General features: G+C 34.1%; 5 protein-coding genes and 2 non-coding genes across 12 annotated transcripts; 3 read left to right on the top strand and 4 right to left on the bottom strand.

The window, feature by feature from the left end:
* Positions 1–837: 837 nt before the first annotated feature.
* LOC141448352 (venom carboxylesterase-6-like) lies at positions 838–34,059 on the bottom strand. Of its 4 annotated transcripts, none has more exons than XM_074116693.1 (11): positions 34,042–34,059; positions 32,564–32,843; positions 32,307–32,456; positions 31,087–31,240; positions 30,811–30,996; positions 29,587–29,777; positions 28,369–28,534; positions 3,077–3,258; positions 1,457–1,607; positions 1,179–1,305; positions 838–1,067 (listed from the first exon to the last, which is right to left on the bottom strand). In XM_074116693.1, exons 2-11 carry the CDS (start codon positions 32,756–32,758, stop codon positions 893–895), a joined length of 1,677 nt encoding a protein of 558 aa, XP_073972794.1. In that variant the 5' UTR covers positions 32,759–32,843; positions 34,042–34,059; the 3' UTR covers positions 838–892. The 4 variants fall into 4 exon arrangements, with proteins under 4 accessions (XP_073972794.1, XP_073972793.1, XP_073972791.1 ...); XM_074116692.1 differs by lacking the exon at positions 34,042–34,059 and adding an exon at positions 33,719–33,847; XM_074116690.1 differs by lacking the exon at positions 34,042–34,059 and adding an exon at positions 33,482–33,824.
* Positions 34,060–34,242: 183 nt separating this feature from the next.
* LOC141448359 (uncharacterized) lies at positions 34,243–44,801 on the bottom strand. The gene is made up of 5 exons (XM_074116708.1): positions 44,599–44,801; positions 42,827–43,683; positions 35,302–35,401; positions 34,558–34,666; positions 34,243–34,383 (listed from the first exon to the last, which is right to left on the bottom strand). Coding segments are annotated over exons 2-5 (1,047 nt in total). The 5' UTR covers positions 43,663–43,683; positions 44,599–44,801; the 3' UTR covers positions 34,243–34,381.
* Positions 44,802–45,373: 572 nt separating this feature from the next.
* LOC141448376 (U1 spliceosomal RNA) lies at positions 45,374–45,535 on the top strand. Its single transcript, XR_012454984.1, has one exon. It is a non-coding gene; the product is annotated as a U1 spliceosomal RNA (small nuclear RNA).
* Positions 45,536–46,054: 519 nt separating this feature from the next.
* LOC141448377 (U1 spliceosomal RNA) lies at positions 46,055–46,216 on the bottom strand. Its single transcript, XR_012454985.1, has one exon. It is a non-coding gene; the product is annotated as a U1 spliceosomal RNA (small nuclear RNA).
* A 2,215-nt stretch (positions 46,217–48,431) lies between these two features.
* Positions 48,432–50,740, top strand: Atg14 (autophagy related protein 14). Its single transcript, XM_074116699.1, has one exon. The coding sequence runs from the start codon at positions 48,936–48,938 to the stop codon at positions 50,334–50,336; it is 1,401 nt and encodes a 466-aa protein (XP_073972800.1). The 5' UTR covers positions 48,432–48,935; the 3' UTR covers positions 50,337–50,740.
* A 1,190-nt stretch (positions 50,741–51,930) lies between these two features.
* On the top strand, positions 51,931–58,220 carry CCT4 (chaperonin containing TCP1 subunit 4). Its single transcript, XM_074116694.1, has 13 exons — positions 51,931–52,162; positions 52,381–52,433; positions 52,518–52,607; positions 53,064–53,315; positions 54,078–54,173; positions 54,293–54,454; positions 54,557–54,793; positions 55,311–55,549; positions 55,776–55,874; positions 56,430–56,565; positions 57,310–57,423; positions 57,837–57,916; positions 58,020–58,220. Exons 1-12 carry the CDS (start codon positions 52,060–52,062, stop codon positions 57,852–57,854), a joined length of 1,599 nt encoding a protein of 532 aa, XP_073972795.1. The 5' UTR covers positions 51,931–52,059; the 3' UTR covers positions 57,855–57,916; positions 58,020–58,220.
* Positions 58,221–59,750: 1,530 nt separating this feature from the next.
* Positions 59,751–89,008, bottom strand: LOC141448357 (uncharacterized). Of its 3 annotated transcripts, none has more exons than XM_074116705.1 (8): positions 88,868–89,008; positions 85,715–85,877; positions 75,234–75,542; positions 72,289–72,711; positions 69,529–69,645; positions 69,249–69,386; positions 64,610–64,666; positions 59,751–62,916 (listed from the first exon to the last, which is right to left on the bottom strand). In XM_074116705.1, exons 2-8 carry the CDS (start codon positions 85,868–85,870, stop codon positions 62,854–62,856), a joined length of 1,263 nt encoding a protein of 420 aa, XP_073972806.1. In that variant the 5' UTR covers positions 85,871–85,877; positions 88,868–89,008; the 3' UTR covers positions 59,751–62,853. The 3 variants fall into 3 exon arrangements, with proteins under 3 accessions (XP_073972806.1, XP_073972805.1, XP_073972807.1); XM_074116704.1 differs by lacking the exon at positions 88,868–89,008 and adding an exon at positions 87,237–87,533; XM_074116706.1 differs by lacking the exons at positions 69,529–69,645; positions 88,868–89,008 and adding an exon at positions 87,237–87,534.
* Positions 89,009–121,896: the final 32,888 nt, after the last annotated feature.

Genomic DNA, 121,896 nt, shown 5'->3' with positions numbered 1-121,896 from the left:
TCGGGAATCGAGAGATGCGCAATGGTTTCTATCATACGCACATATCAGTTAACGCCCCCTAGCTAGTTTTTACCAGATATTCATTTTGTAAATTAGTTCTGTTATTGTTCTCAGATAAAAGTAAGAAAACACATGAAAGGAAGTAAATAAAGTATGAAAAGATGGTTTTTAACAATTTTCTCAGAACATATTTATTTCAGTTGGATTCTGGGAAAGCTGGGACGTCATGTTTTCCTCTAGGAGATCATTATAATGTTCTCAAAGTAAATTAACCTTTTGGAACAAATTATCAATTTCAAGCCAATTTAATTATGTAAATAGTGTAAGAGAAGTCACGTGATACTTTACTTCTCTTACATTAGGTAAGGGAAGTATTACGATCGCGACAGATTAAAGGATTTCAGTCCGTTTTCAGATCTCCTGAGTGTGGTTTTCACAAAATGGATTGCATATATTTCGATCTATGGAATATGAGGTCAGTATAACCCAACAACAGTACAGCGTAGAAACTTCAGAATTGACTATATCTAGTTTAGAAATCACTGCCGCATCCAACAATAAGCTTTTAGGCAAATTCAGCCAATCAAAAGTGTCACTTTCCTCAACAGATTATTCACTTCGTGGAGTTTTCCTAAAAAACAGCTCCTTCAATGTTCTGTAAATTCAGCATCTTCATGCGCTCCTTCACCATAAGTGTTGCTAGAACTTAGATTTTAAAGCATTTTTTTCTGGGGAAAATCAGCTAGCAAGCATAAACCTAGAACTTTTCAGACTTAAATTCAGATTTTGACTGTTAGTATCTTGACTAATGATAAGAAAAATCAAAAAAAGAAAATATTTTAAATAAAATCGTTTATTTTAAAATACAATAAAAAAAAAAACACTTTTACATTTATACTGATAAATTTTCAGCCAACCCTAAAGAGTCCCAGAATTTTCCATTACCCAGATTGTCCTGAGACTCCACATACACGGACTGAGGTGAATCGATGCGGACATAGGTGAAGTTTCCATTGGAGTTGCTCTGAACTGTTGGCCAATCGCCGATCCCCTCCAATGTTGGTTTGCTGAAAAATTGTACAATTTAATTGAAGTAATGGACTGCCCATGTACTTCTATTTACTTATTTATCGGAAAATAGATAATTTTATCAGAAGTATTATAAGTTTAAAAATTACCCAGTAGAAGTGAAAGAAGTCCAAATTTGTGTCAGTAATTTGATCATCCTTACATCAGACTTTACTTGTTCTGGGTTGAGATACTTATTTTGTAAAACGTAAGAAGTATCATCTCCATGGCTGGCTCCTGTAATTTAGACAGAGAAAAGAGGTAATAAGATTAAAACAATAAGAACCAGGCGCCTTAAGGGCGTATATCCTCCCCTCAAATTGAAGCATCAAAGAAATCCTTCGGGAAATGAGCAATCTTGTCTTGTTTTTTGATAGTTTAAACTTACCAAAATCAATTTTTGATTTGGAAAATGCATCGCTGATGCTATTCTTGCCACGATAAGTGAAGTAGTAAGAATACACCGGAGATCGGGTATTCTGTGCGTGCAGTTTGGCTGCTTTGACGATTCCTTCAACGAAGAGTCTGTCTCCAGCCATCTGTAATTGTAATCAAATACATACTCTGCATAAAAAAAAAAATCATTAAATATTACAAAATATGAATAGCAAAAAATTCCAAATAAAAGCAAATCGTGCCTATAAATCATGTTGTTTTTCTTCAAACTTCAGGTTTTTTACTAAAATGTTAGTTGCCTTCAAAAATGGGAGACTTTTGGGAGAAGCGTGACATCCCAGAACTTTACTCCAGGATTCAATTTACATGGTGAACCTCCAGTTAGACTCGAGTTCGATTCTGTGATTTTACCATTTTTTTTTTTTAAATTTTCCTTAAGAGAAACAGTTTTCACGCGAGTTCAAAAAATTGGTATTTGGAAAATTTTGTTTAAGAAATATCCCTAAAGCTGAAAATCGTTCTAATGGCAGGCCTGGAGTAGGAGAAGGTACTCTTCTTACCCCTTAAGAGTCATTTCTGATTAATGTACAATTTTAAGAACTGTTTAATTTTAGTGAAAAGCAATTATTGTTTACGACCTTGAAAATTTTAGTAAGAGCAAGTCAAGTGAGTTTCCACACCGGATTTTTCTTCTATTTCCGATTTCCCAATTTCCCATCATAACTTTTTCTAATCTCATTGGACTCAAAACTCATGTATTTCCGATGAGAACTGATAACTATCGAAGAAAGTAAAAAAAATAAACATCAAACATGATACAAAATCGACCAAACTAGATCTATCAAGAAAAAATAATTTGCATTCATAGAGTTTATATGTAATCTACAACAAAAACATAAGCACATAACGGCACAAAGACTGCTTGTATTCAAGGTAGACCAGTGCTTTAGAGCCAGCAATTTTTTACATTCACTCATTGAATTTGTCTATCTGATCTAAAACTTAGATCTAGTAGAACAATCTCACCAATGATTCAAGTTGGTATTCATATATTCTATTTGAAAGAGAGAATATTCCGAAGTTAGCAAGTTCATCGGGTATAGACTCTACTATCAGCTATCTCCCTCAGGAGAGTACTCACTAATCCAGAGTAACAATGAAGCCGAAGTTATTTTATTATGTATTATCAAAGTCAAAGTCCTGTGTTTTACAAATAAAGAAAATGAAAACCAACTTCAATCAGTTGAACATTGAACCCTTTTCTACACAAACAACATTGAAAATGTTGTGTTTCAATCAAACAACCAGGGAATAGGAAAACCTTCGTTTTCCACAAAAACAGAGTAAACAATTTTGTGTTTCTAAATCTAGAATAATAACTATACAAGGGTACCAATTAACAATTTTTATTTTTATGAAAAGGTTCCAGAAAGGAGTTAATGTAAACTTGACTAAAACGTACTAATTAGTGCATTGTACGTTTTACCACATTCACATCATTTTGCAGAATTCAACATGTACCTAAACGTTAAGCTTTCTTAAAGATTTTTAAAGTAAGAGAAAGATATACGTGCGAGTGATTTCCATTAAAAGTTTGGGTGTTATCAAATACCTTCAACATATTGGAAACATCACTGCCAACTCTATCTCCAAAGAAATATTCATTCCAGATTTTCGTATTGACTTCCTTCATCTTGCCTACAGGTACAGTGTAATTGTAATCAAGTAAGAGTGGTAATAATTCATCAGCATGCTCTTCTAGACGGCGCATTAAATCTGGATCTCCAGCGATATCTTAAAACATTAAAAAATAATATAGAACATAAAACATAAACAATGCTATTAATTCATCAAATAGGTGAAATTTAAACTATATGCAATTTGCTGAATAATTAGCAAATGCTGGATCCCCTCAAAGGATATAAACAAAGAATTCATAAAAGCGGTCCATTCCTGCATGATCTTTCCTCATTGTACTTCTAATGTAATCCAGAATCAATAACGTTCATAATAATATAGATAAACAAACCATACAGATAAAAATACAAACGTACGGTACCACATTTATTTCGCTGGCTAACTCTGCTTTTATTGGTGTAGCTATAACCATGACGACGTCATCAGCTGACCACACCGAAACTCCGCCAACACTTCACACCTCAAACCCGCCAATGAGACTACCCAAATCATTTTCCTAAATATTTCCAGGAAAAAAACGACTTGGATTTTTTTTACTAATTTTTCCCCCATAGGTATTTGATAAACTATCTGATTATACAAAAAAAAAAAAAAACAACGTCTTAAAAACACCCAGAACCAAGATTATTCCTGCATGATCTTTCTCATTCTACTTCTAATGTAATCCAGAATCAATAACGTTCATAATAATATAGATAAACAAACCATACAGATAAAAATACAAACGTACGGTACCACATTTATTTCGCTGGCTAACTCTGCTTTTATTGGTGTAGCTATAACCATGACGACGTCATCAGCTGACCACACCGAAACTCCGCCTACATTTCACACCTCAAATCCGCCAATGAGACTACCCAATTCATTTTCCTAAATATTTCCAGGAAAGAAACGACTTGGATTTTTTTTACTAATTTTTCCCCATAGGTATTTGATAAACTATCTGCTTATGCAATAAAAAAACAACGTCCTAAAAACACCCAGAACCAAGATTATTCCTGCATGATCTTTCCTCATTCTACTTCTAATGCAATCCAGAATCAATAACGTTCATAATAATATAGATAAATCAACCATACAGATAAAAATACCAACGTATGGTACCACATTTATTTCGCTGGCTAACTCTGCTTTTATTGGTGTAGCTATAACCATGACGACGTCATCAGCTGACCACACCGAAACTCCGCCTACATTTCACACCTCAAATCCGCCAATGAGACTACCCAATTCATTTTCCTAAATATTTCCAGGAAAAAAACGACTTGGATTTTTTTTACTAATTTTTCCCCCATAGGTATTTGATAAACTATCTGATTATACAAAAAAAAAAAAAACAACGTCTTAAAAACACCCAGAACCAAGATTATTCCTGCATGATCTTTCCTCATTCTACTTCTATTGTAATCCAGAATCAATAACGTCCATAATAATATAGATAAATCAACCATACAGATAAAAATACCAACGTATGGTACCACATTTATTTCGCTGGCTAACTCTGCTTTTATTGGTGTAGCTATAACCATGACGACGTCATCAGCTGACCACACCGAAACTCCGCCTACATTTCACACCTCAAATCCGCCAATGAGACTACCCAATTCATTTTCCTAAACATTTCCAGGAAAAAAACGACTTGGATTTTTTTTACTAATTTTTCCCCCATAGGTATTTGATAAACAATCTGCTTATGCAATACAAAAACAACGTCTTAAAAACACCCAGAACCAAGATTATTCCTGCATGATCTTTCCTCATTCTACTTCTAATGTAATCCAGAATCAATAACGTTCATAATAATATAGATAAATCAACCATACAGATAAAAATACCAACGTATGGTACCACATTTATTTCGCTGGCTAACTATGCTTTTATTGGTGTAGCTATAACCATGACGACGTCATCAGCTGACCACACCGAAACTCCGCCTACATTTCACACCTCAAATCCGCCAATGAGACTATCCAATTCATTTTCCTAAATATTTCCAGGAAAGAAACGACTTGGATTTTTTTTACTAATTTTTCCCCCATAGGTATTTGATAAACTATCTGCTTATGCAATAAAAAAACAACGTCTTAAAAACACCCAGAACCAAGATTATTCCTGCATGATCTTTCCTCATTCTACTTCTATTGTAATCCAGAATCAATAACGTCCATAATAATATAGATAAATAAACCATACAGATAAAAATACAAACGTACGGAACCACATTTATTTCGCTGGCTAACTCTGCTTTTATTGGTGTAGCTATAACCATGACGACGTCATCAGCTGACCACACCGAAACTCCGCCTACATTTCACACCTCAAATCTGCTAATGAGACTACCCAATTCATTTACCTAAATATTTCCAGGAAAAAAACGACTTGGATTTTTTTTACTAATTTTTCCCCCATAGGTATTTAATAAACTATCTGATTATACAAAAAAAAAAAAACAACGTCTTAAAAACACCCAGAACCAAGATTATTCCTGCATGATCTTTCCTCATTCTACTTCTAATGTAATCCAGAATCAATAACGTTCATAATAATATAGATAAACAAACCATACAGATAAAAATACAAACGTACGGTACCACATTTATTTCGCTGGCTAACTCTGCTTTTATTGGTGTAGCTATAACCATGACGACGTCATCAGCTGACCACACCGAAACTCCGCCAACACTTCACACCTCAAACCCGCCAATGAGACTACCCAAATCATTTTCCTAAATATTTCCAGGAAAAAAACGACTTGGATTTTTTTTACTAATTTTTCCCCCATAGGTATTTGATAAACTATCTGATTATACAAAAAAAAAAAAAAAACAACGTCTTAAAAACACCCAGAACCAAGATTATTCCTGCATGATCTTTCTCATTCTACTTCTAATGTAATCCAGAATCAATAACGTTCATAATAATATAGATAAACAAACCATACAGATAAAAATACAAACGTACGGTACCACATTTATTTCGCTGGCTAACTCTGCTTTTATTGGTGTAGCTATAACCATGACGACGTCATCAGCTGACCACACCGAAACTCCGCCTACATTTCACACCTCAAATCCGCCAATGAGACTACCCAATTCATTTTCCTAAATATTTCCAGGAAAGAAACGACTTGGATTTTTTTTACTAATTTTTCCCCATAGGTATTTGATAAACTATCTGCTTATGCAATAAAAAAACAACGTCCTAAAAACACCCAGAACCAAGATTATTCCTGCATGATCTTTCCTCATTCTACTTCTAATGCAATCCAGAATCAATAACGTTCATAATAATATAGATAAATCAACCATACAGATAAAAATACCAACGTATGGTACCACATTTATTTCGCTGGCTAACTCTGCTTTTATTGGTGTAGCTATAACCATGACGACGTCATCAGCTGACCACACCGAAACTCCGCCTACATTTCACACCTCAAATCCGCCAATGAGACTACCCAATTCATTTTCCTAAATATTTCCAGGAAAAAAACGACTTGGATTTTTTTTACTAATTTTTCCCCCATAGGTATTTGATAAACTATCTGATTATACAAAAAAAAAAAAACAACGTCTTAAAAACACCCAGAACCAAGATTATTCCTGCATGATCTTTCCTCATTCTACTTCTATTGTAATCCAGAATCAATAACGTCCATAATAATATAGATAAATCAACCATACAGATAAAAATACCAACGTATGGTACCACATTTATTTCGCTGGCTAACTCTGCTTTTATTGGTGTAGCTATAACCATGACGACGTCATCAGCTGACCACACCGAAACTCCGCCTACATTTCACACCTCAAATCCGCCAATGAGACTACCCAATTCATTTTCCTAAACATTTCCAGGAAAAAAACGACTTGGATTTTTTTTACTAATTTTTCCCCCATAGGTATTTGATAAACAATCTGCTTATGCAATACAAAAACAACGTCTTAAAAACACCCAGAACCAAGATTATTCCTGCATGATCTTTCCTCATTCTACTTCTAATGTAATCCAGAATCAATAACGTTCATAATAATATAGATAAATCAACCATACAGATAAAAATACCAACGTATGGTACCACATTTATTTCGCTGGCTAACTATGCTTTTATTGGTGTAGCTATAACCATGACGACGTCATCAGCTGACCACACCGAAACTCCGCCTACATTTCACACCTCAAATCCGCCAATGAGACTATCCAATTCATTTTCCTAAATATTTCCAGGAAAGAAACGACTTGGATTTTTTTTACTAATTTTTCCCCCATAGGTATTTGATAAACTATCTGCTTATGCAATAAAAAAACAACGTCTTAAAAACACCCAGAACCAAGATTATTCCTGCATGATCTTTCCTCATTCTACTTCTATTGTAATCCAGAATCAATAACGTCCATAATAATATAGATAAATAAACCATACAGATAAAAATACAAACGTACGGAACCACATTTATTTCGCTGGCTAACTCTGCTTTTATTGGTGTAGCTATAACCATGACGACGTCATCAGCTGACCACACCGAAACTCCGCCTACATTTCACACCTCAAATCTGCTAATGAGACTACCCAATTCATTTACCTAAATATTTCCAGGAAAAAAACGACTTGGATTTTTTTTACTAATTTTTCCCCCATAGGTATTTAATAAACTATCTGATTATACAAAAAAAAAAAAACAACGTCTTAAAAACACCCAGAACCAAGATTATTCCTGCATGATCTTTCCTCATTCTACTTCTAATGTAATCCAGAATCAATAACGTCCATAATAATATAGATAAATAAACCATACAGATAAAAATACCAACGTACGGAACCACATTTATTTCGCTGGCTAACTCTTCTTTTATTGGTGTAGCTATAACCATGACGACGTCATCAGCTGACCACACCGAAACTCCGCCTACATTTCACACCTCAAATCTGCTAATGAGACTACCCAATACATTTACCTAAATATTTCCAGGAAAAAAACGACTTGGATTTTTTTTACTAATTTTTCCCCCATAGGTATTTGATAAACTATCTGATTATACAAAAAAAAAAACAACGTCTTAAAAACATCCAGAACCAAGATTATTCCTGCATGATCTTTCCTCATTCTACTTCTATTGTAATCCAGAATCAATAACGTTCATAATAATATAGATAAATAAACCATACAGATAAAAATACCAACGTACGGAACCACATTTATTTCGCTGGCTAACTCTGCTTTTATTGGTGTAGCTATAACCATGACGACGTCATCAGCTGACCACACCGAAACTCCGCCTACATTTCACACCTCAAATCTGCTAATGAGACTACCCAATTCATTTTCCTAAATATTTCCAGGAAAAAAACGACTTGGATTTTTTTTACTAATTTTTCCCCCATAGGTATTTGATAAACTATCTGATTATACAAAAAAAACAAAAACAACGTCTTAAAAACACCCAGAACCAAGATTATTCCTGCATGATCTTTCCTCATTCTACTTCTAATGTAATCCAGAATCAATAACGTTCATAATAATATAGATAAATAAACCATATAGATAAAAATACCAACGTACGGTACCACATTTATTTCGCTGGCTAACTCTGCTTTTATTGGTGTAGCTATAACCATGACGACGTCATCAGCTGACCACACCGAAACTCCGCCTACATTTCACACCTCAAATCCGCCAATGAGACTACCCAATTCATTTTCCTAAATATTTCCAGGAAAAAAACGTCTTGGATTTTTTTTACTAATTTTTACCCCATAGGTATTTGATAAACTATCTGATTATACAAAAAAAAAAAATAACGTCTTAAAAACACCCAGAACTAAGATTATTCCTGCATGATCTATCCTCATTCTACTTCTAATGTAATCCAGAATCAATAACGTTCATAATAATATAGATAAATAAACCATACAGATAAAAATACCAACGTACGGAACGACATTTATTTCGCTGGCTAACTCTGCTTTTATTGGTGTAGCTATAACCATGACGACGTCAACAGCTGACCACACCGAAACTCCGCCTACATTTCACACCTCAAATCCGCCAATGAGACTACCCAATTCATTTTCCTAAATATTTCCAGGAAAAAAACGTCTTGGATTTTTTTTACTAATTTTTCCCCCATAGGTATTTGATAAACTATCTGATTATACAAAAAAAAAACAACGTCTTAAAAACACCCAAAACCAAAATTATTCCTGCATGATCTTTCCTCATTCTACTTCTATTGTAATCCAGAATCAATAACGTTCATAATAATATAGATAAATAAACCATACAGATAAAAATACCAACGTACGGAACCACATTTATTTCGCTGGCTAACTCTGCTTTTATTGGTGTAGCTATAACCATGACGACGTCATCAGCTGACCACACCGAAACTCCGCCTACATTTCACACCTCAAATCCGCCAATGAGACTACCCAATTCATTTTCCTAAATATTTCCAGGAAAAAAACGTCTTGGATTTTTTTTACTAATTTTTCCCCCATAGGTATTTGATAAACTATCTGATTATACAAAAAAAAAACAACGTCTTAAAAACACCCAGAACCAAAATTATTCCTGCATGATCTTCCCTTATTCTACTTCTAATGTAATCCAGAATCAATAACGTTCATAATAATATAGATAAATCAACCATACAGATAAAAATACCAACGTATGGTACCACATTTATTTCGCTGGCTAACTATGCTTTTATTGGTGTAGCTATAACCATGACGACGTCATCAGCTGACCACACCGAAACTCCGCCTACATTTCACACCTCAAATCCGCCAATGAGACTATCCAATTCATTTTCCTAAATATTTCCAGGAAAGAAACGACTTGGATTTTTTTTACTAATTTTTCCCCCATAGGTATTTGATAAACTATCTGCTTATGCAATAAAAAAACAACGTCTTAAAAACACCCAGAACCAAGATTATTCCTGCATGATCTTTCCTCATTCTACTTCTATTGTAATCCAGAATCAATAACGTCCATAATAATATAGATAAATAAACCATACAGATAAAAATACAAACGTACGGAACCACATTTATTTCGCTGGCTAACTCTGCTTTTATTGGTGTAGCTATAACCATGACGACGTCATCAGCTGACCACACCGAAACTCCGCCTACATTTCACACCTCAAATCTGCTAATGAGACTACCCAATTCATTTACCTAAATATTTCCAGGAAAAAAACGACTTGGATTTTTTTTACTAATTTTTCCCCCATAGGTATTTAATAAACTATCTGATTATACAAAAAAAAAAAAACAACGTCTTAAAAACACCCAGAACCAAGATTATTCCTGCATGATCTTTCCTCATTCTACTTCTAATGTAATCCAGAATCAATAACGTCCATAATAATATAGATAAATAAACCATACAGATAAAAATACCAACGTACGGAACCACATTTATTTCGCTGGCTAACTCTTCTTTTATTGGTGTAGCTATAACCATGACGACGTCATCAGCTGACCACACCGAAACTCCGCCTACATTTCACACCTCAAATCTGCTAATGAGACTACCCAATACATTTACCTAAATATTTCCAGGAAAAAAACGACTTGGATTTTTTTTACTAATTTTTCCCCCATAGGTATTTGATAAACTATCTGATTATACAAAAAAAAAAACAACGTCTTAAAAACATCCAGAACCAAGATTATTCCTGCATGATCTTTCCTCATTCTACTTCTATTGTAATCCAGAATCAATAACGTTCATAATAATATAGATAAATAAACCATACAGATAAAAATACCAACGTACGGAACCACATTTATTTCGCTGGCTAACTCTGCTTTTATTGGTGTAGCTATAACCATGACGACGTCATCAGCTGACCACACCGAAACTCCGCCTACATTTCACACCTCAAATCTGCTAATGAGACTACCCAATTCATTTTCCTAAATATTTCCAGGAAAAAAAGGTCTTGGATTTTTTTTACTAATTTTTCCCCCATAGGTATTTGATAAACTATCTGATTATACAAAAAAAAACAACGTCTTAAAAACACCCAGAACCAAGATTATTCCTGCATGATCTTTCCTCATTCTACTTCTAATGTAATCCAGAATCAATAACGTTCATAATAATATAGATAAATAAACCATATAGATAAAAATACCAACGTACGGTACCACATTTATTTCGCTGGCTAACTCTGCTTTTATTGGTGTAGCTATAACCATGACGACGTCATCAGCTGACCACACCGAAACTCCGCCTACATTTCACACCTCAAATCCGCCAATGAGACTACCCAATTCATTTTCCTAAATATTTCCAGGAAAAAAACGTCTTGGATTTTTTTTACTAATTTTTACCCCATAGGTATTTGATAAACTATCTGATTATACAAAAAAAAAAAATAACGTCTTAAAAACACCCAGAACTAAGATTATTCCTGCATGATCTATCCTCATTCTACTTCTAATGTAATCCAGAATCAATAACGTTCATAATAATATAGATAAATCAACCATACAGATAAAAATACCAACGTACGGAACGACATTTATTTCGCTGGCTAACTCTGCTTTTATTGGTGTAGCTATAACCATGACGACGTCAACAGCTGACCACACCGAAACTCCGCCTACATTTCACACCTCAAATCCGCCAATGAGACTACCCAATTCATTTTCCTAAATATTTCCAGGAAAAAAACGTCTTGGATTTTTTTTACTAATTTTTCCCCCATAGGTATTTGATAAACTATCTGATTATACAAAAAAAAAACAACGTCTTAAAAACACCCAAAACCAAAATTATTCCTGCATGATCTTTCCTCATTCTACTTCTATTGTAATCCAGAATCAATAACGTTCATAATAATATAGATAAATAAACCATACAGATAAAAATACCAACGTACGGAACCACATTTATTTCGCTGGCTAACTCTGCTTTTATTGGTGTAGCTATAACCATGACGACGTCATCAGCTGACCACACCGAAACTCCGCCTACATTTCACACCTCAAATCCGCCAATGAGACTACCCAATTCATTTTCCTAAATATTTCCAGGAAAAAAACGTCTTGGATTTTTTTTACTAATTTTTCCCCCATAGGTATTTGATAAACTATCTGATTATACAAAAAAAAAACAACGTCTTAAAAACACCCAGAACCAAAATTATTCCTGCATGATCTTCCCTTATTCTACTTCTAATGTAATCCAGAATCAATAACGTTCATAATAATATAGATAAATCAACCATACAGATAAAAATACCAACGTACGGTACCACATTTATTTCGCTGGCTAACTCTGCTTTTATTGGTGTAGCTATAACCATGACGACGTCATCAGCTGACCACACCGAAACTCCGCCTATATTTCACACCTCAAATCTGCTAATGAGACTACCCAATTCATTTTCCTAAATATTTCCAGGAAAAAAACGAGTTGGATTTTTTTTACTAATTTTTCCCCCATAGGTATTTGATAAACTATCTGATTATACAAAAAAAAAAACAACGTCTTAAAAACACCCAGAACCAAGATTATTCCTGCATGATCTTTCCTCATTCTACTTCTAATGTAATCCAGAATCAATAACGTTCATAATAATATAGATAAATAAACCATACAGATAAAAATACAAACGTACGGTACCACATTTATTTCGCTGGCTAACTCTGCTTTTATTGGTGTAGCTATAACCATGACCACGTCATCAGCTGACCACACCGAAACTCCGCCTACATTTCACACCTCAAATCCGCCAATGAGACTACCCAATTCATTTTCCTAAATATTTCCAGGAAAAAAACGTCTTGGATTTTTTTTACTAATTTTTACCCCATAGGTATTTGATAAACTATCTGATTATACAAAAAAAAAAAACAACGTCTTAAAAACACCCAGAACCAAGATTATTCCTGCATGATCTTTCCTCATTCTACTTCTAATGTAATCCAGAATCAATAACGTTCATAATAATATAGATAAATAAAACATACAGATAAAAATACCAACGTACGGAACCACATTTATTTCGCTGGCTAACTCTGCTTTTATTGGTGTAGCTATAACCATGACGACGTCATCAGCAGACCACACCGAAACTCCGCCTACATTTCACACCTCAAATCTGCTAATGAGACTACCCAATTCATTTTCCTAAATATTTCCAGGAAAAAAACGACTTGGATTTCTTTTACTAATTTTTCCCCCATAGGTATTTGATAAACTATCTGATTATACAAAAAAAAAACAACGTCTTAAAAACACCCAGAACCAAAATTATTCCTGCATGATCTTTCCTCATTCTACTTCTATTGTAATCCAGAATCAATAACGTTCATAATAATATAGATAAATAAACCATACAGATAAAAATACCAACGTACGGAACCACATTTATTTCGCTGGCTAACTCTGCTTTTATTGGTGTAGCTATAACCATGACGACGTCATCAGCTGACCACACCGAAACTCCGCCTACATTTCACACCTCAAATCCGCCAATGAGACTACCCAATTCATTTTCTTAAATATTTCCAGGAAAAAAACGTCTTGGATTTTTTTTACTAATTTTTCCCCCATTGGTATTTGATAAACTATCTGATTATACAAAAAAACACAAACAACGTCTTAAAAACACCCAGAACCAAGATTATTCCTGCATGATCTTTCCTCATTCTACTTCTAATGTAATCCAGAATCAATAACGTTCATAATAATATAGATAAATCAACCATACAGATAAAAATACCAACGTACGGAACCACATTTATTTCGCTGGCTAACTCTGCTTTTATTGGTGTAGCTATAACCATGACGACGTCATCAGCTGACCACGCCGAAACTCCGCCTACATTTCACACCTCAAATCCGCCAATGAGACTACCCAATTCATTTTCCTAAATATTTCCAGGAAAAAAAGTCTTGGATTTTTTTTACTAATTTTTACCCCATAGGTATTTGATAAACTATCTGATTATACAAAAAAAAAACAACGTCTTAAAAACACCCAGAACCAAGATTATTCCTGCATGATCTTTCCTCATTCTACTTCTAATGTAATCCAGAATCAATAACGTTCATAATAATATAGATAAATCAACCATACAGATAAAAATACCAACGTGCGGAACCACATTTATTTCGCTGGCTAACTCTGCTTTTATTGGTGTAGCTATAACCATGACGACGTCATCAGCTGACCACACAGAAACTCCGCCTACATTTCACACCTCAAATCTGCTAATGAGACTACCCAATTCATTTTCCTAAATATTTCCAGGAAAAAAACGACTTGGATTTTTTTTACTAATTTTTCCCCCATAGGTATTTGATAAACTATCTGATTATACAAAAAAAAAACAACGTCTTAAAAACACCCAGAACCAAGATTATTCCTGCATGATCTTTCCTCATTCTACTTCTAATGTAATCCAGAATCAATAACGTTCATAATAATATAGATAAATCAACCATACAGATAAAAATACCAACGTACGGTACCACATTTATTTCGCTGGCTAACTCTGCTTTTATTGGTGTAGCTATAACCATGACGACGTCATCAGCTGACCACACCGAAACTCCGCCTACATTTCACACCTCAAATCCGCCAATGAGACTACCCAATTCATTTTCCTAAATATTTCCAGGAAAAAAAGTCTTGGATTTTTTTTACTAATTTTTCCCCCATAGGTATTTGATAAACTATCTGATTATACAAAAAAAAAACAACGTCTTAAAAACACCCAGAACCAAAATTATTCCTGCATGATCTTTCCTCATTCTACTTCTATTGTAATCCAGAATCAATAACGTTCATAATAATATAGATAAATAAACCATACAGATGAAAATACCAACGTACGGAACCACATTTATTTCGCTGGCTAACTCTGCTTTTATTGGTGTAGCTATAACCATGACGACGTCATCAGCTGACCACACCGAAACTCCGCCTACATTTCACACCTCAAATCCGCCAATGAGACTACCCAATTCATTTTCCTAAATATTTCCAGGAAAAAAACGTCTGGGATTTTTTTTACTAATTTTTCCCCCATAGTTATTTGATAAACTATCTGATTATACAAAAAAAAAACAACGTCTTAAAAACACCCAGAACCAAGATTATTCCTGCATGATCTTTCCTCATTCTACTTCTATTGTAATCCAGAATCAATAACGTTCATAATGATATAGATAAATCAACCATACAGATAAAAATACCAACGTACGGTACCACATTTATTTCGCTGGCTAACTCTGCTTTTATTGGTGTAGCTATAACTATGACGACGTCATCAGCTGACCACACCGAAACTCCGCCTACATTTCACACCTCAAATCCGCCAATGAGACTACCCAATTCATTTTCCTAAATATTTCCAGGAAAAAAACGTCTTGGATTTTTTTTACTAATTTTTCCCCCATAGGTATTTGATAAACTATCTGATTATACAAAAAAAAAACAACGTCTTAAAAACACCCAGAACCAAGATTATTCCTGCATGATCTTTCCTCATTCTACTTCTATTGTAATCCAGAATCAATAACGTCCATAATAATATAGATAAATAAACCATACAGATAAAAATACCAACGTACGGTACCACATTTATTTCGCTGGCTAACTCTGCTTTTATTGGTGTAGCTATAACCATGACGACGTCATCAGCTGACCACACCGAAACTCCGCCTACATTTCACACCTCAAATCTGCTAATGAGACTACCCAATTCATTTTCCTAAATATTTCCAGGAAAAAAACGACTTGGATTTTTTTTACTAATTTTTCCCCCATAGGTATTTGATAAACTATCTGATTATACAAAAAAAACAAAAACAACGTCTTAAAAACACCCAGAACCAAGATTATTCCTGCATGATCTTTCCTCATTCTACTTCTAATGTAATCCAGAATCAATAACGTTCATAATAATATAGATAAATAAACCATATAGATAAAAATACCAACGTACGGTACCACATTTATTTCGCTGGCTAACTCTGCTTTTATTGGTGTAGCTATAACCATGACGACGTCATCAGCTGACCACACCGAAACTCCGCCTACATTTCACACCTCAAATCCGCCAATGAGACTACCCAATTCATTTTCCTAAATATTTCCAGGAAAAAAAGTCTTGGATTTTTTTTACTAATTTTTCCCCCATAGGTATTTGATAAACTATCTGATTATACAAAAAAAAAACAACGTCTTAAAAACACCCAGAACCAAAATTATTCCTGCATGATCTTTCCTCATTCTACTTCTATTGTAATCCAGAATCAATAACGTTCATAATAATATAGATAAATAAACCATACAGATGAAAATACCAACGTACGGAACCACATTTATTTCGCTGGCTAACTCTGCTTTTATTGGTGTAGCTATAACCATGACGACGTCATCAGCTGACCACACCGAAACTCCGCCTACATTTCACACCTCAAATCCGCCAATGAGACTACCCAATTCATTTTCCTAAATATTTCCAGGAAAAAAACGTCTGGGATTTTTTTTACTAATTTTTCCCCCATAGTTATTTGATAAACTATCTGATTATACAAAAAAAAAACAACGTCTTAAAAACACCCAGAACCAAGATTATTCCTGCATGATCTTTCCTCATTCTACTTCTATTGTAATCCAGAATCAATAACGTTCATAATGATATAGATAAATCAACCATACAGATAAAAATACCAACGTACGGTACCACATTTATTTCGCTGGCTAACTCTGCTTTTATTGGTGTAGCTATAACTATGACGACGTCATCAGCTGACCACACCGAAACTCCGCCTACATTTCACACCTCAAATCCGCCAATGAGACTACCCAATTCATTTTCCTAAATATTTCCAGGAAAAAAACGACTTGGATTTTTTTTACTAATTTTTCCCCCATAGGTATTTGATAAACTATCTGATTATACAAAAAAAACAAAAACAACGTCTTAAAAACACCCAGAACCAAGATTATTCCTGCATGATCTTTCCTCATTCTACTTCTAATGTAATCCAGAATCAATAACGTTCATAATAATATAGATAAATAAACCATATAGATAAAAATACCAACGTACGGTACCACATTTATTTCGCTGGCTAACTCTGCTTTTATTGGTGTAGCTATAACCATGACGACGTCATCAGCTGACCACACCGAAACTCCGCCTACATTTCACACCTCAAATCCGCCAATGAGACTACCCAATTCATTTTCCTAAATATTTCCAGGAAAAAAACGTCTTGGATTTTTTTTACTAATTTTTACCCCATAGGTATTTGATAAACTATCTGATTATACAAAAAAAAAAAATAACGTCTTAAAAACACCCAGAACTAAGATTATTCCTGCATGATCTATCCTCATTCTACTTCTAATGTAATCCAGAATCAATAACGTTCATAATAATATAGATAAATAAACCATACAGATAAAAATACCAACGTACGGAACGACATTTATTTCGCTGGCTAACTCTGCTTTTATTGGTGTAGCTATAACCATGACGACGTCAACAGCTGACCACACCGAAACTCCGCCTACATTTCACACCTCAAATCCGCCAATGAGACTACCCAATTCATTTTCCTAAATATTTCCAGGAAAAAAACGTCTTGGATTTTTTTTACTAATTTTTCCCCCATAGGTATTTGATAAACTATCTGATTATACAAAAAAAAAACAACGTCTTAAAAACACCCAAAACCAAAATTATTCCTGCATGATCTTTCCTCATTCTACTTCTATTGTAATCCAGAATCAATAACGTTCATAATAATATAGATAAATAAACCATACAGATAAAAATACCAACGTACGGAACCACATTTATTTCGCTGGCTAACTCTGCTTTTATTGGTGTAGCTATAACCATGACGACGTCATCAGCTGACCACACCGAAACTCCGCCTACATTTCACACCTCAAATCCGCCAATGAGACTACCCAATTCATTTTCCTAAATATTTCCAGGAAAAAAACGTCTTGGATTTTTTTTACTAATTTTTCCCCCATAGGTATTTGATAAACTATCTGATTATACAAAAAAAAAACAACGTCTTAAAAACACCCAGAACCAAAATTATTCCTGCAAGATCTTCCCTTATTCTACTTCTAATGTAATCCAGAATCAATAACGTTCATAATAATATAGATAAATCAACCATACAGATAAAAATACCAACGTACGGTACCACATTTATTTCGCTGGCTAACTCTGCTTTTATTGGTGTAGCTATAACCATGACGACGTCATCAGCTGACCACACCGAAACTCCGCCTATATTTCACACCTCAAATCTGCTAATGAGACTACCCAATTCATTTTCCTAAATATTTCCAGGAAAAAAACGAGTTGGATTTTTTTTACTAATTTTTCCCCCATAGGTATTTGATAAACTATCTGATTATACAAAAAAAAAAACAACGTCTTAAAAACACCCAGAACCAAGATTATTCCTGCATGATCTTTCCTCATTCTACTTCTAATGTAATCCAGAATCAATAACGTTCATAATAATATAGATAAATAAACCATACAGATAAAAATACAAACGTACGGTACCACATTTATTTCGCTGGCTAACTCTGCTTTTATTGGTGTAGCTATAACCATGACGACGTCATCAGCTGACCACACCGAAACTCCGCCTACATTTCACACCTCAAATCCGCCAATGAGACTACCCAATTCATTTTCCTAAATATTTCCAGGAAAAAAACGTCTTGGATTTTTTTTACTAATTTTTACCCCATAGGTATTTGATAAACTATCTGATTATACAAAAAAAAAAAACAACGTCTTAAAAACACCCAGAACCAAGATTATTCCTGCATGATCTTTCCTCATTCTACTTCTAATGTAATCCAGAATCAATAACGTTCATAATAATATAGATAAATAAAACATACAGATAAAAATACCAACGTATGGAACCACATTTATTTCGCTGGCTAACTCTGCTTTTATTGGTGTAGCTATAACCATGACGACGTCATCAGCTGACCACACCGAAACTCCGCCTACATTTCACACCTCAAATCCGCCAATGAGACTACCCAATTCATTTTCCTAAATATTTCCAGGAAAAAAAGTCTTGGATTTTTTTTACTAATTTTTCCCCCATAGGTATTTGATAAACTATCTGAATATACAAAAAAAAAACAACGTCTTAAAAACACCCAGAACCAAAATTATTCCTGCATGATCTTCCCTTATTCTACTTCTAATGTAATCCAGAATCAATAACGTTCATAATAATATAGATAAATAAACCATACAGATAAAAATACCAACGTACGGAACCACATTTATTTCGCTGGCTAACTCTGCTTTTATTGGTGTAGCTATAACCATGACGACGTCATCAGCTGACCACACCGAAACTCCGCCTACATTTCACACCTCAAATCCGTCAATGAGACTACCCAATTCATTTTCTTAAATATTTCCAGGAAAAAAAGGTCTTGGATTTTTTTTACTAATTTTTCCCCCATAGGTATTTGATAAACTATCTGATTATACAAAAAAAAACAACGTCTTAAAAACACCCAGAACCAAAATTATTCCTGCATGATCTTTCCTCATTCTACTTCTATTGTAATCCAGAATCAATAACGTTCATAATAATATAGATAAATCAACCATACAGATAAAAATACCAACGTACGGAACCACATTTATTTCGCTGGCTAACTCTGCTTTTATTGGTGTAGCTATAACCATGACGACGTCATCAGCAGACCACACCGAAACTCCGCCTACATTTCACACCTCAAATCTGCTAATGAGACTACCCAATTCATTTTCCTAAATATTTCCAGGAAAAAAACGACTTGGATTTTTTTTACTAATTTTTCCCCCATAGGTATTTGATAAACTATCTGATTATACAAAAAAAAAACAACGTCTTAAAAACACCCAGAACCAAGATTATTCCTGCATGATCTTTCCTCATTCTACTTCTAATGTAATCCAGAATCAATAACGTTCATAATAATATAGATAAATCAACCATACAGATAAAAATACCAACGTACGGTACCACATTTATTTCGCTGGCTAACTCTGCTTTTATTGGTGTAGCTATAACCATGACGACGTCATCAGCTGACCACACCGAAACTCCGCCTACATTTCACACCTCAAATCTGCTAATGAGACTACCCAATTCATTTTCCTAAATATTTCCAGGAAAAAAACGAGTTGGATTTTTTTTACTAATTTTTCCCCCATAGGTATTTGATAAACTATCTGATTATACAAAAAAAAAAACAACGTCTTAAAAACACCCAGAACCAAGATTATTCCTGCATGATCTTTCCTCAATCTACTTCTAATGTAATCCAGAATCAATAACGTTCATAATAATATAGATAAATAAACCATACAGATAAAAATACAAACGTACGGTACCACATTTATTTCGCTGGCTAACTCTGCTTTTATTGGTGTAGCTATAACCATGACGACGTCATCAGCTGACCACACCGAAACTCCGCCTACATTTCACACCTCAAATCCGTCAATGAGACTACCCAATTCATTTTCTTAAATATTTCCAGGAAAAAAACGTCTTGGATTTTTTTTACTAATTTTTCCCCCATAGGTATTTGATAAACTATCTGATTATACAAAAAAAAACAACGTCTTAAAAACACCCAGAACCAAAATTATTCCTGCATGATCTTTCCTCATTCTACTTCTATTGTAATCCAGAATCAATAACGTTCATAATAATATAGATAAATCAACCATACAGATAAAAATACCAACGTACGGAACCACATTTATTTCGCTGGCTAACTCTGCTTTTATTGGTGTAGCTATAACCATGACGACGTCATCAGCAGACCACACCGAAACTCCGCCTACATTTCACACCTCAAATCTGCTAATGAGACTACCCAATTCATTTTCCTAAATATTTCCAGGAAAAAAACGACTTGGATTTCTTTTACTAATTTTTCCCCCATAGGTATTTGATAAACTATCTGATTATACAAAAAAAAAACAACGTCTTAAAAACACCCAGAACCAAAATTATTCCTGCATGATCTTTCCTCATTCTACTTCTATTGTAATCCAGAATCAATAACGTTCATAATAATATAGATAAATAAACCATACAGATAAAAATACCAACGTACGGAACCACATTTATTTCGCTGGCTAACTCTGCTTTTATTGGTGTAGCTATAACCATGACGACGTCATCAGCTGACCACACCGAAACTCCGCCTACATTTCACACCTCAAATCCGCCAATGAGACTACCCAATTCATTTTCTTAAATATTTCCAGGAAAAAAACGTCTTGGATTTTTTTTACTAATTTTTCCCCCATTGGTATTTGATAAACTATCTGATTATACAAAAAAACACAAACAACGTCTTAAAAACACCCAGAACCAAGATTATTCCTGCATGATCTTTCCTCATTCTACTTCTAATGTAATCCAGAATCAATAACGTTCATAATAATATAGATAAATCAACCATACAGATAAAAATACCAACGTACGGAACCACATTTATTTCGCTGGCTAACTCTGCTTTTATTGGTGTAGCTATAACCATGACGACGTCATCAGCTGACCACGCCGAAACTCCGCCTACATTTCACACCTCAAATCCGCCAATGAGACTACCCAATTCATTTTCCTAAATATTTCCAGGAAAAAAAGTCTTGGATTTTTTTTACTAATTTTTACCCCATAGGTATTTGATAAACTATCTGATTATACAAAAAAAAAACAACGTCTTAAAAACACCCAGAACCAAGATTATTCCTGCATGATCTTTCCTCATTCTACTTCTAATGTAATCCAGAATCAATAACGTTCATAATAATATAGATAAATCAACCATACAGATAAAAATACCAACGTGCGGAACCACATTTATTTCGCTGGCTAACTCTGCTTTTATTGGTGTAGCTATAACCATGACGACGTCATCAGCTGACCACACAGAAACTCCGCCTACATTTCACACCTCAAATCTGCTAATGAGACTACCCAATTCATTTTCCTAAATATTTCCAGGAAAAAAACGACTTGGATTTTTTTTACTAATTTTTCCCCCATAGGTATTTGATAAACTATCTGATTATACAAAAAAAAAACAACGTCTTAAAAACACCCAGAACCAAGATTATTCCTGCATGATCTTTCCTCATTCTACTTCTAATGTAATCCAGAATCAATAACGTTCATAATAATATAGATAAATCAACCATACAGATAAAAATACCAACGTACGGTACCACATTTATTTCGCTGGCTAACTCTGCTTTTATTGGTGTAGCTATAACCATGACGACGTCATCAGCTGACCACACCGAAACTCCGCCTACATTTCACACCTCAAATCCGCCAATGAGACTACCCAATTCATTTTCCTAAATATTTCCAGGAAAAAAAGTCTTGGATTTTTTTTACTAATTTTTCCCCCATAGGTATTTGATAAACTATCTGATTATACAAAAAAAAAACAACGTCTTAAAAACACCCAGAACCAAAATTATTCCTGCATGATCTTTCCTCATTCTACTTCTATTGTAATCCAGAATCAATAACGTTCATAATAATATAGATAAATAAACCATACAGATGAAAATACCAACGTACGGAACCACATTTATTTCGCTGGCTAACTCTGCTTTTATTGGTGTAGCTATAACCATGACGACGTCATCAGCTGACCACACCGAAACTCCGCCTACATTTCACACCTCAAATCCGCCAATGAGACTACCCAATTCATTTTCCTAAATATTTCCAGGAAAAAAACGTCTGGGATTTTTTTTACTAATTTTTCCCCCATAGTTATTTGATAAACTATCTGATTATACAAAAAAAAAACAACGTCTTAAAAACACCCAGAACCAAGATTATTCCTGCATGATCTTTCCTCATTCTACTTCTATTGTAATCCAGAATCAATAACGTTCATAATGATATAGATAAATCAACCATACAGATAAAAATACCAACGTACGGTACCACATTTATTTCGCTGGCTAACTCTGCTTTTATTGGTGTAGCTATAACTATGACGACGTCATCAGCTGACCACACCGAAACTCCGCCTACATTTCACACCTCAAATCCGCCAATGAGACTACCCAATTCATTTTCCTAAATATTTCCAGGAAAAAAACGTCTTGGATTTTTTTTACTAATTTTTCCCCCATAGGTATTTGATAAACTATCTGATTATACAAAAAAAAACAACGTCTTAAAAACACCCAGAACCAAAATTATTCCTGCATGATCTTTCCTCATTCTACTTCTATTGTAATCCAGAATCAATAACGTTCATAATAATATAGATAAATCAACCATACAGATAAAAATACCAACGTACGGAACCACATTTATTTCGCTGGCTAACTCTGCTTTTATTGGTGTAGCTATAACCATGACGACGTCATCAGCAGACCACACCGAAACTCCGCCTACATTTCACACCTCAAATCTGCTAATGAGACTACCCAATTCATTTTCCTAAATATTTCCAGGAAAAAAACGACTTGGATTTTTTTTACTAATTTTTCCCCCATAGGTATTTGATAAACTATCTGATTATACAAAAAAAAAACAACGTCTTAAAAACACCCAGAACCAAGATTATTCCTGCATGATCTTTCCTCATTCTACTTCTAATGTAATCCAGAATCAATAACGTTCATAATAATATAGATAAATCAACCATACAGATAAAAATACCAACGTACGGTACCACATTTATTTCGCTGGCTAACTCTGCTTTTATTGGTGTAGCTATAACCATGACGACGTCATCAGCTGACCACACCGAAACTCCGCCTACATTTCACACCTCAAATCTGCTAATGAGACTACCCAATTCATTTTCCTAAATATTTCCAGGAAAAAAACGAGTTGGATTTTTTTTACTAATTTTTCCCCCATAGGTATTTGATAAACTATCTGATTATACAAAAAAAAAAACAACGTCTTAAAAACACCCAGAACCAAGATTATTCCTGCATGATCTTTCCTCAATCTACTTCTAATGTAATCCAGAATCAATAACGTTCATAATAATATAGATAAATAAACCATACAGATAAAAATACAAACGTACGGTACCACATTTATTTCGCTGGCTAACTCTGCTTTTATTGGTGTAGCTATAACCATGACGACGTCATCAGCTGACCACACCGAAACTCCGCCTACATTTCACACCTCAAATCCGCCAATGAGACTACCCAATTCATTTTCTTAAATATTTCCAGGAAAAAAACGTCTTGGATTTTTTTTACTAATTTTTCCCCCATAGGTATTTGATAAACTATCTGATTATACAAAAAAAAACAACGTCTTAAAAACACCCAGAACCAAAATTATTCCTGCATGATCTTTCCTCATTCTACTTCTATTGTAATCCAGAATCAATAACGTTCATAATAATATAGATAAATCAACCATACAGATAAAAATACCAACGTACGGAACCACATTTATTTCGCTGGCTAACTCTGCTTTTATTGGTGTAGCTATAACCATGACGACGTCATCAGCAGACCACACCGAAACTCCGCCTACATTTCACACCTCAAATCTGCTAATGAGACTACCCAATTCATTTTCCTAAATATTTCCAGGAAAAAAACGACTTGGATTTCTTTTACTAATTTTTCCCCCATAGGTATTTGATAAACTATCTGATTATACAAAAAAAAAACAACGTCTTAAAAACACCCAGAACCAAAATTATTCCTGCATGATCTTTCCTCATTCTACTTCTATTGTAATCCAGAATCAATAACGTTCATAATAATATAGATAAATAAACCATACAGATAAAAATACCAACGTACGGAACCACATTTATTTCGCTGGCTAACTCTGCTTTTATTGGTGTAGCTATAACCATGACGACGTCATCAGCTGACCACACCGAAACTCCGCCTACATTTCACACCTCAAATCCGCCAATGAGACTACCCAATTCATTTTCTTAAATATTTCCAGGAAAAAAACGTCTTGGATTTTTTTTACTAATTTTTCCCCCATTGGTATTTGATAAACTATCTGATTATACAAAAAAACACAAACAACGTCTTAAAAACACCCAGAACCAAGATTATTCCTGCATGATCTTTCCTCATTCTACTTCTAATGTAATCCAGAATCAATAACGTTCATAATAATATAGATAAATCAACCATACAGATAAAAATACCAACGTACGGAACCACATTTATTTCGCTGGCTAACTCTGCTTTTATTGGTGTAGCTATAACCATGACGACGTCATCAGCTGACCACGCCGAAACTCCGCCTACATTTCACACCTCAAATCCGCCAATGAGACTACCCAATTCATTTTCCTAAATATTTCCAGGAAAAAAAGTCTTGGATTTTTTTTACTAATTTTTACCCCATAGGTATTTGATAAACTATCTGATTATACAAAAAAAAAACAACGTCTTAAAAACACCCAGAACCAAGATTATTCCTGCATGATCTTTCCTCATTCTACTTCTAATGTAATCCAGAATCAATAACGTTCATAATAATATAGATAAATCAACCATACAGATAAAAATACCAACGTGCGGAACCACATTTATTTCGCTGGCTAACTCTGCTTTTATTGGTGTAGCTATAACCATGACGACGTCATCAGCTGACCACACAGAAACTCCGCCTACATTTCACACCTCAAATCTGCTAATGAGACTACCCAATTCATTTTCCTAAATATTTCCAGGAAAAAAACGACTTGGATTTTTTTTACTAATTTTTCCCCCATAGGTATTTGATAAACTATCTGATTATACAAAAAAAAAACAACGTCTTAAAAACACCCAGAACCAAGATTATTCCTGCATGATCTTTCCTCATTCTACTTCTAATGTAATCCAGAATCAATAACGTTCATAATAATATAGATAAATCAACCATACAGATAAAAATACCAACGTACGGTACCACATTTATTTCGCTGGCTAACTCTGCTTTTATTGGTGTAGCTATAACCATGACGACGTCATCAGCTGACCACACCGAAACTCCGCCTACATTTCACACCTCAAATCCGCCAATGAGACTACCCAATTCATTTTCCTAAATATTTCCAGGAAAAAAAGTCTTGGATTTTTTTTACTAATTTTTCCCCCATAGGTATTTGATAAACTATCTGATTATACAAAAAAAAAACAACGTCTTAAAAACACCCAGAACCAAAATTATTCCTGCATGATCTTTCCTCATTCTACTTCTATTGTAATCCAGAATCAATAACGTTCATAATAATATAGATAAATAAACCATACAGATGAAAATACCAACGTACGGAACCACATTTATTTCGCTGGCTAACTCTGCTTTTATTGGTGTAGCTATAACCATGACGACGTCATCAGCTGACCACACCGAAACTCCGCCTACATTTCACACCTCAAATCCGCCAATGAGACTACCCAATTCATTTTCCTAAATATTTCCAGGAAAAAAACGTCTGGGATTTTTTTTACTAATTTTTCCCCCATAGTTATTTGATAAACTATCTGATTATACAAAAAAAAAACAACGTCTTAAAAACACCCAGAACCAAGATTATTCCTGCATGATCTTTCCTCATTCTACTTCTATTGTAATCCAGAATCAATAACGTTCATAATGATATAGATAAATCAACCATACAGATAAAAATACCAACGTACGGTACCACATTTATTTCGCTGGCTAACTCTGCTTTTATTGGTGTAGCTATAACTATGACGACGTCATCAGCTGACCACACCGAAACTCCGCCTACATTTCACACCTCAAATCCGCCAATGAGACTACCCAATTCATTTTCCTAAATATTTCCAGGAAAAAAACGTCTTGGATTTTTTTTACTAATTTTTCCCCCATAGGTATTTGATAAACTATCTGATTATACAAAAAAAAAACAACGTCTTAAAAACACCCAGAACCAAGATTATTCCTGCATGATCTTTCCTCATTCTACTTCTATTGTAATCCAGAATCAATAACGTCCATAATAATATAGATAAATAAACCATACAGATAAAAATACCAACGTACGGTACCACATTTATTTCGCTGGCTAACTCTGCTTTTATTGGTGTAGCTATAACCATGACGACGTCATCAGCTGACCACACCGAAACTCCGCCTACATTTCACACCTCAAATCCGCCAATGAGACTACCCAATTCATTTTCCTAAATATTTCCAGGAAAAAAACGTCTTGGATTTTTTTTACTAATTTTTCCCCCATAGGTATTTGATAAACTATCTGATTATACAAAAAAAAAACAACGTCTTAAAAACACCCAGAACCAAGATTATTCCTGCATGATCTTTCCTCATTCTACTTCTAATGTAATCCAGAATCAATAACGTTCATAATAATATAGATAAATAAACCATACAGATAAAAATACCAACGTACGGAACCACATTTATTTCGCTGGCTAACTCTGCTTTTATTGGTGTAGCTATAACCATGACGACGTCATCAGCTGACCACACCGAAACTCCGCCTACATTTCACACCTCAAATCCGCCAATGAGGCTACCCAATTCATTTTCCTAAATATTTCCTGGAAAAAAACGTCTTGGATTTTTTTTACTAATTTTTCCCCCATAGGTATTTGATAAACTATCTGATTATACAAAAAAAAACAACGTCTTAAAAACACCCAGAACCAAGATTATTCCTGCATGATCTTTCCTCATTCTACTTCTATTGTAATCCAGAATCAATAACGTTCATAATAATATAGATAAATCAACCATACAGATAAAAATACCAACGTACGGTACCACATTTATTTCGCTGGCTAACTCTGCTTTTATTGGTGTAGCTATAACCATGACGACGTCATCAGCTGACCACACCGAAACTCCGCCTACATTTCACACCTCAAATCCGCCAATGAGACTACCCAATTCATTTTCCTAAATATTTCCAGGAAAAAAACGACTTGGAATTTTTTTACTAATTTTTCCCCCATAGGTATTTGATAAATTATCTGATTATGCTGGATTGTGAGTTAGTTTTTCTCTTCCTGGGATCTTCTATCAGTTCAGTGTCATATTACAAACAGTGTTTTCTGTATTAAGAGAAGTCTGTCCGAAGTTCGGCCATGCACTGAGCAAAGCTGACAAAACAAAAATATAATAAAGGAAAAAGTTTTGGTACCTGCAGCAGGGTATAAACCTTCTGACGATGTCATGGTAACCAGCCAGGGCACTTCATTTACTTGACCTTTCTTGATCAAGTCAATAGGTGGTTCACTGATGAATGCTAAATCGTGTTTTACTTCAACCACCGGTCCAAAAGGTGCCAAAGGAAGGTAGAGCCAGGGCTAGAAATAAAAAAACACTTTCTGAATTGATTCAAAAGGCAATAAAGTATCACTGTTCGCAAATCTGGTGCAAAGTATTTAGCAGCTAAGAATTCAGCTTCTTCATTCAGCTATAAACGACATAGTCTAACTTAAAGATTAAAATCTTTAAATTGAAAACAATTGATAAAATTAGATGAACTGAGATTCTATAATATTTAAGAATCTCTAATGTCTCACCAGGATTACAAGTTGGAAGAATATCACACTCCACCAAAAGTGGGCCTGCAAGAGATGGTTTTTCGAGTGATTATTCCAAAATGGAATATGTAGTGTCATCTATATTCAAAGTCGTGATCCCCAGTGTAGTTTGTTATCCTAAAAATATGTTCACAACCTGAAAACCCAAGTTATCTTTCCTTTAACAGCCGTCTGCGAGAGACATGTAAGTCTTCTTTTAAAAAATTTAAAAAATCTGGCTAACGGCCACACTTCCAACATCATCTTCAAGAGCTTGTAATGTTTATTGAATGTAAAGATTTAATTAAGACTGCAACTATTTAAGTACTAACTTATACTTGCTGAGAACTACAGATTTCTTGATTATTTTATAAATACACTTTGATGAACGAATCGTACATTCAATTACAAAGTATTGAATGTGAATGCATATGGTGACAAATTGTTCAGTCTGAATTCACTTTTTTATATTATTCAAGACGAAATGACGAACATGCAGACTGCCAATGCTAATTATAGCAAGGCATCTAATAAAATTGTCGCAAACCAGCGTATTTTTTAAATTTATCCCTGCATTTAATAACTTTTCCTCAAATATAATGTTTTTTGAGGTGAAGTATTGTACTAAATTTAATCCTTAAACTTCGAAACTGTCAATCAGAAATGTTCTCTTTATCCAAATTACTCAATTAAGGAGGTTTAGCAAAGAAAACTTGGTTAGAGGGCATCGTGAATTGAGTTGGAGTTAGAGAAATTCAAAAAGGAAATTGGGATGACAAAAGTATTTTGGATTTTGGACATTAGAAATTTAATGAGATTCACCCAATAATTACCATAAACAACTTTGCAGTTTTCACCAATGCCACTCCGTCAACAGCTTTTAAACAGTTTTTCAATTCTACAGAATTTCCAACAGGACAGTTCAACTCAGCTGCAACTTGCTTAGCCTTTTCGTTGGCGTGTTCAGCTTGTGCCCATGGTATTAAAGTGGAGCCACTCATGGAGAAAGCTTTTTGGAATAAACCTATTTGAAAACAGAAAGACGAAAATGTTACACTTTTCTTGAAATTAATAAAATGCAAATTTTTTTATTCTTAAAGTTTCAATTGGCTGGATGTTCAGTTGTTGTGTAAAACTAGAAGACGTGAGTCCCAGTTATTAGTGGTTATACCTAATGCCGTTCGCAGCGCCACCATAAAACACAAGTGGCATGATATTTGATTACCTCTAAATTCACAGAATACTACTCATTTACAAATATGAGTGATTAATGGTAATTTAAGGAGTTAATATGAAATAAAAAATATAACCTATACATCTGGCGTCCGGATAACTAATTTTCTCAAAACAAAGGATACTAGTAACACATTTAATGTATAAGATAGATTACTAAACCATACTTTACTGCAGTGGCACTTTATTCTTCAAAGACTTTTAAATAAAAAAGTTCCTACGTTACAATTTTTAATGGTTAAAGTTTAAAGAAAATGAACAGAGCAATTTTTCTAAAAAAATCCGAAATATGCGGCTAGAAACAAAATTCTCAGTGTATGATACCTAACGCAAGGATCAAGTGAGAGCCTACCGCAATTTATCGATTTTGTGGTGCTCGTTCTTGGCATCCCTGAGCCTACAACAAAAACTAAAGCCAACAAGCGCATATTATACATAGTATATAGTACAGCGTCGAGAGCAGATCTTCCTATGCACTATGCACCCCCATGGAGTATAAAAGTAGCCTTTCAACTAATGAATGTTCTATAGGATGTTGTGAAGTTACTAGATTTGGGAGTATAGGACATATGCTCTCATTAAGGGGCTTGCTCAGACCTGCCTTGGTTCCACAGGTGATAAGAGGTTCTCCATAGAATTCTATGTCTCTTCAGTTTTGGATAGTGTTCTTTTCTATGGAGGTCATTGAAAGCGAAGGGTGATTTAGTTCACAAATTATAGGCCGCCCTTCTCTCCGAAGAGGAAAAACCAAGGTTAAATTGTTTTAACCTTCATCATCTTTTTACTTTCTAACGCCACATTAATAGTAATGAAGACTACCTAACCTTTAGATAATGGTGAGATCATATGATAGTGGACACTAGATGAACCAGCTGAAGTGCCGGCTATGGTCACACTGGCAGGGTTACCACCGAAGAATTCGATGTTCTCGTTCACCCACTGTAGAAGTTTCGATTGATCTTTCAGTCCATTATTGCCAGGTATCACTTCATCTTCCGTACTGAGAAAACCTGTTTTTTTTTTTTTTTGTTCATTGTTAATAAAAAATAAATATATCAGAACAAAAATAGATAATGTGCATAAATGAAATTGATGAATACCTAAGGGTCCGAGTCTGTAATTAAAGGTGACCAATACGATATCTTGATCCAGTAGATATTTCGGTCCGTAGTGGGCATAAGTGAACATGAAGACTCCACCATGGATGTACACAACTACGTCCAACAATTTTTTGCTGCCCTCTTCCTTTGGTAGCTGAAACAAAATATTCTGCTGGAACAGACACTTCTATTCTTAAAGTTCTAACTCATAAATCACTTCGAACATTTGAGTCACATTCAATTCTAACCACCATTATGTAGTTTGTGAAACTATATATTACACTGAAATGTAACTTTTGAAAGAAGTCTGCTCCGATTCCTTACTGAGAACTAAGCTAATATGTATTTTGTCTAGAAAGTTTTCTGTCGACTTCCGGGTAGTATACTGACGTCACAGACTCTTCTGAAGCTGAAGATGCTCCGAGAAAATGCAAAAATGTGCTTAATGTTCAAATAAAACTTATTAATAACTGGTAGGAAAAAACAGAAAACTCTTCGAGAGAATTGGTATTTTCCCAACTGATAGTGTTCGACATTTCACACTCGTAAATACTAGATGAATGTGAAAATAGTAGTACTAGTGAAATAGCACGTTAGAGGGGGACTTCATTTAAACTCTCTACCTACTTTAATCCTGCTTAAATAAAGTTCTGATTAAAATGTTTCAAAACTAATGGATTTTAATGTGAGTTTTAGGCACACAACGTTCAAAGAAAATCGTAAAAAAAATTTTCGAAAAAACACTAAAATACTTAATAATTCATAATAAAATGAAACCTCCACTCAGCACTTTTCTTCAAGTTTGAAGTTTTACTTATGACTGAATACCTTTCATCTCAGATGGATTTCCTTCAAATGGATTTTTTGGGAAAATCTGGAAGGGAAAAAAGTGAAAAATCATAAGGGTCATTTCCAGACATTCTAAAAAATTGGATAATTTGTTTTTTTCAGTAATAAGGCGCTTTTGATTAAGAGAATTTGACTAAAACTTTATTGTTGCGTCTTTTGCACACTTAGTCGAAATATTAAATTTGAAAATTCATGATTTTTCTTCTTTGAATTATACAGATGCGCGAATTATACGAAAAGACCAATTCGTAGAATAAAGTCACACATGCGTTTTTATTAGGTATCAGTACACAGGTATTAAAACTTACTGTTGAATACGCTTAAGGATAGAGAACTTCTTTAAATTCTAACTATTACATGTATATTCATACCTGTGGTGTGTAAATATTGGCATACAGGCAGTCTTCATTACCATAGATACCACTGGATGTTTTGTAAGTAGCTTGGCTGTACTGGAGACAATCTTGTACTACTTCAGTGGCGTTCAGTTCCCCTTCAAATCTTTCTGCATCTTTGGGTGGCTAAGAAAAATCAACCGTAAAACATCTGCATTAACCTGGGCAGATTTGAAATTGGACTGTAAGGTTATATAAGAGGTTAAATGATCAATCAATGATTGGGATTTTACCTCAAATCTATTCTCTCCAACTGGAGGACTGGCATATGGAACTCCAAGAAATGCGGCAATTTTTCGGCCACTAAATGTTGTCTGATATTTACCTCGTACTGTGCCATATTTGTATTTCACTAAAGGTGCTTCACACTTTACATAGTTTATATGTAATAGAATCAACACTGCAAACTGTAATATTGTCGTCCTCATATTGTATTACATTTGAAAAATCTTATAACCATGTAATAAGTACTCCTCACCCGTATGGAAATTTATATTGTTAGATGCAGATGACCTACGAAGATTACAATACAGGTTATATTACTGATTGTACTGGATAACCTAATTAGCGGTTATGAACTACAAGTATAGGCAATCAATTAATCGTAATCAGCACTAATTTAAGATATTCATAATCAAAATTTAGTGGAAAGCCATGATAACTCCTTAATATTGAGAGTATAGCGTAGAATTAAAAAACAATAGTTCAAAATGGCCAAGGAGAAGATGAAGCTGAACAATGTTAACCTACATTGAAGATCTTTGGTAATATTCCAGCTTTTTGGTATTTTTTTTTCTTGTATTTAAGGCGCGTTAACATCTGAAGTTATTGGCGCCCGGAGCTCTTTTCGGTGTTCTCTTGTTACAGACAACACTATCCATTATCACTAGGCAGTGAGATGTAAAAGCTCCCTAGAAAGAGAAAATCTCAGGACCAGCAGCGGATTGATCCATGATCTCCGCGTTGTAATCCTGAAATTGCTAACCTCTCAGCTATCCCTTCCCTGTAGGTTTTTGTGGTACACTGATTTACAATGCTGGAGAAAACTGATGATTTCTGGTAACCGTAACTTAATTTGTGATTACCAAAATAACTAAGGGCCCGTATTTATCTTATCAAAGTTTACATAAATAACTTTGCTTGTAACTTACAACTTATACTGTTGACTTTTAACATTATACAGTTAAAATTTATCACATCACTTAAAACTAAAAGAATAAAGTGAGAACCCTCTCTCGACTTTCTCTTACTAAATATTCTCGAGTTGTTGACTTACAGAAACATTTTAACTCGCCACAAAATGTCCAAAACGTTATTTAATACTAAATTATTCAAATAAAAAACTTAAACATAAATACAAAGTGTTGAAAAAAATTTAGAAGACAGACATTTTCGAAAAAATCTCAAGAACGTGAAAAATTCATTCTGTACTTTTTGGAATTTCATTCGAACTTAGAAATCGATCAAGACGTATAACCACTCTTCATAAAAATAAACCACACACAGTCTTACATTCTGAAATGGTACTTTAGAGGGAATAATGGCTGCCTATAAATCCCTATAAATTTTCTAGAAAAAAATTATTTCCATTTAATAATAATCATTTTCCTTCCTGCACATAGAAGGGCTCACAATAAATGTACCTCTTTGAACATTTCATTTATTGTTACAATCATTTAAATTTAAAGTAGCAATTAATATGGTAGCTTACATTGTTTAAAGAAAACAAAATCAACCAAATTTCTTCATGTATTTGCCTGCCTTAGAAGATTCAGATAAGTGTACGATTTGCTGACAATCTGCAATTATTAACGTTCAAATTCTGACATTAATAATAAAGTTTTTATGGGGGGAGGGGGAAATGAGAATTCTAAGATAATTGCAAATATCTTACCGTACTAAATGTCTCCAAAGATGCGGGCAATTTGTATGTGCTAGAATGAAGTCTGAATGGTTTCTTACAGTTTACCAACATAATATCAATTAATTTTGTAATCTTTTTATCGTAAGTGTACCAATTAGTTTCGTATATAAAGTTAAATACTTTTTCACTCTGAATTAAAAAAAAAATTGGAAATGAACTAGAACACAATATTGTAAGAGGGAGAGACATTTTAATGTAAAAATTTAATAAATTCGGGGCTACCTTAATTACGGTAAACATTCAAGTAAAAGATCAGTTGTAATAATGAGCAATTTTGAAGATAAATACAAAAATAGTACTTACATACCTCAGTTGCAACATCTTCTCCAAACCAGCAGAAATGTAAAACAAATAACAATTCTGACAGTAGGACAATACAGAACTTTAAGAGTTCTTCAGCTGTGTTATTGTACTGAAATTAATTTTTAAAAAGAGAACTATACTATTATTGTCTTAATAAAAAAATCAACAAATGATGTGAAAACTCGTAATATTGTCTCTTTTTACAGCTTACAATATTTACAATATGTTTGAAGTTCACTTGAGAAAACCTTGGCTATTTATTTGAATGAAAAGAGTTTATATGAAAACTACAAAAACGGTTACGATTTCTAGTACAGATCTTTAGCGGTGTGTTTAATTCTTCCTAACCAACGTTTTCTGGTTACAGACAACATAGACTAAGATAGGACAGAGAGCTGTAAGAAGCTCCTAGGATGAGAACAACTAAGGGCCAGCAGCTGGATTCGAACCCTTGATCTCAGAAATTAAGAGATTTAGCTACTGAGCTAATCTAATCTAATATTGTAAGTAGCTAAGTAAAAAAAAAGTAAAAAATTGCTCAAATGTCCAATTTTAACAAAATTGAGTTTTCGTCGGAAATAACTGTGTTCTGAAAAACGAAAGTGTTCTTAAATTCTTTACTGAACTCTTTAGCATTTCTCAAATAGTTTTCTACTTTTTGATTTATTTTATATCAAAAATTTGGGCGAATAATGTATTTCTAATAAATATTAAATAAATGAAAAATCCTTTATTCAAACTTACCGCGGTGATTAGATAGCCAGTAGCAGCAATGATCAAAGAAGCTAATGCGACAATGATTAGAAATGTGGTCCCCAAATATGGTTGTACTTTTTTTATATACCTGGTGATAAAACATTTTGAATAGATTTTAATTTATGTACTTTAATTACTTTCTCTAACATGGCAAGACTATTGTGTCAGGGTCGAATTTTTAGATTTCGTGTTTCGAGATTAAGGGCACTTTGGGAGTGGAGGGATGATTGGACTTTTTCGAAAATTCATTTCAACGTAATTTATAAATTGTTCACCTACTGCATATCAATAAAGTTAAATAGAACTAAAATTCTAAATTTGAAAAAAAGCGGGACCGATATTGAGAATTTCTCGTTTTGTAATTATGTTTAATATCATCACTTACATATTTTTTTGAAAATGTTTGTCCGGAACATCATCCTTGTGTCAAAAGTAGCGTTTTGGTATTGTAATCAGTTTAATGTTGAAGACAATTAACAAATAGTAAAAAGTTCCAAAGAATATACAGTTCAATCGGTTAGAACAGTGGTTCTTAACCGGTGTTCCGCGAATATGGTCTAAGTGTTCGGCGAAATTTCAATTTTAAATGTATTGAAATTTAGAAACTTAGGAAAGATACGAGGGTTGAAAATTTTTTGGGTCATGAAATTCTGTAAAATTATGGCCATTTTATATCTCCCACTGAGAACATCGTATTGGTATGGAATTTTGTTCTCTTGTACTCTTTGTTTTTCTCAATTATAAACTATAGTTATTTTGTGCATAGATCTAAAAAGGTAGAAGATATGAAGGGTTGAAAATTTTTTGGGTCATGAAATTCTGTAAAATTATAGCCGTTCTATATCTCCCACTGTGAACCACGTATTGATATGGAATATTGTTCTCTTATAAACTTTGTTTTTCTCAATTATAAACTATAGTTATTTTGTGCATAGATCTAAAAAGGTAGAAGATATAAAGGGTTGAAAATTTTTTGGGTCATGAAATTCTGTAAAATTATGGCCATTCTATATCTCCCACTTTGTACCACGAATTGATATGGAATTTTGTTCTCTTGTACACTTTGTTTTTCTCAATTATAAACTATAGTTATTTTGTGCACAGATCTATAAATGTAGAAGATATAAAGGGTTGAAAATTTTTTGGGTCATGAAATTCTGTAAAATTATGGCCGTTCTATATCTCCCACTGTGAACCACGTATTGGTATGGAATTTTGTTCTCTTACACTCTTTGTTTATCTCAATTATAAACTATAGTTATTTTGTGCACAGATCTGAAAAGGTAAAAGATACAAAGGGTTGATAATTTTTTGGGTCATGAAATTCTGTAAAATTATGGCCATTCTATATCTCCTACTGTGAACCACGTATTGGTATGGAATTTTGTTCTCTTATACACTTTGTTTTTCTCAATTATAAACTATAGTTATTTAGTGCACAGATCTAAAAAGGTAGAAGATATAAAGGGTTGAAAATTTTTTGGGTCATGAAATTCTGTAAAATTATGGCCGTTCTATATCTCCCACTGTGAACCACGTATTGATATGGAATTTTGTTCTCTTGTACACTTTGTTTTTCTCAATTATAAACTATAGTTATTTTGTGCATAGATCTATAAATGTAGAAGATATAAAAGGTTGAAAATTTTTTGGGTCATGAAATTCTGTAAAATTATGGCCGCTCTATATCTCCCACTGTGAACCACGTATTGGTATGGAATTTTGTTCTCTTGTACACTTTGTTTTTCTCAATTATAAACTATAGTTATTTTGTGCATAGATCTAAAAAGGAAGAAGATAAAAAGGGTTGAAAATTTTTTGGGTCATGAAATTCTGTAAAATTAAGGCCGTTCTATATCTCCCACTGTGAACCACGTATTGATATGGAATTTTGTTCTCATATACACATTGTTTTTCTCAATTATAAACTATAATTATTTTGTGCGCAGATCTATAAATGTAGAAGATATAAAAGGTTGAAAAATTTTTGGGTCATGAAATTCTGTAAAATTATGGCCGCTCTATATCTCCCACTGTGAACCACGTATAGGTGTGGAATTTTGTTCTCTTACACTCTTTGTTTTTTCTCAATTATAAACTATAGTTATTTTGTGCAAAGATCTGAAAAGGTAAAAGATATAAAGGGTTGATAATTTTTTGGGTCATGAAATTCTGTAAAATTATGGCCATTCTATATCTCCTACTGTGAACCACGTATTGGTATGGAATTTTGTTCTCTTATACACTTTGTTTTTCTCAATTATAAACTATAGTTATTTTGTGCACAGATCTAAAAAGGTAGAAGATATAAAGGGTTGAAAATTTTTTGGGTCATGAAATTCTGTAAAATTATGGCCGTTCTATATCTCCCACTGTGAACCACGTATTGATATGGAATTTTGTTCTCTTGTACACTTTGTTTTTCTCAATTATAAACTATAGTTATTTTGTGCAGAGATCTATAAATGTAGAAGATATAAAAGGTTGAAAATTTTTTGGGTCATGAAATTCTGTAAAATTATGGCCGTTCTATATCTCCCACTGTGAACCACGTATTGATATGGAATTTTGTTCTCTTATAGACATTGTTTTTCTCAATTATAAACTATAATATTTTGTGCACAGATCTATAAATGTAGAAGATATAAAAGGTTGAAAATTTTTTAGGTCATGAAATTCTGTAAAATTATGGCCGCTCTATATCTCCCACTGTGAACCACGTATTGGTATGGAATTTTGTTCTCTTGTACACTTTGTTTTTCTCAATTATAAACTATAGTTATTTTCTGCATAGATCTATAAATGTAGAAGATATAAAAGGTTGAAAATTTTTTGGGTCATGAAATTCTGTAAAATTATGGCCGCTCTATATCTCCCTCTGTGAACCACGTATAGGTGTGGAATTTTGTTCTCTTACACACTTTGTTTTTCTCAATTATAAACTATAGTTATTTTGTGCATAGATCTATAAATGTAGAAGATATAAAAGGTTGAAAATTTTTTGGGTCATGAAATTCTGTAAAATTATGGCCGCTCTATATCTCCCACTGAGAACCACGTATTGGTATGGAATTTTGTTCTCATGTACACTTTGTTTTTCTCAATTATAAACTATAGTTATTTTGTGCATAGATCTAAAAAGGTAGAAGATATAAAGGGTTGAAAATTTTTTGGGTCATGAAATTCTGTAAAATTAAGGCCTTTCTATATCTCCCACTGTGAACCACGTATTGATATGGAATTTTGTTCTCTTATACACATTGTTTTTCTCAATTATAAACTATAATTATTTTGTGCACAGATCTATAAATGTAGAAGATATAAAAGGTTGAAAAATTTTTGGGTCATGAAATTCTGTAAAATTATGGCCGCTCTATATCTCCCACTGTGAACCACGTATTGGTATGGAATTTTGTTCTCTTATACACTTTGTTTTTCTCAATTATAAACTATAATATTTTGTGCACAGATCTATAAATGTAGAAGATATAAAAGGTTGAAAATTTTTTGGGTCATGAAATTCTGTAAAATTATGGCCGCTCTATATCTCCCACTGAGAACCACGTATTGGTATGGAATTTTGTTCTCTTGTACACTTTGTTTTTCTCAATTATAAACTATAGTTATTTTGTGCATAGATCTAAAAAGGTAGAAGATATAAAGGGTTGAAAATTTTTTGGGTCATGAAATTCTGTAAAATTAAGGCCTTTCTATATCTCCCACTGTGAACCACGTATTGATATGGAATTTTGTTCTCATATACACATTGTTTTTCTCAATTATAAACTATAATTATTTTGTGCGCAGATCTATAAATGTAGAAGATATAAAAGGTTGAAAAATTTTTGGGTCATGAAATTCTGTAAAATTATGGCAGCTCTATATCTCCCACTGTGAACCACGTATAGGTGAGGTGTGGAATTTTGTTCTCTTACACACTTTGTTTTTCTCAATTATAAACTATAGTTATTTTGTGCACAGATCTATAAATGTAGAAGATATAATAGGTTGAAAATTTTTTGGGTCATGAAATTCTGTAAAATTGTGGCCGCTCTATATCTCCCACTGTGAACCACGTATTGGTATGGAATTTTGTTCTCTTGTACACTTTGTTTTTCTCAATTATAAACTATAGTTATTTTGTGCACAGATCTATAAATGTAGAAGATATAAATGGTTGAAAATTTGTTGGGTCATGAAATTCTGTAAAATTATGGCCGTTCTATATCTCCCACTGTGAACCACGTATTGGTATGGAATTTTGTTCTCTTACACTCTTTGTTTTTTCTCAATTATAAACTATAGTTATTTTGTGCAAAGATCTGAAAAGGTAAAAGATATAAAGGGTTGATAATTTTTTGGGTCATGAAATTCTGTAAAATTATGGCCATTCTATATCTCCTACTGTGAACCACGTATTGGTATGGAATTTTGTTCTCTTATACACTTTGTTTTTCTCAATTATAAACTATAGTTATTTTGTGCACAGATCTAAAAAGGTAGAAGATATAAAGGGTTGAAAATTTTTTGGGTCATGAAATTCTGTAAAATTATGGCCGTTCTATATCTCCCACTGTGAACCACGTATTGATATGGAATTTTGTTCTCTTGTACACTTTGTTTTTCTCAATTATAAACTATAGTTATTTTGTGCAGAGATCTATAAATGTAGAAGATATAAAAGGTTGAAAATTTTTTGGGTCATGAAATTCTGTAAAATTATGGCCGTTCTATATCTCCCACTGTGAACCACGTATTGATATGGAATTTTGTTCTCTTATAGACATTGTTTTTCTCAATTATAAACTATAATATTTTGTGCACAGATCTATAAATGTAGAAGATATAAAAGGTTGAAAATTTTTTGGGTCATGAAATTCTGTAAAATTATGGCCGCTCTGTATCTCCCACTGAGAACCACGTATTGGTATGGAATTTTGTTCTCTTGTACACTTTGTTTTTCTCAATTATAAACTATAGTTATTTTGTGCATAGATCTAAAAAGGTAGAAGATATAAAAGGTTGAAAAATTTTTGGGTCATGAAATTCTGTAAAATTATGGCCGTTCTATATCTCCCAATGTGAACCACGTATTGGTATGGAATTTTGTTCTCTTACACTCTTTGTTTTTCTCAATTATAAACTATAGTTATTTTGTGCACAGATCTGAAAAGGTAGAAGATATAAAGGGTTGATAATTTTTTGGGTCATGAAATTCTGTAAAATTATGGCCATTCTATATCTCCCACTGTGAACCACGTATTGGTATGGAATTTTGTTCTCTTATACACTTTGTTTTTCTCAATTATAAACTATAGTTATTTTGTGCACAGATCTAAAAAGGTAGAAGATATAAAGGGTTGAAAATTTTTTGGGTCATGAAATTCTGTAAAATTACGGCCGTTCTATATCTCCCACTGTGAACCACGTATTGATATGGAATTTTGTTCTCTTGTACACTTTGTTTTTCTCAATTATAAACTATATTTTGTGCACAGATCTATAAATGTAGAAGACATAAAGCAGTGGTTCTTAACCGGTGTTCCGTGAATATGGTCCAAGTGTTTTGCGAAATTTCAATTTTAAATGTATTGAAATTTAGAAACTTAGGAAAGATACGAAAACAAAAAATTGTTCCTTTTTTTTTTTAATTTAATTTTGTGTTCTTGCTAAATACCGAATTTCAAATTATTTAATGTTAGTGTTTCGCGAGAAAAATATATACACTGGGCCAAAAAAGTCTGTGAACACTAACCTAAATTTTATTACTTTTATTATTATCTTATTAGAAACTTCTTTTATTTTCAAATGAAATATACTATTCGATAGACAGAAACCAGAGTTTTTCATTTTATATTCAATCTTTTATTTTTGTTCAGCAGGAATATCACAATTAAATGTTTAACAAAACAACACCCCAAACGAATGCAAAAAAAGTCTGTGAACAGCTGTATAAATATGTAAAAACATTAAGATAACAAACAGAAAAACGATTGAATAAAGTTTCAAAGTTCTCTATTGTATTGTAGAAACCACTACAGTCAGTTTTGTGAATAAATAATCTAATTAGTACATATTTAACCACTAATATGGAAGTTCCCAGACCAATTCGAGAACTTATTGTGACGTTGCGAAATGAAAGAAAAAGTATTCGAGAAATAGGGAAGATAGTTCAAAAAAACCCTTCAACGGTGCATAATATAATTAAAAAGTACGGAAATGTGATTAGTAGGCCACGCAGTGGACGGCCACCAAAACTTAATTCCTTTCATAAACGGCAAATTCTGAAGTCTGTTCGAGAAGAACCCAGGACAAGCGCTCAAAAAATCAGTCAAGAATTATCAAGTGGTTATGTGTAAGCGTAACACCACAGACAATTAGAAATAAATTACATGAATACGATTATTGCGGTCGAGTCCCGAGGAAAAAACCTTTAATCCTTTAAACCTATAAATAGTAACCGCCGATTGGATTTCGCGAAAGAATATGTTTCTAAGCTTTCTAGTTTCTGGGAAACCGTAATCTTTTCAGATGAGTCGAAATTCAATGTATGTGGGTCTGATTGACGACAAAAAGTGTGGCGAAAAAGAAATGAAGCTATGAAAATGAAAAATATGAAGCCTACTTTTAAGCATGGGGGAGGCAACATTCTGGTGTGGGGTGCATGAGTGCTAAAGGAGTGGGCAAGTTAGATCTAATTAATGGTATGATGGACCAATATGTGTATGTGGATATATTAAGACGCAATTTAAAAGAAAATTCAAAAAAATTAGGGTTGGAGGGAACGTTTGTCTTCCAACAAGACAATGACCCGAAACATACCGCACTAAAAACTCGGGAATGGCTTTTAAATAATACACTCTGGCGCCTAAACACCCCTCCACAATTGCCAGACCTTAACCCAATAGAACATTTGTGGGATGAAATCAGCCGCGAAATAAATAAACGAGGAATAAGAAACCGTGAACAACTAAAAAACGCTATTTTAGAAGAGTGGGATAAAATTCCAACATTGACGACCACAAAATTATTAGGATCGATGAAAGCTCGCTTGTTGGAAGTGATTAGGAACATAGGAGGTCCTACAAGTTTTTAAAATTTATAATTCACGTACAATGTGTAAGAATGATTTATTTCTGCAAAGTGTTCACAGACTTTTTTTGCATTCGTTTGGGGTATTGTTTTGTTAAACATTTAATTGTGATATTCCTGTTGAACAAAAATAAAAGATTGAATATAAAATGAAAAATTCTGGTTTCTCTCTATCGAATAGTATATTTCATTTGAAAATAAAAGAAGTTTCTAATAAGATAATAATAAAAGTAATAAAATTTAGGTTAGTGTTCACAGACTTTTTTGGCCCAGTGTACATATAATTGTGTTAACAGGTTAAGAACCACTGGGTTAGAAGGTAGGGAATGGCCTGAAGGGCGAATCGTACCCAAAACGTAGAAAAGTATACAGAATTGAAAATTATTTTGGGGGGAATAATATAAAAACCAAATCGGCTAACCTGTTCAATTGTTGATGGTGCTTGATTGTTTCTTTCAGACAGAGGTAAATACAATTTTTAAACAGTATATTTTCATTTAACTTTGCTTCTTCATTATTTTCGACTTGATTGGTGAGTATTTTCATTTTTTTAATGGCTCTACTTTCTAAATTTTGCAGTGAGTAGTTTAACAGTTGGAACTGAACTCTGATCTGTACCATGGTACTTATGTATACTTCGTCAATAGATAGTATAAGTACAATTATACAGTACATGCAGATTAAATTTATGAAAATAGCTACGGTAAAACCCATAATATCATCCGTATTGAATGGCATGTAAAGTGGTATTGGTAATAGTTTATTGATTGGTCGATTATTTTCTACACTCGGACTGATTAGCTCTTTCAGTGGGACGAAGAGCAAATAGGACAGACCTGAAAATATGATGTAAATAGTAAATACTTTTGTCATAAATGTTATCTCTTGCACACCCTTCAATTTGATTTCTTCTTGTTCTTTGGCTATTTCTTCTGGGTAGATAAATATCCCGTTATCAATGAGTTCGGATGCTTCGTCAAGATCCTTTATGTGGTAAAGAGCGTTCGCCAGGCCGAATGTTATGATCAATAATGAGACAATAAATTGAATTGCTTCCAGGATCATAGAAACATTGTTTACTGACATTACAATGGTAAAAATGGCCAATATAATTTGGCCTATCAGCGACATAAGCAGCAGTATTAGATAAAGTATGTTCAGCTGTTTGAGCATTGGTTTGTTTACTATTTTAACGCCAGTTAGTATCATCAGAACCTTTCTGGTTTCTTGGAAGTTATACATCATTTTTCCTTCCATTTTTTCAGCTTATATTAGAAGCTAAAAAATAAAAATAAAGTATTAAAAGTTGCTGAAAAAAAACTCATTGTTTTGTGTGTAAGATCCAGTTAAATTTCATAAATAAGTTACAAGAAATTTCATGCGGTTGTTGCAATATGTTCTCAAATTTCAAAATTCTTTTTCTAATTGTTTATATGTAAACTGTTTGTAGAACCAAACATTGCGATGACGCATTAGAACAACTGTAAATAGTCTGCAGTCCAAATCGTATTGTGGACGTCCTCTGGTAATACCTAAACAAAATTTCAACTTTATGCGTAGAGTCACGGTGAATAAAAATACAAATGGCCTGATTTGTAAGACCTCTTTAATTAACTTTAACCTGAAAACGGAGATTCCTGATGAAATATAAAAATGGAAAATCTAAACAATCAGAAAATCTGAAAGCACTGAAGCAGTGTTTCCAATTTAGTCAAATTTTGATCGAAACTCCGATGAAAAAAAAAAGAAAAAGAATTTTGAAAAGATTGATATGGAGTTGAAGATTGTAAAGAAGGAGATGATTGGATGGCGTAAGCGAAATCAACGTGACCTTAGCTACCAATAGCTAGCTACCTACAGTGTCCGGGTTTGTGCACAGAATGTGGGTGTCTTAAAAGTGTTCAATTGGGTAATAAATGGGTTTCTATGATTGAGGTTGAGTTTGCCTTCGTTAAATCCAACTAATTGCCAATATGTACTATCCCTGCAGGCTTTGTTTGTACTTCAGGTAAGTTAGTATGGGACGCCAGTGTAAGTTAAGTTTGTGCTTTTAGGCTAGGATATCCGCACGGCGCCAAGGATCCCTGAAGTCCATTCCCTTTTGAACTTAAAGAAAACTTAGGTGTAACGTTAGATTTCATTAAATTTTGTTTACAGTGTTATTTAATTTCTAAATTATAAAATATTACTTACATGTAAAGTAAATAAATTTTAATTTTTCTGTTAGAAAGCTAGATCAAACAAATTTAAAAAGAAATTCAAAAACTCTCAAATTATAAAGGTCTGTTGTATAAAACTAGCTGGTTTAAATAGCTTAATCGTGAAAATATCCGCTCTGAATAAATTCTTATATACACCTAGCGAGTTATAACTAAATCATAACTACAGTCCAGAACAAGTTAGAAAAGTATGGAAGCTATAATTTGCAAAGTTGACACTTGTATAAAGTTGTTTTCAAAACTTTTTGGGCGTTAGTCAATTATTGTCAGAGATCGATATCATTAACTTATTTTATTAAGAGGATTTTTTTTTTATGCCAAATTTTCAGAATTGAGTATTTATAGTTAAACTTAAGTTTTGAAATTCACTGAGTACGAGAAAATTAGATTAAAAATTCATACAGAATTTTAATTTTCAAAAGCAATTGAAGAAATTTATTTATACGAAGCAAGGCTATTCAAGTTGATTTTGCCAGGTGAAATGTTGGTGTGCGACTGCAGCGCTCTCTTGTAGCAATGGCAACAGTAAATTCTTCAACATGAATTATTTAATAAAACAATAGTAATTTTTCATTTTCCTCCCAATAGAATTTTTTAAATGATGTTAAAGCAATTATTGCCATCATTATTCTACGATTGCAAGCCTAAGTGCTCTCTCATAATTACAAAATAGTTGAGAGAGTATGTTGACTATCGACAGAATGCACTCAGTACTGTGCTACAAGTGTCAGCTCTAACCAAAAGGAAGCATACTTACCTGGCGTCGAGGTTACCATGATCATTAAGGTGGTTCCTCCAGGGCGAGGCTTCACCATTGCACCGCGGTGAGGTTGACTCCTGTGAATGTCCCAAATGCGGATATCTCGGGCGCATAATTTTTGGTAGTGAGGACTGCGTTCGCGCTGTCCTCTTTATAATATAAAGATTAATAATGATTTAGCTTCAGGTCTGGGTTATGAGAATCCTATTGATTAACGAATGTACGTTATTATTAAAGTATTGATTAGGAAAAACAGGTAATCTGCATGACGAAAAATATCATCAATCCATAACAGACTATAAAGTGCCAGCCATGACGTTCTTGGCATCTCATCCGCGAGAGTAGAATGACATGTTTTTAGGTTTACTGAGCGAAGGATTTTCTAGTTGTATTGGGATTTATTAATTTGCACTTGATGTAAGGATACATTCACTTACGCCGATTGGTAAAAATATCTGATAAAGATTCTAAACTGGGCCGTTTAAATGGATGTATGTTAACAACTAACTTTAACCATGATAGACACGAATCTGCGCTTGTAGCGAATTGATGAGGTACTCGTATTTATATGAACTAGAATGGTAATTAAATATTCAATTATAAGCATTTTCACGTCATTTATTTTATAATTGTTACAGTTTTAGATCCTGTTTACTTGAATTTGTTTGATAAAGGACAGCGCGAACGCAGTCCCTACTACCAAAAATAATGCGTACGAGATATCCACATTTGGGACATTCACAGGAGTCAACCTCACCGTGGTGCAATGGTGAAGCCTCATCCTGGAGGAACCACCTGACTGATCATGGTGACCTCTACGCCAGGTAAGTATGCTCTCAGTCGGTTAAAGCTAAGTCTTATAGTTCAATACTTAGTGCAGCCAGTTGACAGTCAACTTCCTTCATGAAGTTGTTTCTAATCAGAAGAGAGTTATTTAGCTTGCAATAAATGACCTGCATGGGAATTTAAATCTTTATCGTCAACAGAACAACATGACAGAATGGAAAAGGATAAATTTATCGTAGTAAAGTAAATAATCCAAATCGGATACCCCTCACTGTTCATGGCTACTTGAGGGCGCTGCTGTTGTATCAAAACTTACGTTAATAAGTTTGAATCAACCTAAACTATACTTGTCTTGCTTCCAACATGCATTTGTAAAAAGTTTATTTTAAAATTCTTTATACCAATAGAGAATTATATTATTTGTTTAAATTACGCAAAGATAAAAAGTTAGTTCCATATCCTACAAGTTCAGCGACTTTTGGCAATCGAAGAGCATTTTGAATTGCATTTTTTTACTGCGCTTATAAAAATAAAATTTTTAAATCAACTTTCCAGATTTAATGGAACTCATTGTAGCAGTGTTTTAATGAAAGCAAATACAAATAACCTGTGTGCATCACAGTATAGTTTAAAGGCAATTATTTCAAAGTTTAATGACCATTGAAAAGAAGTTATTCCGTAAAAATATCGTTTTGCAGTAAAGGCGGCCTTTCAATTGACAAGATTTTAGCCGAATTTTTAGAAGAATCAGAAACAAGTTGGTACCTAATAGTTATAACAATTTTTACTTACTAATGTAGTAAGTAATGGGATCGTGCCTAATTTTGGATACTTGTTTTGCACACTGTTATCTCAGTTTTAAGGCCAAAGCTATATTTTGGAAAATATAATAAGTTAAAAAACAACGGAAAAATACCGAATGGGTTTCCATTTCGTTGATGTAAAAAAATTACAGTTATAAAGGTGAATTTGTGGTGAAAGTTGAAAGGGAGATTTTGGAATTTTATCTTTTATAGAAAAAGAGAAGAAAATTGTCAAAGTAGAATGTATTTCAATGTTAGGCTTTTTCCGGCAGTTTTTGATCAATCCTTAATCCTCACACAATTATCCTACCTGACAGTTTAAATTCAATTTTTTAGGGATTTTCAGTTTTCTTTTAATCTTTGTTCAATAATTTTACATATATTTAGATATGTAACTTTTTATTGTACATTATTCTCGGACTATTCCATTACTAAGAAATACGATGGGTAAATTCTCTCTGAAGTGTAATTTTTGTTTAACGTACAGTCCCATCTATTTTTTATAATTATTATTATTAAGAAGGATTAAATGAGAATTTAAATGAAAATTCTGATTTGGGAGAAAATTCCTCTACTTTTTGGCGAAAGAATGGGGTAAAAGGTCATTTCAGGATAATGGACAGATTTACAAAGTTTATAATGTTATTGAAGAGTTTTAGGTTTAGAATATTAGAGGTTTAAAGAAAATATAGAAATTAGAACCTTTAGAATTAAAGTAAAAGAAAGCAAGCAGGTATCTGCAGAACATGTTTTGTCGGTGAAGAAACTCAATTTGCCATTTAGTATATTTCCCACCCAAGCTCTAAGAAGGGGCTTTGACCCCAGCCGTAGGCGTTTAGACAAGGCGTTTTCCACACTTTGTCAAAAAAAGGATAAGAATATCTAAACAATTGTCTGCAAGCTTTTCATACTTCCCCATAAACATTTCACTTATAGGCAGATTTATGTTTGTTTTTTTTGGAAAACGTTACACCATTATATTCATTTTATGGCACTTATTATGATAAGGAAATGGGATCAAACGTACAATCAATGTACATGGTATCATGTATCTGCTAGTAATGATTTAAGGAATTACAAAAAAAAAAATTAAATATTTTTTTAAATAAAACCTAATCGGTATAACCGAAATTGCGCAATCCTAAGGTTTTTACTTTCTAGTTAGCCCTTATTTTATTAAAAATGAATCCTTCTAATTCCTTTAAAATGCAATTAATAATTCTTCAAACAGATTTTTTTGTTTGAAATCATTCCAAATTTGGACTTTTTTTTAAATTGACCGTTCAGTGAATTTTAAGGTTTTAATAACTCTCATACAAAAAATAGTGACAATTAAATATGTTAAATATTAGTTAGAAAATCGTAAATGTTATAAAAAAGATTATAAATTCAAATTGTTGACTGGAAATGAAATAAATTGGCGCCGTATAGTTCAACCTCTGGCGGCCCTTCACCGAACTATGTTCATGTCAGTTTCAGTTGACATGTTGACCCTAGGCAAGGAAGGTTAAATTTTAGCCAGCTTTCCTTAGTTAGTTTTAGACAATTTTATTTTAATTTTTAAAGAGAGTGTGTTATTTGATATATATTAGTAAAAAGTGAAACTGAATTATTTCAATATAAATTTTTTTCATTCCACAAACAAGTGTTAAAAATATATATTACATTCACATTAACATGTGTCATTTGAATGAGGAAGTGAACGAGTATTTTTAGATTTACTTATGTGATAATACGAGCTAACATTTTGTATAATTTTTTTAAAAATATAAATAACAAGGCTTTCAAGTGGTAATGTACATATTTATATCTAAAATCTTAATTTCTTTTTTATTGATTTATTTTAATTTTTAAAGGTTAAATGAAAAATAGTCATTGTTCGCCGTTGATTTTAGAGACGGAGTTATTTTTCTAACTAACTTTTTTGAACAAACTTGTGTTTGTTTTTTTTAACAAAAAAAAATGACCAGTAGTTCAGGTGATAGTGCAGCTCCGTTGGATTTTCTAATCTCTTCTTCTTCTGAAGACAACGAAAAATTAGAAGTAGAAACTGAAGATTGTCCATTATGTTTTAAATCACAGCGAAGATTCACATGTAAGTCTTGTATCTTAAGTGGTAATTTTCTACATTCCTCTTCCATATGTTCAGAACGTTTCAGTGATAAAAAGTTTAAATTACAATTTTATAAACAGGAAAAATTAAAAGCACAAGAATTGATTGAAAATAGATTACAACCTCATTTACAAGTAGCTAAAATTGAAAGTGAAATCAGTTTAACCAAAGAACGTATAAATATGATTAAATTATTGATCAATGAAAAAAAGAAATTGATTACTGAAAAAAAGGAAGAAGTTAAAAACTTGATCAAACATAATAGTAAAAAAGCTGGAAAACTACCGCTGTATGAAGGTCGAGTTAGTAAGCTTAAAGGATTTGTTAAAAATGAAAGTGTAAAACTGAAAGAACAAGAAGAGGTATTGCAAAAAGCTCAGGAAGAACTTAAAGAGGTTAGAAGAACCAATATCCAACAACTTGTTCACTATATATTTCCAATAACTGTTGTTAAACCAAATAATTGTAGTCACGAAGATTCGGATACAGTTAGCGCTTTAGAAGAAGCTTGTCACACAGCTTATGTACAAGGAAAATGGGTAGTTACTAATAATATCTCCTCTGAATTGCAATATTGTATCGTAGCACCTGCATTGCCTAGTTCAGGCAACTATATGGCCTATAATGATTGGGTTGCAGCGAACAAAGATGGTGTACCCACGGCCACAAATACTGTAGACTTCAATCCAGCTTACAACATAAGCGCAGCACTTACTTATACTACTCAGCTTGTAAATATGTTAGCCTACTACCTTGACGTAAGACTTCCATCAAAGTTATGCTATAGTGAATTTTGCACACATGAGCTTAGCAAAGAGAAATTCACAAAACGCGTAGCCAGACTGAACTGGAACGTTGTACACCTTTGTCTGTCACAGAATGTAGAACCTAGCAAGCTGAAACCTGAATGTACCCTCGGTAATATACTCACCCTGTTGGATCTTAATTGTTCAGATCTTGGAAGATCTGCTGCTTGTAACGTGGATGCAGTTGCTGCTAGAAGTCTTGAGGACGGCCTTCGTCCTGCGCTTGAAGTTGCCAGTGATTCTGAAGACTCAGAAGATGATAGTGAACATTTGTCATTTGAATGGGAAGCTGTAGCGAACGTAGGACTTCCAGAAGCCGAAGCTGGTCCATTGCAGAATGTCAGCTCTCAGCAGGTATCCAGTACAAGTATTGCTGGTGGCTTGCTAAATAGTACAGCTGCTTCAATTGCTTCTTTGTGGCGAGGATGGGCCACAAATCGGTAACATAGAATAAGGAATTGCTCAGACTTTACCATGGGTATATAATTCTCATATTAACAAAAGCTTTCGATCATAAAATGTAAAATATTTCTCAACTATCAAGAAATTTATGACTTGCTTCATTCATTATTATTATTAAATATAATCCAAAGAGTATTAAACAACCAAACCATTGCTTTGTTTAAATACATTAGATTTTAAAAAATACAAAAAATATTTTTGTAAGTTATAATTATTTGAAAAGATTTGTTTTCATTCTTTTGTACGAAGGCCTTGAGTGTAAAAATTAGTTGTTTTTTTTTCTATGTTTATTGTGCTATTTGGGAACTATCATTGTTCAGTGATATTTTATGTAAAATACTTGATTCATTTGTTTGTAAATAAATAGACATTGTATTTTAATTTAACTAGTCTGTTACTTATTTGAAATCATAATGATTTTTTTTCTAAAGTATAACCCTTGAATTTTTTTTAACGCATTTTTGGGTTTAAGAATTTCAGGGGAAGGGATTAGCTATGCGGTTAGCATACTGGACTCCCACGCGGAGGTCCCGGGTTCGAATCCAGCAGCTGACCCTTAGATTTTCTCTTCCTAGGAGCTTCTTACAGCTCACTGTCCGGTGATGGACAGTGTTGTCTGTAACGAGAGAACACTGTCCGGAGGCCGGCAGTGCACTGGAAAAAGCTCCGGGCGCTAATAACCTCAGCTGTTGATGCGCAAAAAAAAAAAAAAAAAGAAAAAAAAAAGAATTTCAGGTTTGGTTGACAAATCAGGTGAGTGAAAAAATTATCTGGTATGCACAGCACTCACATGATTTCGTTTACTGTCATTCTCAAGGCTTACTAAATTGTAGTTGTTTTCACTGGAAGGATTTACTGAACAAAAGCGTCAAGTCCAGGTCTTAAAATATATTGTAATGGAAAGAAATTAATAGCTATAGTGTTTATACACTATTATAGGATTAAAGTGATTTTCTCCAAACTCGAAATTTAGAGAGAGATCCTCCCCCTTTGGATTACCATCAAATTTTTTATGGAAAAATGTTTCCAATTCAAGTTTTAGACAAACTCAAAATTTTCCGAAGAAATCTCAAAAATTAAATCTGTTTAGTAAAGTAGCATTTTCTATCTTCAAGAAGTAATGCTGACAAAATACCCACAGACCAATAAATTTATTTCAACCGATTTCAAAACTAGTATTTCCTGTGGTGATTCAAAATAAAAATTTCTCTATTTTAGCGTTCAATTCTACGAGAAGAACTTAGTTTGACTTTTGAGAAAATTGGGAAAGGTAAGTTGACCACTGTTTGGAGGGACCTCCTCCCATTGTAAACTTTATTTATTTAAAATTTAAGAAAAATTAAATGTAAAGGAATTTTTTTAGTATTTAATTAATTTTATTGTTTGCTAATAAATGAAATTTATATTTTTATATTTCAACAATTAAAAATAGTAATTTCTTGTTTGTATAATAATTTGCTTTTATACCTTTAAATCGTCTTACATATCACTTTTAGTAATAACTTTAGTACGCTTGCACTTATTTAATTTGTATACAAGAAAATAGTTAAATCAAAAAGGCAGGGAAATTTTTCTCTTTGTATGCTCTCCTAGAACAACACTGTACGCTTCATTAATACATTATACCAAAACGTGCTTGTGCTTGGTAGTGAGTATTAAGTTTTAACGAAAAAAAACCATTATTTTCTTTAGTAGATATTAAAAAATGGCACGAGGATCTGGTGATGGAAAACGTACGCAAAACAATGTTTACAGAGATAAAAGTAAACCAGAAGATATTCGCAGTAGTAATATGACGGCAGCTAAAGGTATGTGTCACACCCGGTATTTAAATACATATTTTCTGTATGAAACCTCTAGTTTAATGAAAAAGTTATTTAAATGGCAAGATCAAAAGTAAATAAATATAGTAATTATATAGTTAATTTTGTATACCATAAATATTAGGTAAGGTTGTTCATTACTCTTTGTTCATTTCTAACCAAGTTCTGTTTTGCAAAAAAATTAATCAATTTTAAAAATACAGCTGTAGCCGATGCAGTTAGGACAAGTTTAGGACCAAAAGGAATGGATAAAATGGTAGGGTTATATATTTATTTACGTTAATTTATATAATATGCATGTAATATGACTTCTAAAATTTCATTTTGTCTTCTTCAACAGATCCAAAGTGGTAACGGAGACGTAACGATAACTAACGATGGTGCTACGATTTTAAAACAGATGAACGTTATGCATCCGGCTGCTAAACTTGTAAGTGTTGTCCAGTAGACCATTTCTCTTTGTCCCCCGAATTCATTTAGTAGGATTAAATCAAATTCACTTATAAGGCCGTGTTATTCTATTCCATGGATTGCAAATCAGTGAATGGTACCAGTAAATCGGAACACACAGCTTGCTTGACGTAGTAGTACTCCTTACTCTAATAATCCAATCAGGCTGTTTAATTAATGATAAAAGTGTTATATATCTAATCATCTTATCGACCCCCACAGAGGTATTTTTGTAATGTCAAGTTTGAGCTGTATATGATTTTTCACTTAACAATACAACAAATTTTCTAAGAACTGTACAATCTTTTCTTATTAAACAACGATAGTAGATGTGTATCAATTACGGATTTGCAAGCCATTAATCTTTGTTTTTAAGTGTTATCTGGTATCTGAATCATATAATCTATGGTACTTATACACCATTATTTTATTCTAGCTTGTGGAGCTGTCTCAAGCTCAAGACGTGGAAGCAGGAGATGGTACAACTACAGTAGTAATTATAGCCGGAGCTTTGTTAGAAGCGGCCGAACGTCTGCTTCATCGAGGACTTCATCCTACCACGATCTCAGACGCATTTCGTGAAGCAGCCGTTAAAGCTATTGAAATAGTGAGAGGAATGTCCGTTCCGGTTCAACTGACAGATAAAGAAAGTCTAGTTAAGAGTGCTTCAACTGCTCTTAATTCTAAGGTATCTTACGTTCAGTTTGTTCAGATAAACATGTGCTCTTATGGTTAGCTGGCTTTCTCAAAACGGCCCAATTTCCTGCCTTCGCAAATATCTACGCGGTTACTGCCGCGTCGAGAAATGAAATGCATTCAGGATGCGACCGAGCCGCCGACTGCACTTTTTACTTTAAAAAAAAAACTATTAATTGAAAAACAGGTTTGCGTACGTAAGTGCAAACATGATGTTAGACCAGGATGCTCACCATTACGGGTTTGGATAGTTATCCTTCGGCACTCAGGGAGAACATTTGTGCACTCAAAATGGCATAAACTCCAGAAGAAGAGTTCGGAGAGTGGCTTGTTAACATTGTTGAGGTATCAGTTTTTTTAACTTCGATGATTCGAACTGTAAGCCTGACAAACCTAGAAGTGCTGTCTGTATGAATAAGATTTCTTCGGATAACAGTGACTCTTAAAAAAGTAACTGAATTGAATGGCGTCTTTTTTTTGTTGTAAATTTTAGAATCGTGAATTCAACCAACTTAGTCTCCTTGCATTATACTAATCGTTAAACTTACTTTCTGCTAAAATGATGATTCCTCCTTCTTATATCTAGAGTTTCTTCGATACTGGTAAATTCAGTAGACATCAACACTATCTGAAAAGTAATTATTTGTTTCCTTAATGAGGGTCAGCATATGCAAAAGTGTAAGGCATCGCAATGGAGATTTTGCGGCCTTCCTATTGGTATAATTTTAATAAATTGTTCTTTCGATGTATACAGGTAGTATCACAGCATGCTACATCGCTGGCGCCGTTGGCGGTCCACGCTGTCTTGAAAGTAGTCGATCCCAAGAATGACAGCAATGTTGACTTGAAGGTAATAGTTTTTTTTTTTTCTGTTATTTCTCATTGTTGTTATGGAGAACAATTTTTCTCCAGATCAATTCATCTTTTCTTATTGATTGTTTAACTAATATTATAAATTATTCAAAACAGGATATTAAAGTGATTAAAAAACTTGGTGGAACCGTTGAAGATACTGAATTGATAGAAGGTTTAGTGTTTACCAATAAATCAGCCAATATTAATGGGCCGAAACGTTTAGAGAAAGTGAAAATTGGGCTCATACAATTCTGCATTTCGCCGCCAAAAACGGATGTAAGTTTTTTTTTGATCCCTAAGGCACTGACAATGTTTTTGCCTTTATTCTAATACAAATACAAAAATATTTATATTAAAAAAAAAAAAATTGTATTTCAGATGGAACATGGTGTAGTAGTGTCTGACTACACGGCCATGGATCGGATATTGAAAGAGGAACGTGCCTACATATTAAATATCGCTAAACAGATCAAAAAAGCTGGATGTAATCTTTTATTAGTCCAAAAGTCCATATTACGTGATGCGCTGTCCGATCTGGCCGTACATTTCTTTGATAAATTGAAGATTATGGTTGTTAAAGATATTGAACGTGAAGATATTGACTTCATTTGTAAGGTAATTTCTCTTCTAAGTTACAGTTATGGAAGTTATGAAGCGGTGGTTACCAGTGATTTCCACTTACATTTATTGTGAAAACCCTAAGATAATGTTTTAAACAAAAACTCGAAACTAGAATAATGAAAACTAGGACAAAAATCTTGTAAGGTATTACACAAACTTGCGGTTTTGATATTTTTTTTTTCACATACTTAAACGAGTTTTATTATTCTTTGAAAGCTCATTAATGGTGTTTAATGATAAGATCGTATGTACATTCAACTAAAATGGCTGTTTTAGAGAAAAGTGGTACTTCTAACGAAGCTGGTCCGGGAAAACTAATTCTAGGCAATATCTAAAGAACCAGTATTGGCCAAAACAAAGTTATTTTTTTTTATTTTATCCAGCATTGCTGACTCATTTTCAATTTCCACGGTGTGCCACCCTTATCCATGTAAAAAGTTTAATCAGCTGATTGAAAAATGAAATTTGAGAGGTGAAGATATATATTTTTTGTTCTTTTATTTTCTCATAGACTCTAGGCTGTCGTCCAATCGCATCTGTAGATCATTTTGTAGCTGAAAATCTTTCATCAGCAGAACTTGTTGAAGAAGTGCAAACAGGTTCATCTAGATTTGTGAAAGTGACTGGCATACAGAATCCCGGGAGAACTGTAACCATACTAGTGAGGGGAAGTAATAATCTAGTCTTGGAAGAAGCAGATCGTTCCATACATGATGCGCTGTGTGTAGTACGTTCGTTGGTTAAAGAGAGGTAATTACAAAATGGATCTATTTCGTTTATGAGTAGGCAATATACATTATTTTATTGTTTAATTTAAAAAGAAACTTCAAAAAATTTATAAACATTAGGAGAATATTATAATTTAGATATCTATCTGTATATAGGTATTTATTTACAGAAGTAAGGTTACAAGCTATTACTATTTACCTTATTTGATTAGAAAATTTGTAATTAATTTAAAAACTTCTGTTTACAGAGCTCTGATCGCTGGTGGAGGAGCGCCAGAAACAGAGATCGCCTTGAAATTGGCCCAGTACGCCCAGACGGTTGTTGGCGTTGAATCATATTGTTTGAGGTAAGTTCTTTGTTTAAGTAAGAATTTTCCTCTCTTGTGTCCTACTAGGAGCTTTTCTTGTAGTCAAATCTTCTTTGACTATTTATTACCAAGTTTTTTGTTTGAATACGTTTTTTCCCCTAGAAAATTTGGTTTTAGAGAATTCTGAGGTATAATTTAGAATCTCGAAAAAAGTAGTCAGAGTGAATGTTCCATAGCAGTTTTTTTCGTTTAAATTATAAAGGAAAGACTACAAAAATTATTCAACATTTTGAATTTGTTTATTTATAAAATAAATAATTAAAAATATTTAGAATTAAAGACCTGCGAAGTATTGTGGTACTGGGTTCGATTCCCGGTCTTAGGCCATAGATTATATTTAATGGTTAATAAAAGAAATTTACAGTAAAGTATGTTTGCCAGTCGCCTCCGTCCACGACACCTAAACTAAGTTGGACGTTAAGCCGCGCCTGAAAAAATAGGCGATTACTTTATTATTTTTTTTTTTTTTTAGAATTAATATTGTAAATTATGTTGATAGTATAATATTGAAACTTATGTCATTATTATGTACAGGGAATATGCTAACGCTTTAGAGATAATTCCATCAACTTTGGCTGAAAATGCTGGATTAAATCCAGTATCTACGGTGACGGAACTTCGTAATAGACATGCACAAGGAGAGAGTACAGCTGGAATTAACGTCAGAAAGGTATGAATGAAATATTTGATTGTTGATTGTTTAACGTTGAACCTTGACAGTAATAAAATAACATGCTAAGACTGTGAACACGTTGACTAGTAATAATAATTTTTATCTGTATTTAGTTTAGTTGATTTGAAATATTAATTTTTATTTTAGTAGAAGCGTTTTGACTTTGTAAACAATTAACTTCAAACTATGTATTCTGAACTCACAGCACTTTACGTTGTATATGAGGGTACGATCTCAAAGTAGGTGAATGCGGAACCGCATTTGTTTCTCCATTCGTCTCCGTCTTGAGCGATCTCTCTCTCTCTCCTTCCTTTCCAACCATCCTCTTTCCTGGAACATCGGCTTTATCATCTTGTTCCCCCCACGTTCTTCTTCGTCTTCCTCTCTATCTAGAACCTCATAACCAATAACCTAGCCTGTTCAATAATGATCTAAGATTATTTAAGTTTTGAATACTAGTTTTACCATTCTTATAGATTACTTTATAGGCGTCACGGTAGCCGAGCGGTTAAGACCCGCAAAGCTAAGATGTATTGTTGGTTTTGTGGGTTCGATTCCCCCGGTCTCTAAGCCTTGGATTTAATTTAATGGTTAATTTGAGAAATTTACAGTAAAGTATGTTTGCTAGTCGTCTCCGTCCACACTTAATTGATAGTGGACGTAAAGCCTGCTTAAAAAAAATACGCAATTACTTTACTTATAGATTATTTTATGAAATATCTTTCTTTTTTTGTTTTGTAGGGCGCCATTACTAATATATTAGAAGAGAATGTGGTGCAACCATTACTTGTGTCGACAAGTGCCATCACTTTGGCCACGGAAACAGTTAGAAGCATACTGAAAATCGATGATATCGTAAGTTATTTAATTTATGTGCTTGTAAAATATATTTCGGCAATCGAGTTAATTTTTTTGATATAATATTTATAATTCGTCATGCGGCAGTATCACTTCACAAAAATGTCTTTCCACAGTTCAGTTCTCTTTATATATACTACGTGCACATTGTTCTAGAACTTTTATTTTACTAAGTTTTTTTTTAGAAGATTTGTTTAATGGCATTCGAAATTATGGCAAAAATGTGTTATGATTTTAATTTGCTAGTTTAAAATGAAAAAAAGGGACATAAAGACCTATGCATTGGTTTAAAATAATTTCTAGAAGGGGGTACTGATACATTAAGCTTCATTCAAAATACATTTTGTTATTGATCGTATTGTCATGTGTCCAACTAATAGTTACATTAACTATTGTCTTATTGTTTTCAGGTAAACACCACATCCTAATTGACATCATTAATCCTCATACTAATTAAATAGCTTTATTTAAAAATAACTTCTTTAATAAGGTAGGTAAATAAAATAAGCTTTCTGTAATTTCATAGTTTCTCATATGAGATAGAAATACTATTTCCAAAAAAAAATACTAACCAGATATTTAAATTTTTACAGGTTCAACAATTAGTTGTTTAGTTTTTGTACGACAATTAATTGTAATTGTAAGTTATTTGAGCACTGTTTCTTTTTTATTTATCTAAACACTAATGATGAAACAAAACTATTTTGAAATTATAACATTCAATTGTACTTTTTTTTTTTGTTAGCTGTTAAAAAGAGAAATATAATTGCTTGAATAAAAAATTTCTATATTAAGTTATTGGCGTTTCATTACTTCCTTCAAAGTATTGCTAGAAATTGTCTACGGTGAGCATTGATACATAGGTAAAACTACGCAGGGTGCAGTAGTTACGCGTCAAATCTACTGTTTACACTATAGTTGGCTTCTTCCTTAAAGCAACGTTATAAAATGCATCTTTCTCTTACCTCTTGTTTTTTTTTTTTGCAATGAGGTCATATAATGCAGCATGTAGAAACATGCACAAGGATGGGCAAGTTGCCTAATAATCCATTGATCTCATTGTACAAAACAAAAACCAATAATCGTCAAAAAGCTTTTTCAGGATCTGGTGAGTTCATCACAAATTAAAAAAATTAGGATAGTTTTTAAACAGTAGTGTATCATTGACAGTCCTATTCGTGTTCGTATTATACTAATCCAACAATCTGATAGAAGAATTTTACCACTAGAGAGAGAGGTTAACTGTTTTTCAGGTTTTCCAGAGAGAGCTGTTTTATACTTTGAGAAAATGGACTTTTTCCACAATTGGTAACCAAGTAAAATGTGATATGTTTATTTTTTTTTATAAAACAGTAGAATTTAGGTTTTTACTATTAAAAAATTTTAACGACCAATTATTTCTGTGGCTTGGTGCAAGAAGTGCCCAATGTCAGATTTTGGTAAAAATGTGTAAAAAATCTGTTTTGATGGATTAACCATCAGAAATTTTTCTCGTAAGGAGTGCCGAAGTCAATTTCAAAGTAGTAACTGAGTTACTAAAACTTACTAGTGCCAATGTCAAAATTTAGCATCAATATTTCCCCCTCCCCCTCCAGGTAATCCTTTTTTTGACATTGGCACTTCTTGCACCAAGCCACAGATTTATATGAGTAATCTATTCGTAGCCACTTCTTGAACCAACAAACTTTTTATGTCTAATTTAAGTTTTTTTTTTTTTAAAGGTTAATTAGAAAAATGACTGTTAGGTGGTATGGAGTTATTTTTGCATGATTCTTATTAGAATAGAGAATTGAATTTGCTGGATAAATATCAATAAATGAATGAACGTAATGGTGCTTTTAGTTTCTAATATTTTATGCCACTGAATAATAGAAGACCTATCTATCTACAATCCTTCAATTGAAGAAGCCACGAGCTTCAGTAGCATTATGCATAACATAGAATATACAGAAATATGTAAGTACCTGGCCGTGAGCCGCTCGCTTACGGAATTTTTTGTACTAATAAATAACCTTCCTATTGTTGATTTACGTATATAAAATATTTTTTAAAAAAATCTTTGAATTTTCTCAAACCACATTGTAAAATGTTTGTAGAAAACTGATTGCTGAAGAAAGTCCGTTAATGTATTTTTTACTCTATAAAAAAGGTAAGTAGAGAAAAAGTTATAAGATCTGTCATTTAGTAGTAAACAAACTTGAAAGAGAACAAGTTATAAATTAGATAAAAGATTCTTTCTTGGTTTTTAAATTAATCCTGTTCCTCAAAAAAAAAAAATTCTACAATAAAAAAAGGCAATAAAACAAAACGAATAAGCATTCACATTGAAACTTTTTAAACATATTATATTTTATTATTTTTTTTTATATATATATAAACACATTCACGCATTACAATAAAAAGATTTGAGTTGGGACATTTTTTTGTATCAAATTGGTAGGTTACATTATACTGTATATTGTTACCTTCTATATTTATATATATATATTTATAGTTATAAATGCAAAAGATCCCCCTCTCCTTATAATTATGGCTGATTTCCCCCCCCAATTATAAATAAAAATGTGTACAAAATACAAGTTTTTTTTTCGTTGCATGATCCAAGCCCAATAAAAAATTATTTTTATCCCAATCAAATCAATTAAAATAAAAAAAAATGATAATTTTTTTCTTTTTTAATGTACAAATTGTTTTGGCTTTTTTTTTCTTTTTTAATTTTTTCTCGTTTCAAAAAAAAAAAATGAAAGCGCGTCATTTCTCACTCACACACTCAATCAGAAGAAGAAGAAAAAAATTAACTATAAACTTACTATCACACTCAACTAGCATATAAGACAATTACACATAAAGACATTCGAAACTAATTAGATCACACCTTACATGCGCATACTTTTGTTTATAACCCATACATACTTTACACACACTTTGCAGCAATTATTTACTTTTTCATTTTTATTTTTTAACTTTCATCAAAAATTAACCTATTTATTTATTTTTATTTTTTAACTACTACACATAAAAACGGGTTTACATATATAAAGTGGAAATTTTTTATTTTTTTAAAAATCTTTTCTTACATTATACATACATATATAAAAAGAAGTATTTTTTATTTATTTATTTATTTTTTTTCCTTCAACGCCCTTAAAAACATTTCCTATGTCAGAAAACGTTTTTATTTTTTCCAATCCAAAGTTTTGGGGAACTCCTCAATTATGATTATTTTTTTTTTTAATAATGCAAAAAAGAATCGATTTTATTAGCGATGGTGTTTAACTTGATCGATTTATTTTTGCCGATCTTTAAAACATTTTTCCCAAGTCCTGTTTTATCTTATCTATCTATATATATATTTTTATATAACTAACAATACAAAACTCAAAAAAAATATAGATGGTTCTTTTCAAAATTCAAAATAAAAACTAAACAAAACAAAAAAAAAACATTGTAAAATGCGATTTTTTTCAATTCCTGTAACTATTAAGATATAAAATACAAAAATTTTGTTAAAATGAGATACTACAGCCCAGACTTGTTTGAAAATATAATTTTTCACAATAAAAAAAGAGAATAATTGGTGATTTGGTTTTCATTTTTTTTTTAATTAATGGGCAATAAAAGTTGTACATCGTAGGCAAATTGGTTAATTTTAGTTTGTGATTATGTGTTCATAAAGATGCATCTCAGTTAATGGCATTCATTTTCATGTTCAGATTTTTAGCTTTATACATTTGTAGAGGATGGGATTCGAGAGTAGAGAATTACGATCTACTTTTTCAGCTACAGGACTTACAGCACATACTGTTTTATAGCCCAGCCAAAGCGAAGCGCCCCATAATTTCTACTAAAAATTACCAATTTGTCTGCGAAAAGTATTTTTTTTAAAAAAAGAACAAGTAAGCTTTATTTTTATATGATAAAGAAATCCCTATTTTTAGCTGGCAGTGTATTTTTTTGATTTGCCTTTTTTTTTTTGGTTAAATTTTAAGGTTATAATTTAAATGTTTTAATATCATTCTTTTTTTTTAACCTATCTCTTCTAAAAGCTTTTATTTTAAAAACTGGGTAAAATTTACATTCTGAATGAAATTTTTTTCAAAATTTACAATTAAAAAAGGAACAAAGCACCAATTTGTAAATTTGATTTTTTTGTGTAATAAAAGAAAAATATTCGTGTTTTGGTGACTACTAAGTAATTAAGTTTTTGGTTAAACTTACAAACTTCGGCAGTGATGAATTTGAATTTTAAAAGCTTAATAATAAACATCATGAGTTTCAATCAGTTTTGTGAATTAAAAATACAAGTTAAGGATGATTTGATTTGCATACACGTTTTGTGCTTCACTTAGCTACGATATCTTCTCTGTATTCTGTCCATTCGTACACAGCTTGTAGAGCTTGGAGGCGGTTTTCCTTAACTGAGTCACCCACCATCAATGCCTCTTAGACGCTTTCTAAAGACTGCGCATTTCACCCTTTGTTTTTCATTATCTGATCCAATTTGAGTAGCAATCCAAAAACATGCTTTTACTACGTATTTTTCTATTTCATTTATTTATTTTTTTTTAATATTCAAATTATTATTTAATAAATCGCGCCCCCCCCCCACCCATAAATGCAAAATTAGGTGTGATGTACTTTTCAGAAAAGAAAAACAAATTCTGGGAGAATTTTTCTCTATCTCATTAAAAAAAAATTAAGATTTTGGTCCGCAAAATTTGGAAAAATAAATGAAAATCTTTAAAATAGGCCTAGGAGCAGAGTTTTCCCCCCCCCAAAGGCACATGCTGAAAAAATACCCAGTATATTTATTTTTTTTTATTGTTATCAATTTCTATATTTTAATTGAAATTTTAAAAAAGAAAATATTAATCAACTATGAAAAAGTGGAGGAAAACATTTTTCCTAGGTGGGAAATCTCTTTTTTTTTACTAAATGAAAAAACAAAACATTTACAGAAAGTTGAAGAGAAATTTGAGCCTTATAAACGTTACTTCATTTTAAAAATAAGCCAGTCTTTAAAAAATTGGACACACAATTATTTAACAATTAAAAAAAAATCTCCATTAAATTTTTTTTTTTGCTTTGTTAGTTATTTTAATTTTCTTTTTGCAGATAATTAAATAAAAACAAAATAATAATAAAAAATACTGCAGAGCAACATGCAAAACGATTTTGTTTGTTTTTTTTGTTAGAGGAGAAATATTTTACAAATTTTTTGTTTAATTTTACATTTTCCCCTTCCCTTTTTTGTCTGTCTAATTATTAAATATTTTCTCATTAAATTAAATAATCATAATTAATTAATTTAGAAAAAAGAATTGAACATAAACAAGTTTGTGTTTTTTTTTTTTTCCTTTAATAATTTCTTCTTTTCCTTTTTTACTTTGTTCATTTCCTCAAGTATTTAGACCTTCCTTTTTTCCTTTACTCTTCGACAGTTGTCGACTCTTTTGTTGTTGTTGTTACTTCAACACTATTCTCTGTAACCTGAAATCATGAAGAACAGTTTTTGAATTGGTGTGAAAGAGAGAGAAATCAGGTAAGAACACGCCCCACGACTGTTTCTAAATTAATTTTCTAGAATTGTTAATTTATCGAATAAAACATTTAAAATTTAAAGGCTAAAAATACCACAAAAACTAAATTTTCCAAGCCAATTATTTAGATAGATAAAAACTTTCGATCTAAATACGACGACGTTTAGGGTAAAATTCATCATAGGAAGAGGCTTTTTCGAAAAAAAAAAAAAAGTCTCGAGGAAAATGAAAATTCCATTCAGAAAACAGTTGGGGCTTTTCTACAAACTCACACAATTTTTGGAAAGTTATTTTTCAAGAGTCTCTCCTTAATCCACCAATTGTTCTGGGAAAATTGCTCAAATTAAAGGTTGTAAAACAGAACAAGTGCACCCGCCGAGAGGATACAATGTTTTATGGGTGATCGTTGGAATCAGTGATATTTATTGCCTATTTTTTTCAGGCGGGGCTTTACACGTCCAACTACCCAATTAGGTGTCGTGGACGGACGCGACTAGCAAACACCGTTCGGCTACCGTGGCGCCTTACTGTAATTTCTTTTTATTAACCATTAAATAAAATCCAAGGCCTAAAAGACCGAGGAATCGAACCCACTAAACCAACAATACATATTAATCAGTAACATTAGCCAAAACGAAGCGCATAAAATTTGAACTTTTTTTTGCTTTAGTTCTTCACAGTTCAAGTATACCCACCAATTGTATGCCCTTTAAAAAGGGCATTATACCAGAATAAGTCTGTGGAAACTCGACGAGCTGTAATCATTTGCCTTGAACTTCTTGTAGGTCAGGCATATATAGGGTCATGCTCAGCCCTAACCTTTAGCCGAGCGGTTAGAGGCGAGACCAGTAAAGCTAAGATGTATTGTTGGTTTAGTGGGTTCGACTCCCGGTCTCTAGTCCTTGGATTTTATTTAATGGTTAATATGAGAAATTTACAGTAAAGTATGTTTGCTAGTCGCCACCGTCCACGACACCTAATTGGAAGTTGAACGTTAAGCCCCGCCTGAAAAAATAGGCGATTACTTTACTACTATTTGCTTAGCCCTAACCTTTCAAAGACCCAGGAATGCACCACTCAAGTCCTACCAGGCTATCTCCGGGTACAAATGAAGCGGAAACGGCCAGTATAGATTAGACTAGGGCGGCCTTAAGGCCTACGCCACTGCGACCCCTTTGGATCTATTGTGGCTTCCCTCACTTTAAAGCTCACTCTCCAGACCTGTCCTTTTAATCGCCAGTATTAGATGCTCAACGTCCGTATAAGAGACGAACTACAGCAACCTAAAATCTCTGAACAGGCATCCCCCAGTCTAGAATATAACAGTAAAACCTGGCTACCAATTCGAGATACCCTCTCTCTCTCTCTCTAACCAGGAAAAATGAAAGGAGAGAAACATTGTAGGGGGCAAAACCTGAAAAGAAAACACCAACTTTTGAACAGCAGTAATTGTGAACCAATAGGCAGAAGTAATTCTATCACCTGCTAAGGTCGTTAGAGGGAGAGAAAATGAAGAGATTGCTCGCGGCTATGTCCTTAAGATGGTGCTAATAGAATCACTTCTACAATCATTGAAGCGTTTAAATTAAAACTTAATTACTTTTGCTACAATTAATTCTTAAAATTAATAAAAACATAATTACCACGATCTTTTCAACTGGTTCTGGTGTTTTGATGATGTCAATTATTGAATCAACAACCTGGAAGTAAAGAGTTAAATTAGATTTTACACCTAGTTCAACTCACAATATGTAATAAGTGAATTCGATTAATTGAATTTTACGCATTGCTCGATATAATCTAATCAAGCTGGGAAGCAATTATCCGAGGAGCAGGCCTACATTGCTGGGCGTATTTAACTGCATTCTTTGACAATAGCAAATTAATTTTCTAGCTTTTAAGGAACTATTTTGCTTTAATTCTTTAAATATAAATTTGGTCAAACGACAAAATCTAAAGCTCAACAACTCCATAGATCTTAGCAAATCCTAAACAAAGAAAGCGAATTATTCGTGCAACCAGCGAACTGTCACAGATAATTTTTCACGATTAGCCACAGCTGTGTATCACGTTTGATCTAATAAAGTTCTAATCAAGTTGCACAGTGTGTGCAGTTTACAGAAGCGGTGAAATAAGTGTAATTGGTTTCAAAACTCGAGCATATTGAATTAATAATTGTAAGAAGAGCTAATTTGGAGCGATTGCCACAGCTGTGTATCACGTTTGATCTAATAAAGTTCTAATCAAGTTGCACAGTGTGTGCAGTTTACAGAAGCGGTGAAATAAGTGTAATTGGTTTCAAAACTCGAGCATATTGAATTAATAATTGTAAGAAGAGCTAATTTGGAGCGATTGCCACAGCTGTGTATCACGTTTGATCTAATAAAGTTCTAATCAAGTTGCACAGTGTGTGCAGTTTACAGAAGCGGTGAAATAAGTGTAATTGGTTTCAAAACTCGAGCATATTGAATTAATAATTGTAAGAAGAGCTAATTTGGAGCGATTGCCAGAGCTGTGTATCACGTTTGATCTAATAAAGTTCTAATCAAGTTGCACAGTGTGTGCAGTTTACAGAAGCGGTGAAATAAGTGTAATTGGTTTCAAAACTCGAGCATATTGAATTAATAATTGTAAGAAGAGCTAATTTGGAGCGATTGCCACAGCTGTGTATCACGTTTGATCTAATAAAGTTCTAATCAAGTTGCACAGTGTGTGCAGTTTACAGAAGCGGTGAAATAAGTGTAATTGGTTTCAAAACTCGAGCATATTGAATTAATAATTGTAAGAAGAGCTAATTTGGAGCGATTGCCACAGCTGTGTATCACGTTTGATCTAATAAAGTTCTAATCAAGTTGCACAGTGTGTGCAGTTTACAGAAGCGGTGAAATAAGTGTAATTGGTTTCAAAACTCGAGCATATTGAATTAATAATTGTAAGAAGAGCTAATTTGGAGCGATTGCCAGAGCTGTGTATCACGTTTGATCTAATAAAGTTCTAATCAAGTTGCACAGTGTGTGCAGTTTACAGAAGCGGTGAAATAAGTGTAATTGGTTTCAAAACTCGAGCATATTGAATTAATAATTGTAAGAAGAGCTAATTTGGAGCGATTGCCACAGCTGTGTATCACGTTTGATCTAATAAAGTTCTAATCAAGTTGCACAGTGTGTGCAGTTTACAGAAGCGGTGAAATAAGTGTAATTGGTTTCAAAACTCGAGCATATTGAATTAATAATTGTAAGAAGAGCTAATTTGGAGCGATTGCCACAGCTGTGTATCACGTTTGATCTAATAAAGTTCTAATCAAGTTGCACAGTGTGTGCAGTTTACAGAAGCGGTGAAATAAGTGTAATTGGTTTCAAAACTCGAGCATATTGAATTAATAATTGTAAGAAGAGCTAATTTGGAGCGATTGCCAGAGCTGTGTATCACGTTTGATCTAATAAAGTTCTAATCAAGTTGCACAGTGTGTGCAGTTTACAGAAGCGGTGAAATAAGTGTAATTGGTTTCAAAACTCGAGCATATTGAATTAATAATTGTAAGAAGAGCTAATTTGGAGCGATTGCCACAGCTGTGTATCACGTTTGATCTAATAAAGTTCTAATCAAGTTGCACAGTGTGTGCAGTTTACAGAAGCGGTGAAATAAGTGTAATTGGTTTCAAAACTCGAGCATATTGAATTAATAATTGTAAGAAGAGCTAATTTGGAGCGATTGCCACAGCTGTGTATCACGTTTGATCTAATAAAGTTCTAATCAAGTTGCACAGTGTGTGCAGTTTACAGAAGCGGTGAAATAAGTGTAATTGGTTTCAAAACTCGAGCATATTGAATTAATAATTGTAAGAAGAGCTAATTTGGAGCGATTGCCACAGCTGTGTATCACGTTTGATCTAATAAAGTTCTAATCAAGTTGCACAGTGTGTGCAGTTTACAGAAGCGGTGAAATAAGTGTAATTGGTTTCAAAACTCGAGCATATTGAATTAATAATTGTAAGAAGAGCTAATTTGGAGCGATTGCCAGAGCTGTGTATCACGTTTGATCTAATAAAGTTCTAATCAAGTTGCACAGTGTGTGCAGTTTACAGAAGCGGTGAAATAAGTGTAATTGGTTTCAAAACTCGAGCATATTGAATTAATAATTGTAAGAAGAGCTAATTTGGAGCGATTGCCACAGCTGTGTATCACGTTTGATCTAATAAAGTTCTAATCAAGTTGCACAGTGTGTGCAGTTTACAGAAGCGGTGAAATAAGTGTAATTGGTTTCAAAACTCGAGCATATTGAATTAATAATTGTAAGAAGAGCTAATTTGGAGCGATTGCCAGAGCTGTGTATCACGTTTGATCTAATAAAGTTCTAATCAAGTTGCACAGTGTGTGCAGTTTACAGAAGCGGTGAAATAAGTGTAATTGGTTTCAAAACTCGAGCATATTGAATTAATAATTGTAAGAAGAGCTAATTTGGAGCGATTGCCACAGCTGTGTATCACGTTTGATCTAATAAAGTTCTAATCAAGTTGCACAGTGTGTGCAGTTTACAGAAGCGGTGAAATAAGTGTAATTGGTTTCAAAACTCGAGCATATTGAATTAATAATTGTAAGAAGAGCTAATTTGGAGCGATTGCCAGAGCTGTGTATCACGTTTGATCTAATAAAGTTCTAATCAAGTTGCACAGTGTGTGCAGTTTACAGAAGCGGTGAAATAAGTGTAATTGGTTTCAAAACTCGAGCATATTGAATTAATAATTGTAAGAAGAGCTAATTTGGAGCGATTGCCAGAGCTGTGTATCACGTTTGATCTAATAAAGTTCTAATCAAGTTGCACAGTGTGTGCAGTTTACAGAAGCGGTGAAATAAGTGTAATTGGTTTCAAAACTCGAGCATATTGAATTAATAATTGTAAGAAGAGCTAATTTGGAGCGATTGCCAGAGCTGTGTATCACGTTTGATCTAATAAAGTTCTAATCAAGTTGCACAGTGTGTGCAGTTTACAGAAGCGGTGAAATAAGTGTAATTGGTTTCAAAACTCGAGCATATTGAATTAATAATTGTAAGAAGAGCTAATTTGGAGCGATTGCCACAGCTGTGTATCACGTTTGATCTAATAAAGTTCTAATCAAGTTGCACAGTGTGTGCAGTTTACAGAAGCGGTGAAATAAGTGTAATTGGTTTCAAAACTCGAGCATATTGAATTAATAATTGTAAGAAGAGCTAATTTGGAGCGATTGCCAGAGCTGTGTATCACGTTTGATCTAATAAAGTTCTAATCAAGTTGCACAGTGTGTGCAGTTTACAGAAGCGGTGAAATAAGTGTAATTGGTTTCAAAACTCGAGCATATTGAATTAATAATTGTAAGAAGAGCTAATTTGGAGCGATTGCCACAGCTGTGTATCACGTTTGATCTAATAAAGTTCTAATCAAGTTGCACAGTGTGTGCAGTTTACAGAAGCGGTGAAATAAGTGTAATTGGTTTCAAAACTCGAGCATATTGAATTAATAATTGTAAGAAGAGCTAATTTGGAGCGATTGCCAGAGCTGTGTATCACGTTTGATCTAATAAAGTTCTAATCAAGTTGCACAGTGTGTGCAGTTTACAGAAGCGGTGAAATAAGTGTAATTGGTTTCAAAACTCGAGCATATTGAATTAATAATTGTAAGAAGAGCTAATTTGGAGCGATTGCCAGAGCTGTGTATCACGTTTGATCTAATAAAGTTCTAATCAAGTTGCACAGTGTGTGCAGTTTACAGAAGCGGTGAAATAAGTGTAATTGGTTTCAAAACTCGAGCATATTGAATTAATAATTGTAAGAAGAGCTAATTTGGAGCGATTGCCAGAGCTGTGTATCACGTTTGATCTAATAAAGTTCTAATCAAGTTGCACAGTGTGTGCAGTTTACAGAAGCGGTGAAATAAGTGTAATTGGTTTCAAAACTCGAGCATATTGAATTAATAATTGTAAGAAGAGCTAATTTGGAGCGATTGCCAGAGCTGTGTATCACGTTTGATCTAATAAAGTTCTAATCAAGTTGCACAGTGTGTGCAGTTTACAGAAGCGGTGAAATAAGTGTAATTGGTTTCAAAACTCGAGCATATTGAATTAATAATTGTAAGAAGAGCTAATTTGGAGCGATTGCCAGAGCCCTTAGAGGCTGATCACATTGCCGTTTGTTGGGTTTTGCTGGAAAGTTTCTTACTTTATTTCTGTTTCAGGATTAAGTCCCTGGAGACTACTGCTGACACGTTAACAGGTTAAAACATGAACATTAAGCACTGAACAAACTTTACCTGTTTTACAGGAGTATCATCGTGATGACCATTTACTTTTGGTACTATTTCATCGTCCTCATCTTCCAATTTAGTATCTGGCCCTAAACCATTTTCTTCCGGCATTTCAGCCATACTTTCACCGCCACCATTTACTTCCTGTTTTCAACAATTTTAAATAGAAAGAAAAAAAATCAAGAAAAGCTAAATCGTGTGCCGATCCAAGAAGAGGTCAAAGATTCTCTTCTTTCATTTAAATTAAAAGAAAAAAAAAAATTAAGAATTAAAATTAGAAGTGTACCTCATGTTCTGGTTGTGGCTGGGGTGCAACAGGTGTTGGAGGCGGTGCTTCAGTTGGTGGTGGACTGGCGGGCAGTGGGGGAACAACACTTTCTTCCGATTTCATCTCCAATACCTCCTGAATTTATCAAAAATAATTTCTTTCATTACTAACAATCCTGGATTTTATTTCTTCATCGATGCTCTGCGAGGCCTGGAGTTGGGATCATCAAGGGGATTTGTATGTGAAGGAAGTCTAGGGCAGTGTCCTCCTCCAAGCAGAAGAAATTCATACAAATGAAAGTTATGACCTTTCTTTAGCTCTTAGAACGGATTTTGTATTTTTTGGCCAGAACAGATTTGGACATTGGAGGTGCTTCTATTTTTTAGTCTGTTGCTCGATTAGTTTGGACACAGTTGTGTTCTTCGCCATTTGAGTATAACAATAGAACTGTTTTGATTACCTCAGGACTTGGCATTCCAAAACGGGGCAGAGGAATCCATTTAATAATTTTTAAGATGAAATCATAACCCAGAATGTCTTGTTCTTAAAATCAACAATTGATTTTACCCAGTGTTATGTGCGTAAGTGCCACAATGTTGCATTTTGATAAGCTATATTAATGTTCTACTTGGGATAATTCGGAAATTACGCCAATATAACAGATAAAGCTGAGAAGCTTAAGTACAAAAGATTTACGCTCGAGAATCGCTTAACCGCCCTAAGTAACCCTTTTTGAACAGAAGCTTTGCTCTTTGTGCATTGAAGATTGTGTGGTTCATAAACCTATAAACCTGTCTCTGATGGATTCGAACTGTAACGAGACTGGTAAGTTGAGTTCTATCGCGCAGGGTAAGGGTAAGGTGCCCCACTCATGGACTAGAACCTTTGTTTAAGCGCATTTGTCTTAAAAAAATAATACAATGTATAATTACCCATATGTAATGTGAAACTAAGATCTTTGAAATCTGTACACTTAAAAAACACTGATCTTGAAAAAGGCGCAACTACTGGATCAGATGCATAAAACTAAAACTAAACTTAATTCTATTCGATTAGTAATAAAGCGCGCTTTAACGAATCAAAATGCGACGCGGCGGCTTTTGGACCAAAACTTCACTTCAAAAACTATTTTCCTAAAATTTACGATTTGCTGGGGGAGTGCAACACACATGACACGACCGGCATTCTCTTACTACGTACTTGAAAAAAATAAAATAAAGCTTTGTGAGAAATGATTCAATGCTAAAAAAAAACCCATTACATTTTGCCAAATAAAAGCCAGTGGAATAAAATTAGTGTAGTTTTAATTATTACTTTAAAGTGATAGTTTAAGTAGGTTTCATTTTTGTTTTTAAGCTCGTATTATAGATGTTAGTTTAATTCAATTAGGTCATTTCCAGGAGGTTCCGTACGTCTTTACAATCACCCACACAAAGATAAACAACAATCAGTTCTTTGGCTGCAAAAGTTGAGGATAAACAAACAAAGCTGACTAAATTGCTCTGGAATGGTCAAACAATGGCATCCGCAATGGGAACTTATTAGAACCATGTACTGCTTCTAGAGCATTGATGTGCCATAAGGCAAGCTGAACTCTTCTAAACCCAATTAGGGACAAACTCCAAGCTTTCCCTTTGGACAGTATTCGTTCTGTGTTTCACAGTTAAACCCTAACAAACTTTTGCGCCAGAGGTCAATCTGATTCCCAAAAGGAAAATTAATTCAAATAAACCTAATATTGGTTAACTGACCTAATAACCTAATATTAACCAAAAACTAAGAGTTGGGAATTAAATAAATATAACGTTCATGTCCGTCGAAACACTAACAAATACGTAACTTAAGAACGCGAATTTTGTTTTTTGTTTTGTGAATACTTAAATTCATTAATGCTTATTAATAAAAATTAAAACAAATCTTGTAACAATAATTACATAACTATGGGAAACTAAGTTTTACTTGAATTTATCTTAGACAAAATTAATATTCAAAAACTCAATAATGAATTAATATCACCTAATGACCAAAAATGAGTTGCATTCTGGCAATTAAAGAAGCACTTCAGGCCTCTGATGAATTCTTATATAATAAAGGTTCATGATCATCCCTTGGGGTAGGAAAATACCCTTAATATTAAATTCTAATTGTGAATTTAGAAACGGAACCGTTGTATCCTCTAGTGTGTCTTTTACTTGTCAACACATTTTATAACAAATAATCTTGTCGTAACTTATTTTTTGCGAAAATATAACTAAAATTGAAATTAAAGATACCTTCTTATTCATTGAAAGAAATGGAATTGAATTATAGTGTGTTACAGACTGTACGATTTTAGTGATCGTCAGAACGAAGGCAGTAATATGTTTTAGTTTGTATACCCCGACTTGGCGACCACCATGTATCTCAAGTCTTCCAAACTTGAAACTTCACATAACAAGATCTTTTAGACCAACAATGGATGCCCTCTTTAATCTACTACAAACCCTCACTAACAAGATTTAAGTATAACCAAAATGAAACCTTCCTAATTAAACAGCAGTATGGCCACTACATTTAATAATTAATTAGTTAAATTAAAACAAATAATGTATTAAAATTTATTTTAATGTCAATTTCCGAATAATTTGCAAATCATTATGGTTTTAAACTTTTTTTTTAATTTTGATTTGAAGAACAAAATGCTAAAGCTCCAGAATATTAAAATTACACACAAGAATAAAGTGCAATTTTAAACTAGAAATCACAAAAAAAAAAAAAATAGATCTCTTAAAAATTAACCTGGACATGCTGAGTTGATGTGATAACAACGGAAGAGGTTTCAGTAACTTTAGTTACAATTGTACTGCTGTTACTAGTTTCTACTACTTTTTCAACGATTTCCTGTTGTTGTGATTGTAGCTGTTGCTGCTGTTGTTGTTGTTGTTGCGAGGAGATAGTGGTGCAAATGTTGGCGGCGATTTCTTCTCGTACTTCTTCCTTTTTCTCTTCATTGCTACTACTGCTGCTGCTGGTGGTGGTGCAGTTGTTGGTGGTGACGTTCTCCTCTTCTTTTACAACAACAGCTCCGGCTGTTTTAATTTCTTCAACGGCATCACTTACTACGGCTGTTTTTGCATCTTCGTTGCTTACTGGTGATACGGCTTCTTCAGTCTTTGGAGTGGTTTCCGATGGAGTCTTTTCTTGGCTTTCAACTTCAGCTACCTGCAAAATTAATAGATGGTTACCGAATTTAATATATTTAAGAGAATATAGTGGACACTCAAAGCATCTTTACACTATAAGCTATATAAATTTTCTTCAATGGGATGAAAGATTGTTACGAACTTCATTCATAACTTTTTGTTTTATTAATGGCGAGCTTTCGACCTAGAGACTAGTTAGTCTTCTTCAAGGCTCACACTATAAAAAATTATAAACTGTTAACTATAAAGGTTTGTTTGCTGCCTCACTGTTTCAGGTATTGAAATGAAAGAAATGAAAAAATAAGACAAATCAAGCCCCCAGTCAAGTTGTTGGTACTTCCAAAAAAATAATTCAGTTCATTCTTATTTCAAACCCCTCATTATTGTTAACTCCTTTTCTTTGGGTACAAATAGATTAGAAGTTCATGAAACAAATCTTACAAACAAGGCGGAAATTGGTTACGAAGGAAGCTCGGGTTTTGAGAACACCCCCTTGGAGGGCGAAGCTTTAAGTATTTTCTCTCATTATGTACAAAATATTGAATAGATGAGATGCTATATTATATTTTACTAAGATCTAAACTTTAAATAAAAATGCCTTTTTGGGCGTGGATTTTGTTAAGCTAGCCAAATGTTTTCAGTACACATAATAGTTGTGTTTAGTAGAGAGGCAGAGTTGGATCGATGACAGACGCCGGTGGCTGTAGCCATGGCAACCAACACAACTCCCCCACCACTTTACCTATAAGGACTCCAGTTCAGTCGGTAATGTTAATACCAAACAGGGTATAGTCGACATTGAGCCTACATTTCCAACTCCAATGCGAGTTACCCTAACTGCTTTGGGGGGAAAGAACTTTCTTACGATAAATCCACAAGAAAATAAAATTTTACTTGGAAACCAAATATTTATAAATGACTTTGATTATCCAAAAATTAGTGATGTCTTAAAAAGTATTGAGAATTTTCTCCCAAATCTTTACTAATTTCTCGTGAACTACAACAAAACTGACAAAGTAATCTTTAAAATTGGACTGATCCTAATAAAGCAAACTCTATCTTACAAAAATTACCCTTTATTCTGGTAGATTAACTTTTATGTTAAATTCGTAATCAGTACAGGCTTTATGGCATACTTTATCATTCAGTTTAAAAATTAGCATCATATTTTACCCGTTCAAATTTATTTGAGACTCGTTACCCTAGCAATTTAGGGTTTTTAAAATAATGGGCGATGTGAGTTTAACGCTGGGACACGGAGGAAGATGGTCTGGTCTTTACGGTTTCATCTTCAATGTTTCTACTTTTTTTAAAGCTTGAACTTGGGTTCAAAGATTCTTAAATCTGATGACGTTTCCGGCTATATTTACACAAATTATAACTGGCTATGATATATCCGAACCATTGTTCACTAAGGCTGGAAACATAGTGGAGCGGCGAGCAAAGCGGCGATGATAGCGAAGAGCAAAGCGGCGAAATCAAACACAAGTTAACATATGGGACCGCGCATAGTGGCGAGCAAAGCGAAGATAGAGCAACTCTATCTATTTCTAGTTTTTGTTTTTGCCGCTTTGCTCTTCGCTATCATCGCCGCTTTGCCCGCCGCTCCACTATGTTTCCAGCCTAATACATGCATAAAACTATTCACACACACATTTCAGTGTTCAGAATTTTCTCAATAAGTTGAGGCCTTAAATTTAATTTTAATTTTTAATGATCAGGGGCACCGTCAACATCTTAGATTATTTGTTTCCCGTAATTAGCCCAGAGCTTCTTCAGTGCACTGCCTCCGGACAGTGTTCTCTCACCGAACAGTGAGCTGTAAGAAGCTCCTAGGAACAGCTGGGTTCGAAACCGTTTGGGAATCCAATACGCTCACCACACATAGCTAATCTCTTCCCTCCCTCCCTGCTCTTTGCTTGTCTAACTGGTTCGGATTTTCATCTACCACTTCAATTTACAACTTGAGTGAACGTGCATCATCAGTTCAGCCAGCAGTGAAGGTTTGGTTTCTTTAGAGAAGACCTGCATCAAAGCAAGTGACACTACACCCACCCAATCCAGTAATTGCCTTAGAGCTGAAAGATCGGTAGCAAGTATTTTGTTAAGTTTTTTGTTTTAACTTTTTTTTGGCATTGGCTTCCGCCATACAGCCTGACGTTCGTCTAGGAGCTTATCACTAGAATATCACTCACTCTCCATTCTTACTTATAAATACATTCGCTTCACACATTCATCCCTCTACTACATACAACTATTTACATTTGTTAAGTTTAGGTTGTCACAAGTTCCTTAATTAGAATAAAACTGTTACAGGCTATTCATATCATCCTCAAGAACCAATCATGTCACGAAATGTTGGGGCAAATCTTTCTATTTAGCACCAATCGCCCAGTAAGGACAATGCTGCTTTTTCAGCGGTCTTTGAGCCGTCACTCTACACACTCAACAGCAGACCTGTCACGCCTGGAGGATTGGGTCACCCTACGGATTTGAGAGTCCTCCATTCCCCCCTTAACTTCATAACTATAACAAAATTACCTCTGGTACAGCTGCTTCCTTGGCCAGATCACCAGTTTTTGAATCTTCGCGGGACATGTTCGGCTTGCTTTTGTCTTTCTTTGAAAAGGAAATCGACCTAAACGACCATTTTTTCTTGCTCTTCTCCTTCTTTTTCTTTTCCACCTTCTCCTCGGGTGCTTTCTCCTGGTCGGGCGAGGCGACTGGTGTCGCTTCTTTCTTCTCCTCGGGCGTCGTTTCCTTTTCCTTCACTTCCTTCGCTTCTTCTACTTTATCCTCACCTCCGCTACCTCCGTTCACTATTGCAGTGTCGCCGCCTTCCACCCCTTCCTGCAATTTAGATTACAGATCATTAAAATTACTTGGAATCCTAAGAAAAACCTCAAGCCATTGCATTATCATAAATGAAAAGTGCTTTCCATGAAAAATGATGCTTTTGTTAGGAAATCCTTAATTTTACCTAAATGATATGGATCGTAGAAGTTTAAAATTAAATTTGAACTTTGCGGGGGAAGCAGACGAAATTGTGATAGAGAAAGTAACCGGAAACAGATCAGGAAGTTAAATTCCATTATTCATGTGTGGAAAGGGAAGCAACAACAAACTGCAGTTTCATTGGGTTAATCAAACCAACATCCCCCAGAGGCGTGTACACTCTGGGGCATCAATTCTGACTAGTGCTGGCAGCATGTCGCCCAAATAAGTTTTGATCTAATAAATAAAACTTTTTTGCTATGTAAAAAAATTCATTTTTTTTTAAATTTCTGTGTGAACACTGACTCACACGGCTTGAACTTACTGCTCTTCCCAACTTTCCCTTCCTCTAACTCCGAATTTTTTTGGCCATATTTAGTTTTAAGGCGCCATTTTCGGGATGATTTAAATGAGTAAATAATCGATTCAATTAACATGATACCCTTGATCGATGCATCTAAGTATGAATGTTTCCCTCCAAAAGAGCTTAACTTCTTAATGGCCTAAACTAAATACCAAATTTAACCTTTAAAACAGTTTCCCTCTTGATCAATCTGAAAACCTGAGGAGGGTACCTTAAAAAATGCTCATCTTCGTAGGGAAAATTAAAACTTAAATCAAGCAGGCAAAAGTAATGGTGGTCCTATTGAACAGATCATAACGTCCTGCAGTCTGCATATTATTGGTCGGACGGGAAGTACACTTTGTACTCTTCTCCCACCCCTACCACTAGTGAGTTCAAGATCTCCCTAGTACAGGTTGTAACAGGCTCAAGGTCGCTCCAACGCTCAGACTAACTGTATTGATCCTGCACGAGAACAATTTTTCTGCTGCCAAAGAATGATAATTTTTTTTTGTTTTTAAATAAAAAAATCTCCTACCGAGTGGTGGATAGATCCTGCAGCTGCAGTGCACCCTATCGAGCATGACTGTGCACTATTAGTGATTGATTGAGCTCATGAACGATTGCAAAGTGTGGAAATTAGCCGCTATGCGATCAAGTAAAGCTTTGAGGTAATCTAATTTATTAATGACTAAATCTACACTTTTTTTTAAATTTAGATTAACCCCAGAAAGACATGTTTCAGCATGTCTCGAGGACGAATCCAAACTTTTAGGAATCTCTCTCTCAGTAAGCAAGGTGAGCTACAGGAAATGGTAAAAAGTTTGTAACTGATATTTTGGTACTAAAATATTATCAATAAAGCAGCCGTCAGGAGGTAATAGCAGAGATAATTGATAATTCTCCTATTCCTATCTTTTGGACCTTATCGCTTCCTTTACAACACATTCCTGGCCTTATCGAATCACAGCATTCTATAACTTCCACAAGCATACTGACATAAATTGATAAAGTATGTGGGAAAGGTAATACACTAATTATGAGTCTGAAGAAAACAACAAAAAGGTTCTTTATTTTAGAAGAACTTTCTTCATTCTTCAGTCCAAGTTTTATTTAAGGTGTTTGCTTATCAGTCAACTAATTCTTGTAAAATAGATTAGAAATCATTACTCAACGATTGCTAGGAAATTATTGCCTGTTTTTAACTTGTTTTTGTCTCACGATAAGGTAAGAAAATCGTTTGAATGGCCAGTATTGGCGCCAATGTTTTTTCTTAATGGTAAACATGTCCATCGCCTGTCTGGAATTCCTAGCAAATTAAGGAAGTCTACTCTACTTAAAATGGCTACTACCTTCAACAAACGATTGCAAACAAATAATTTTTTAGGGAAGGCCCAATTAGATAATCTGAAAATGGCAGCTGGAAAAAAAAAAAAAGTTTTACAAATATTTACGAAAGTAAGAGAACGTCTTAAGAACGCCCAACTTCCTGGCACCCCTCTCTCACAGAGGATTGTGGAAGAGAAAGGATATCATTCGTGAGCAGTTCCGATTTCCTGGTTAGCTTTTCCGGATAATCTGTTTTCACCGCTCATTACAAACCCTACTCTTTCAGGAGTTGATTCCCAGTTTGGAAATTTTGATCTCCTGGCGAGATTTAAACTTTCAACATTAAGTTTCAGCCTTCTCAGATTTTCCATTTTCATGATATTTTGATATAATTGATTCGCACAAACACCATTACTAAAAACAAAAAGGTCTCCGGTGGGTCAAACGAAAATGGATATTCTCACTAGCTTTGATCACCTTAGAAATCGCCGGAAGAAGTGAAGACCCAAAAATGACGCTATGGCGATAGTTATTAACTCTACTTCCCTCATTTAATAAGATAAAAACAATAAGTGGTAATGGAACGAAACTTTGTAAACACAGAAACATTAAACACAGACAGACAAAGCCTTATATGTTCTCGGCACTGGTAACACAATAGTATTACCTGATGTAGACTTTATATTATTAAGGCAGCGCCATTGTTTATACACATTAATGGTGTCCTTTCTTAGAATTTGAGCATGATAAAATAGAACTTTCAAACTATGAAAATGTATTTCTTTATTAAATAAAATGATCTCACTGTTTTGCATTTTTTTTTGGACTTTGCATTCTTATCAAATGGATGACTTTAAATTGTTCTTTAAAAAGAAATATCTAGTTTTCTTAAATTCCCTTCCTCTTTTACTCAACTTCGTAAGAGAAAATATTGCGTTCGGGTCAAAATTTGGATTCCCTGGTTTTTTAACCTGAAATATCCATGAGCATAATGAACAGGCGTGCAATTCATGCGTCAGCACAACTCAGGAATTAAAAAAAATCAGCAGGAAGTCCCAAACTTGAAATGATCCTCATTATTGGACCCAATAATAAACTTGCCGACAAAACACTCACGGTACATGCACGGGGAGTAGGTGGGTTTAGGTTTACTCCTTGCTCTATTTTTAATGCTCTTAGAAATCTTCGAAGACTGAATTTCATTTTTGGAATCTCTTATGCGGGTAGCAACTTTCCCAATAGGCGGATTGCTCTGATCCCCACCAAGAAGCAGGTTTCGTTTCCAGCTTTCCACAGAGCATGGTGGTAAATTTTGCCTTGATCACCTCGTTCTCCCAAATTGAACTCAATAAAATTAATTGGGGAGATTACTTTTGTATGCTGTTCATCATTTTAGGTAGTAGATTTGTACATTTCACTGCACTGGTGACCAATTATAGTGTTAAATAAGGAAACAGTTTTCCATAAAAACTCCAAAAAAAAAGGAAATCAAATGCAATTTTGAGAAAAATTTCAAGAAAATATACTTGTGGTTTAAGGATGAATGTAAGACATTGTATTGAATGCGCAGAGGTTCAAAGCGGATAGTTAAGTTTAAGCTTCATTCTAGTTTCCTCCACATGTACATCCGGTAAGAGAATGAAATACATAAACCTGCCACAAACCCAATACTACTTCCGGACGAGCAGTAAAAGTACGAGGTTACTCAGCACAAAATTAGAATCTTAACTCCATTGAAAAAAAAGATTTCCCACACAGAGCCAAGGAAGGGCCCAAATGACCTGAACCAGGACATTCTCCACGGCAATTAAAAGGGCATTTACCTTCTAAGGCCAAGGACCTATATAGGCAGAATGCTATAGCATGTAGGTCAGCCGCCAGCTGCTGCTGGCTGCTCTCTCTACAAGGGCATGTCTCCTAGAAACAGGTAACTACACAACCTTTTCTAGTCTTGGTATGTCCCTCCCAGTGACCAACTTGATTTTTTTCAGGGCGATTTTTTTTAGCTGTAATACTTCCTTTTACTCACCGCGGCTACGTTGACGCACTATTCGTCGAAGCCACTTATTCCAGTCCCAGATCTCTAGTTACAGAAGTTCTCTTGAATACCAATAAAAAAAGTTGTAATTTTTACAACTGTCAAGCATAAAACCTGTTAAGTTTTTTTTTTTAAAAAAACTCACGAAAGTCAACGCATTTGATTATTCTGCCATTACACCATTTGTAGAACTGTACACTAAAAACAACGCTTTTAACAACCCATATCTCTTTTCATAAAAAACGAATTTTCTTAAACAAAAATAATTAATCCAAATGAAATTTACAAATTAAACATATAGTTTAATATTAATCACTTAAATGTACAACAAACATGTTTTTAGTAAAGTGGTTATTCCAATCGGCTGGTTTTGATCAGAGAAGGTTATAAAACAGTGATGTAAACATTTCATATAATACTCGTACGTATATAAAAAGAAATATCTCTAGCTTAATTTTAAATTCAAAATTTTATTTATAAATAATAAATTAATCCATTGGTTAAATTTATTTTTTAATTATTTTCTTTGTATGATTCATGTTAAGAATTAAAACTTCCTAAATAGATATTAATTTAGCAACAGTACTAGTAATTGTAATTACCTTCCATCACTCAATTTATCACATTAATTAGCCCATTATTTAGCGAATGTAGAAAAAAATATATTTATCGAAAAGATGACTAAATTGCTAAAAATTTAAATTGTTATAACTAATTGAAGGTCAATGTGTAATACTTTAAGATTACGAAATGATTAATCAAAAAGTTCATGGAAGTATATCAGTTTAGGCCCGCCTACTATTATTTTAAATTTATAAATAGAATTTGAAAATATATTAAATTCATAAATAAAAGTTTTAACAGTAGCAATGTTTTTTTGTTTAATGAACTTTCTATGTTTATTTACTTTCTAAAACACAACTTGATTTAGGTGTAACTATCGATCCCCGACAATAAGCTTATGCAATATATCAGCCAATCGATTCACTGAATCGATTTTTCCCAATTCATAAGTAAACGATTTTCTTTGAATTCTACAGAACTATACTGCTCTTTAGTACTTAGTTTCTTCATACATTAGTAGATTATTAGTTGATTGAATTTTTAAGGTCACTTTTGGGCAGCTTTACTGCTTAAAGCCTCCATGAGGTATTTAAAGGCCATTTTTGAGCAGGGCTTACTTTCTAAAGGCTCATTTCAGTGTTATGTATGGAATTATCACGAATTAAATACTAATGAAGATAAATATGTAACCAAAATACCAAATTTGGAGAAAATGGCTCACCGGATGTGCTTTTTCCTCGTATAGAACTTTTTTTTTAGCGACTTCTTTTTCACAATTAACTTCTTACAGTGAACTACTTTATTGTTTTTATTGTTAAGTTTTCAAATTGAATCTAAGGAAGTGAACGTCATGAGAATTATTTTGGTCTGTGGGGGGGGGCTCTAAGAAAACTCAATTTAGAAAATTGGAAACGATTCTACTTCCTTTTATAAAGAAATGAAAGAAGGAAATTGATTTAAAGAAATTTCCTTTTTTTATTTTTTCCAGGGAACAAGAAAACAACAGGAAGTTATAAATTTTAGGAAACCTTGAATAAAATATAAAACTATTCGATTCACTCATGGAGGCATGTGATTAAGGTGACACTGATGTGTGTGTTGTTTAACTACCATCATTGTAAAACTTACGTATTAACTACGTCTACTCCGAACATTCCAAACTGCACACTAACGCCTAAAGGAATTTCCTGCGTTTTAAAAACTAATGGACTACCATCACACTATCTAATGGTACTGCCTTAGTCAAGTTTCGACTATTTTATCTAACCAAAATGTGTTGTCTTACGTAGTTTTTTTAATTGTTCCTGTCGATACTGTCGATATCTGTTTTTTCTTTTTTAAGCACATTCCAATGATTTTGTTACTTTCATTTAACAAATGTTCCTCACTTTTATTAGATATCCTTTCAATTTGTTTTGTAGGAATTTCCACATTGAGGAAAAATCCACTTTTGGGGTTCCTCAATCCAACAAAAAAAGTGGTTTCAAGAAACGTAAAACGCAGGCATTAGTCTAAACTGGCAACATTTAAATTTAGTAATACTGCCGTGGAACCTGACCGGAAATTAGCGAACAAAATTCCGGAAGTACCAGTTTACGGAAGGTTTGTGTCACTTTTACTGAGATTTCCTCTCTGCTTCCTGTGTTCACTACGTACTCACAGAACTATAACTTTTATTTCTATATTTGTTTTAGGAAATTTCTATTTAGGACATATTTGGGTAAGGTACATTCCTACTTTGTGCGTTAAGGATTTGTTACATTATTCATTTATTTACAAACTGACTTAAGGGAAGTGTTAAGGGAAGTAGTGTGGCCAACTTTCCCACTCGGAAAACTTCGAGACAGGTGGATGTGAAAGGAGAGAACACGCGGTCAGGTTGTACTGCAAGTTTAAAGGGAAATTCAGGAAGCGAAAATGGATTTTGCAGTTAGGTAATGAAGAAGATACTGAGGGTCTGTGATATGTTGCCCTATAATCTCATGTGTGGTTTCCCCGAGTACCTACATACTATCTGAAAGGAGGTAAAAAAATTTCTCTGTCGTTGATGTGCACAGGAGAGATTCGTGATATAAATATGCATTTGAAATGCATACCAATTTCTTAATTTAAACAAAAACGCGGAAAAGAAAAAATGCGCTTATTGCATTCGCCTGCATGAACACCAGCAGTTTGCAAGTGGACGAACGGCTTAGAGTTTAGCTGCTACACCTTGCTAGTTGTGGGGTCTTTATTGATGAACCGGTTTGCAAACCTGTTTCCCCACAATTAGCCCCGTTCATAGCCTATATATGGACTGGAAGCCACAAGGAGTCCTCGCTTCTCTTCGGCCCCAAATGTGGTCCCCCTTAAATGATACAGCGGACTAGGAGACTATGTCCAGAGAATGAGATTATTGGGCGGCCCCCAAGCTACACTGTTTCCTTAATCGTTGGAATCTCAACGTGATTTCCGCGTGGCTGTTGATTATTCGACTGCGTGTAATTCTCTTAACATCCGTCAGCAAAACAGTCTTGGCTCTTCCAAGAGGGTGAAAGGAAGTTCCGGAAACTCTGATGCCACTCATTAATCACCGTGCTCTCTTGAAAATTAAACAAAGTGACTTTTCTAAAGAAAAAGCCCCAAAAATAAATTTACCAGGAAAAATGTTTCGTTGGCTCTCACATGTTGCTGGCGAAACTCAATTTCGAAAATTGGGCACAGCTAGCCAAAAGGATAAACAAAAAAATCATGCGTCCAACAGGAAAGTTAAAAAAAAATTGGGAATAAGCAAAAGTACGTACAAATCTAAAAGGGCTTGTAGTAAATCAAGACTCACGAAGACGCGAGCCGCTGTCTAATATGTCGCGTCCAGTCACAGCTTTCTAAGAAAACTCTGCTGTTCCATTACAAACAGCCAAGAGTGTGATGCTGGAAAGAACACATCTGAAACATGATACGGCTCCTGTCGATAATGCAGAAGCCATTAAACCGCTAATAATACCAAGAAAACCTGTTTCCAGCGATTTTTGTCTAACCTTAAACTTGTGGATCTTCAAACCGGAGAACGGAATCTGTTATGTAGGGCGACTTTCTACAGACATTAACTTTGTACAGTTCTAATCAATAAATTTTGTTCAAACATGAGATTTGTGGATTTAGATGGCCTTTAATGAGGGTTCAAGATCATATTAAACCAGCTGAGTGGGCCCTCACACGACTTCCTCTTAGTGGACAGTCGAAGGGAAGTTCAAATCAGACAAAACATCAAACACATTCAACTGATATTACTCAAGATGCAGGTTGCAGAGCCGAAGATCCTAGACATAACTTGCATTAATACCATATTCCTATAATATAACTATTAAAGAAAGAATTTAGCTTCTCTACGTGTTAAGTCGACAAGAGGTTAAGAGGAAATTGCAGGCGTTATTTTTGAGAAAAACTGCAGTAAGAGGTACTTCCGTTACAGTCAGGAATTGCAATTTCAAATTCCTGAGATTTCTGATTAAATATGGAACCACCAAACGGAAATTTCTGGTGAAAAAATTGACACTACCTAAATAACTGCAGAAATAACGAAAATTATAATAAAAGCAACTAATGTTAAAGCGAACAGCTTGCATTTAGTAAAAATTCGTATTCGGGAGAAAAAATTATTTGAAACATCACAGTTTCGAGTTTTCACCAGAATTTTAACTTCCCTGATACTCGAGAAAGTTTTGAAGAAAATCAGAATTAAAAAAACTAGTAAAAACAATCTCATACGAAAACGTTAAGAATTGAGAAGGATCTTGAACGTAAAAAAACAATCAGAAATAATCAATCCAGTCGAACTAATAATAAACTAAACTGGTTAGGTTAACTAATAAAGAAAGCAATTCGACCTTGAGAACATCTGGTGAGGGGCTGCTGCTACATCGGACAAAGGAAACACACGTTTACTGACGGTTTCAACAAACATAAAACTATCCCTCCTGTTTTGGGATGTTTTTTATAAATTCAAGGTGGGGGTCTCGAGCAAGATGAACTTCCGACTTTTCAGAAATTCAAACCAATGACGGGGATCCATTAGTCAACTAGATGGTGCATTTGAATCCAAAATCAGAACCTGAATACTATACTCACTAATATTACTATTCGCGTAGTACAATCTATATGTATATTACACTGTTAGAAGTCTAAACTTAGTAATAATCACGATAGGTTATCACGTCGTGATGTAGCCTGCACTAAGTTAATCTGTTTGACTCACGTCAAACGGAAATCGACCCCCGCGAGAACTGGTCATTTTCCTAGAAATGTGCTGGAAGTACATGTATAGACCTTGTGTGTAATTTAGACTAAGTATATAGTAGAGAGATCTATTTTCGCGAAACTCTTAATAATGTGAGAAATCTTCTCGTTTCCAAACCAGGAAATCTCTGCGCTCAGTGACTATCAAGATCCCATGGGAAAATCACATGAAATATAAAGTCTGAGCTTTTCATGTTTCACAGATCAAAAAATTAAATAAGAAAACTATTCAGCACACAGCATCTCAAAACCAATATTTCCGCTGAAAACACTTCCTTTTGTCACGAAGCAGTTTTTTTTTTTTTTAAAAATAAATTTTTTCAATAATCACCTTAATTTGCAAGATAATTCACGATAGTTTTCAGGGAAATCTCCAAAAAGAACCTTTTCAATATTTTGTACGAGTATATCAACGTTTGAGGGCTTCCGGCAATTATTTCTAGGAGTACAATGATTATGAGAAATGTTCTATTTAAAGTTTTTTACCGGAACTACATGTATTGAAGTTTTCTTGGTCACAAAACGAAGTCTATAAAAAAAAATTGTATCAGTAAAAATGTGCAAGTATTCTCCGAATTAGTACGAATTATCTGAATAAACAAACGCTAACAGAAGACTGAATACTGTATAACGTTTTGGAACATTAAATACCTCAAGTCGTGGGTGGATTTAGCGATTATAATCACTTTCCTGTCAGGTCTCACGGGAAGTACCGAAGCAAATTTCCATTTATATGCTAAAGAATTCACAACTCAAGTTCAAAAATATTGCACGATCATCAAAACTTATTCCTGGTTTTAGTGATTAGAGGTAAAGAACAAGTAAATATCTGTTTATTTAAAAAAGGGAAATTATTAAAAACAAAATTAATTAGGATTAAAAAATAAAATAGGAATAGTTTCTAGTACTTAGTTAATCCGCTAGATAGCAGCACGAGTAGCTAAAATTAATTTGTAAATGCACACACCCTAGCGGCTGGTATTAAATAAAAATTCTTGTGATGTCCCCCTTAAGTTTTAATTTTTTTTTTAAATTTGTTTTATTTTTTAAAAAAAATTAAGTTTTATACTGTTTTATCGATAAAAAATAGATTTCTCATTGATCACTAACAGAAATAAGTACAGTAAGAACCGTAGGTAAATGTTGCCGGCATAACTATGATAATTTTAACAGGCTTTTTAAAGTAATAATATTATTAAAAAAAATGTAAATTACCATCTATTTCTGAAAGTGTGTATACAATTAAAACTTGTTTTGTTTAAAAATATAATAAATATTCAGCATCATCAGCGCAGGTCATCCATCTGTTCCCAAACTTAACTACGAGAAACGACCGCACCCAAATCGGACTTTTTTTTCCCCCTGACCGAAATCACAAATGTTTTCGAAATATGGGGATACAATGTTTTTACGGAACTTATTTCTTATAAAATATAAATATAAATACATTTAAGAAAAAAAACTTTTTCATTCACATACCTGATTATTTTCTGTACTATGTGCAGAACCATTTTGAACTTTGGCCAAATCTTGTTCTTCAATTTTTTCTAATTTCTCTTCAACTACACCTTCTCCTTTCTCTTTCTTAGGAGTAGTTGAAATATCTACTGACCTTTTGGTCTGCCGGGCTCCCATTATAATTCTGCACAATACAAAAAAAATTGAAACTTTTTTTTTTTTTATCCCCAAAAAGAATTATTAGAAAAATGGAAAAATTATTAAGGGAAGATAAAACATTAAACTTCAAAATCTACAAAAACATATTCAGTCAAAACAAAGGTTTTAAATAATAATGAGCAGGCCAAAAGAATTAAGAGTTCGCAAAACCAAAAAAAAAAATCGATTTGTTACTGAAAAATCGACTATTAAATTTCTAATTTGCTAAAAAAAGGGGGTCCTCTCAAAAACAAAATTTCAGAAAAAAAAAAACGAAATCATCCTGACGAATTTTTTTTAAGCAATTAGTTCAACCTTTACAGAAAATGCGAATGACCTAAAATAATGAATTTCCCTACAGATTACTGTCATTTTTCTCAATAACATTTTTTATACAGAATCATCGAGATTTTCTATCGCACTCAGTTCATTAAGAAAACTTAATTTAAAAACTTAAAAAAAAAATTGCGATAAGTAAAAAAAAAATAATGTAAGTATTGAATTTGATTCGATATTATTACAAATAAATAAATAAAAAATTATCCATCCAGAGGGGTAAGTTTTCGAACAAGTCTGACAAGTTCAGAGGTGGTTGATCCCCTCCTCTTTAGAAACAGTGCTTTGGGGACCAGAAAGCGTTGTTGCCAAGTTGAACTTTTTAATACCATAGGCAGGAGTAGAAACAAAAAAAACCACACTCGATTCTACGGTTAATCAGAACTAATTCGACCAAAAAAAAAGTAAAACTGTTTCGTTAAGGCTTAATTTTATTTGACTTATTTAAATAGCTGATAGTTCAACTTTTAAAAACGAATATCCCGGTTTAACAGTTCTAACCGCCTTAACCACGCAAAATTCAAGTTAACCCAGACACACAGTAAACATAACTGCACATAATTTAGCAATATTTAACAAGAAAAAATTATTTTTACTAATTAATTAAAGCAAAAATAAGTGCGAGATTAAAAGTTACAACTACAAATTAATTCTTATTAACCGGCCGGCGTTTATAAAACTTTGTATAACCACAAAATTGTGCGTACGAGTTGTTGCTCTTGTTTAACATTAAATTTTATTTTACATTTAAAAAATTAAAATAAACGTTTAATTTATTTGTAAAATATACCAAATTTTGCACTAAAATGTAATTAACTTTTACTATAAATAATACAGCAGCCTAAATTTTTTTTTTTTTGGAAGATTCTGTGTCTAAGTCCAACTTTTTTGGTAAGGTAAATTAAAAATATCACTTTCATTATTAAACCCTATTTACTATTTACGGAGAAGAGGGTACGGAAATTTGATTTTAAAAAATAATCTGATGTAAAACTTTGTAACTACTTACATAAAAAATTTGTAAAAACGTTTTTTTTAAGAATCCAAAAAATAATGGAAAAATCCCACTTTAGTCCAACTTTTTTTAAAAAAAAAACAAAATAAAACACTTTATTTTTTTTTTACACTCAATTAAAAATTAAAAAGTGAAGCCACAGGCACCAAAAAATAAAAAAAAAAAACTTGGAATCACGTAAACAGTAACAACTTTCTGTACATACACAAAACACACGGCTTTAACAACTGGACACAACTAAACTACTGGAGCACCATGGACTGAATGAAGCTACCGCCAGGACGCGCTAGTGAGCCAACAGCGTGACAACTAGGACCCCACTCTTACCAACTAAACACTCAACGAAAATAATGTTTTTTGTTAATTATAAAATATTTTCCCATAATTTAGAATAAAGATGCGTCCGGCGAGAGTATAATCAATTAAATATTTTGATGTTTTTATTAACATTTCGTTAATTTGTGTCTTTTTGTAACAGTAAATAAATTTTCCATCTCAACCGTGTTTTTTTTTTTGCATCTTATTCCCCCTCTGCAGAAATCTAGAAATTCGTTAATGAGAATTTTACTATCATGGTGGTTTTCTTTCATCTATGGCATGAGGCGAAAATTGATGGTGCAAATTTTCTCAGTTGCCACTTTAATGACAGTCTATCTGTGATCAGTGTGATCAGCCACACCGAAACAGAAATTGTGGGGTTCCGACAATAAGGTTTCAGTTGACCCGTAAATGTCACTTCACTGGAAAACCTGTTTTCTGAGAAAGGATTGCCATTGTGGCAAAATTTCGAAACCAAGTTTACAAAGGAAGATAACCTTTTTAAGATTTTTCTGAGTCCAAAAGTGTTGATTGCACCTTAGCTTGCTCAGAAATTTTTTGAATCGATTGTATTGGTTTTTAGATTTTTTGCAGTTTCATGTAACCTAAAGTGTAATCTCAATTGGACTAAACAGAAGTGCCACTTCACTAAATAGACTGTCAGGCAGGGTGTGTTTTGTTACTTTTTAAAAGGTTAGTTATTTTTTTTTACAAAACTTTGTGAGTTAGAAGAAAATTTATTAATTTAAAAGTGCATTAATAGAATGTGGTATGAGTTATCACATACCAGAATGTCTAATGTAGACAAACGAGTCAATTAAAACTGAAGTGTGAACAGGTTAGAACCCTTTAGGGTAGCACTGAATTTTATAGCCAACATTAAAGTTAGTGGATAGAGGGGAAATTTAACCTTTTTATTTTGACAACCCTTCATACTTTGCAACCACTGGCTGGCTACTCGACCGCTACAAATTCCCCAAAACATAAACAACAAGAAAAAGTGCCCAAAACTGGCCAGTATTTTTCTTAGTCGCCCAAAAAAATTTTTGACAAAGATATTGGGATAATGCGTTGTGGTGTCTATAAAAACGTCACAATAGGGGATTCCATATAACAAACAGCTTTGTCTCTTTTGGCTGCAACGTTGCCAGATCTGATTCTATTAAATTCTTATTAAGTTGCACTTTCTTTTATACACTAACACTTAGGCATAAATATGGCCATATTGTGTAACCTTGAAATGTAAACAGAATGATTTGTTAATGAATTGTAATAAAAATAATAATAAACGGATATTAGTAACATACCATAAGGTGAATCAATTATTGATAAAGTAATGGCCAACAAAAATTAAAATTAAAATATAGTAAGAAGGCAGGTTATATTTAATAAACACTTGTGAAGGCTTTAAAAGTAAACATTTTTTACTTTATTTGCATTTTGTATCATATGTGCTTTTTTGGGAGTTATTTATTTTGTTACCAAGAGTCTATCATATGTTCTATTTGCGTTTTCTATATACTATGTATGTAAATACGTTCTTAAAACATAGTTACAGTCTTTATGTTCTGTAGTTTGCCACAACTGGTGTATGTGCCATCAGCAAAAATATGATCATTTCAAACGTGGCGTATGAGAGAAAATTAAGAATTTAAGTACCGCGGTTGGAAACAGGTAAATAGGGGAAAACGTTGCTCTAGTTCATCACGTGCGCACATATTCAACAATTTACTCTGTACCTACATTTAAACAAGAAAGCGCTCGATTATTTACGAGAAATAACAGTTTTTTGTCACTGCCTTTATAATCTACAGTTTTGACATTTATTTTTTTCCTATTTCTCCTATACGTAACAGCAGGTGACAGAAACATAATTGGAATACAGATTCTCAACATCAAACTGATGTTGTTCATCTCTGGTGATGGATGCAATACCGGTCTGACGCTAGTAAATCAAGCGTGCTTTAGACGGATAAAATCAACGATGTTCTACAGGCATTGCCCGGGCGCAACCTCATGTTCAAAAAATTATGTCCTTTTAATTTTTCAATTTGGTTGTACTACTTCTGCTCGCCAATTTCTGTGCTTGCAATTGAATGAATATGAGTCACATTCATTACTAATTTGTTTTATGAATGATTCATCCCCATTAGCATGTCATGCTATAAAAGTTTGTTATGTATTCTTATTTTTAAAGACAAAAAGCTGTGAGATCATTTAGCAGATCCTCTTTCTTACAAATTGTTTACAAGCAATTTTTCTCGCAACTTCGAATTCGTATTGAAGAGATATTATACCTGGTCATGATGGTAACTTAGACAGCATTCTTTCGAAAGAACTTCCTTGGTGAACATGGCTGAATTTGTTCATCACCAGACAGTGTTACTGGATGAAGATCTAGTTTATCATAGTTTACAAAACAAAAAACCGTCGATAGAGTACGTTATGCGATTCAGAAGCACGAATGCAACACTTCTGCTTTAATAAAATAGAAAAGAAAAGTTATTTCATTAATGTATTAAAAAAATATGTCCTTAAATTTTTGAAAACGTATTGTTTAATAACTTTACTAGTTTACTATAACCTTTGCCTAAAGGGATGAAATTTAGGATTTGTTGGGTCGTGGGAGAAGAAAGTTACATAATTCGGGTGTAAGTAAAGTAATCGCCTACTTTTTCAGGCGGGGCTTAACGTCCAACTACCAATTAGGTGTCATGGACGGAGGCGACTAGCAAACATACTTCACTGTAAATTTCTTTTATTAACCATTAAATAAAATCCAAGGCCTAACACCGGGAATCGAACCCAGTACCACAATACGTATTAGCATCGCTGGTCTCGCCTCTAACCGCTCGGCTACCGTGGCGCCCATAATTTGGATGTAGAAGATTATTATTATGTTGTACGGTCCTATAGTTCGATAGCCACGAACTTACTTGAACTTACTTCATGAATTCTCCAGATTCGCAAAGCCAATTAAAGTTGCGTTTTTTTCTGGTAAAAGTGTTCTAATTTATTATCTGTGATATACCGGGTGGACCAGTAAGTATTGTCCATAGGCCTATATGTGTGTAGTACATCTAAAGTGGAGTTCAATGACGTATTGGCCAACTTCATATTTTCCTCTGTTCTTGAGTGACATCACTTTATTTTTTTTTTTCTAAAATCCTTATTTTTTTGCAATAAAAATGTTATTACTCAGAAAGTTTTAGTCCGAATTCGATTCTTGATGATTCGGTTAGAAAGACAGATAAATTTTCTAAAAATTGATACCATTTTGAAGCATAAGTTATTCTCCAAACAGCCTCAATCTTCCTCCTGGATACTGGAAAAATAAAAGTAATCGAAATTTTTAAGAAAACTCTTTAGGCCCTCTTACGTGAACAGGTGCTGGCACTTTTTATGTAAAAGTTTCCTTGTCTAATGGGCTTTCTAAGGCGGTATATCATTTTCCAGGATTCCTTTTATCTTCGTATGAGAAATTACGTTTGTTTTGCAAGAAAACGTGTTCACGAGCACTCAACAGTGTTAGTTATCAAGTTGTTTAACTCATTGAAAACTCTTTTAGATGGACCCGTAGTCAATTTTTAAAGTAGATTACAAAAAATCAAAGGTTTCAAATAGCACATAAAATAAAAAAATCTGATCTCTCTGAAATATTTGAGAAAATGTTAGGAAATATTTTAAACAAGTACTATTTTTATAAACAGAAATCCATATGTACTCACTCCCGATTACAATTTCACCCAGAACTACCTGTGGAAAAGGAAAAGCCTGAATAATCCTTAACAACCCTTTCTTTTCTTTTCCAAAGCAGTTAGCTTTGAACCCTTTGAAATTTAAATGGGGCCATATTTTCAGTGACGTTGAAGCCATTCGTTTACATGAAAATCGAGAAAAACGTTTTTGTAAAAAGTTGCATTTTTTTGTTTGATGTATAGCCGATAGCTTTTCATCACTTCTGACCATCAAGTGTACCAACAGAAACGGATTAGAAGTTCCAGAGTATTTCCCATGTTTTATTTTTTTCAGCTCACATCAAAATTTTAGGGTGTAAAACTGGGATATGGAAAATTTGCCACGGGGGGCCGCTACACTTCATCATAACAGCGGGAGAAAGTGTGGAGTTCATCAGTAACTCTAGACCATTCCTTTTAAAAGCAACAAGGACAACAGGTATAGGGTTGAGTTATCAGTTTACACAAGCTGATAATGTAATTCCTGAAGAATGACAAACCTAAGAAAGGTCTGTGTTACAAGAAACTTATCTCTCTTAAAAAATGTTTATCAAAGAATTATTTTTATTAAATTTTCAATCTCCAGTTCTAACATCTGTAACAACACTCTTCGGCTTCTTCTTATAGTCAGCGTTTATTTTATCTTAATTTATCTCAAGCTAAACACAGAACTGATAGTTTTAAAAACTACTCTGGCAATGGTGAAGTTTAATTTATTCTGGGCCAGAGGGGAGGGGGGGACTGTGACCTTGGTGAAGTTTTTCAGAATGACTGCAGATTTCCGGCGCAGTCAAACGGAAGAACCCTTCCGGAATAAAAGTTTTTGTGTATATTTATAGCTAGCGTTCATTTCCGGTAATTAGGCCCGCTACGGAGTTTTCCATTATATTTATTTTTGTTTTTTTGTTGAAAGGGGATTTTTTACTTAATTCTATTCATTACTACGGGTTTTTAAAAATATGGACGAGCGATTGTGGCTGCAAGACTTATGGCCAGGTGGAAATTGCCCTGGTATCGCACTCGCTTAGTTACTCACGAACCCAGCTGTTGCCAAGTTCCGGAACTTCATCCTTTTATCGGGAAATCGAGTTCGCAGTAGTTACTAGGCAAAAGAGAATTGAATATCAGAATGCAGCAAAATTTTCTTCTTGTTGTTTGTACTTTTACTCAGATCTAGTAAAGGAAAGTATTTTCACGGGGAATTTCCGCTTTGAAATTGGGGCAGTTGGCGATAACCATTTTCTTGTGCAACTGACAGCATGGCTACCACAAATTGAGGGAAGCGGGTTTTGAACATGTGGGATAACGTCGTCTTCCTGAAGTCCACTACAACAAAACCCTCTTCCCAGATTATCCAAAGATCGTTTTGAAAAATTAGGGAGCATTTACAAATCTTCCCCTACCTTCTCTTTGGGAAGTCCCAAAGGTTGTCCCATTGCATCCTTGAGGGCGTACAGTTCTCCCTGTAAAGTGTTCTGGAGTGAATGTAACCCACTTTCATACGTGGCTTCATCCACTGGGACTCTCAAAGAAGAGAAGGGAAGCTCTGTGCATCTGTAGAGACAGTTCTGGATGCAACAGTTTGGGTTTAGCTTACCTACAGGCAAACTCTAGCTCAGTTCAATTACGTCATTGGAGCACAGTGTAGCTTTTGTTGGGTTAACATAGGATTGGGAGGGCAAGGTTACCAAAAGCTACACTGTGCTCCAATGACGTAATTGAACTGAGCTAGAGTTTGCCTGTGGCTAAGCTATACCCAAACAGTTGCAACCAGAACCGTCTCTGCAAACACTCTTGTAGTATGAAGGCTGAGGATTGACCTTGAGAGCCTTCCAGAAAGAAAGAACAAAAACACGCGTACAAAACGTGGCTTTAATTTCCGATGAGTCTCTAGTCTTCGAAGTAATTTTTAAAAATTGTTTGTCTTCATTAGCACTACTTCTTTGGCCACAAAGCTATGCACAATATCCGCCCAACACTTGAAACAATATTAAGGAATGCTAGCTATGCGAGCCATTATTGTTTATCTAACTCTTTATTAAGACATTTATTGTTATTGATAGAAATTAATTTGGCCTTTAGTCTACAAAATGGCTTCATCTTCTTCTTTTTGTTTAATTTAAATTCTTATTAACTAGAGGATATTAGTTCTATTTTAAATAATAAAACATTAGATGATTGTTCGTTATTTTTAATAGCTGTATGACAGTCTGTGAATGTGTTCTGGGTTACAGTGTTGCCAGATCCCCACACACACTAATTCCCTCGAATGTGCACCTTTCTTATGTTTGCCACATTGGCTGGAAAGAAGGTATTCCTTTATTCGAGTTGTTATTGATTTAGTTTATTTACAAGTTATTCTTTACGCAAATATACGCGTGCATATAATTAACGTTTACTCTGATTACATAATTAAGGATCTTAATTTATTGTTTTTGGTTATCAGTGTAAACACCACACACTATCTTACTCTTATCACAATTCTGAAAATTTCTTTCTTAAATTAGTTTTAGAAAAGTGCCAGTTGGATCCAACGCATTGTCAACAGGAGTAAGCAGATAATTTCCCCAGTAATATTGAATAGATAATACGACTGCCTCGTTTCCATGATAATTGCCCGAACACTCCAAATGATTAGAGTAACGTTGTTTTTTTTTTTGACTACCCTAAAAGATAATCATCAGACCACTCCTGAAGTACGTGCCTAGTTTAGATAACGGCAAACAACACTCTCGATGACTACAGATCTTAAAAGAACAAATACTATGAACTAGAACGCCGCATAACACACGAATTTACAGAAATTTCAAGATTCAAGATCCACGTGTGTAAACTAACCCACAATTTCCTTTTCCTTCGTGACCGACCATCCTCTGCAAACCATTACATGGCCGACAGCCCGTTTCTTCGACCAGGATGAAACCAAGACTACACTAGAGCCTTCAAGCACTCACAAAATCAGCTGATCACCATTTTTTTTAGTTTGTAAATAACATTTATTTAGGGAGATCTTTTTTTTTATTTTGTACTCAAGCTGAATTGATATTAAATTGCTGAAAACTAATTATTACGTACTCCTTGTCCCGCACGTAATCGTCGCCGCAGACCCTAGGAATGCGGCGCCCGCCATTTTTAGGGGCGATTAAAAGATTAGCGATTAAATATTAAGTAATTTTAAATTAATATCCATCAACAACAAATGCGTAATTCAGGTTTCAACGAAGCATTTCAACTCTTACAGAATACAGTAATTCCACAACCAATGCACTAAGAGAAAATTACCAGCGTCCCTTTGCCAATCAAACTTAACTTTTTACGACTCCTCAGGACTAGGACTATGAAATCCTAATACGCTCAATCACAGAACATTCCTCACTCATGATCTCCTAATACAAGACTGAAACGCGGCGTTGGCCTTTCTCAAACTTCAAGAAACTCCACTGAAGTTTCAACGGTAAAAAAGAAATAGTAAAAAGTCCATATCTGAAGAAATCTACGAGAGATAGTGAACTGTATTTTAAAGGAAAGCGTGTGAATTTTCATAAGAAAATAAATATTCAGTCATCGAGTAAATATTATTTTGTTAGCAATCTACGTAGCGTCTTAACAACATTATCTCCTGTAATCCTGATACGTTTTTATCATTTATTTGGCAACATTATTTAATCTCATTAACAAGTAAACAGTTTTATTTTATAATAATAATAAAGTCTCTTCTTCTTAGTGATTATACTAAGTTTTTATCGGATAATCAGTTCAGTCGTAATTTTATTTAATTGAATAAAATAACCTCTCTTTTAATCTTAGAGAGAATTCAATGGACGGGGCCCCTATTCATATTCTCCTTTCACCAGAGAACAATACGCACTAATTAGCTTCAATTTAGAGAATGGTTATTTTTTTTTTTTTTTTTTTTCTTTATTAGAATTTTACAACTGCACAAATATATATGCAACAAGTAAATGTGCTAAATAAGTATAGACATGGCGTGATTGTCGTGAATGACAGTCACCCAGTGGTGACCATCGTTAGCTCCTCAGGTGATCTCGGGGCCAGCGACGCCTGAGCCGTCGTACGGGGTTTCCGGGAAGTGATTGGGATGAAAGGAGTTGTGCGAGTGGGTTGGGATGGGATCTGAGGAGTTTATGGAATTTAGTGTAGCGGGATTTAGCGAGGTTGGTTACAAATGGAATATTGAGGTCGGTATGAAGGGTGAGGTTTGACACATAGAAAGGAGCGTTCGTAATACGGCGGAGGATTTTAGACTGAAGGATTTGTATGCGGTTAAGGTTGGATTTTTTGGCAGCGCCATAGAGTTCCAGTCCGTAAGTCCATATTGGCATGAGGAGAGAGATGTATAGTCTTCTTTTGTTTCGTAAAGTAATTTTCGATCGTTTGTCAAGTAGTCTGGCGAGAAGTCGATATCTTGTGTTGAGGTCTTTTCTTTTTAGTCGAGTATGAGGATTCCAAGTAAGTCTTTTGTCGAGGAATAGTCCGAGGTATCTCACGTGATCTGCAGGTGGTATAGGGGTGTTATACATATAAACAGGAGGAGGGATTTTGCGGTTAAGTGTGAAGACTATGTTTTTGGATTTAGAGGGATTTATTTTAATTCTCCAGTCGGTTAACCATATTTCTATGGAATTGAGATGGGTTTGAAGTGTACGGGTAGTGAAGACAGGATCAGTACCAGAGGATAGAATTGCCGTATCATCGGCAAAGGTGTACAAGGAAGTAGAAGGATGAGTTGGTAGGTCAGCCGTGTAAATGGTGTAGAGGAATGGGGCGAGGATGCTTCCTTGTGGAACACCAGCAAGGATAGGATAAATAGAGGAATTGTGGGTTCCATAGGATACTTGGAAGTGTCTATCAGTTAGGTAGGATTTAAGGACAAGGAAGTATGTTGAAGGTAGGATGTTCTTTAGTTTCCAGAGGACGCCCTCGTGCCAGACTCTATCGAATGCCTGAGCTATGTCTAAGAAGACACCCACACAATATTCTTTCTTTTCGAGGGAAACAGCGATGGCGTCTACAACGCGATGAGCTTGTTGTATAGTGGAATGGAACTGTCGGAATCCAAATTGATGATCAGGAATATGTTGAAGGGGTATAACTATAGCTTGAAGGCGGGGTAAGAGGAGTTTTTCGAGGATTTTACCCAGGATAGGAAGGAGGCTTATTGGCCGATAGGAAGAAGGACATTGAGGATTCTTATTAGGCTTGGGGATCATTTTAATGGTGGAAAACTTCCATAGGAAGGGGAAATACGTTGTGCGGAGGACGGCGTTATAGATTGTCGTGAGGAGGATAACTGCTTTTTTGGGGAGTTGCAGAAGGATATTGGAGGTAATAAGGTCGTAACCAGGACTCTTCTTTCTCGGGAGATTGAGGATTACCTGCTTGACTTCTGTAGGAGTAAAGGATTTCGGAGGAGGGGAGAGTTGTAAAGGGACGTCGAGTTCGTTTAAAATTTTTTCGGCATGATTGTGACTTATAATGTCTGTGTGAGGACTAAAAACAGAGCTTAGTTGGGTGGCAAGGAGTTCGGACTTTTCTGAGTCAGATTTGGCCCAGGTTCCGTCATTTCGTCTGAGGGGAGAGGAAACAGTTTTGTATTTTAAGACACGTTTTGTAGCAGTCCATAGTGAGTTGTCACAAGTTGTTAGGGTTTCTGTATACTTCGCGTATTGTTCGTTATAGTATTTATGTAGTTGGTTTTTTAATTTGTTAGTTAGTGCGTTAAAAGTTCGTTTGTGGGAAGGGTATCTGGTACGGTGCCATAATGATCTGGCCCTTCGTTTTTGCATAATTAAGGCTCGTATTTCCATTGGTAGGTTGTTTGGTGTTGTTGGTCTGTCAGTCTGTTTGTATGTTGTCGATTTCCAGACACTCTGTTGTATTGCCTCAGTTAAGTAGGTTACGTTATTGTCAATGTCTTCAGGTGTTTTAAGTGAAATTCCCAGTTCTAGTTTTTGTTCGAGTAGTTGTCTGAATAGGTCCCAGTCCACTGATCCGTTAATTAGAGTTGGTTTGGAAGGAATAGTTTTGGGGTGTATGTCGAGTACAAGGATGACAGGTGAATGATCAGAGGAAAGGTCAGGAATGGTGTACGTATCAGTAAAAAGAGATGTGATGTTGGAAGTAATGAAGAAGTCAAGTAGGTCGGGACGTTTGTTTAAGGAGGTTGGCCAATAAGTGGGCTGAGAGGGGGATATGTAGGAATAGTTGGTTTGTGAGAGGGCATTTTGCAGAGTGCGTCCCCTTGGATTGGCTACTCTGCTTCCCCAGCAAGGATGCTTCGCGTTATAGTCACCACCGCTGATAAAACGAGGACCGAGAAATTGGAAGAAGGAAAGGAATTGGTTTTGGTCAATGATGTGATTAGGAGGACAGTACACGGCTGCAATAGTGTAAAGGAATGGTTCGGTTAATACGGATATTACAGTGGGTTGCAGGGAAGCTGTGGCATTACAAGGAACTAGGTAGTGGGATAGGGATTTCCGTATAAGGATGGCAGAGCCACCGTGGGCGGTTCCGTCCGGGTGGTCAGTTCTGTAAGTATTGTAGTCAACAATGTTAAAGTATGTCCTGTTAGTGAAGTGTGTCTCAGTTATTAGGGCAATATCAATTCTTTTGTCGTGTAGAAGAATGTTAAGTTCTTGTCTGTGGTTCGTGAGTCCGTTGGCGTTCCATAGGAGTATTGACAAGGAATGTTGGGATAAAGGCATTTAGGGAGCAATACGGGGAAGGATACAGTTGACTACATTCGTAAGGAGTGATATTAAAGGAGTTATGAGCGCTTTAAAGTCTGACAAGAAGGAATTTAATAATGTGGAAATGTCTGGAGTAGTTTGGGAAGGCGGCTGAGGTGGAGGCAGCCCCGAGATCACTCGGGCATAAGAAAGGTTGTCTCTAATGGCGGCACGGCTCTGTTGTGGCATTGGTGGAAGGTTCGCTGGTTGCTGAGTGGCAGTTGTTGCTGGGTTTGTGACTTCTCTCTTGGGCGCTGAAGGGTGGTTGTACACAGGTACTACAGATGGTCTCTTGGTTCTTTGGAGCTCCCGATGCACAATGCAGCCTCTGTAGTTTGCAGGGTGCTCTCCGTTGCAGAGAGCGCATTTTGCTGGCGTAGTACGTTGTTTGCCGCAGTCTGTGGTGAGATGTTCGCCCGCGCATTTTACACATCGTGGGCGATGTTTGCAATAACTTTTGGAATGGCCATATTCTTGGCAGCGCTTGCATTGAATTACATTGCGCTGTTTATTTGGTTCTTCCACTTTTATTTTTGTATAGCAGAGAAACTCTAGTCCAAAGATGTCCTTGTTGTTGGGACCTGGGTCTAAGTCAACAAAGAACAGTGGTAGAGTTTGCTTGCTGACTGGGTGGATGACGGGCGCTATGTTACGTGCTTTGTGACCCAGCTCGGCCAACTCTTCTTTTATCATTTCTACGGGCGTAGATTGGTGAAGGTACCGAATGACAACTCTGTACGCTTTCTCGCTCTGTAGCTGGTAAGTATGGTAATCAGCTCTCTTTTCTGAAAGATATCGAATGATCATCCTATAACTCTCGGTGGTACTAGGGTTGATGACTAGGTCGGTTATCCGTGCTTTGAATGTAAATGCATCTTTTCCTACTAGGTTTGATAATACACCACATAGGTCAGAAAATTTAGTTACATTTCTGACATATATCGGGGGGGGCTTGGGTTCACGCTGGGGCGCTGGCGCTGAAGGTGCTGCCTCCATTTCGTCTGGGACAGCTATTGGTGAGAAAGGGTTATATGATATAACCCCAGGAGGGGCTACAATATTGTTTTCCACCGCTTGTGTGCTAAAATGTTGTTTGCTTGTAGTTGAAGAAGTTGATGCTCCCAATTGTGAGGGTGGTGGTGGTAAATTTTTATTTGATCTTGTTTGCATCTTTTTCTTCATCTTGGGAGGTGAATTTCCTGTCGTGCTCGATCTTTTCTGAGTGATAGACGCTCTAGACGTTACTGACTCGTTGTCTGAGCTGGCAGTATATTTATCGTCGGCAAGGTCCATAAATAGGACCACATACGACGCCGGTTAAGATGCAAACAATTCCCCCGTATATAACTATGGGTACATATATTTAGGAAAAATTTAAAAAAAAAAAAAAAAAAAAAAAAAAAAAAAAAAAAGAATGGTTATTTATTTTTAATTTAATTCCAGATTACAATAAATATTTGTATAATGGCTGACAATATGGTGCGGTACTATGAATGTAATCAAGAAGGCATTTAACTTCTATCGCGCAGCTGATTACTTTGTACTTTTTATCGATTATTTTATTAATGACGTTGCTTTCTAAAGTAAAACTATTGAAATTGTTCACTTCCTTCTTAGCTCTTCCTGTAAGAGAAAGTTCTGGAATCTCGGGACTAACCTGGTAACTCTTAATTATTGGAAATCCTAATAACAGATTTTAATTAGCAAAAATCTGTGCTTATTTTATTAGAGAATGTAAACAAAAAAGAAATTAATGGACAGTTTTTTTCAAAAGCTGCCTTTACCTAGAATAATTGGTAAAACTAATTTTCATTGAAGAGAGGTTATATTAGGGTTTCCATTTACCGTTGCCATGGATACCTTTGACAGTAATTTGTTTTCCAAAACTCTCTGGAACAGCTGCAAAATGTTTTATTATCAAGGTACCATCTGTCCAAAACTCATTTAGGTAATTAGTCTGTAATGGGCATAATCAAACTTTATTTCCTCTTCCTCGCATTTTATCTTAGAAGTTTTTTCAAGTTTTCTGTTTCACTTAATTGCTTTTTACATTATTAGTAATTTGAACAAATTTGAACAACGAATATTATTAATTATTAACACTACAACTAGTTTTAGCGCGAGAGGAGAAAGTAAGGAGTTTAAAATCGTGACAACCGGAAAGAGCTAATTTTTATAGACACCTCGTCAAAGAACGATTTTCCCATGATTTTAAAAATTACTCTTCATGGTTAACCTGCGGATATGAATTCTATATGTTATTATAACCTTATCTCATCACATGTTTCATAGTAATATGAATTTAAATGGGAAGAGGGCGCGAATTACGCGATTTTACGAGGTTACACTGTAACGTGCTTTTTGCGACAAATAACGTTCTACCATCATTACTACAGTAATGGGATGCGTTAAAAAAAAATTCTTAATACACACAAATTTTATTGCAATTTACGTAAATGTATGTTTTTTCATACATGGAATTTGTACTAAAAAGATAATTAACTTCAATATTATGCAAAAATGAAATCTGAAATGAAATGACACGCGTCTTTCTCTTAAGATATCCTCAAAGTTGTTGAAGTGTATGGATAAGATGCAAATTCCCAAGTTAAGGAAAAAAATCTCAAAAAAGTGGAAAATCCGCAGAGTAAAGTGTTAGTTCCGGTGGGGTCAAATCAAAATTAAAAATTTCCGCTCCTTGCGGATATCCGTTTTTTTTTTGTTTTTTTTTGAGACGATTTGTTCAAATACACTCCAACACTCGTTTGAACTCAGGAGATTTCGAAATAACTACATCCGGTGGAAACTTAATTTGGTAAGCTTGTTTCCGCGATGTTTTTCTTCCTTACGAAGAGTATTGGTAATTGGTTAGATTACTGAAGTCACTGTTTCTGTGAGTGAAAAGTTTTAAAACCAAAGTTGAAAGTGCCAAAGGTCAAATGAAACAACCCTTTAAATTGATTTCAAGAGCTACATGAACTCGAAACTTTTTGAAACTCGAAAAACATGTTCTGTACAGTCAGTTCATAAAATTTTGGTTAGATATTTCTTGCTCAAAAATATTATACAAGCGTAAAAAAAGTATTCATCCATACATCCGCTTGAAGTCCCTTGAGTCTAGAGAAAGAAATTTTTCAAAATGGCCTCTATCCGTGTTTTTTTTTAATTTTAATTTTTAAACACCAGATTTTAATTTTTTTTTTTCTAAAATAACACATCATGTCCTAAACTCTCTTTTAATGACAATAATTATTGTAATGTCAAGTTCGGTTCTAGTGATGGGTGGGGGTGAAACAGGGGTGCTTCTTTGAGTGGGGGGGAGCGAGCCAAGGTCAATGAGGAGCATGCGAGTGCGCGTGATGTCGGTCTGCAGAGTGGCGTGTCCTTGGCCATGGACATGTCATTACATGTCTCTCACTGTTCTCCACACGCATGCGTGCATTTTCCCACTTTCTTCACTTACTGCTTTGAACTGTATAATTATTCTCATTTAAAAGACCCTCCGTTAAAAAAAAAACAAAATTAGGCCCTAAATTATATCTATTACTTCCGATTGTATTGTTTAGGCAACTTTTAGATTTATTTTTAAGCGATATTTTTTTCCAGCCCTGGTGTTCATTTTTTCCATTGTTGCGAGAGATCAGCAGTTAGCTGACCAACTGAAGCGTTTTACGCTGGGCTACCTCGAGCACAAATATGTTCGAAGCTACAGTTTTGTTGTTATACATTTATATTTGTTTCTTCATGTTTTGAATTCTGGTTGTAGGGTGTTAAAAATTAGTATTTCTCTCAAATGATTCCACAGAGGTGTGTGTCTTCATCAATGGCTGCGATAAGATACGGAGTGCATTGAGTGTGATTGTGGAGGTAATACTCTGTTGAGGTTTTACGATCAAGTGTTCAGGAACATTTTACTTCCATCTTCACAATGTTTCGATTATTATTGGATACCCCGGGATTACTAGCAGGACCGTAATTCGGTAGTTAACCTCTTTCCCTACAAACACTTCAGGGGTCCTTCTCCAGAATTAACCTCCCGGTTTTTGGAGGCGGTTAAATCCAAAACCCTATCTTCATTTGTGTTCCTGGCCAACAAGTCCTAGAAGGAGAGAAGGCCTAAGGCTGTGATTAGAATCAATGTTAAGTTACGTTCGTTCAGACTCGTGGAAGTTGAGATATGGAAAATCTATACAACCAATCACGATGCACGTTAGTGATAAACGAAACGTTGCTGGTAAGATTGGCAAGCACAAGATTGAATGTACAAACGCTAAACGTAGTTTCAACGTAAATATGGCAGCCATATTTGTTTAGATCAGTGTCTCAGTTTGCTTTATTAGGAAAATAGTCGTTGAAGTATTTAATGGGAAATTCTATTTTTTAAACTTTTCCAATATGAAGGTCGCCATTTTTAATTGAACGGCTCAAAATGTTTAATTAAAAGTAATAAATATAGAGCGTTAGTATTCGCTATCACCGCAAGGGTGTAACCGTCTTCTGGGAAGTCGATCGTGAAGAACAAGTAAATCATGTGAACGTAACATAACTTAGACAACTTGTCGCAAGTTCAAGATTGAGGTAGTCCTCAATCTACCAATTCTTCACCATGTGGTTAAGAAGAGGACAAATCAAGTTATCCTCAGGACATCTACTGAGGATTCCAAATGTGGTTGGGGTTTGCAGTGATACAGGTTTGAGTATATCTACATATATGTATATATATATATTTTTTTTTTTAATTCCTGACAGTTTTCGGATATTCGTGCATCATTAGAGGTTGATAATATCAATCAGTACAGAATTTGGTAGCAATTTTTGTTTTTTAATTAATGGTACAAATATGAATTCAAATATTACTATATTCTTCAGTAGAAGAATTTTAGTAAAAAATCAGAAACCAAATTAAAACATTACTGAACAAAACCAGCACTAATGATGACATCATACCGTTCGCAATAAATTGCATTAATATTACGTCACCAAGATTGCGCAACAATATCGCTGCATGCGCTGTTTTTTTTGTAACATTTAGAAACGTTCAAAGTTGCTGGTAAGATTGGCAAGCACAAGATTGAATGTACAAACGCTAAACGTAGTTTCAACGTAAATATGGCAGCCATATTTGTTTAGATCAGTGTCTCAGTTTGATTTATTAGGAAAATAGTCGTTGAAGTATTTAATAGGAAATTCTATTTTTTAAACTTTTCCAATATGAAGGTCGCCATTTTTAATTGAACGGCTCAAAATGTTTAATTAAAAGTAATAAATATAGAGCGTTAGTATTCGCTATCACCGCAAGGGTGTAACCGTCTTCTGGGAAGTCGATCGTGAAGAACAAGTAAATCATGTGAACGTAACATAACTTAGACAACTTGTCGCAAGTTCAAGATTCACTTATGTGAATCACTTATTTCAGTGATTCACTGCTGTGAACGATGAAGACTCAAATCTTACTGCTATTGTACTTTAACTCACAAATTCTCTTTTAACTCCGAACGTTTGAGTTATAATTGAATCGTTCACTGCACAACTCAGATTAACTTCATAAAACAAAAAAGTGGGAGAAATGCGATGAAATAACGTAAATTGTTTTTTATAATTCCGTTTATGATATAAATTCAAATAAATTTACAGTTAACATTCAGTGCCTTCTACAGAATTTGAGTTGAGTTACTGCAACGATTTACATCAGAGCACTGAGTTAATCAAAATAGCTTCCAAAATAAATTATTTATTATTCAATGGCCAAAATAATTTAGTCGTTTAATGGTATTTTAAATCTTTATTATTTAGGAAATTTATTATAAATATAAAAAAGCGATGGCTGAACCAAGTGCTTTGATAATAAAATTGAAGATGTTTCAAAAAATTAGAGGTAATCGATTTGTGCAGAGAACGGTTCAATTGATTCACTTTTGAAGAAATCATACCCATCTTATCTCTCAGTAGTAAGGTAAAGTAATCGCCTAATTTTTCAGGCGGGGCTTCAACGTCCAACTACCAAATTAGGTGTCGTGGACGGAGGCGACTAGCAAACGTACTTTACTGTAAATTTCTTTTATTAACCATTAAATAAAATCCAAAGCCTCTAGACCGGGAATCGGACCCAGTACCACAATACATCTTAGCTTCGCAGGTCTCGCCTCTAACCGCTCGGCTACGGTGGCGCCTTATCTCTCAGGATAAGTACCTTTAATCCGAATTTCAGGGTAAAATGTTTGGAGTAAAACAATAATTGTAGATTAGTGTTAAGTACTTAGCGGAAAAATTTACTCTTGCAATGCCACCCTAGACCCGTTGTTGTTGATTCCTTGCAAGTCCTGCCGCTAGAACGCAATTTATAAGGCTACTCTCTCTTTTTTTTTCGCATTGTTCCACAATTATCTGATGATAAGAGCTAATCTTATCAGTAGCCAGCCGATGGTACTGAGAGAATGGCGACCCAACTGTTTGTCGAATCTCCGGCTGTTTATTAATTATAAACAGTTTGTGTTAATAATCTTACTGATGTTATTTTTAATTTTTATCTACAAATTTGGGCAAATATTTGATTTTTTTTTTTTGCTTTTTTTTTAAACAAATAATAATTATTTTTGGTACAATTTATAATCCATTGAAAATATTCTCTTGAGTAAATAATTTCGCAGGTAATTCATCATTTTATATATGTATATCTCGATTTTTTAAACTGGGTTTTATAAGAGTCGTTAATATGTTCAATCAATGTTGTTTGCTTGGTTCTGGTGATCTCTCCGCGATGTTTGTTTTGTTTCTTCTAATATGGTTATATTAAATATTTATAATACTATATTTATAATCTTATAAATATAATAAATAATTACTTTTTTATGAACTTTTTTAATCCAAAATTAGCTGCAAAATCATCTTTATGCAAGTAGCCAATGCAATCAGCAGACAGCCTTTCCTGCGAGGAATTATTGCCCCGGAAATATGGGGTGTCTGGGTAATGCTGGAAGAGGATATATCCTCTTTGCGAGAGAAGGAATGTTACATGAGGAAATGGTCATCCCAAACTGCGTCCTCCACTCTACCTGAAGCTTATAGAGAATCGGGTTAGTTGTGAGAGGCTGGGGGGGGTGGCAGTTTTGGTGAAAATGGATTGTGCCATCCATAATTGTCGGCTCGCCGATCTTTCCGGAGATTCCATAGGGAACTAAGGGGATAGTTACCAGGCTAGATTTAAGATTAATAGTTTGGAGTGTGAAGTGTGAAATTCCAAACATAGAACTTAGAAGCTAGAGAATCGCCTTTTAACTTCTTGACAGACCCTTAAGGGCGCTCACGCAGCTACTCTCTTACCCATTGGTTTGCTGTGCGCATGCTCTATTCAGTTAGTTGCAGCTCAGTTTGAAAGCAAGATCAAAAAGCATTAAGCCGTGCTTATAGTGCAAATTGATGGCGCAGTGCAGATAACTTATTGTTGGCAACCTCTCCAGACAAAGTTCAGCGTTCACATCTAAAGGAAAATCCAGATTTTTTTCCCCTCCCTTTGTGTCGTCGCCCTTAAAAGTACCGCCTGACGCACTTCCTTCACTTACGCCAACACTGTTCACTTCCTTCCGTAACTATTATCCTCTATAATTATAACTAGCACAAGAAGTTGAAACAATGTTACCCCTACTAGATAATTGTTTTTGATTGTTATCTTTGGTAATAATTAATATTTATTATCGAGAGTTTACGTCATAAGTTCCGGGAAGAACTAAAGCAAAGAGAGGAAGTTAGGTAAGATGCAACGTGAAGGATTGCATGCTGCCAACATAATTGATAAAAAAAAAGGGGGGAATAATATGAATCCTTAATTAGGCCATGATTTAGTTAACAGCGAGGTTTTTATTGCCGTATATCACAGCCATTGAGACTATCACAACAGCCTTCATGATTTACTGCAATTTATTCATATAATCGATTATTACCAAAAAAAATATGAACAACTTGTTTATAAATACATCAAACTTCCTCAAATTAATTCAACCCCAATAGATATTTAAAATAATAATTTGTACAATCTTGTAAACAACTAGAATTCCAAATTAAAGTAAAATGGCGTCCAACAGATGTGCATCCAGCTTGGAGTATTTATATTATTATGGGTATTATTACGCAACAATGCATTCATCAATAAACAAGTAATCTGAACGCGTTATCACACATCTTCATCTCTATCAAATCCAGATGATCCACCACGACGTTTCAGGTGACAAACCTCACGATCTCTCCATAGAACAGTGATTCTCAACCACTGGGGCGCGAAGGTATTGAAGTGTGCCGCCAAATTTTAGAAATGCATACAATAAAAATTATATATTAAATTGTAGAAGACGATATGAGAGTAGCATTATCATTTATACGACCAAATATAAACGAAATTATCAAAAAAAATCATCAAGCTCAAATTTCTCATTAAAAGTATTCTTATTATTAACTTGTAATTAATCCCTTACTAAACATATACTGTTGTTTTTTGTAGTACAATATTATTTTATATTGAAAATAAACATAAACTATTTTACACAGTGTATTATGGGGATAAGTAAAATACTTTTAAACTATTCTTATTGTTAGTGTACCGCCCCAAATTTTGAAATTGTTAAAAGTGTGCCGCCGCGACAGAAAAAAAGTTCGAGAATCACTGGCCACAGAGTACATATATAGTGAAACGTGACTGTAGAGTAAGAAGCAGCCCTTAGTTCTGTTAAATGACTTTAACTACTGACGAATACATTGCTAGACAGACATTGGGTTACGAAATTTGGGGTCGCAATGTAAGATCGTTAAAATTGTTCATGCTATAGTAGCATCATTATTGTATCTTCAATATTGATGTTTCTGAATTTGATTAGCAAAATTATATATAGTTTAAAGCTGTATGAAGCGGAATATTGTTTAGATAATGTGCAGCAACAGGAAATAGACTGTCTAGCACTAGATTTGGTTGGTCTTTTCTTTAAAAAGAGTAACTTCCTTTTTTATAAAGTTACCTAACTGAAATGAACGTACATGTTAGATCGATATGTTCCAAAAAAAAACCTCTTCCATTTCTTTCCTGACTAATTTAGAACAGCACGATTTCCATTTCCATCTTGGTTTCAGGAAGAAGGGCAACCCTGAAATATGGCTCCCTCTGTCTAAATAGGGAGGATGTGTTTGAGCAAAGAATGAGGGTCCCCGGAGAGCCCGACAGTTGTTGCCACATGCAAAATAACATATTACCCTCTGTTGTGGTTCTATTTTGGAAATAGTCACTGAACTAATTGCTTACTTTTTTCCTAATTACTGAGAAAAATTTTTATTTTTATTTTCATTTCTCACTAGAATTGCTTGCTTCGAGAATCAAAACAACCAGAACATTTCAGATAGTGCGGGTGGCCACACAGCAGAATTCTATTGGGTTTTTTTCAGATTTCAGCTGCTGCAAGTGAGTCCGACCAGTCATTGAACGAATCTCATTAAAGTTGATCCTTACAAGGGCTTTACTTATAGAATTATAATTAGAGAGACCATTTTTATTTATATAAATAAATGTATAAACTCTTAAACAATATATTCCAATCATGCGCGTACATCCGGTCCAAGTGCACAGCATCGTAATGTTGTTACTTGGAGGCAGCTTCCGTTCCAAACTATGCCGAGAAAATTTCTATGCGGTAAAGACTGGAATTTTCCCTTCTAACATGTCAAATATGTAATCATTTTCTCACTGATGGAAAAATTAAGCCAATTTTCGGAAACTTCACGCATTAATTGAGGACTATTTCTAGTGAGGATAGCGTGATTGCAACAAGAGGACATAAAAAAAGGAAAAACAAAAAGTGCAATTATATTCACTAAGACGACAGAAAACATGGAAGTAGAAGTAGATTCAAAGACTCTGATGAAGTTGGCGAGTCAGAACCTTGGAGAATATCCGTTAGAGAAAGTCGTGTGAGTATGCATACCAGAGATTCTTTTTTCTGACAATCGAGACACTTCCTGTTACCAAGCAGTGAGGAGAATGATAAACAACAGCAATCTCGAATAAAAAAAAAAAACAGAATTGCTGAGATCAGCTGTTTCACTTAATAAAACAGCTGATACATTCAGTGCCTTCTTGATTAGGTCAGCGAATGAAAAGGAGAGAAAAAAAAAGAGAAGTAGATGTATTAATACATTAATAAATAATACATAAAAGAGATGCCTCTTTTGTCTTGGATGGTCATCTTTCTTTTTCTTCTTCTTCTTATTCTTCTTTCTTTTTGATGGCCATCAAGACAGATTATTAAGTGGAGTGGTGAAGTAATTAAATAGCTTGAAAGAGAAGTGTGTTAATAGACTGACAAACAGTGGACAGGACGCCGTAAGGGTCTGTTTGAAGTCACTCTGGGGTAGACATGTAGAGCGGCTCCTCTAGTTAGCAAACAGCCTCACAGAGAGTGGCTTTTATCCCTCGGCCTCTCTCTCTCCTACAGTGTGCGAGTCTGTGTACACACTCCACAGCCAGCTGGATACGACTCTAAACTTCAATAATATATTAATCTACCAAGAGGACCTACTTTAGACTACAAAGTATAACGGTCTTCGTCTAGTTATTCTTTAAGAAGTAGCGAACTACTTATATCGTATACTCCCGACAACAATGGCATCTTTAAAAATAAAATAAACTCCTGGACGAAAGAAAGAACAACTATTACGGTCACGTCATGTTTGGGCATGTGTTTGTATGTATATGTGCGTGGTGGCAGAAGATATCAATTTATTCGGCTTGTTCAAGTAACGGCATCTCCATATCTTTTGCAAATTATTTTGAATTAGCAAGCCTGAATGGCCCAGCTGCTTTGCAGATGGTACGGTGCTGAAGTCGTGAATTACCAGTGGCTTGACTGGTATATTGTGACCCGAAAAGCTGATAAATCTAGACATAACACGTCCTAAGCCTTTGGGAACTCCTCAACTTCGTTGCAGAAGCTAACGTGATCCAGAGGGCTGCTGATCCATATAACAAGCACGCGATTCTCTACGATGGTTCTCCTTGCGTTAAGTGGTCCCTAACTTCTAATTAACATTTTTAATGCTTACTATATGCAGTAAGCACGTTTAAAACTCCACATTATACCAAAAGAACAATTGTAACCTACCAAAAACTCTCTTCAGAGAACAATTTTAACCTACCAAAACTCTCTTCAGTGAACAATTTTAACTTTCCAAACTCTCTTCAGAGAAGAATAATTTTAACCTACCAAACTCTCTTCAGAGAACAATTTTAACTTTCCAAACTCTCTTCAGAGAACAATTTTAACCTACCAAACTCTCTTCAGAGAACAATTTTAACCTACCAAAACTCTCTTCAGAGAACAATTTTAACTTTCCAAACTCTCTTCAGAGAACAATTTTAACCTACCAAAACTCGCTTCAGTGAACAATTTTAACTTTCCAAACTCTCTTCAGAGAATAATTTTAACCTACCAAAACTCTCTTCAGAGAACAATTTTAACTTTCCAAACTCTCTTCAGAGAAAAATAATTTTAACCTACCAAACTCTCTTCAGAGAACAATTTTAACTTTCCAAACTCTCTTCAGAGAACGACTATAACCTTCCAAACTCTCTTCAGAGAACAATTTTAACTTTCCAAACTCTCTTCAGAGAAGAATAATTTTAACCTTCCAAACTCTATTCAGTGAACAATTTTAACTTTCCAAACTCTATTCAGAGAACAATTTTAACCTATCAAACTCTCTTCAGAGAACAATTTTAACTTTCCAAACTCTCTTCAGAAAAGAATAATTTTAACCTACCAAACTCTCTTCAGAGAACAATTTTAACTTTCCAAACTCTCTTCAGAGAACAATTTTAACCTTCCAAACTCTATTCAGAGAACAATTTTAACTTTCCAAACTCTCTTCAGAGAAAAATAATTTTAACCTACCAAACTCTCTTCAGAGAACAATTTTAACTTTCCAAACTCTCTTCAGAGAACGACTATAACCTTCCAAACTCTCTTCAGAGAACAATTTTAACTTTCCAAACTCTCTTCAGAGAAGAATAATTTTAACCTTCCAAACTCTCTTCAGAGAAGAATAATTTTAACTTTCCAAACTCTCTTCAGAGAAGAATAATTTTAACTTTCCAAACTCTCTTCAGAGAACAATTTTAACCTACCAAACTCTCTTCAGAGAACAATTTTAACCTACCAAAACTCTCTTCAGAGAACAATTTTAACTTTCCAAACTCTCTTCAGAGAACAATTTTAACCTACCAAAACTCGCTTCAGTGAACAATTTTAACTTTCCAAACTCTCTTCAGAGAATAATTTTAACCTACCAAAACTCTCTTCAGAGAACAATTTTAACTTTCCAAACTCTCTTCAGAGAAAAATAATTTTAACCTACCAAACTCTCTTCAGAGAACAATTTTAACTTTCCAAACTCTCTTCAGAGAACAATTTTAACCTACCAAACTCTCTTCAGAGAACAATTTTAACCTACCAAAACTCTCTTCAGAGAACAATTTTAACTTTCCAAACTCTCTTCAGAGAACAATTTTAACCTACCAAAACTCGCTTCAGTGAACAATTTTAACTTTCCAAACTCTCTTCAGAGAATAATTTTAACCTACCAAAACTCTCTTCAGAGAACAATTTTAACTTTCCAAACTCTCTTCAGAGAACAATTTTAACTTTCCAAACTCTCTTCAGAGAACAATTTTAACCTTCCAAACTCTATTCAGAGAACAATTTTAACTTTCCAAACTCTCTTCAGAGAAAAATAATTTTAACCTACCAAACTCTCTTCAGAGAACAATTTTAACTTTCCAAACTCTCTTCAGAGAACGACTATAACCTTCCAAACTCTCTTCAGAGAACAATTTTAACTTTCCAAACTCTCTTCAGAGAAGAATAATTTTAACCTTCCAAACTCTATTCAGTGAACAATTTTAACTTTCCAAACTCTATTCAGAGAACAATTTTAACCTATCAAACTCTCTTCAGAGAACAATTTTAACTTTCCAAACTCTCTTCAGAAAAGAATAATTTTAACCTACCAAACTCTCTTCAGAGAACAATTTTAACTTTCCAAACTCTATTCAGAGAACAATTTTAACCTTCCAAACTCTATTCAGAGAACAATTTTAACTTTCCAAACTCTCTTCAGAGAACAATTTTAACCTTCCAAACTCTCTTCAGAGAACAATTTTAACCTTCCAAACTCTATTCAAAGAACAATTTTAACCTACTACAAACTCTCTTCATAGAACAATTTAAACCTAACAAATTCTCTACAGAGTTTGGTAGGTTAAAATTTTTCTTCTCTGAATAGAGTTTGGAAGGTTAAAATTGATCTCTGAAGAGAATTTGTTAGGTTAAAATTGTTCTATGAAGAGAGTTTGTAGTTTTAGCAAACTATCTCCGTGTTAGCCAAAGAAACCAGAGTATATGGTTAGTCCTGGACTAAAGGCAACGTCTATGCGATCAGAATTCCTGAACTGGAAGTACCACAATGGATTTTGCAACTTTTCTCTACAAATTCTCTTCAGAGATCAATTTTAACCTTCCAAACTCTATTCAGAGAAGAAAAATTTTAACCTACCAAACTCTCTTCAGAGTAGCCATTAAACTAATTTTCCTATACCCAAAATAATAATAAACAAAATTTATTGATCTACTCGTAGGTAATTATGCAATAAGTTTAAGAAATACATTTAATAAAACCTCCTATCGTGGAATTTTTCTCAAATACGAGCATTTTAGCCACAAATTTAATCTTTTCATTAAACATTTTTCTATTCAGAAAATTTTTCCAAAATTATAACAAAAAAGAAGAAAATTCTTATATAATAGATTTTATTTAATTACATGAAAAGAGGTTTGTTAAATGACGCCATATTTAACTGTTTACATAACACAGTAATCTTCTGTTTAAATTAACATTATTATGTACAAAAAAAAACAATTTCTTTCAGATTACCATTGGACTAGCAAACAGACAGAGTAAATAAGAAATAAAAATCATTTATAATTATAGCAGCTGTTACAAGGTCATCTCATGTCTTTTTTATGTTCAAACTCGCACGGACCTATCTCCGTGTTAGCCAAAGAAACCAAAGAGTATATGGTTAGTCCTGGACTAAAGGCAACCTCTATGCGATCAGAATTCCTGAACTGGAAGTACCACAATGGATTTTGCAACTTTTCTCTAAACCTCATATTGTATATCGAAAAGCTAGGCGTCACGGTAGCCGAGTGGTTAAGATACTAGACCCGCAAAGCTAAGATGTATTGTTGGTTTAGTGGGTTCGATTCCCAGTTTCTAGGTTTTGGATTTTATTTAATGTTTAATAAAAGAAATTTACAGTAAAGTATGTTTGTTAGTCGCCTCCGTCCACGACACCTAATCGGTAGTTGGACGTAAAAAATAGGCATTACTTTACTTTACTTTATATCGAAAAGTTTTAATTTGAATAATTTTTTCGGAGACAATTCGAACAGTTTTTCACTCTAGAATTTATATTGAAATGTGTAATGATTCGAATGCTAAGAAAATTTTAAGTTCGAACCTAGTGTGACGTAATCAGAGGAAGAAGTGTGTGTTCACACCAGTTAAGTGTTTTATAACAGAAAACTAATAAAAAATATTTGTTGACGTTTTAAGCTTAATACGTCGCATCTTGTATGCCCCACTTTGACCAGGTTATATGTTAAAACGGAAGGAAGGTTATCGTGCCATATATATAGGGAGAGGAACACATGACAGTTATCAAGTAGGCAGAGTGTGTGTGGAATAGCTGAGAGATCAAATTCTGAGCCCACAGTATGTTTGAAACAAGTCCAAAGATACTCTTTTAATAGGCTCATCTACGAAAGGTCTTCAAAGCTATTTTTAGATTAATTGACGTGTTTGTGACCTAATTTATTAATATTTTTACATTTAAAAAAAAATGCCTGACTGTTATTAGCATTCTTGATTAATTAATTATAAAAGATGCGTCATATCAAAACAATGTTTTCTTGAATTCTTTTCCTCATTAAGAAGTATTATAGTCAAAGTAGAAAACATTCCTTACATTCTAAACATTCTACATCATCTAGTAATTTGATTAATTATTATTGGACGAGGTGAGTCACATTATAACATCTGATGATGGATGATGGCACGCTAATGAAGAAGACCCTGTGAAAATAGTGCTAAAACAGTTTAGGTCATTTTTGTTGTCAACGATTCCTCTTTGGTCACGTCGACCTGTTTTAACTGCTCTTACATCTGTGCTTACATTATTTCAAAATTACTTTACGTAAATACCTAATTTAAATTCTTTCCTGTTTTTAACGGAAACGGGATATGACACCAATAGCTTAGCGTGAAGGTTTCTGGCGTAACTTATACAGCAAACTGGGAAGTGAAAGAGCCGACAAGGAAACAATATTCTCGCCCTTATAACTTGATAATTTTTTGGGGGGGCCAGCTAAACTGAACTATACAATAAGTTCGAGTGACAGCAGATTTTTTTTTTTTTTATCAGTTAATGTCTGATAATAACCGGAAATAAGGGCTCTGTGAAAGTCTATTCACAGTAATAATGCTCATATCGTTAATTCGGTTACAATAAAGAACGCTGGCCCGTCAGTTGTACTATTGGAGACAACGAATGTAACAAATTATCTCTAGTAATAGTCGCTAGTATAAAGGAACGTCAATAAAGATCACATTAATCTCGGGTGCGGGTGCTCCGGGTGTATGAACCTGGGTGCTTGTGGGAGACTCCTTGGTAAGTGAATGGATCTATTCGTCACAAAGCCCGTGAGCTAGATCGTTGTCACAGTGATTTGTATAGACAGAACACAGTCCTGGTACAGTACTGATTCTCAATGAGAACCAATTCTTGTAGATAAGCCGTCCAAAGATAAGACTGGGGGGGGGGCTTATACAACAAATTGGTGAATAATAAAGGGCTGAAAAGAAAATATTATCCTCGCTCTTATAACTTAATAATTTTTTTAAGCCCATCCTAAGCTAAGTTTTGTTTCAAAATTACGAGGGAGCAATGCCCATTTAATGCTTTAAAAGAAAAAAAAGCAACAATTAAAAAAAAAAGACAACGAACAATAAACTAAAAAACTGTTTTCAGAACAAAATTTGTGAAACACGATACACGGTTCATAATAAACAAGTAAGAAGTGGACTAAGGAAAACTTGTTTTCAAACAAAAGTCAACTGATAAACTTTCTCAGTAAAAGATAAATAATTTTTTCGTTTTTAGTAGATAAACATTAATTACAGTTTATTTACTTCACTTGTATAAAGTATACAGGCAGTTTATAATAGTTTTAAGTACAAGTATTAAATAATAAATAACCTAGATATTAATAAAAAAAAAAAAAAAAATGGAGTCAAATTAAAATAACAAAACAAATTCTTGCAGGTTATAAAACTGTCAGCTGATAATGGCGACTATTGTTTCAAACAGTGTATGATGTAATAGTCTTGTTTAATTACTGATTGAAAGAAGTTACATTAATTAATATTTTTGTTCAATAGTTATTAAAAACTATTTAACAAAGCGTGTTGACTTTATTAGTTTTCGTATATTTATTTTAAATTTTTTTAATTAATTTATTTATGTTTGTTAAAAAGATAATCGTAACAATTATCTTTTCGTGAGGTTTGTGTTTATATTGTAAAGTTAAACAAAATTAGCTAATCTCTAATAATTCAGTTTGATTTCTTATGTTAAATTTAAGTAAAAAAATTGCCTTAACAGATATAATTTAAGATCTGCGAGATATTAATTCTTATTTCTTATTATTTTTTTTTAAATTGTAAAGAAATTTGCGAAGCCATTTCAGAAAAGAACACCACTCTGAGCCAAATTGGGCACCACACATAAGTATAGACGAATTTGGCAAGACTTACTGCCCATCAAGCCAGAGTTTTAAAGTCTATAAGATCAAAAATTATAATGTAAATATTTCTGTGGTACCTAATTTACAAAGTTATGCGAATGTTATTTTAGAATTAATTCTGAATTGTAAAATATAGAAGTCTATTTACGAGGGTCGTTTGAAAAGTCCGTGCAAAAATAAAAACTACTTAATTTTTTGGGGTAAACCTTTTTTATTTTTCATCATAGTCTCCTTTTAGGCTTATACACTTCGTCCAACGCTGCTCTAGTTTGTTGATCCCTTCCGAATAATAGGATTTGTCCAAGTCTGAAAAATAGCCATTCGTTTCTGCAATCACCTCCTCGTTTGAATAAAATCTTTTTCCCGCCAGCCATTTCTTCATATTGGGGAACAAATAGTAGTTCGAGGGAGCCAAGTCTGGAGAATAGGGGGGATGTGAAACGAGTTGGAACCCTATTTCCATTAATTTTGCCACCACAACTGCTGAGGTGTGAGCTTGTGCGTTGTCGTGATGGAAAAGGACTTTTTTGTGGGCCAATCGTGGGCGTTTTTCTTGCAGCTCGGTTTTCAAACGGCCCAATAACGATGAATAATATGCACCTGTAATAGTTTTACCCTTTTCCAGATAGTCGATGAGGATTATTCCTTGCGAATCCCAAAAGACAGTCGCCATAATCTTTCCGGCCGAAGGAACGGTCTTCGCCTTTTTTGGCGCAGATTCCCCCTTGGTAACCCATTGTTTAGATTGTTCTTTGGTCTCAGGAGTGTAGTGATGTATCCATGTTTCATCCACAGTGATGAAACGACGCTTTAAGTCGTGCGGATTCTTCTGGAACAGCTGCAAACCGTCCTTGCAACACTTCACACGATTTCGTTTTTGGTCAAGCGTGAACAATCGCGGCACCCCCATCTTGCGGATAGCTTTGTCATGTCCAAATGTTGATGCAAAATATTATGTACCCGTTCATTCGAGATGCCCACAGCAGTAGCAATCTCACGCACCTTCACTCTTCTGTCATCCATCACCATATCATGGATTTTATCAATGATTTCTGGAGTAGTAACCTCAACAGGGCGTCCAGAACGTTCAGCGTCACTTGTGCCCATATGGCCACTTCGAAAATTTTGAAACCACTTATAAACTGTTCTAATCGAAGGTGCAGAGTCACCATAATGTTTATCAAGTTTCTCTTTAGTCTCCTCTGGCGTTTTGCCTTTCATAAAGTAGTGTTTAATCAACACACGAAATTCTTTTTCGTCCATTTTTTTGAAAATCACTCGACTTCCTCGATTCAAACGAATGCCAAACACAAAGAAATAGACCGATCTGGCTGAAACTTGGTGTGTGTTCTTCCAAGAGATGCTACTAACTAAACATAACCTCGATACGCGCCAGTGGTGCTATCTCTCTGACTTTGCACGGACTTTTCAAACGACCCTCGTATAGTTTTAATAAATACAATACAATTATTATTACTTTTTAATGCTATAAAAGCTTTTTTTCAGTGAAATGCCGGATTCCGGACAGTGTTCTCCTCGTTACAGACAACACTGTCCATCACCGGACAGTGAGCTGTAAGAAGCTCCTAGGAAGAGAAAATCTATGGGTCAGCTGCTGGATTCGAACCCGGGACCTCCGCGTGGGAGTCCAGTATGCTAACCTCATAGCTAATCCCTTTCCCTCCTATTTATTATTATTATTATTATTATTTTTTCTTACCTCAGATAGAAAGAAAGTGGTAAAAGAAAAGCACAATACTTCCCTTTCAACGAATCCTAATTTAAAAACAATTAAAAGAAAAACTAGAGAATGAAAAATAAATATATATAAAATCGAAATTCCAAATCCTATACTTGAGTTGGCACTTTTCTTTGATTTTGAGTCAATCCATATTACCGGAAACCCTGGTGGCAGGAGCAATATTAAAGAATAAATGAGCTTCCGTTTGCAATTATTGGACTCAAGAATATGCGACAGAAGTGTTGGAAATAGAAGAGTAAAAATAACCTCTATATCGAACTGATAAATCGAACGATCTATCGAACTGGAAAATACGATAGCGGTCAGCTACAGGATAAAAAACTTGCGTGCAATGACGAATGAAATCAAAATGCTATAAATAGCTAATTGTAATTAGATTTTTTCCCCCCGTTTTTAGAATTTTTTGTGCAGTTTTAGTTCTTTTAGATCTTTAATTTGGGAGTGTGTGACGATATAGGGCCAAATCTAAAATATCTGCTCAATTGATTTGTTTAACATTGAAATGTTTGAGTTTTGTATTGGGTTTCGAGTTTGCCTTTAGACATAACTTGAGATTGTTCGCTGATGGCTTAAGCCATATAACGACCTGTAAAGCCAATATGCATTGTGGTACTGGGTTCCCAGTCTTAGGTCTTGGATATGACTGGTTAATAAAAGAACTTTACAGTAAAGTATGTTTGCTAGTCGCCTCCGTCCACGACACCTAATTGGTAGTTGGACGTTAAGCCCCGCCTGAAAAAATTGGCAATTACAATTACGTTAAAAGATCTGTTGTGAGGCTCTCTTGAAAGTTTGATGACTTAATATATTATGCTGTTTACTGACTCCGGTAATATCTATGGCTGCTATTGATGTTCAGTTACATTAGTGCAGTAATTAACAATAAACACAGATGGTTAGTTATTTTATAACAGCAATTAGTTTTAATCAGTTTGTATGTCAGAATAGTTTTAGATGTAATTCAGGGAAAATGCAACAATAAATTTCCCTTTGCAAGTAGTAAGTGAAAGTAAACATTACTTTCAGGATGGGAAGGTTATGGGAGAGAGTTGAGAAGGAGGACTTAAAAAAAGAGGAACAGAGTGGCTAAGAAGTAAGCGCAGTGACTCATCGTGAAAGGAAGTGACCCAAGTTGCGCTGGGAATAATAATCCAGTCTATCTCCGGGCTCGGGCCAACGATGGCTGCTGCCAAGGTGGACAAAGTACCTTACTGGCAATCTCTGACTGGATGCTTTTCATCCAATGGTAAGGGGTGAGGTTTCAAGACACAATCGGGCTCAAAATACGCACACTAAGCACAAGCTCGAGTGACCACTCATACGACTTTTTCTCATCCCCCCCCCCCACTATTCTCAAAGTCCTAACTCGAAATAACTGCACAACAATGATGATCAGTAAAACCTCCAAGTTTAAGAAAGAAAAAACCTTCCCAGTTTTGATTACATTCACTGCAGCAAGAGAAAAATGTGTAAGAAACTTTTCCAGCCATCATTTTTCCCCCAAAAGATTGCCGAAGAACAGTGTGAAGAAATCGATAAAACGCGATTATTGTTTAGATAAAAAAAAACTTAGTAATAAAAGCAGTAATCAAAGTGGTGCATTGCTTGTGCTTACTTGAACGATTCAAACAAACATGGTAAGGTGGTAAAGCATGGAGATATGCTGACTCATTTCCCTCAGTAACGAACCTCCTTGTAAAGACCCTTGGATGTAAACATCGATTTTATGCTTACTTTAGACTAACTATTAATACAAAGTTATTCTCTTGCTCAGATAGTAGACAGAATGTTGGAATTAATCCTTTAAAATATTATCCTCGTCCTCTTTACTTGATCTTGACCAAGATTTAAGGGCATCAGGGCTAGGTTAGAATTGTTGGAAGAAGTATTGATTATTTTTGGAAGTCCTTTGGACAGGAATGATTGGATAGACACGAAACGGTGTTCTTGATTGGAGTCCAAAGTTTCCTCAGGACTTGTGGGTTTCGGTTGCAAATTTAGAACTTTGGTAGTGGACATTTTCTTACTGCAGTGAGAAAAAGATTACAACTGTAAGAAGGTCTACAGATAAGAGATTAGATCGTGGAAATCGGAGAAGAAGAAGTTTGGGCTTAGAAGCGTGTTGGTGTGGCTCTCCTTAACTCTAACTACTTCTTTGTGGCCATTCTTCTGCTTCTTCAATTCCACTAAAGTAAAGTAATCGCCTATTTTTTAGGCGGGGCTTAACGTCCAACTACCAATTAGGGTGTCGTGGACGGAGGCGACTAGCAAACATACTTTACTATAAATTTCTTTTATTAAGCATTAAATAAAATCCAAGGCCTATAGACAGGGAATCGAACCCTGTACTACAATGCATATTCAATTCCACGATCTGATCCAGTCTGTGGATCCTCTCTTACAGCAGTAATTCTCCTGCTATGATCTTCTCTTCCTACTACACCATCTAAATCAAAGTAGTTTGTCCATCTCTTTAGTAGCTATTTCTTTATTCTGAAAATGTTCACGAAGTTCAGATTTGCAATGGAAGGAAGAAAATATATAAACTATGAGCAGCCAGGGAAGATCTTCTTAAGACAGTAAAAGCCCTGTCTTACATTAACAAATAAAATAACCTAAGAAATAGTTCAGTTCAATTGTGGAATATTAGAATAATTAGTGTAGAGAATAGACATAGCGGGTTACCTCTACCTAGAGTGATAAACCTAGAGTATTGTGGTGGGAGAAGTGAAGGTGACCTTTTCGGTCATACACTATTGTGTTTAGCTTTATTCAATAAACTATAGATACTCTTATTTAGTAATAGTTTCAATGTGTTTACCTGACCAATAGTGGGGGGGGGGAGACCAGTTCAATGACTTCGGTAATAACCCAATGACTAAACTTAAACCAACTTATTGATCTAATCGTCGCATGTTTATTTTAGATCTTCTAAGCTTATTTTTGGTAATGAATTTAGTTACAAGTTAATGACCACAATTAAAATTCTTAATACAATTAGTTCTCCAACTAAAATTTAGTTATGTTATATTTACATCAAACTAGGCTAGCTAAAGCGGAAATTAGCAAACATGTTTTTAAGTGCAAGCGAGATACCAGCAACAGATTACCCCTCCACTAAAAAGACCGCTGAGAACACCCTAACAACATACTCTTACAACAACGATTCTTGAGTTGCTAATTTACAGCCACATTTACACAGGGAAATTTTGTTTTAAATAATTTCTAAAAGAAAAATCCATGAATATCACTACTGGGGAAAACAAAGATAGGTGTTGCGAGAAAATCGTGAAAAATGGGTGAAGAAGCACATTCAGATTTGCTTTCACATTCTTTCGAATCGAATCCACGGAAAAATCGATAATGAGATTTATCCTTCATCTCAGTGCAGGAGACCTCAAAATGTGTACCAATATGGAAAAATCCCGTTTCAAACTTTCATAATGATCACAATAAAAGAAATGAAGGTATTAATTTAAAATGTAAACAAAATGACAGATTTATAACAAAAAAGATCTCGTGTCGACTATACAGTATACTTAATTACGTATTATTACATTGTTCCCAACAAAATTAACAGGAGAATATCTTTAGAATGTTGAGTAGAAACCTATATTATAAGATAACCTATAAGTTATTTACCAAGGTTCGAATCCAGTTGCTGGTTTTCTCTTCCCAGGAGCATCTTACGGGCACCAACAATCTCAGACGAAAAATCTAACAATAAATTTTGATGGTATTTAAATTCCATCAAATTTCAAACCCTTATATCTCTCATTCTATTCATCAGAATTCAATGCTTTCTTTACCCAATAAGCACCATAAGTGGTATAAATCGCAATGTTTTAGTGATAACAGGTAATGAGATATAGAAGGCAAAATTTTGGTGGTTTTCAATTTGCTTTAAATTTAAAACCTTTATATCTCTCTTTCTATTCATTAGAATTCAATGCTTTCTTTATCAAATTGTAGAGAATAGTTAGCTCTAAAACTGGAATGAATCGCAATGTTTTCATGTTTATATTTTATAAGATATGGAAGGTCAAATTTTGGAGCTATTTACATTCCTTCAAATTTCAAACCTTTATATCTCTCTTTGTATTGATCAGAATTCAATGATTTCCTTACCCAATTGTAGAGAATAGTTAGCTCTATTACTGGTATAAGTATCAATGTTTTAGTGATAACAGGTAATGAGATATAGAAGGCAAAATTTTGGTGGTTTTCAATTTGCTTTAAATTTGAAACCTTTATATCTCTCTTTCTATTGATCAGAATTCAATGCTTTCTTTACCCAATTGTAGAGAATAGTTAGCTCTAAAACTGGAATGAATCGCAATGTTTTCCTGTTTATATTTTATAAGATATGGAAGGTCAAATTTTGGAGCTATTTACATTCCTTCAAATTTCAAACCTTTATATCTCTCTTTCTATTGATCAGAATTCAGTGATTTCTTTACTCAATTGTAGAGAATAGTTAGCACCATAAGTGGTATAAATCGCAATGTTTTAGTGATAAGAGGTAATGAGATATAGAAGGCAAAATTTTGTTGGTTTTCAATTTGCTTTAAATTTAAGACCTTTATATCTCTCTTTCTATTGATCAGAATTCAATGCTTTCTTTACCCAATTGTAGAGAATAGTTAGCTCTAAAACTGGAATGAATCGCAATGTTTTCCTGTTTATATTTTATAAGATATGGAAGGTCAAATTTTGGAGCTATTTACATTCCTTCAAATTTCAAACCTTTATATCTCTCTTTCTATTGATCAGAATTCAGTGATTTCTTTACTCAATTGTAGAGAATAGTTAGCACCATAAGTGGTATAAATCGCAATGTTTTAGTGATAAGAGGTAATGAGATATAGAAGGCAAAATTTTGTTGGTTTTCAATTTGCTTTAAATTTAAGACCTTTATATCTCTCTTTCTATTGATCAGAATTCAATGCTTTCTTTACCCAATTGTAGAGAATAGTTAGCACCATAAGTGGTATAAATCGCAATGTTTTAGTGATAAGAGGTAATGAGATATAGAAGGCAAAATTTTGGTGGTTTTCAATTTGCTTTAAATTTAAAACCTTTATATCTCTCTTTCTATTGATCAGAATTCAATGCTTTCTTTACCCAATTGTAGAGAATAGTTAGCTCTAAAACTGGAATGAATCGCAATGTTTTCCTGTTTATATTTTA

The sequence above is a fragment of the Rhodnius prolixus genome, unplaced genomic scaffold (assembly GCF_049639745.1).
Source record: "Rhodnius prolixus isolate KJV_2025 unplaced genomic scaffold, Rpr scaffold_19, whole genome shotgun sequence".
In the NCBI taxonomy this organism is placed as follows: Eukaryota; Metazoa; Arthropoda; class Insecta; order Hemiptera; family Reduviidae; genus Rhodnius; species Rhodnius prolixus.
Note: the sequence above shows the minus strand (reverse complement) of the source record. Positions and strands in the feature narration are given on the sequence as shown.

What these genes read in the sequence shown, in the direction of transcription:
- LOC141448359 (XM_074116708.1), bottom strand. Translation starts at nt 43,662, where the DNA reads ATGGAAGGAAAAATGATGTATAACTTCCAAGAAACCAGAAAGGTTCTG. An exon ending in CACCATCAACAATTGAACAG is followed by an intron (nt 35,402 to 42,826) that starts GTTAGCCGATTT and finishes TTTTATCACCAG; the next exon opens with GTATATAAAAAAAGTACAAC. An exon ending in CTGGCTATCTAATCACCGCG is followed by an intron (nt 34,667 to 35,301) that starts GTAAGTTTGAAT and finishes AATTAATTTCAG; the next exon opens with TACAATAACACAGCTGAAGA.
- CCT4 (XM_074116694.1), top strand. Translation starts at nt 52,060, where the DNA reads ATGGCACGAGGATCTGGTGATGGAAAACGTACGCAAAACAATGTTTAC. An exon ending in CGTTCGTTGGTTAAAGAGAG is followed by an intron (nt 55,550 to 55,775) that starts GTAATTACAAAA and finishes TTCTGTTTACAG; the next exon opens with AGCTCTGATCGCTGGTGGAG. An exon ending in CTGGAATTAACGTCAGAAAG is followed by an intron (nt 56,566 to 57,309) that starts GTATGAATGAAA and finishes TTTGTTTTGTAG; the next exon opens with GGCGCCATTACTAATATATT.
- LOC141448357 (XM_074116705.1), bottom strand. Translation starts at nt 85,870, where the DNA reads ATGGGAGCCCGGCAGACCAAAAGGTCAGTAGATATTTCAACTACTCCT. An exon ending in ATAGTACAGAAAATAATCAG is followed by an intron (nt 75,543 to 85,714) that starts GTATGTGAATGA and finishes TCTAAATTGCAG; the next exon opens with GAAGGGGTGGAAGGCGGCGA. An exon ending in ATGATACTCCTGTAAAACAG is followed by an intron (nt 64,667 to 69,248) that starts GTAAAGTTTGTT and finishes CTTTACTTCCAG; the next exon opens with GTTGTTGATTCAATAATTGA.
- LOC141448352 (XM_074116693.1), bottom strand. Translation starts at nt 32,758, where the DNA reads ATGAGGACGACAATATTACAGTTTGCAGTGTTGATTCTATTACATATA. An exon ending in AAACTGCAAAGTTGTTTATG is followed by an intron (nt 28,535 to 29,586) that starts GTAATTATTGGG and finishes TTTTATTTCTAG; the next exon opens with CCCTGGCTCTACCTTCCTTT. An exon ending in ACTTCTTTCACTTCTACTGG is followed by an intron (nt 1,068 to 1,178) that starts GTAATTTTTAAA and finishes ACAATTTTTCAG; the next exon opens with CAAACCAACATTGGAGGGGA.
- Atg14 (XM_074116699.1), top strand. Translation starts at nt 48,936, where the DNA reads ATGACCAGTAGTTCAGGTGATAGTGCAGCTCCGTTGGATTTTCTAATC.